Source organism: Anabrus simplex, chromosome 8 (genome assembly GCF_040414725.1).
Source record: "Anabrus simplex isolate iqAnaSimp1 chromosome 8, ASM4041472v1, whole genome shotgun sequence".
In the NCBI taxonomy this organism is placed as follows: domain Eukaryota; kingdom Metazoa; phylum Arthropoda; class Insecta; order Orthoptera; family Tettigoniidae; genus Anabrus; species Anabrus simplex.
In genome coordinates, this window is record NC_090272.1 from 10,255,142 (window position 1) to 10,399,320 (window position 144,179).

Here is a 144,179-nt window from a genome sequence, read left to right on the forward strand (position 1 = left end):
TAATAATAATAATAATAATAATAATAATAATAATAATAATATTTGCTTTACGTCCCACTAACTACTTTTTAAGGTCTTCGGAGACGCCGAGGTGCCGGAATTTAGTCCCACAGAGTTCTTTTACGTGCCAGTAAATCTACCGACACAGGGCTGTCGTATTTGAGCACCTTCAAATACCACCGGACTGAGCCAGGATCGAACCTGCCCAGTTGGGGTTAGAAGGCCAGCGCCTTAACCGTGTGAGCCACTCAGCCGTTGCCCATGGTTCACGAACTAGGACGTGACTGTTTCGTTCGGGGGAAAGGGAGCGCGATGACCGTCTCATAATTGATACGGGGGAAGTTTTTGAAATAATAAAAACATATTTTTTACAAGAGGAATGAAAACATCTGTGATTGTTAGATTGCTAGCCATACTTTTTTGAAAAGGAATACCGATGCTCCAGATAGGCGAAATACACATACATAATCAAAGTATAACGCACCTGTACCGTACGTGGGCAGAAGGAACATTCATACCAAACTTTAGCATTCTTTTCGTTCCTTTCAAACTTATTCTTGAAATCATTAAAATCAGTACTATTGACATAGCGAACTCCGCACGGAACAGCATCCATGGTTAACAATCTGGGAAGTAGTTACTGCTGCAGAAGCCTCTTCACTGACCAGAAGTCTGGCTAACATTATGGATACCGCTTAGGTCTCAAGTTGACTCTCAGTATAGAATACTCTAAAGACTCGGGTGAATTAAGAACATTTCTGCGATGGAATTCCACTTGAGTGTTTCCATCTCTTCTGAAATGATATGTCGTATGGCTTTTATTGCCGGGAGTATCCGAGGTGCAGGTCTTTTGATTTGACTCCCTTAGGTGACCTGCGCATCCTGATGAGGATGAAATGATGATGTAGACAATACACCCAGCCTCCGTGCCAGTGACATTAACCAATAATGGTTAAAATTACCCACCCTGCCGGGAATCGAACCCAGGACCGCAGTGACAAAAGGCCAGCACACAAACCATTTAGCTATGGAGCCGAACTACTCTCTTCTGTTCAAACTGCGATTCATCAAAATGATGTCAGAAGAAAATACATAATGGAACCCACAAATTAAAAGAAAATCGTTCATATGATATTTTTTTAGGAATAATTGCAACGTAAGAACGTAACAACCTAGAACAAGACGTTGTCATTTACCATTCCTGGGATTGTGTACCGTACGCACTGAGCTCGCCATCGCCCTCTAGTATACAAAACGCCTCCCCACTTGAAGAAAAAATGTGAACATCAAGAAGTATTCAATTTCTCCAGCGGAGCACTACCATTACCATAGCTGTTGCATTCGGATGAGTTTCCTGTTGATCGGCTTGCTGTTGAAATATTTCACACTCTCGAAATATTCAGTGACTTAATTTCCAATGTTTCATAAGGTAATCAGGATAAGGGTTCTCTTTAAAACAGGGAGAACTGCGGTATTAAGAGATTTTCCAACTTTACACACGAAATCAATTACAATTTTCATAACCCACACCATCCGTTTTGATGGATAGAAGAAGACATTACACCGATCTTGCTTAAAATTAATGTCCATTAGTGGAGAACTACATTTGTCTGGGTGAATTAGGCTACGGCATGATTCATAAGTTAATTCTTTTCTTATTCCTTTCACAACAAAACAACTGAGGAAAGCAAGCGATGCAACTTTGATAGACACTAACTCCATAGCTGTAAGGGTGTTAGGTTTACTGCATAATAACCAAGAGTAAATAAATTTTGTGAAGTACACTGGGGCTTCTGAAGATTTTGTAGGATTTCTGTCACTGTTTCTGGAATCATAGGGATCACTTTCGACGGGACTGATTGATATGACTTGACGCAGCTAATACCATTCATCTCACGAGTATGTTTTTTCGCCGTTTCAAAGAAGTCCTTACCTTCAAAATTCTGCTCAGATCAAGTACTAGCGTGTCACTGTTTCTGGTTAACACTAAATGAAAGCCCGTCGAAACAGAGAACTCTAGCCTTCATGGCTGAGAAAACTCACTCCTTGCTCATGGCGTGCTTCCTTCACATTCTCAAGATATGCCACGAACTCACTCTCCATCCAGTGAAGCCCGTCATCATCTGTGTTGTGAGGGCAAAACTTAGCGTGGTTGTAACTGCCAAAATCATAGATGTTGAACCATTTCTGAATCATTTTCACGAACGATACGGTAGCCGTGCAGTCCTGGAACGAGTGGGCGTTTGGATATCCAGAATATTTTTGGAGATATTCCAGAGCTGTTATTACTGGCATAGAAATATGCACATCGCTCCTTTCATATTCATGTTCTGTAAGGTATTTGGGCTTACATTTTTTCGAGTCAGAAAGCGAACACGTTTTACCACCTGATTTGCTTGCAATTCATATAAATGTTTTACGTGACTATCACGCCAAACGCGGTCTTCTCTAAAAAAGTGACATTGACCAAAAGCAAGAAATAAGGGTCGGTTCGAGTAATTTGGTTGAGTAATTTGCGGTTTTAAAATCTTGCTAATGGAAAGTCGTCTCATCACATCAACGTTGGTCTTGTGATTATCGGAATCTAAACGTACTACAAGAAACCCACAAGCCTCAATCTCTCCGATTACGGACAGTGTCAGATGACAGAGTTCATTGCCTGAGATTTGTTTGCTGAAGAACTACGCGCCTTGCAGTCCGTACTTAGGTCATAACACCGCTATGATAAAACAAAGCAAATTTTTGGCAGGAAATTCAGATTCGCTCACATTCTTAATTTCGGACATGATGTTACTTGGAACAGGTGTGGCTTGGTGACCAAATAAAGTATCTAGCGTTTTATCATATGGCAATTGTTGTTTTACTGCCATTTCATCCAAATTAAAAGAACGCATTCATTCAGACTCATTCAAACGTTCCGATTCTAGGCTTAATCTCTGTTTCTCGAGGTTCGTAACTCCTGTGTCGCAGTCATCGTTTCCGGAATACTCGTGCAGGTGTTGCTTTCTTTAGAGCGTGGCTCAGTTTCCTACCTGTGGCATTGTCTGATTACTCATAATAGGGTGTTGTTTGATCTGTTGGACTTTGTAAGATGAATAAGTATTGGAAACAGCAGCAGCCTGCAGCAGGTTGATATTCGGACTCACGAAAATGAAGGCTGCATACCACAGAAGATCCAGAACCTAAATTGGGTCTGAAGTCTAGCTTTAAGTCATTGTTCTCTGAGATCAGTTCGGTTGGGAAATTCGGGAAATGATACTTCTCTCACTTTTCCACTCTATCTTTTGCAACAAGGTACGCAGCAATACATCACTGCTATTGGAAGATTGAAACTTGTAATGAGATAATATACCAAGTTATTGAACCTACGGCATTATCATAAGCAATAACAGCGAATATGTCTCGTTATCATTCCACGAGGTAGAAAATTAAACGAAAACGATATGCGAAACTCGAACGGTGAGCGAGATTTAATTACTGCTATTACATACCTTCTTATGATGAAATAAATCTTCCGTACTTTCACTTATATCACAATCATTTAGTGTAGCGCAGTATCCCATTTTCCTTAAAACCGCATATTATCGCATCGGGCTCAATATGGCCGCAAAGGATTGTGGTATCGTGTCCAGACCTTCCAGACCACTGCCTTCGCGATGTACAAGCCTTACTGTAGCTCTGATGACGTCACGCTTTGGTTGACACTTAAATGCGATGCTCCGCTAGAATAAGACTAATCATATATGTTTGTTGGTTCTGACATACAACGCATATTCTTCCCCGTAACGTTCTATTTATCTTGTACATGCGTTCGTTTCTGTGAGCACAGGCTAACACCTTTATATTTATATCCATTTTCTAGTCAACTGGAATATTCACATCATACACACTGATAGAAAGCATGCAACCAATAACCAACACAATATACTACAAGTGTAAATATTTCTGTACCACTAATTCAGTACGTACAAGAGAGATTACGAGTAAGCTAACCTCCAACAATCTGTACGGTACGGTCACTGTCGTGACATCAAGTTAGTGTTTAAAATATAGATTTTTAAACAGCAAATAACGTCTATAAAATCATTTTCATATTAAATTTTCATGGAATAACCCTGTACCATTGCTTATGATATGCAGTTTGCTAGGATAAATCACAGCAGTCTTATTCCACAACACTTTTAGATAATGCATAAATTGGACTTGAATGTTTAAATACACCGACTTGATACAAGATGTAAGTCAACTTACATACAACGGTACCCATGTTTATGACACAAGAAGACGTTTCAACACACCACTCTCATTTCCCTCAAGATTTGTTCTTTAAGAAAGCCATTTCAGCTAATATTGATATCTGCATTAAGATCTGATATTGTATAGCCTAGTATATTATTGACAGGATCCATTCTAATTTTTTCCTTATCAGAAGGAAACACAGACTGGAGTGTGCTCTTCTCGTTTATAACAGGCACACAGCAACTGTTAGGCATTGTGATTTCTCTCACTGATCACCTTAATTATATTATATACACACCGTGGTTGATAATAAAACCCAGAATGCGCTAACTCGATTAGCTTTACAGTATGAATGTAGCGTTACACAAATAAACTACAAAATGAAAGCACTAAAGAGCGATCTTATCAACGTATAGCCTCATATGAATACATGCTCACACTAAGTTTTCTTCACTGACTAGACTAAGGACATTTCTCTTAATAACGCAGTCGACGACGGTTCATCTCATATATTCTTCTTCTTCTTGAAAGGTGTTGTTGGACTCATGTGTTATCGTCCAGTCACGAAAAACATTAATTACTTAAACACTGACACATGTATCACTCGTATTGTACTTTAAAATGTAACTGATAGAAAAAACATACCACAGGAGTCACACAAGAAAGGATGATAACATATAGACAGAGGGTAAAGAGATTTATATCCTACCAAAATTATGATAAACATTTTGCAATGGAAGAGTGAGCATAAAGAGACTGTCAGAGAATTATAATATAATATGTGCATCATCAAGAAACTGATTTATGCTGTTCACAAGAGTAGGAGTTAGAGAGGATAATAAACACGAAATACTTGTGGGGAAAGGGATGCCCATGTTAAGCAAAGAGGATAGGAAGCGCTGGCGGGGAACATCAAAAGCAGGACATTGTAACAGAAGGTGATTACTCTCAGTATCAGACAAGCCACAAGCACAGGAAGATGGGGGAGGAAGATGAAAACGATTTTTATATTGGGGAGTAAGGGCATGATTAAAACGTAGACGTATAATAGATGTGATATGGCGCCGAGAGTACGTACCATAATAAAACCACGGTTTAACAGGAATAACAGGTTGTAATTGATGATAAAAACATCCCTTTTCTCGTGACGTTTCATTCCAATCGGACTGCCAATGTCGATATGCTATATCCCGCACTTCATGAATGAGATCAGAAGGGGGGATCGCAAGAAAAAGAGGGGGGGATTGTTGTGATGCTCGTTTAGCTGCCTGATCAGCAGTCTCATTCCCCATGATACCAGAGTGACTGGGAACCCAAACTAGAGTTATATAAACACCAGAACGAGTAAGGATATATAAGAGATACTTAACGCTATATAAGTACCAATTAGGGGAAGAGAGAGGCGAGCATAAGGCATGCAGAACATTTTGTGCATCCGTGAAAATCGTAACCTTATCATACGCATGTGACCTGATGGTAATGAGGGCTTGTCTAATAGCAAACAATTCGGCGGTAAAAACAGAAAAGGCAGAAGGGAGGGAAAACTCAGAGAGAGTATACGGTTGGGGGATATAAAAGGCTGTTCCAACGCCGTGTGCTGATTTTGATCCGTCAGTAAAAATGCTTACTTCCCTTATGTAGAGGGAAAGTCGAATACGTTTAGTTGCAAGAGGGGAAAAAGTAGTAGAATGTGTTAGACAAGAAAATGATTCAGAAGAAGATATAATTACTTGAGGACAAAAGGACTGACTGTCATAAGGGATAGAGTATAAAGGCAATGTGGGTAAACGGAGGAGCTCAAATTCTCTTGGTATAAGAGAACGAAATGCGGTATATAAAGCAGGGACACGGTTTCCACGGGGAGAATTGGAAGAATAATAAGAATGTAAAAGTCGTAGCTTGGGGATAAGCTGAGACCGGGTGACAGTAAAATGTTTGAGGACATACTTAGCGGCTATGGTCTGTCGCCGAATCTTTAAAGGCTGTTCACCGGCTTCTATTAATAAGGCATTGGTTGGTGTAGTTTTAAGTGCTCCTAAACAGACACGTAGTGCGCGGTATTGTATTGTATTTAAACGTGCAAGGGTAGTAGCAGAAGCGGTGTCGATAAAAAGAGCACAATAATCTAGTAAGGATCGAATAGTTGCTCTGTAAAGGAGAATAGCTGTAACGGGGTCAGCGCCCCAACTTCGACGGGTGATCGTACGTAATATAGAAATAAAACGATCAGTTTTACGTTGAAGAGAGGCCACATAAGGAGTCCATGATAATTTGTGGTCCAATATGACACCAAGGTAGGGATGCTGATTAACAAAGGGGATGGTAAGACGATCAAGAAGGAGAGGAGAACGGTTAGGTGCGCGACTATGGGTAAATAGGATTGCAGCACATTTGGAAGGCGAGAGTGAGAAGCCATGTTCATGTAACCAGAGAGCAACCTCATGAAGGACACACTCTATTTTTCTCCTACACACATCAACACTATCATGTGATACGTATAAAACATAGTCGTCTGCGTAAGCTAAAGCTCGTGCATTCTTTGTAATTATACGTTCTAAGTCTCGCATATAAAGCGCAAAGAGGATACCGCTTAGTATATCACCCTGTGGGACTCCATGCGAAACGTGTCTTCCTGGAAACGGGGGTAGGGGAATTTGAGAATGAGCGTACGAGAAGTATATAGGCGTTCTAATAGAGAAATAAAAGCAGAGGGAAAGCCAAGCGAATCAAGGCAAGACCATAATAGGTGTAAAGGAACGGAATCATAAGCTCCTTGAATATCAAGAAAAACAGTAATAGTGCTATGTTTACGATGTCTAGCTAGTAGGAGATCAGTCAACAAAATATTGAGTGGATCTTGTGTGCTACGTCCTTTAAAAAAGGCATACTGATATTTAGGAAGGATCTGATGTTTCTCCATAACCCAGAGAAGACGCCGTAGTAGAATTTTTTGAAAGAGTTTCCTAACACAGGAACTTAAAACAATGCCACGATAACTTAAAGGAGAAGAGGGATCTTTCCCAGGTTTAAGAATTGGGACTAAATGAAAGTTGTTCCACTGTGCCGGTACCTGTAAGGTGAGAAGGATATTATTAAAAAGAGAAAGTAAAACAAGAAGACCGGTATGGGGTAAAAGTCGGAGCATAGTGTAAGTGATACTATCAGGACCAGGAGATGAACTACGAACTGCTTGTAAAACGGACTGTAATTCGGACAGTTGGATTGGTTGAAGTAAAACAGAAAATTGGGGGGATATGGGACGGAAGGAAGAAAAGGGAGGCGGAATTGTGAAGTCAGGTGTTATAGTATATAGAAAAGAAAGAAGGACATTAGGCAGAATAATCGAATGCGCAGAGTGTACAGAAGTAACACGGGTAAGTGCGCGAATGGCGTTCCAAAGGGATGTTGCAGATACGCGATGATTAAGAGAGGAGATGAAGACCTTCCAAGACTCGCGTCTCTTTGCATTAAATATGCGTTTGATACATGCATTATGACGTTTCAATGTTAAATAATTAGCTAGCGTCATATTCTTACGATACAATTTAAATAAAGCTGTTCGCCGCAGTATTAACTTGTGACATTCGTCGTCCCACCAATGTATTTTCTGATAAGGACGGGGACAGAGGGAGGGGATAAATTTGAATGGATGGAAAGTCTCAACATATGAGGAGAGAATGCGTAGAAGGGTAGGATAGTCTAAGGTACTGGGCGTGTATTGAAGGAAATGGGTGTGAAGGAAACTACAATACGATTGTTTATCAAAATTTCGGAAAGACCGAATATTACTGAGCTGAGAGGCTGGGGATGAGGAAAAGGGTGGTTTACAAACACCAAAAGAAATAAGAATAGGGAAATGATCACTCAGATGAGTGTCACGGAGTATATGCCACACGGTATTAGGAGTCATGTGGTCATGGCAGAGCGAAAGATCAACAGAACTAGGGGGTGAACCAGGAGGGGTGAGTCGAGTTGGGGACGCGTCATTTAAAAGGGTAAAGTGATGGGATTGAGATGCCGTAAGAAAATTTGTCCCTTTAGATGTATCTTTAGAACTACCCCAGACAGTATGGGAACAATTAAAATCACCAAAGAGAAAAACATTGTCAATGGAATCAAATTGGGTAAGGAAGTGGGACCAGTGAGAGGTAGAGATATAAACATCAGGAGGACAATACACATTGATGAAATATATATTTCGCACGATAATACCTAAAGCAAGAGTATTTGGAATGCAATGCGTCAGAGGAAAGGGGACATATGGAATAGACTTATGAATAAAAATGGCAAGGCCTTCACTTCCATTAGTATCAAGGCGTTCGACACGAAACTCAGGAAGATGAAAAAGGGTGTCTGCATAAAACCACGTTTCTTGTATTATAATGATGTTAGCACATGTTTCCCGAATTAATAGTTGAAGTTCATGTTTTTTATGAAAAAGACTTCTAGCGTTCCACTGCAAAACGCGTATCATATAGGGTAAGGATATGAGCGATGCGATCTCGTAGTTGATAAATTACCGGTGAAATGGGAGACTCTCCTCCCACATTCTGAAGAAGCAAGAATAAGATTTGTTGGATTTCTTGATGTACTTGGTTTCTTTGCACTAACAGTTGCGAGTCGTGGGATCGGGGCGGGTAACTAGGACCCGAAGTAGAGGGAGGTGATGCTGTGGGAAGAGAAGATGATGTTGTAGCAGGCGGAGGAGAAGAAAATGGAACCCGGCCCGTAGAACCAGGGTCAGGGCGTACCAAGGCAAGATAACCAGTTCTATCATAACCCGGAGTCAAAGGCGGAGGGGCAGATTTCTGGATTACTTGTGTAAATTTACGTTTTCTAGAAAAATCTTGAACAGGGGAAGAAGAGACTTGTTCTGGTACCAGGGGGGGGGGGAAATCCTGGGGGTGTTGAGACGGATGATAATGAGGGAGGGAAGTCTTGTTCTTAGCATCTTGAAATGAGATATGTTCCGTGCTCATGACCTTCTTTATCTCTTGCCGGACAAGTTATTGCTCCCGTTGGATGTGGGCCTTTGCAATACACACATTTTGCAATCTGAGATGTACAATGATCGGTGGCGTGCTCCATTGAGCACTTCCCGCAGCGTGCTACCTGTGCACGACATTGGGCCTGTGTATGGCCATATCGGAGGCATTTTCTGCAGAGAACAGGGGAAAAATGAAAGGCTCAGCATGCAAGTAGACTTGGAAAAGAGACACTTGTGTAGGCAACTTTTGGGCTCGAAAAGTAATTTTAATTGACCCAGTGGGGACATAACCAACACCATCATTGGAAACAATGCGACGATTGAGACGTTGTACTGCTTTAACCGGTACGGTTGAAGTAAGATAAAGTCGAATGTCGTCTTCAGAAAGGTTCTTATCCACATCTCGAACAATCCCCACACGAAAAATATTAGAAGACGGGATGTATGCCTTAAGATGTAGAGATGTGAGCAGAGGGTGGCACAGAAAATCGTTGGCTTGGCCCGCATTATTAAAAATTATTTGTAGGCGATTACGACCTTTACGGGAGATAGACTGGACGGAAATATTACGTTCATAAAAATGTCTCCCAAGGGCCATAGGATGGAGTTGCCCTAAATTTTTGTTTTCCAGAGATTCAACGTACACAATATAAGGTCCAAGGTGTGAATGGGAATACTGTTCACGTTCCATAGGCGGCAGTACATTGTCACCATTAGAATTAGAATTTTGTGATAATTGTGAGTCTGTCAAAATTGATTGAGTTGCCAGGTTTCCAGAAGATTCGTCTTGCATCCGAACTTCTTCCTCCTGCGGGACAAGTAACTTATCTCCTAACAAAAGGCTATCACGTCCACTGGAGGCAGCCATAATAACACACGGCACTAGCACTAAAACAAGAAAAAAGAATCCTCACAACCAAATACTGAAAACACGGAGCACACGACTAAGCGTATCGTAATGTGTAAGTACTAGGTAGCGAACGGAGGCACAAAGTTCTTCAAAATATACCAGTAAATAAACTTCAAACTATTTGCTGAAGTTCAAACAACACCTCTCTACGGTTGCCAAGGAAAACAATTCTTCATCTCATATATATCTGAGTAAACATGCGGCCAACGATAAAACTTTCAATAAAACAGTGAAGAATGCGCTGTAACTCTACTAACTGACCTGATCAACTTCCAAGCAACGATCAGTTGATTGCTTTCCCGCTCTTGCTAGAGTACGGCCTGTATATCACGAAGGCAGTGACCAGAACTTGATCTTCCTCCACTGCGACTGCGCTAACAGAGAGATAGGGGCGATATGGGCCTAGTTCCCATTTTACCGCCTATTTATATCGTGTCAGAAGCATACATAAGTTTTAAATTAAATATGAGAAAGAACATAAAACATAAAACAAAATATAAATTCTTCACTGACGAAGAGCCACATTAAACTATGTGAGCCCAAAACCTTGAGACATCAAGTGCATTTGGCTTCGCTTTAACCAGGTCTTCTGTTGTGCAACTGAATGGGCATGCACTACATTGACGCAAATGGGCTGTGGTCTGTTCTTCTCCACATACACACGAGGTACTGTCCACTTCGAAACCCCATTTCTTCTGGTTGTCCCTACACCGCATAACACCAGAACGCAGTCCATTCAGTGCTCTCCAATTCACCCAGGCCAGGAGAGAGTTCCTCTTGAATTCTTGCTTGCCGCACTGTTCCTGCAAGTGTTTCGGTTGAGGCACTGGCGTGGTGGCTCATATCCAAACAAAAGGGGGGCTTCAGATGTCAATGTATTTCTCTTTTCTTTCTTGGCTGCCACTTCACAGCGGATATCGGGAGGTGCTATCCCTGTAAGGCAATGCACTTTTTCCAAAGGTGTAGGTCTCGTTGAGTGCTACATCAACTGCTTTTGCATGACAAGATTTGTACCACACCGGGCATGCGTATTCAGCTGCGGAATAGCAGAGCGAAAGGGCAAATGTCCTCACTGTGTCTGGTTGTGCTCCCCAAGATGTTCCAGTTAGCTTCCGCGCAATATTGTTTCTAGCAGCCACTTTCTGCTTGATGTTCAAACAATGTTTTCTGTAGGCTAAGGCACGATCCAGAGTGACTCCGAGGTATTTCGGGGTAGGATAGTGTTGTAATGCTATGCCTTGCCAAGTGACCTTCAGAGTTCGGGAAGCTTCTCTGTTGTTTAGATGGAAAACACAGGTTTGCGTCTTAGTTGGGTTTGGTGTTAGTTGATTCTTCTTGTAATAGCCAGCAAGAGTGTCTAGAGCTTTGGACAATGTTTGTTCAATCGTCTCAAAGTTGTCCCCCTGAAAAGTGATGACACAATCAGCAGCATAGATGGAACTATTCGTCCCGGCGGGAAGAGGCTGATCATTGGTGTAAATATTGAAAAGCACTGGTGCCAACACGCTTCCCTGAGGTAGTCCGTTCTTCTGTATCCTCCACCTGCTTCTTTTTCCCTGGAACCAAACGAAGAAACTTCGATTTTGAAGTAGGTTTCTAACGGCACAAGTCATATGAAAGTCCTCTGTCACGCTGTATACCTTTTCTAGGAGAATTCGTGATTAACATTTTCATATGCTGCCGAGAGATCTATAAATTCAGCTCCTGTGATTTTCCGGCTTTCAAAACCATCTTCTATATGTTGAATTAATTTAAATACCTGCGATGTGCATCTTTTCCCTCTCCTGAAACCAGCTTGCTGTGGAATCAGAAGTGGCTCGATTTTATCGGTCAGCCTATTGAGGATAAGTCTCTTCAGAATCTTAAAAAGATGACGCAATAAGGGCATTGGTCTCTAGCTCCTAGGGTCGTTTTTATCTTCGCCTGGTTTTAGGATGGCAATGTCCCTAGCCTTCCTCCATATTTTTGGTATCATGGAAGACTGAATGCAGTTGTTCATGAGTTCTACCAACCAGCACTTTGCAGTAGGACCAAAGTTCTTAATTTGTTCCATTCGAAAAATCATCAAGTCCTGCTGACTTCCCAATGTTACACTTACTGAGAGCTAATTCCAGTTCAATTAGTGTGAAATACTTAGATATTTCATTGTTCTCGTCTGGTTGTCTGATTATAGGATTCTACCCTATTTTCATGGAAAGTTTTGGTTTTCCATTAAGCAAACGTTGGAGTGTTATTTGATCTGCACTCACATTGGCATGTGTGTTAGCTTGTGTAGGATCATTGCTCAAGCGTTTTAAAAGTCTCGAAGCTTCTTGACTGCTCTACCCATATCGACTTCAGGCATCAACTTCATCCATGTCTCCTTCTTTGCCTGGGAGATAGAGGAAAGAACGCTCTGTGCTGCTTGAATAGTTTGCTCACTAAATGGGTCTTCTTCGTCAAGCCTGTAATAATCGTGCAGCAGAGCAGTTGTTTCACAAGTTATACCTTGAAGGTAGCGTGTCCTGCAGCTTCTGGTATTTGATGTCCGTGAACAGAATTTCACGATAGTAAGGAATTTGTCATAATCTTGGGGTATAGGAGAGACAGTTTTTATCCTCTCATCCAACATACTGGAAAACCTTTTCCAGTCAGCCTTTCGAAAGTTATATCTCCGTCTGAACCGAACTTCGTGTGGTCTTATGGATGAAGAGAGGTGACATATTAGTGGCCGGTGTTTTGTTCTTGGGATTGGTGAGCCCATTTCTTTAGAACATTGCTGCACAAAGCAGTTGCTCACAAGGAGAAGGTCTGGGTTATACCCTCGGTGCCATCTTCCACTGTTGAAGGAGGAGGGAAGCTTACTGTCGTGAATAAGGGAAAGCTCCTGAGTTTCAGCCCATGAAATGACGATCTCTCCATTCTCATCTTCTTGAGCATATCCCCAGACGTGACTACGGCTGTTAAAGTCACCGATTACTATTGACTTTGTTTGATTACCAAAATTTTCAGGTGGTGAGAAAGAGAACTTTTCATTTGGAGGCTTGTACACAGAAGTAATGGTCATTTTGCTTAACTCCACGCTGATTATTTCGATGTCGTTATTTTCAGTATAATGAGCACTGCTGATCTGTAGGTCTGGCTTTACAAATACAGCACTGCCATATTTCGCATTGGCCTTTCTGCAACTAAAATCATTCCTGAAATCTTTTGACGTTTCTGATGTTCATCCCTATGCGTTTCCTGAATGCACAAAACGTCACATTTCTGATCTTGGCATAGTTTTTTTAAGAGAGCTTCTTTGGCAGCTGACAAGCCTTCGATATTTATTGATATTATTGTCATGGACGGCTCTGAAAAGAGACGTTTCATAAAATACATTTTAAGATTGATTAGTTCTGCTTCTGGTGTAACAGAATCAGCCGTCTAGGAAGAGTCCTGCCCAGGAGACACCCGGATGTATAACAATATCACATGCAAATACACCCTACTGGGAGGTTTCTTTCGTGTCCCCCATTTTTACCGCTGCATCGCCGGCATTGAAACATGATTGTTCATTAGAACACACGCACCTTACACCTCTCCCATGTTCGCGTAGATTTGCCTGGATAAAACACTAATCACCAACATCGGTACCCCATGAGAGTCTCTCAACTCGGAAGATACGACCAGACTTCTAGCAGTGTTTGAAATCGCCTCTACACATTGTCGTCCGCTTCTCGGCTTTATCTTGATCGTACATGGAGTTAACTCTTGTATCGCGTTTGCCAGCCCTACCGAGTCTGTCATTTTCATGTCTACCTCTTTTGCTTATACGTTGATTCTTAGAAAGGTCAGATATATTCCTTCCTTTTTTGTCTGATAAACGTTCACTAGCGATGGTTATCCAGTTATCCTTCCCATTAATTTTAATATAGAAATGTACACTCAAGTTTGAGCATTAAATAAATTTCACATTTCAGTATTTGCTATAGTCTGTAATTGTCCTGGTTCCTTTCGTGCAAGTTATGATGTGGTATCTACTACACTTCTGCCCACACAAAGTGCACTTACAAACTTCGTGTGGCTCATGGAACTTCTGGTTTACGCATATCTTGTGGCGAAACCCATGTATGGAAAGTCGTGTTGTCACGTGGCGCTGTGTGTTGCACTCTCTAGTCCATCTATCGTCCGTCATCGCTGGTGAGGTGTAGAAGTCTAGGTCAATTTCACTTTTCTTCCTTTCCCTGATGTTTACTAGTGCCCTGCTTGCTTCCGTTGATTGTAGGTAGAATTGTGATCGTATGTCTTCTTTGAAATACGTCTCCCGCATCATTTCGTTATCTTTCCCATTAAAAGTAGGAATCACCATCACCTTCACCACAACTGCACGTCACAGTGTCACAATACCTATCCCCGTCGACGGATCCAACATAGGAAACAAAGTTCAAATATATCTGTGTCTATCTCATTGAACTCCTTAGAAAAGTTTACATTTGAATGACTGTAAAAGCGATATATATATTACACGGTCTCTCCAACAGAGGGAAGTGCCGACGCATTGACATCATTCTGTTCTGATCCAACAGTTAAATTTGAGACCAACGAGAAATAGCCAAAAAAGGTCGATGCGTAAAAAAATAATAATTCATGAAGAAACAGTGGACTTCTATAAGCAAAAGTATAAGCTCAAATCGATATCTGTAATCGACTTGACGTTAGGTGCTAAATATTTTGTCAACTTTTGCAGTACCTTTGAGCCGAATAGAGATTTCATTCATAACGCTCAAGAAGACCATCATAATCTTCAAGAGACATGCTTGCGGACCTCAGTTAAATGTTTAATACTATCTCATGTACCTCTCTGTATCTAATATTGTTGTTCAGGTACTGTTCGTCCTTGGGAAACCTGCAGTTGTTGCAGGAACATTGTATAATATACAATAACATTTCTATAAATTTGAATCAATGTATTTTAATTTGGGTAGTAAATGCCGTGATACTGAGTTATGAAATGAAGGAGACAAAGGTTATGTTTGATCATATGAGTAGTTTTATTTCTAACAGTACATCTTCTGTAACCTGCTGTTAGAACCAGCTACGAACAACGGAATCTATTTCATCCAGCATTTGAAACCACTCAGGAATTCTCTCGTCGTAGAATTCAAAGTACAATCTGCCATTGTAAAATTCACAGTGAGACAGTCCTGAAACAAGTAAGAAAATACATATGAGCATGATGAATGTAAAGTTCGCTTGGCACTGCTCACCCAGTAGTTAACAGAGCTTTACGTGTTGAAAGTGATAACATCCTGACTGCTATCAGTTGATTTTCTTGTCTGGAGTAGTCGTTAATACGAATAATAAAACACTACAAGAATAGGACACTCAGCTACCAAGTTCAGTGAGACATCCTCAACTTCACAACATCGTGACCTCTTTCCTTATCCTACTCGACCTTCCTTTGTCAACTGCCTTTGTCTCCCGACACCGACGGTGTAAGGTTCGCGAAGGCTAGACAAACCCTTGATGGTCATCCCTAGACCCTTCCTTGTCCTCCCATGATTTGAGTTAAGACAGGAACGATGTCTCTTAAGGAATAATCACCATCATTCTCGACACCGAGGTCGCCAGCTCTGTCCTACTTTCAGTGGCAGTTTCCTCAATTTAGTCTTTCCTATGCTTCCCATCCGATCACCCTTTATCAAGCATTGTTAAGTTTGGCTCCATGGATAAACGGTTATCGTTCTGACCTGGGTTCGATTCCTGGGTAGGTTGGGGATCCTAACCTTCAATGGTTAATTCCGACACTTCGGGAGCTGGGTGTTTATGTCTTTTCAGCATTATAATTATAGGGAGGGTCTCATTTTCACAGACGTGCAGCTCGCCTATTCAGAAGTGCACCAGAGCTCTGCGGAGACCGCACGGCTTAGTTCTGTGAGGTCTAGGAAACACATCTTTCATGGCCTTTATTATTCGGCGTTTAGACTATAGTTAGAGATCTAATAGTATGCTTCTAGACAAAGGACAGCAGACACTACGAAATACTGACGACTATTTAAATCATCCAATAAGATGTGCTGATGCCACTTACCTCGAAAGACGAACACCCTCGCCGAGCTGGAGAGGTCACTGAGTACTCCTAGTGGGTGCCAGGGGTCATTGGAGCCGTGCATGAAGACCACATTCGTCACGTTCGGAGTTTTCCCGCCATATCGCAGATTAGTTTTACGTACATTGTCTTCAACCATTTCCAAGCTAGTGCTGTAACGTTAGAAGCAGCTCTTTAATTGCAATTTCAGTGAGGAAACAGAGGTCGTAATCATAATATGTGGAAATAAAAATTTAGGGGAAGAAAACTTTGGTCCTCCCCCTTTTCATAATGTGTATATAGGGTGGTAATACTAGAGGGTTGGTCATACTGATAGATATCTTGCGCCGTTGTCATGTTATCAGCTGCTGAAGTTAGCCAATCAGATCACTTCGCACGCGACATCAGATGGCTTTGCGAGGCGGCGCTGCTAAATCTTCAGGTGGCTTATGATCGGCTTAAGGGCACCAATAGAAGGAATAAACTTCTCCAAGGACCTCCCTTCTAATAGCAAGCACGCTACGGTGAGTTAGTGTTTGATTTTCAAGCCGGACCAAACCGCAACGCCGCCTAGTAGAGCCCATTTGAGTTCACCTGCGAAGCGACCTGATTGGCTGACTTCAGCAGCTGATAACATGACAACAGCGCGAGATACGTATCAGTATGAGCAACCCTCTAACGCTTATATTCTCGACCACTCTCTATACGATAAGATTGCGTAGGGGCGTAACATCTAGGTCAACGGCCCCATCCCGTGAAAGTAATCCGTCTGAAAGTATATTAGCATTTGCTAATAAGATTCAAGGGGTGATTCAGGAGTTTGCTTATCCGGCCGCTTTTCTAATGTTCAGCTACTGCACTCGAGCCGTTCTCCTTGGTCAACATCAACAGTCCGTCCTCTGTAGCTGAAAAACGACCTACCTTATATATAAGAGGAACCTTCGACAATCTAGACGCACCATCCAATGAAACGTTTTTAGTGCTGGTAGTCTTAAAAGGGTGAACAAATAGGTTCAACGTGAAATTATGTTGTAAAAATCATCTCCCCCGTAGATTAATTATGTTCGTATAACTGTATGTCTTACTTTTAAAGATCAATAACATATAAATGGCGAGCTTCCGTGCCTCATGCGGCAGCGCGCCGGCCTCTGATCGCTGGGTTCCGTGGTTAAAATGCCCGTTACCTCATGTGATATTTGTGGTGGACAAAGCGGAGGCGGGACAGATTTCTCCCCGGGTACTTCGGTTTTCCAGTACCATTTCATTTTTCAGTCATTAATAATTACCCTGGGGGAGTGCGACATGCTTCGTCAGCCTGCACCATTCCCATCCTCGCCTCGCCGCTAGATGGCAACTTCATTTATTCCATTCCTGGCGGTGTAGAATGACCGGAAACAGGCTAAGGAGAGTAGTATAATTGGATGGTTCTGCGGCACCTCCGCCGCCGCCTCCTCCGCCGCCGCCGCCCGCGGGAAATTTGAATTTTGGCGGGAAATTTGAATTTTGGCGCGAGATTTGAATTTGTAAACAAAGCCACGTGCTTTTTGACAGCTGTCATCGACAACAACGCAACGCTAACCTCACTGCTGCCATCTTGACGGGCCTAAACCTCACTAGTGCCAACTTAACCTAACTAGCGTGAGGTAAACATAGCCACGTGTTTTTGACAGCCACGTGCTTTTTGACAGACAACAACGCATTGCTAACCTCAGTACTGCCATCTTGACGGGCCTAAACCTCAGTAGTGCCAACTTAACCTAACTAGCGCGAGGTAAACAAAGCCACGTGCTTTTTGACAGCCACGTGCTTTTTGACAGATTTGTAAACAAAGCCACGTGCTTTTTGACAGCTGTCATCGACAACAACGCAACGCTAACCTCACTGCTACCATCTTGACGGGCCTAAACCTCACTAGTGCCAACTTAACCTAACTAGCATGACGTAAACAAAGCCACGTGTTTTTTGACAGCCAAGTGCTTTTTGACAGACAATAACGCATCGCTAACCTCAGTACTGCCATCTTGACGGGCCTAAACCTCAGTAGTGCCAACTTAACCTCACTAGCGCGAGGTAAACAAAGCCACGTGCTTTTTGACAGCCACGTGCTTTTTGACAGATTTGTAAACAAAGCCACGTGCTTTTTGACAGCTGTCTTCGACAACAACGCATCGCAAACCTCAGTACTACCATCTTGACAGGCCTAAACCTCAGTAGTGCCAACTTAACCTAACTAGCATGAGGTAAACAAAGCCACGTGTTTTTTGACAGCCACGTGCCTCTTGACAGATTTGTAAACAAAGCCACGTGCTTTTTGACAGACAACAACGCATCGCTAACCTCAGTACTGCCATCTTGACGGGCCTAAACCTCAGTAGTACCAACTTAACCTAACTAGCGCGAGATAAACAAAGCCACGTGCTTTTTGACAGCCACGTGCTTTTTTGACAGCTGTCATCTGCCATCTTTGAGCACCATGCTGCCCTCTTTCGTCACCTGTCATCGGCAGTGCTGCCATCTTGACGGGCCTAAACCTTAGTGCTACCAACTTAACCTCACTAGCTCGAGATAAACAAATCCACGTGCTTTTTGACAGCCACGTGCAGCTGTCATCCGCCATCTTTAATCTATAGAGCACAGTGCTGCCCTCTTTAGCTACTTACCTTTGAAATGTGGTGGCGGATAATTTGAAAAATGCTTTTTGACAAGCAGCCATCTTTAATCCAGAGAGAACAGTGCTACCCTCTATGTGGTGGCGGCAAATTCCACGTGCTCTTGTTTGAAAACAAACTCACGTGCTTTTTTGACAGCTGTCATCTGCCATCTTTGAGCACAGTGCTGCCCTCTTTAGTTTGAAATGTGGTAGCGGTAAATTCCACGTGCTCTTGTTTGGAAACAAAGCCATGTGCAGCTGTCATCCGCCATCTTTAATCAACAGAGCACTGTGCTACTATCATGCGGGCAATTTCATCACCTGTCATCCGCCATCTTTAATCCACAGAACACCGTGCTGCCCTCTTTATGGCTACTACCTTAAGCACGTAGTAGCGGGCAATTTGAAAAGTTCTGTTAGCTATCATCCGCCATCTTTAATCAAGAGAGCACCGTGCTGCCATCTTTAGTTGAAATGTGGTGGCGGCAAATTCCACGTGCTCTTGTTTGGAAACAAAGCCATGTGCAGCTGTCATCCGCCATCTTTAATCAACAGAGCACCGTGCTGCTATCATGAGGGCAATTTCATCACCTATCACCCGCCATCTTTAATCTACAGAACACCGTGCTGCCCTCTTTATGGCTACTACCTTAAGCATGTAGTAGCGGGCAATTTGAAAAGTTCTGTTAGCTATCATCCGCCATCTTTAATCAAGAGAGAACCGTGCTGCCATCTTTAGCTAGATACCTTTGAAATGTGGTGGCGGAAAATTGAAAAATTCCACGTGCTCTTGTTTGGAAACAAACTCACGTGCTTTTTTGTCAGCTACCATCCGCCATCTTTAATCAACAGAGCATAGTGCTGCCCTCTTTAGTTTGAAATGTGGTGGCGGCAAATTCCACATGCTCTTGTTTGGTAAACATAGCTACGTGCTTTTTTGACAGTTATCATCCGCCATCTTTGAGCACCGTGCTGCCCTCTTTATCGCAGTAGATGTAAATTCGTCACCTGTCATACGCAGTGCTGCTATCTTTAGCTAGATACCTTTGAAATGTGGTGGTGGATAATTTAAAAAGAAAAATTCTACAGCAGTCCTCTCTCGACGCTAATTGCATAAGATGGCGGCTATACATGACTCCTTAAGGGTGCTTACGCAAGATGGCTGCTATACACAGGTTCTTATGAGACACCCTTGGGATGCTTGCGCAAGATGGTGGTTATACAAGGCTCCTTATGAGACGCCCTAGTGATGCTTGCGCAAGATGGCGGTTGCTTTTATGGGACGGCATAAGGGTCCTTGCACAAGATGACTAGAGACTCCCTAAGGATAATTGCGCAAGATGGCGGACACAAGATGGCGGCTATACACGACTCCTTATGAGACGCCTTAAGGGTGCTTGCGCAAGATGGCTGCTGCTCTTAGCTTAGAGACTAACGTGTCGTGCTAGTTCGATTCATTAAATTTTGGGCTTAAATGCAAAATGTTAAATATCTCGAAAGCAGTGCATCGTAGAGCAAAACGGACAAAAAATTTTCCGTCACCAATACCTCGGTTCGCAGTACGAGGAACATGATAGCATAAGTCTAATGATGAGATCGACGGTTCGGTTCCTACTTAGGCCCTATGGCATTCACTCTGTTTTAGCTTGAATTGAAGCAAGTCTTCGTAACATGATCAGGTCTAGCTATGGTAGAGAGTATAACGTACCGTGCAGGTTCGATTCATTAAATTTGGAGGCTTAAATGCAAAATGTTAAATATCTCGAAAACGATGCATCGTAGAGCAAAACGGACAAAATTTTTCCGCCTAATACGTAGGTTCGTAGTATCAGGAACAAGAAAAAACATAGTCTAATGATGAGATCAACGGTTCGATTCCTACTTAAGCCCTTTGCCATTCGCAGCTATCTATTTCTACAAGATGGTGGCTGCTCTTATGAGAAACAAGATGCCTTGAGACGTCCTAGGGATGCTTACGCAAGATGGCAGACACAAAATGGTGACTATACATAGCTCCTTATGAGACGGCCTAGGGGTGCTCGCACAAGATGGCGGCTACTCTTATGAAGAAAGCTAGCTTAGAGGCTACTGCGCAAGATAACAGCTGCTGTTATGCATGTGGTGGAGGGCAATTTGAAATTCTATGTGCTTAATCAACAGAGCACCCTGCTGCCCTCTTTAGCTGAAATGTGGTGGTGGATAATTTGAAAAATTCTTTTGACAGCTATCATCTTTAAACAAAGGCGACTATACATAGGCTGTTAAGGCCTTATCATTCTCCTCCTCCTCCTCCTCCTCCTCATCCCCCTCCTCCTCCTCCTTCTCTACCTCCTCCTCCGCCTCTTATGTCAAGGCATAGCTTTATATCGAACAAGTTTAAACCTGCATCGCGAAGGCAAGCGTGTGCAGCGATAACATTATTGTGCATGTTTAGACTTTCGAAACATAAGAAGAGTAGAATCAAACGCTGTACTCGATACGACATGTGATCAGAACATTGATTGATGCGTTCAGAAAAACAAAATAAGTGATCAAGGCTAGAATCGAACAATGTACTCAATACATCATGTGTTTAGAATATGTCAGGGGATACGCTTGTTCTAAGAAGATCAGATTGAAACATAACAAGACTAGAATAGAACACTGTAATCGATGTTGTTAACTTCAACATGTGAGCAGAACATTGATTGGTGTGTTCAGAACACAAAATAAGTGATCATGACTAGAATCGTACACTGTACTCGATACAACATGTGATCAGAACATTGATCGATGTGTTCAGAACACGAAATAAGTGATCAAGACTAGAATCGAACACTGTACTCAATACAACATGTGTTTAGAACATGTTAGGGGGTACCCTTGTTCTAAGAAGATCAGAATGAAACATAACAAGACTAGAATCGAACACTGTAATCGATGTTGTTAACCTCAACATATGATCAGAACATTGTTTGATGTGTTCAAAGCAAAAGTACAATTTTGATGATTTGCACAGCTAACTCGCTCGGTAAACGATATAGCCAAAGTATATCTTCAAATTATTTACCTTCCATCATTCGTCTTGTGTGTAAAAATCAGTCGAACAAGTTATCGCATAAACATGGCTGAAAAAAATCGTGATAGGGTATGGAACCCAGGGGTTACATCTTATCAGAAGGGCAAAAAGGATGAAAGGACTCTTCCTCCTCCTTACCGCACATTCCTTGGCTAAAGGGCTAATGGGCTAAAGGGCTAATGGGCTAAAGGGCTAAAGGGCTAAAGGGCTAAAGGTGCAACAACCTCATCGATCGCTATCAGCAAGAACGCTTGTACTTTGTTAAGTGTAGAAAATTAATCTTTATTGGTAAATGGTTTTATGTTCAGAACAAGGAATGGAACCTAGGGGTTACGTCATACCTAATAAAATCCCCGAGGTGCGATGAGTTACGTTTTTCGAACTAGTGTTTGGAACACTGAACTTTTCAAGATGGCAAGAGTGAGGTTAGCAATGTTCTGTTGTTGGATTTTAAATTCCACGCTACAACATGCATAAGGTGGCAGCCCTTGAGGTTTACTCCCGTAAAGATGGCAAGAGTGAGGTTAGCAATGTTCCGTTGTTGGATTTTTAAAATTCCCCGCTATAACATGCAAAAGGTGGCAGCCTTGAGGTTTACCGCCGTAAAGATGGCAGCAGTGAGGTTAGCGACGCTCCATTGTCCTTCAAAGTGAGGTTAGGGTTCGTCAAGAAGACAGCTGTCAAAAAAGCACGTGGCTATGTTTACCAAACAAGAGCACGTGGTCGTGACGTCACGGTCACGTAGTATGTTGCCTCAGCATGTAAAGTTCAATGTCTACACCTACGTAGTTAACACTCTGCTATGTTCACAAGATTTTTATACATCACTATTCTTTATGCTTTAAGTTCATGCACATAGGCTATGCTAAGATAGCAGTACAAACACATGCGAACTTTGTACATTCTAATGGAATAAGTTTAGTACTGTGTGCATCATGGATACATGATGTGTGCACGCATTTAATCTTGACTATACGTAATGCTGCTGCTTTGTTTACAAGATTTTTATACATTGCTATTCTTTATGCTTTAAGTTCGTGCACGCACAAGCGATACTCGTACGCTCTAGCAGGAGAAGTTTAGTACGATATTCGATACATACATTATCGATAGGTGATGTGTACACGCTTTAGAACATAGCTCATCTTTATGCTTTAAGTTCGTGCACAGGGGTTTGGGATACACAAAAGCGATTGCTACATGCTCTAGCGGAAGAAGTCTAGTACGATAGTCGATGCATGTAAAATCGATAGGTTATGCTAAGATAGCAGCACACTTACATGATTTTAGCACAATCTAGTGGAAAAAGTTTAGTATGATAGTCGTTTCGTGCAAGATCATTAGGTAATGTGTAAACGCTTTGAAACAAGGCTATTCTTTGTACTTTAAGTTCATGCGTACAGGTTATGCTATGATAGCGGCACAATCTAGCGCAAGAAGTTTAGTACGAGAGTCGATGTATGTAAAATCGATAAGTAATGAGTACACGCTTTAAAACATGGTTATTCTTCGTACTTTCAGTTCATGCATCTTAGTTATGCTAAGATAGCAGCACAATCTAGCGGAAGAAGTTTAGTACGATATTTGTTGCATGCAAATCGATAGGTGATGTGTACACACTTTGAAACATGGCTATTGATTTTACTTTAAGGTCATGCGTATAGGTTATGCTAGGATAGCAGCGCAATCTAGCGGGAGGAGATTAGTACGAGAGTCAATGCATGCAAAATCCATAGGTAATGTGTACATGCTTTGAAACATGGCTATTCTTTGTACTTTTAAGTTCATGTGTATAAGTTATGCTAAGATGCCAGCACAATCTAGCGGAAGAAGTTTAGTATGAGAGTCAATGCATGCAAAATCGATAGGTAATGTGTACACGCTTTGAAACATGGCTATTCTTTGTACCTTAAGGCCATGCGTATAGGTTATGCTAAGATACCAGCATACCAGCACAATCTAGCGGAAGAAGTTTAGTACGAGAGTCGATGCTTGTAAAATCGATAGGTAATGTGTACACACTTTGAAACATGGCTATTCTTTTTACTTTAAGGTCATGCGTATTGGTTATGCTAAGATAGCAGCACGATCTAGCGGAAGGAGTTTAGTACGAGAGTCAATACATGCAAATTCGATAGTTGATGTGTACACGCTTTGAAACATGACTAATCATTGTACTTTAAGTTCATTGGTATAGGTTATGCTAAGATAGCAGCACAATCTAGCGGAATAAATTTAGTACGAGATTTGATGCATGCAAAATCAATAAGTAATGTGTACCCGCTTTGAAACATGGCTATTCTTTGTACTTTAAGTTCATGCGTACAGGCTATGCTAAGATAGCAGCACAACCTAGCGGAAGAAGTTTAGTACAATATTTGTTGCATGCAAAGTCGATAGGTAATGTGTACACGCTTTGAAACATGGCTATTCTTTGTACCTTAAGGTCACGCGTATAGGTTATGCTAAGATAGCAGCACGATCTAGCGGAAGGAGTTTAGTATGAGAGTCAATACATGCAAATTCGATAGTTGATGTGTACACGCTTTGAAACATGGCTATTCTTTGTACTTTTAAGTTCATGTGTATAAGTTATGCTAAGATACCAGCACAATCTAGCGGACGAAGTTCAGTACGAGATTCGATGCATGTAAAATCGATAGGTGATGTGTACACACCTTTTTACTTTAAGGTCATGCGTATAGGTTGTGTTAAGATAGCAGCACAATCTAGCGGAAGGAGTTTAGTACGATATTTGATGCATGCAAAATCAATAAGTAATGTGTACACGCTTTGAAACATGGCTATTCTTTCTACTTTTAAGTTCATGTGTATAAGTTATGCTAAAATAGCAGTACAATCTAGAGGAAGAAGTTTAGTACGATATTTGTTGCATGCAAAATCAATAAGTAATGTGTACACGCTTTGAGACATAGCTATTCTCTGTACTTTAAGTTCATGCGTATAAGTTATGCTAAGATAGCAGCACAATCTACCTGCAGAAGTTTAGTACGAGAGTCGATACATGCAAAGTCGATAGGTAATGTGTACACGCTTTAAAACATAGCAATTCATACTGCTGCTCTGTTCCCACGACTTTTAAGCATAGCTAATCCTAATGCTGCTCTTAGCGACGTCGAGCTAAGGATTGATTACGTGACCGTGACGTCACGACCACGTGCTCTTGTTTGGTAAACATAGCCACGTGCTTTTTTGACAGCTGTCTTCTTGACGAACCCTGACCTCACTTTGAAGGACAATGGAGCGTCGCTAACCTCACTGCTGCCATCTTTACGGCGGTAAACCTCAAGGCTGCCACCTTTTGCATGTTATAGCGGGGAATTTTAAAAATCCAACAACGGAACATTGCTAACCTCACTCTTGCCATCTTTACGGGAGTAAACCTCAAGGGCTGCCACCTTATGCATGTTGTAGCGTGGAATTTAAAATCCAACAACAGAACATTGCTAACCTCACTCTTGCCATCTTGAAAAGTTCAGTGTTCCAAACACTAGTTCGAAAAACGTAACTCATCGCACCTCGGGGATTTTATTAGGTATGACGTAACCCCTAGGTTCCATTCCTTGTTCTGAACATAAAACCATTTACCAATAAAGATTAATTTTCTACACTTAACAAAGTACAAGCGTTCTTGCTGATAGCGATCGATGAGGTTGTTGCACCTTTAGCCCTTTAGCCCATTAGCCCTTTAGCCCTTTAGCCCATTAGCCCTTCAGCCCATTAGCCCTTTAGCCAAGGAATGTGCGGTAAGGAGGAGGAAGAGTCCTTTCATCCTTTTTGCCCTTCTGATAAGATGTAACCCCTGGGTTCCATACCCTATCACGATTTTTTTCAGCCATGTTTATGCGATAACTTGTTCGACTGATTTTTACACACAAGACGAATGATGGAAGGTAAATAATTTGAAGATATACTTTGGCTATATCGTTTACCGAGCGAGTTAGCTGTGCAAATCATCAAAATTGTACTTTTGCTTTGAACACATCAAACAATGTTCTGATCATATGTTGAGGTTAACAACATCGATTACAGTGTTCGATTCTAGTCTTGTTATGTTTCATTCTGATCTTCTTAGAACAAGGGTACCCCCTAACATGTTCTAAACACATGTTGTATTGAGTACAGTGTTCGATTCTAGTCTTGATCACTTATTTCGTGTTCTGAACACATCGATCAATGTTCTGATCACATGTTGTATCGAGTACAGTGTACGATTCTAGTAATGATCACTTATTTTGTGTTCTGAACACATCAATCAATGTTCTGCTCACATGTTGAAGTTAACAACATCGATTACAGTGTTCTATTCTAGTCTTGTTATGTTTCAATCTGATCTTCTTAGAACAAGCGTATCCCCTGACATATTCTAAACACATGATGTATTGAGTACATTGTTCGATTCTAGCCTTGATCACTTATTTTGTTTTTCTGAACGCATCAATCAATGTTCTGATCACATGTCGTATCGAGTACAGCGTTTGATTCTACTCTTCTTATGTTTCGAAAGTCTAAACATGCACAATAATGTTATCGCTGCACACGCTTGCCTTCGCGATGCAGGTTTAAACTTGCACAACCCGTGCGTTCTAAAACAGCAGCTCAAGTTAAAGAAGCATTTAAACATATTGTTGAAGAATCGAAACGCTGCCCAAGGCTTCTTCAAACTGATCAAGGTCCGAGGTATTGGGCGGAAAATTTTTTGTCCGTTTTGCTCTACGGTGCACCGTTTTCGATATATTTAACATTTTGCATTTAAGCCCCAAATTTAATGAATCGAACTAGCATGACACGTTAGCCTCTAAGCTAAGAGTAGCAACTATCTTGCGCAAGCACCCTTAAAGCGTCTCGTAAGGAGTCGTGTATAGCCGCCATCTTGTGTCAGCCATCTTGCGCAAGCATCCTTAGGGCGTCTCTAGTCATCTTGTCCAAGGACCCTTAAGCCGTCCCATAAGATCAGCCGCTATCTTGCGCAAGCATCCCTAGGGTATCTCATAAGGAGCCATGTATAACTGCCATCTTGCGCAAGCATCCCAAGGGCGTCTCATAAGAACCTGTGTATAGCAGCCATCTTGCGTAAGCACCCTTAAGGAGTCATGTATAGCCGCCATCTTATGCAATTAGCGTCGAGAGAGGGCTGCTGTAGAATTTTTCTTTTTAAATTATCCGCCACCACATTTCAAAGGTATCTAGCTAAAGATGGCAGCACTGCGGATGACAGGTGACGAACTTACATCTACTGCGATAAAGAGGGCAGCACGGTGCTCAAAGATGGCGGATGATAACTGTCAAAAAAGCACGTAGCTATGTTTACCAAACAAGAGCATGTGGAATTTGCCGCCAGCACATTTCAAACTAAAGAGGGCAGCACTATGCTCTGTTGATTAAAGATGGCGGATGGTAGCTGACAAAAAAGCACGTGAGTTTGTTTCCAAACAAGAGCACGTGGAATTTTTCAATTTTCCGCCACCACATTTCAAAGGTATCTAGCTAAAGATGGCAGCACGGTTCTCTCTTGATTAAAGATGGCGGTTGATAGCTAACAGAACTTTTCAAATTGCCCGCTACTACATGCTTAAGGTAGTAGCCATAAAGAGGGCAGCACGGTGTTCTGTAGATTAAAGATGGCGGGTGATAGGTGATGAAATTGTCCGCATGATAGCAGCACGGTGCTCTGTTGATTAAAGATGGCGGATGACAGCTGCACATGGCTTTGTTTCCAAACAAGAGCACGTGGAATTTGCCGCCACCACATTTCAACTGAAGATGGCAGCACGGTGCTCTCTTGATTAAAGATGGCGGATGATAGCTAACAGAACTTTTCAAATTGCCCGCTACTACGTGCTTAAGGTAGTAGCCATAAAGAGGGCAGCACGGTGTTCTGTGGATTAAAGATGGCGGATGACAGGTGATGAAATTGCCCGCATGATAGTAGCACAGTGCTCTGTTGATTAAAGATGGCGGATGACAGCTGCACATGGCTTTGTTTCCAAACAAGAGCACGTGGAATTTACCGCTACCACATTTCAAACTAAAGAGGGCAGCACTGTGCTCAAAGATGGCAGATGACAGCTGTCAAAAAAGCACGTGAGTTTGTTTTCAAACAAGAGCACGTGGAATTTGCCGCCACCACATAGAGGGTAGCACTGTTCTCTCTGGATTAAAGATGGCTGCTTGTCGAAAAGCATTTTTCAAATTATCCGCCACCACATTTCAAAGGTAAGTAGCTAAAGAGGGCAGCACTGTGCTCTATAGATTAAAGATGGCGGATGACAGCTGCACGTGGCTGTCAAAAAGCACGTGGATTTGTTTATCTCGAGCTAGTGAGGTTAAGTTGGTAGCACTAAGGTTTAGGCCCGTCAAGACGGCAGCACTGCCGATGACAGGTGACGAAAGAGGGCAGCATGGTGCTCAAAGATGGCGGATGACAGCTGTCAAAGAAGCACGTGGCTGTCAAAAAGCACGTGGCTTTGTTTATCTCGCGCTAGTTAGGTTAAGTTGGTACTACTGAGGTTTAGGCCCGTCAAGATGGCAGTACTGAGGTTAGCGATGCGTTGTTGTCTGTCAAAAAGCACGTGGCTTTGTTTACAAATCTGTCAAAAAGCACGTGGCTGTCAAAAAACACGTGGCTTTGTTTACCTCATGCTAGTTAGGTTAAGTTGGCACTACTGAGGTTTAGGCCTGTCAAGATGGTAGTACTGAGGTTTGCGATGCGTTGTTGTCGATGACAGCTGTCAAAAAGCACGTGGCTTTGTTTACAAATCTGTCAAAAAGCACGTGGCTGTCAAAAAGCACGTGGCTTTGTTTACCTCGCGCTAGTGAGTTTAAGTTGGCACTACTGAGGTTTAGGCCCGTCAAGATGGCAGTACTGAGGTTAGCGATGCGTTATTGTCTGTCAAAAAGCACGTGGCTGTCAAAAAACACGTGGCTTTGTTTACGTCATGCTAGTTAGGTTAAGTTGGCACTAGTGAGGTTTAGGCCCGTCAAGATGGCAGCAGTGAGGTTAGCGTTGCGTTGTTGTCGATGACAGCTGTCAAAAAGCACGTGGCTTTGTTTACAAATCTGTCAAAAAGCACGTGGCTGTCAAAAAGCACGTGGCTTTGTTTACCTCGCGCTGGTTAGGTTAAGTTGGCACTACTGAGGTTTAGGCCCGTCAAGATGGCAGTACTGAGGTTAGCGATGCGTTGTTGTCTGTCAAAAAGCACGTGGCTGTCAAAAACACGTGGCTTTGTTTACCTCACGCTAGTTAGGTTAAGTTGGCACTAGTGAGGTTTAGGCCCGTCAAGATGGCAGCAGTGAGGTTAGCGTTGCGTTGTTGTCGATGACAGCTGTCAAAAAGCACGTGGCTTTGTTTACAAACTCAAATCTCGCGCCAAAATTCAAATTTCCCGCCAAAATTCAAATTTCCCGCGGGCGGCGGCGGCGGAGGAGGCGGCGGAGGAGGCGGCGGCGGAGGAGGAGGCGGGCGGAGGCGTGCGGCGGCGGAGGTGCCGCAGAACCATCCAATTATACTACTAAGGAGTAACATATGATTCTGCCTTGCAAGGAAGAGTAATAACAATGCCCACCTTAAGCGAATGACTAGTTGCTATTCGGAAAGGATCGGTTAATTATTCCAGTTGATTCGCGTGTAGCTAGAGACATTTTTAGGGTCCTTTTTCAGTTACACGAAATTTTAAAATCAGTATTGTGTAGTAGAAACAGTTCATCTTCACTCTAAGAAAAGTTGCAAGTAAAGAACCAGTGACCGGCACAAGCAACTAGCGTGCAGGCTTCCGGCGTATCTTTGTAACATCGCTGTCATCAGCTCAGTGTACTTAGATTTTGTTGTGTTAAAATATAGTCGTGTTGGGGAGTGGGTTAAAACACGTCTTAAATTAAAAATTCAAATCTCCTCAACCCTCAGTTTTAGAAACATTAATTTTTACTTAAAATGAATCAAAAATTATCCTCTAACAGATGATATAGAAGAGCTCACCCCCGACTATTTCGTTTCAAAATTTTCAGGTAAAAATTACTTTTGACGTTATAATATTATCGTAGGATACTTTAAATGACGTTCAGATAAAAAAAATAGTTAGGGGTGGAAACAATTCTTAATTTCAAAATTCAATATATCCTCAATCTTTTGTTGCAGAAAAGTGATTTTTGGCTTCAAATTCATCAAATATTATCCTCAAATCAGTGATATAGTTACGGCCGATAGTTTAGTTTTGAAGAATGGGGTAAGAATAAGTTTTGACGTTAAAAAATGTCGTAAGAGAAAAAGTTTGGTATAAAAAGAACCCTTAAATTAAAAATTCAATATCTCCTAAACTGTTGGTAACAGAAAAGTGACCTTTAGCTTAAAATTATTCTCTAACCTTAATATAGATCAAATGTCCTTTTTCACAGTTTTTGGGTAAATAAAGCTTTTAACGTTAAAAATGTATACATATAGGATAATACTTTGAATGACGTTTAGAGAAAAAACACGTTGCCACGAATTATTTCGTCAGCCGGTTGTCTCTTTGTGAGCGTAACTTTTACATAAGTGTTCTACTGTTTATCCGAACATTTGCAAAACAAATAGTTTAGGGGTGCTTAGAAACAATTTTATATTTAATTATATTATATTATCCTCTGCATGCTCTTATATGACTATCTCAAGGTGGATGCTTTTATGCTTTAGCAAATTCTGTTAACATGAGCAGTCACTAACGGGCAAGGACTAATGAGCATGGGTTAAAGGGTAAAGGGCTAAAAGTCGTAATGTCTAAAAGGGTAATGAGCATGAGCTATTTAGACCTTGATGATCCAGAGAGTGCATTTTCCCTCACCATCATTCATTCCCTCATTTTCGTCCGGAAGGAATCGTTGTTCTTTCCATACCAGTTCACCAATCCGTCCGCATCTATCAAGTACTTTCGTGTGAACAGCTATATACAACTACTGCTCAAAGGAAATAACACAAGCCAAATGCAACTCAAATCTCTCTAATGAATTTTTATCTGCAGTAATCTTAAGAAATGTATGAAAATGTTTGAAAATTTGCAATGAACGCTTATGAATTTTCACATAATATTAACAGCTGCATGTTGTAACTTACTTCCAATCCTTACACCTGTAATAAACATGGTAATTAACGTCAGACCCCTGTCCAAATGGTTGTTTCTTCGAAGATAGTGTTGTAAAATAGCCAAACTCATGGCACATCTGGTAATACCACATATCTGAAAGAGAAATTTAAAAATAAAAGTTTTCTACCTCATAAAAACTGTTACATTTCGGTGGGAACAATGGCAGCAGGGTACTTAGAATGAGGAAAACGGCTGAGTTAGGAATGCACTCGTTGAGTGAAAACAGTACACATATACCGGCATAAGAATTGGGGTTATGCGAGGCGAATGGATGAGAATAGGTTACCTAGAAGAATATTTATCCCAGATATGCAGGGTAAGAGAAGTACAGGTTAGTCACAGTTTTCAAAAGTATGGATCCAAATGAGGAAACAGAACTAGTTGAAAATAGTCGGTTGTAGTGGTGTTAATTAATTCACAGAGGATTGCAGACTGAACACTGAAAGGCACTAGAGTCTATAATGAAGAGTATGTATGTTACTCTAAATTAAGAAGCCGAGGGTTGCGATTCCAGACGTCTGTTAGAAACTAGTTCTTACCCTTTAAATCTGTATGCTTACATCCTATGTCTGTTCGTCCAATTTACAGTACATGTAATGTATGTACCACATTCACTAACTCCTCGGCTATTTTCTTATTTCTTCCCTTTTTCTTCCTCGTACTTTTGCCAATGTCTTGGGGTTGGGCATTTGAAGTGGGTTTTAACGAATTTTTACGGCCGGATGCCCTTCCACACACCAATGCTGTGGAATATTGCATGTTTCTGTGATGTTGGCTAGTGTAAAGTGTTGCACTAAGACGAACGGAAATGGCCAGTCCCCGAGCCAGAATATCTAAAATCCCCGACCAGCCAAGAATCGAACTAAGGGCAGAGGCGCGTGTTCAGCCAACTAGCCGGACATTCCCTCTGCACATCACAATACGTCGTGTTCAAACCCTGCAGAATTAGTCGCGTTGTCAAGGGCGAACACTTCCTGTCGCACGATGTCACAAGTAAAAGATCTCTGGCGAAACATTTAGCGTTTACCTTTTGCAACATTCATCACAAATCAGCCATAGATCCAGTTTGTGCTGCCATCTAATAGACGAACGTTGAAATTGAAGAGCAATTATTATTATTATTATTATTATTATTATTATTATTATTATTATTATTATTATTATTATTATTATTATTATTATTATTGTACCGGGCGGTACACCTCCACGCCGCTAATTTAAAATTTGCGCCTGTTGAAACTCTTCTGCTGGAGGAAGTCCGAACTTTGTATACGCTATTAATTCGCTACCTTCTCAAAAGATGTCACCACGTGGAAAATTTTGAGTTTTTGAACTGTGTCATTTTTGATGTGTTTTTGTTTTGCTTGAAGTAAGAAGTGTGAACTTTCTCTTCTAGAGGACACTACTGAAGATCAACAATAGTGCAACCTAGTGCGAAGTCAAAGAACTATTTTGTTGGAGAAATTTTTATTTCAAATGTTTGTTCTTTGCTAAATTTCTTTCTGTTATTGTTTAAGTTGGCTGTATACCCCTCTTTTTCCCCTTGTTTTAGATTTATCCAATCCCGAATTTCTTTGAGTTTTTTCTCGACCAATCCGATGTATCTTCCCCCTACTTGGATATGTTTCTGTACCCTAGCCAATAAAGAATGTGCGGGAGGGTGTTTTTATTCCCCTAACGCCTAGAAACTTCTGCGAGAGGATATAAACTGCTGATTTTAGGGTCTCCGGGCCACTTCTGTTCCATCTTTCAGTGTATTAAGTACATAGCAGGAGGCGGGAAGCGCCTCTTTCCTCGGCAGCGGTCAACAACAAGGTAATGGCCGATTAATAACTTCTTTCTTGGCTAGCTCAGCAGTTTAACTCTCGGGGCGGGTTCTAAGCTTTCCACCATGTAACCGTTTCCTAAATGTAACTACTCTTTTCATTTATTCTCTTTTAAAGCTACATACTGGGATAGAGAGTGCTAACCCTCTCGAGCTCCCACTCATATTGTTTTGAGGTGAACTTATTTTTCTCAACCTATTCTTCGATAACGTAAAACAAATTGTTCTCTTCTTAAGTCACCTCTTTAGTATGGGATTAGTCCTTGTATTAACGGCCTAGTGCCAAGTAGGTCTTAATCAAAGTGTATTAGGAGTGCAAGTTCGCCTCCTCTCAAATTGTTATTTTAGAGGTCATTTAATTAACCTGCTTTTCATTTAATAGACCTCAGTAGATTGGGTATTTTACCCCTGTGTTTATGTCCGTTGAGGACAACTTGAAGGTGGAGTTTGGTGTGGCCTGGGAGAGGCTTAAATGTGAGAGCGAGTGGCTCTTTTGAAAATTGAGTGTTGTACGCCTCGTGGAGGCTTTTCAGTGTAATTTGGAGCAAGGGCTCCTAGGCATGAATGGGGTTTTCTGCCCCTCTGTTGAAACTTGTGTTTGGGGTAAAACTGAGCTGATTACCCAAGCAGTGTAAAGTCAGGGCGCGCAGCCCAAATTATGTAAATATTGTAACTACCCTTTTGATTTGCTACTTTGTACCTGCCATGCTTGTTATTTCTTTGTTTTTGAAAAGAAAATATAACCTTGTTAAATTTTACATTAACTTTGATTCCGTAGTTTGAGACCCGTTCACGCCCGCACCTTCTTTCACGCATAACTACCACGGATATCTCCGTAACAAGTGGTAGCAGAGCGTGGTTGAATGGGTCTCAATTTAGCCCCTTTTGACGGCTAAACATTGTTTTGTTCCGAACTCTAACAATTTTCTCAGTTGCCGGAATTTTTTTTTTTGACTTTTTCAAAATTGTTCTGTCATCATGCCCGGCCCTCGCGATGTTCTCCATCTTAACTATTTGCGCAAGGAGGAGTTGATCTACGAATTGACTATTAGAAATGTGCAATCTGGAGGCACGGTTGCAGTAGATACAAACAAGCTTAGAGAGTCCCTAGATTTGCCCATTTCCATCCCCAATTTGGGAGAGAAAGAAATTGACGACTCTCTTTCCACGATCACGGAGAATATTACTGGGCTAGCTTCTGTAGTTAGTTTTTTTGATGAAAATGATCCTTCTCCTAATCAAATTAAGCGTGTGCAAGCTAGGCTATATCACTTTTCAAATAGAGTTAACGATCTGTTGTCTCTAAAGTTGAATGACGTTCAGAAGAAGGAAGCTAGTACGCTGCTTGAAAATATGTCTGAATTATCTAGCAAGGTCTCTCAATTGTTAACTGGGGAAGTTCCTCCCAAATCTGATCAACCCACCATAGTGAATGTAGGTAGCGAGGAAGAACCTCCTAAGGGAGAAGTAAATAGGAAAACCATCGCTGCTCAAACTATCTCTGCCCCATTGGACAACGAGTCTGAACGCCGTGCATCGTTGAGTAACATCCGTTCTGAATTAACTTCCTTGCCATTGAAACCTTTACCTACTATGTCACCCGGGTTTAGCAGCTTGCCTCATCCATTGGCAATGTTGCTCAGAGGAATCTCTAAGTTTTCTGTTAATACCACCAGTGATGTAATTTCATTTTTAAGATTTCTAGTTGAATTTCAGGATCATGCACTTGTGTTTTCTCTTTCTCCATGTCAAATTTTGCAAATTATCTATCCGTATGCTATTGGTATTCTCTCAGATAAAATCGTAAGAGCCATTGCCGAGCAATCATCTATTGAGGATTTCCATGCCCACTTGCTAGCTAACTTCATCCCGGCTAGGGCCAGGTCCTCCCTTATTCAGAAGTACTATTATCGTGTACAGCGCTTGGATGAGAACTTGGCTGATTTCATACAGGACATGAAGTTTTATACTAGGGTGTTTGCTCTGCACTTCCCTGAGGATCAAATTGTACAAGCTATTGTGGAAGGTATTTCACCATCTTATAGGTCATACTTGTGTTTCGCGGCGTGCCCGCAAACTTTCTCTGAACTTGAAGCGTTGGCTGTCTCAGCGGAAGGAGTTAGGTACGCCGATTCTTTGCGTGTGGCAAAAGAACCCCCTCCTTCGTTTAGTAATACTCGGCCTCCACCTCTCCGACCAGTCACACCCCGTAAATGTTATGCTTGCGGGTCGCCTGACCATCTTCGCAATAAATGTCCATTGGTCAAAACTAGTAGGGCAAATAATGGAGCTGGTTCAGCACAAGGCTGCTTTAAATGTGGGGCTTTCTCACATATTGCCAAGAATTGTCCCAATTCGAATAGCACCCCCTCCTGCTCAACTTCTGGTGCAAATTCCAGCTATGCCAATAATAATAAGGGACTAGTGGCTTCGGCTGAGTCGACTAATCCATCTTCCCGAGACTCAGCCCCTGGTAAACAGGTTGTAAATTCAGGGAACGAGCAATTTTCAAATTTATCTTTTGAAGGTCCCAAAGAGTGTCTTAGGATTGCGGCGGATACCCCCGCACCGGTCCCCTTTCTCAAAATTGAGTTAAATAACGAGCCTATAACAGCTCTCTTAGATTCAGGTAGTGTTTGTTCTATTATTTCGGCTGATTGGTATTCAAAATTGAAATCTGTTTGTAAGCTTCCTAACTATTGTTTGTCGGCGATCCAATACGTTTCGGCTAATTCCTCTCCATTAGAAATTCTCGGTTCCTTATATGTCAAAATTCGTATTTTTAAATTCACATGGAAAGTTAAATTGTTTGTGGCCAAGCACTTGTCTTGCCCCATTATATTGGGAGCGGACTTTATTTCTCACACTGGTCTTGTGCTCGATCTTCAGAGTAGGTCTTGCACTTTCAAATTTGCCTCTAATTGTAACATCCCTTTACTAAAGTGTAATTCTGCATTATGTTCTTCTATTTCGCCTACCCAGGATGAGATGTTGTTAGACCTTAGACATCTACCTGAGGAGCAGGCTGATAGTATTCGCAAATTGTGTCAGTCGTTTCCCGAGGTGTTCTCTGATACTCTTGGTGTTACTGACCTTATTGAATACAAAATTGAGGTCACTGATTCGATTCCTGTCCGTTTTCCACCGTATAGGCTATCTCCACCTAAAATGAAGGCTCTGAAAGAAATTATCGATCAGATGTTGAAGGATGGTATTATTAGGCCCTCTAAGTCAGCGTATTCCTCGCCTATTTTTCTAGTCCCGAAACCCCAAGGGGGCTTCAGGCCTGTCATTGATTACAGGGCTCTCAATCGGAAGGTGGTGTTACAATCTGTGCCCCTTCCCGACCTTCATTCTTGTTTTTCATGGTTTCGTAAGGCCAAGTTCTTTACTATCTTGGACTTGAATCAGGCCTATAATCAAATTCCCCTTGCCGAAGAGTCTAAACATCTTACAGCGTTTGCCACGGACTGGAATTTATATGAATACAACCGCGTGCCTTTCGGGCTCCCCACGGGAGCAGCTGTACTCACTAGGCTGCTAGATAGGGTCTTCTCCGACATCAAATTTGAGTACTTATATCACTACTTGGATGATGTCGTCGTATTTTCAGAGACTTTTGAAGAGCATCTAGGTCATCTGCGAGAAGTTCTCGATCGCCTTCGTAAAGCTGGGTTAACTGTTAAGTTGTCCAAGGTTGCCTTTGCTAAGCCCTCTATGTCTTTCCTAGGGCATATTGTGTCACCTGATGGTGTAGCCGTCGATCATTCTAGAACACAGGCCATCCGTGATTTTAAACCTCCCAAGGACATCAAAGGCATCGCCAGGTTTATTGGTATGGTGAATTTCTTCAGGAAGTTTATTCCTAACTTCGCTAATAGAGCGGCGCCCTTAAACCTTCTTCGTAGGAAAGGCATCAAATTCGAGTGGGGACCTTCTCAACAAGCCGCTTTCGAAGACCTTAAATTAGCTCTTTGTAATGCCCCTGTACTTGCTATGCCTGATTTCTCGAAGAAATTCATCGTCCAAACCGACGCGTCGTCGTCAGCAGTAGCGGCAGTCCTTCTTCAAGAGACTGAACTAGGGAGGCGACCCATCGCCTATGCATCTAGGACCTTGTCGGCTCAAGAAGCCAAGTATTCCATATATGAGCTCGAAGGTTTGGCAGTCTTATTCGCCTTAGAGAAGTTCCGTCTCTATCTGGAACATGTTAAATTCGACCTGGAGACAGATAATCAAGCCTTAAGCTGGGTCTTAGGTAGGCCGCGTCGTACTGGTCGTATAGCCCGTTGGGCCATCCGTATTTCTGCCTTCCAGTTTGATGTTAGACATATCAGAGGTACCGAAAATATTGTCGCTGATGGACTCAGCCGTATGTTTTCAAACGACGTCGAGACCCAAGAACCGGTCGACAGTTCATCACCTCCCGAGTCCATACTATCTGATGTTAATGCCATCTTAACGGATGCCCCCATGCTCTTTAGGGATATCGAGAAATACCAACATGAAGATCCGACGCTGGCTCCGATAATGGAAACCCTTTCTTCTGGGGAACATGTCGTCCCTTATGTTCTGAGGAATGGTGTTTTATGTTGCCCTTCGAGGCATGACAAGATGATGAAGGTTGTCGTTCCAGCTGTCCTTGTGCCTATGATCTTCAAATACTATCATGAGACCCCATTGGGGGGGGATCTGGGAATATTTAAAACTCGTGAAAAGATTCGTGAAATGTTCATCTGGAAAGGTATGGACGGTGAAATCCGTGAACTTGTAAAAGCTTGTAAATCTTGTTTGCTCAGTAAACCCACCATGTCCACCAAGGTAGGCCTTTTGTCTTCGCATCAAGCATCGCGCCCCATGGAACGCCTGTATATTGATTATGTAGGACCCTTCCCCCAATAGAAGGGAAATGCCAACAAATTCATCTTTGTATGTGTAGATGGTTTTACAAGATTTTCCTGGTTATTTCCGACTAAGCTGGCTACCGCTCAGTCCACCATTACTTGCCTAAATTCTATCTTTGCTTCTTTTGGTCCGTGCCAATATATTGTGTCCGATAATGCTAAGGCGTTTACATCAAATCTTTTTCGTAAATTCTGTTTTGACTTATCCATCTCTCATGTAACTACTTCTGCTTATTACCCTCAACCATCTCTGGCTGAACGGGTTAATCGTAATCTCAGGTCCGCACTTATTGCCTATCATCATGATGATCATTCCAGGTGGGACACGTCCCTGCATTGGTTAGCTTTTGCTTTGAATTCGGCGGTTCATGAATCACATAAATTTACTCCAGCTTCTTTGATGTTCAAGTTTGTTCCCAACTCGCCGCTCTCTAACCTCTGGTCTCTGAGTGACATTCTACCCGAGACAATAGATCCGGATAACATTAAAGATCTTTGGAAGAAGGCTAAAACCAATCTTAAGGTATCTCATGAAAAGGTTAGGGAAAGGTATGATCGTGGACGGAGACCCACCACTTTGAAGGTAGGTGACCAGGTGATGGTCAAGAACTTTGTTCCCGCGGGCAAGCTTGCCCCCAGATTCCATGGGCCATGCATTATTCTGGATTTCCTTACGCCGGTTACCTTATTGTTAAGTAATCCAGCCACCGAGAGGATATTTAGAGTTCACCTGTCCCAGGTGAAACCGGTGTAATTTCTGTGTTAACTTGCTTCATATTATTTTGAAAGGAATATGAAGGTTATATTTTTTTTTTTTTGAGTTTCACTTTTAAGGCATTCTGCCCCTTCTATAATGTTTTGTTTTATATGTAAGCATTTGTGTGAAACCTCCCCCGATTTGTTAAACTGCCATCCTGTCCTTGCCTCGGCCATTACCACGCTCCCGTCTCCTGCTCCAATATACACTGTGGCTTGATTGCATTAAATGCCATGGACAACTGCACGCCGCTGACCCCTCAGCCTCTTCACCAAGCCTGTGCCCTCAAAAAGATGATGGTCCAACACAATTCTGCCGCCTAGCTTTAATGTTTCAGTGCCCCCGCAGCCGCGCGGCGCTGTGCCGCGACTGGGTTCGAGGACGGGCCCCCTCGGCCCCAGCGAGGACGACATGTGCACGGCGAGCCGGAGCTCTCCTCCCGGCCAAGGCTGATGTGCGGCGCACGACCTGCTACTTGCCCGCAGCCTGTATTCCTTCACCGCGGGCGCGGCGTGTTTCAACACCACTGCTCCCCTCATAGTGCGGGTGAGCGGTATCTCAGGGTACTTGAGGGGTCCGAGCGGCCTCCTTTGGACGCAGGCTGCAACGGCCGGTCTGGCCATCCTACTTCATCAACATCAACTACATGAACAGTTACTATAAGCATTGACTACACTTGGGAATTCAACAGCAATATTTGGTGGACATTGCAAAAATTTTCATCACTTTTAAGTATTAAAAGTTTATCTTCAGAACTCAACTTCTACAAACATAAAGACTGTACTTCACCTGCAACAACAAAATTTTGAAACTAAATCAAACCAAATTAAGAAAGTCTTATAAATTTTTTTTTTGGCAATTAATCTCCATATCTACATCAAACTTGGACCTTGTTTTCAAACAATTTTATGTGTCACCCCTGGAGGAACTTTTGGGGGGGGAGGTCTGTACCGGGCGGTACACCTCCACGCCGCTAATTTAAAATTTGCGCCTGTTGAAACTCCTCTGCTGGAGGAAGTCCGAACTTTATATACGCTATTAATTCGCTACCTTCTCAAAAGATGTCACCACGTGGAAAATTTTGAGTTTTTGAACTGTGTCATTTTTGATGTGTTTTTGTTTTGCTTGAAGTAAGAAGTGTGAACTTTCTCTTCTAGAGGACACTACTGAAGATCAACAATAGTGCAACCTAGTGCGAAGTCAAAGAACTATTTTGTTGGAGAAATTTTTATTTCAAATGTTTGTTCTTTGCTAAATTTCTTTCTGTTATTGTTTAAGTTGGCTGTATACCCCTCTTTTTCCCCTTGTTTTAGATTTATCCAATCCCGAATTTCTTTGAGTTTTTTCTAGACCAATCCGATGTATCTTCCCCCTACTTGGATATGTTTCTGTACCCTAGCCAATAAAGAATGTGCGGGAGGGTGTTTTTACTCCCCTAACGCCTAGAAACTTCTGCGAAAGGATATAAACTGCTGATTTTAGGGTCTCCGGGCCACTTCTGTTCCATCTTTCAGTGTATTAAGTACATAGCAGGAGGCGGGAAGCGCCTCTTTCCTCGGCAGCGGTCAACAACAAGGTAATGGCCGATTAATAACTTCTTTCTTTGCTAGCTCAGCAGTTTAACTCTCGGGGCGGGTTCTAAGCTTTCCACCATGTAACCGTTTAATAATGTAACTACTCTTTTCATTTATTCTCTTTTAAAGCTACATACTGGGATAGAGAGTGCTAACCCTCTCGAGCTCCCACTCATATTGTTTTGAGGTGAACTTATTTTTCTCAACCTATTCTTCGATAACGTAAAACAAATTGTTCTCTTCTTAAGTCACCTCTTTAGTATGGGATTAGCCCTTGTATTAACGGCCTAGTGCCAAGTAGGTCTTAATCAAAGTGTATTAGGAGTGCAAGTTCGCCTCCTCTCAAATTGTTATTTTAGAGGTCATTTAATTAACCTGCTTTTCATTTAATAGACCTCAGTAGATTGGGTATTTTACCCCTGTGTTTATGTCCGTTGAGGACAACTTGAAGGTGGAGTTTGGTGTGGCCTGGGAGAGGCTTAAATTTGAGAGCGAGTGGCTCTTTTGAAAATTGAGTGTTGTACGCCTCGTGGAGGCTTTTCAGTGTAATTTGGAGCAAGGGCTCCTAGGCATGAATGGGGTTTTCTGCCCCTCTGTTGAAACTTGTGTTTGGGGTAAAACTGAGCTGATTACCCAAGCAGTGTAAAGTCAGGGCGCGCAGCCCAAATTCTGTAAATATTGTAACTACCCTTTTGATTTGCTACTTTGTACCTGCCATGCTTGTTATTTCTTTGTTTTTGAAAAGAAAATATAACCTTGTTAAATTTTACATTAACTTTGATTCCGTAGTTTGAGACCCGTTCACGCCCGCACCTTCTTTCACGCATAACTACCACGGATATCTCCGTAACAATTATTATTATTATTATTATTATTATTATTATTATTGATAGTTAGTGCCATTAAGGACCCTGAGATCTCAAATGTTTTCTACTTGCGGACCCATAAGCTTTTCATCCTTTCGGAGTGTGCTTTCTGCCATGCATCAGAATGGACATGCTTCAGTCGAGTTGGGACTTCTCCTTAATGAGCATGCCTATGTTTCTGTTTGAGTGGTGCTGGGAGTTGAATATCTGTTTCTGTGATTCTATAATTTAAAATATCCTTATCAATCTCCACCAACCAAGGAAGAATAGTTTTGAGACTTCTGCAGTAGGACAACAAACTTTTACAGATTCTTTCAGGTGGCAACTGAAGAAGTGAGCATAAAAAGTCATCTATCCTTTCCGGATTACGCTCAGTGTGTGTGAATATTTCCAAGTCGGGATATTGACAGTGGTTGACAAACATTGCATCAAGCTGTCTTGCGTGACCGGAACTCTGTCAGACTCGTGCAGAATACTCAGCAGCTGAGAAACACAAAGCAAGAGCACATGTGTAGACAGGTCTTGGTTGTACTCCGCAAGTTTCCGCGTGCTGATGTCCGAGCATAAACTAAGTTTCGTGTATTCAAAGTGGGCTTCAGTCTAGTCTAACTGCCAGGAATTTCGGAGTGCAACAATATGATAGCCTCTCCAGGCTATACACAGCTTCCTCCATGCTTCTCTGATTCTCATGTGGAATGATTTTCCCGCGAGAGGCTTATATCATAATAGATCGTTCAATCTTCGATCGATGCTGACGCTCCTTTTTGAAGTGCGGTGCTGATCGGCGGTGGGAGGGCATCCTCCCCTGCGAACCACGTGACCTTGCCGCGGTGGGGAGGCTTGCGTGTCCCAATGAAGCAGATAGCCGAGCCGCAGGTGCAACCATATCGGATGGGTATCTGTCGAGAGACCAGACTAACGAATGGTTCATCGAAAGGGGGGTAGCGGCCTTTCGGTAGTTGCAAGGGCGGCAGTCTAGATGATTGACTGATATGGCCTTGTAATAATATTCAACATGGCTTAGCTGTGTTGATACCGCTACACGGCTGAAGACAACGGCAAACTACAATCGTAACTACCTCCCGAGGACATGCAGCTCTCTCTGTATGAATGACGTACTGATGATGGCTTCCTCCCGGGTAAAATATTCCGGAGGTAAGCTAGTCCCCCATTCGGATCTCCGGGTGGGGACTACACGAGAGGGGGCAATCATCAGGAAGATGGATACTGACATTCTGCGAGTCGGAGCGTGGAATGTTAGAAGTTTGAATCGTCGTGGTAGGTTAGAGAATCTGAAAAGGGAGATAGATAGGCTAAAGTTACATGTAGTTGGTATAAGTGAAGTACGTTGGTGGGAAGAACAGGATTTTTGGTCAGGCGACTACCGAATTATCAACACAAAATCAAACAAGGGAAATGCAGGAGTTGGTTTAATAATGAATAAGAAAATAGGGCAGCGGGTGAGCTACTACGACCAGCATAGTGAAAGAATTTTTGTCGTCAAGATAGACACCAAAGCAATGCCCACCACAATAGTGCAGGTCTATATGCCAACTAGTTCAGCGGATGATGAAGAAATCGAAAGAATATATGAGGAGATAGAAGATTTAATACAATATGTAAAAGGTGACGAGAATCTAATTGTGATGGGAGACTGGCATGCAGTGGTAGGCCAAGGAACAGAAGGTAGTACAGTAGGAGAATTCGGATTGGTACAAAGGAACGAAAGAGGAAGTCGGCTGGTTGAATTCTGCACTGATCATAATTTAGTCCTTGCCAATACTTGGTTCAAACACCACAAACGACGCCTATATACGTGGACGAGACCTGGAGACACTGGAAGGTATCAAATAGATTTCATTATGATTAGGCAGACATTCAGAAACCAGGTGTTGGATTGCAAAACTTTCCCAGGATAAGACGTGGACTTTGACCACAACTTGTTGGTCATGAAATGCCACCTGAAGTTGAAGAAATTGAAGAAAGGAAAGAATGCAAAAAGATGGGATCTAGACAAGTTGAAAGAAAAGAGTGTGAGGGATTGTTTCAAGGAACATGTTGCACAAGGACTAAATGAAAAGGCTGGCGGAAACACTATAGAGGAAGAGTGGAGAGTTATGAAAAATGAAGTCAGTAGGGCTGCTGAAGAAATGTTAGGAAAGAAGGAAAGATCAACTAAGAATCAGTGGATAACTCAGGAGATACTAGACCTGATTGATGAACGAAAAAAATACAAGAATGCTAGAAATCAAGAGGGCAGAAAAGAATACAGGCGATTAAAGAATCAAGTGGATTGAAAGTGCAAGGTAGCTAAGGGAGAATGGCTGAAGGAGAAGTGCAAGGATGTCGAAGGTTGTATGGTCCTGGGAAGGGTAGATGCTGCATACAGGAAAATCAAGGAAACCTTTGGAGAAAGGAAATCTACGTGTATGAATATTAAAAGCTCAGATGGAAAGCCACTTCTAGGGAAAGAAGACAAAGCAGAAAGATGGCAGGAGCATATCCAACAGTTGTATCAAGGTAAAGATGTAAATAATTTGGTTCTGGAACATGAAGAGGCTGTTGATGCTGATGAAATGGGAGACCCAATTTTGAGGTCAGAGTTTGACAGAGCTGTGAGTGACCTCAATAGGAACAAGGCACCTGGAATTGATGATATTCCCTCTGAATTACTGACTGCCTTAGGAGAAAGCAGCATGACAAGGCTATTCCATTTAGTGTGTAAGATGTATGAGACAGGAGAAGTCCCATCCGATTTTCGGCAGAATGTTGTTATACCTATTCCCAAGAAAGCCGGTGCTGACAGGTGTGAAAACTACCACACCATTAGTTTAGTATCTCATGCCTGCAAAATTTTAACACGTATTATTTACAGAAGAATGGAGAAACAAGTTGAAGCTGAGTTGGGAAAAGATCAATTTGGCTTCAGAAGAAATGTAGGAACACGTGAAGCAATCCTGACTTTACGTCTGATCTTAGAGGATCGAATCAAGAAGTACAAGCCCACGTACTTGCCATTCGTAGATCTAGAAAAGGCATTCGATAACGTTGATTGGACCAAGCTATTTATGATTCCGAATATGATAGGGATCAGATACCGAGAACGAAGAATTATCTACAATCTGTATAAAAATCAGTCTGCAGTGATAAGAATCGAGGGATTTTAAAAAGAAGCAGCAATCCAGAAAGGAGTGAGGCAAGGCTGCAGTTTGTCCCCTCTCCTTTTCAATGTTTACATAGAACAGGCAATAAAGGAAATCAAAGAGAAATTTGGAAACGGAATCACAGTCCAAGGAGAGGAAATTAAAACCTTGAGATTTGCCGATGATATTGTTATTTTATCTGAGACTGCAGAAGATCTCGAGAAGCTGCTGAATGGTATGGATGAAGTCTTGGGTAAGGAGTACAAGATGAAAATAAATAAGTCAAAAACAAAAGTAATGGAGTGCAGTCGAACGAAGGCAGGTAATGTAGGAAATATTAGATTAGGAAATGAAGTCTTAAAGGAAGTAGATGAATATTGTTACTTGGGTAGTATAATAATTAACGATGGCAGAAGTAAGGAGGACATAAAATGCAGACTAGCACAAGCAAGGAAGAGCTTTCTTAAGAAAAGAAATGTTCTCACTTCAAACATTGATATACGAATTAGAAAGATGTTTTTGAAGACTTTCGTGTGGAGCGTGGCATTGTATGGAAGTGAAGCATGGATGATAACTAGCTCAGAAAGAAAGAGAATAGAAGCTTTGGAAATGTGGTGTTACAGAAGAATGCTGAAGGTGAGATGAATAGATCGAATCACGAATGGAGAGATACTGAATCGAATTGGTGAGAGGAGATCGATTTGGCTAAATTTGACGAGAAGAAGAGATAGAATGATAGGACACATTTTAAGACATTCAGGACTTGTTCAGTTGGTTTTTGAAGGAAGTGTAGGTGGTAAGAACGGTAGGGGAAGACCAAGCTATGAATATGACAAGCAGATTAGAGCAGATGTAGGATGCAATAGTTACGTAGAAATGAAAAGGTTAGCACAGGATAGGGTGGCATGGAGGGCTGCATCAAACCAGTCTATGGACTGATGACTCAAAGAACAACAACGAGGGAGGTCATACATCTGAGCTCTCCAGTGGCTTCTCCTGTTGTCTAACATTATAAAGAACATTCTATTCTGCAGGTGGGTTAAACTGTATATATTTGTGATCAACTTGCTATGGTTTCGAGTGTCATAGGCTGTAGTAAGAGAAATAAATGCAACATAACTAACGTCCCCAGTTTCCTACGATCATAGCCTTCTTCAGTCGAAGGTTGCTTGGATGAAGAGACTTAATATGCTTAAGTTTCTCGGCGGCACTTTATGGGGTACTGCTACGTTTCTACACGACACCTGTACTCTCCCGATTGGACAAGGGTATTACGGCGTATGGTTCAGCGTCAAGATCTGCGTTGAGCCTATTAGACAGTGTTCACCATAGTGGTGGAGCCCCAATCCCAGCCAAATCGCTGAAGCGGAAGTTCCACCTTCACGAATAAGGAGGCAGCAGTTACACATCACGTACGTACCATAATTTGTGAAATGCCGCTACGTCCAAGCTATCAGTTCATCTTTAGTACCCAATACCACCACAGGTACCAAGATCGGCCGAATGCCATACGACCGGTTGGGGTTCGAATTGATAGCTTGTGTCATGAGTTAGATGTGGCGATCGGTGGTTGTATTGAGTGGAATTCTAGTGATATACCTCCGCGATTAGTTCCGCGACCGGAAATACGGTTAGATCTACTCCGTGGGTCGAAGGTGAACTCCGATGCCTCTGTTTACCGGAGGTATTTCCAGGACTTCATTCACTAATATCCGGCCGCGAGAAATACCTTCATGGATGGTTCTAAAATCGGAGAAAATCTTGGTTGCTCTTTCGTCACTGATGATATGAGCATGAAGATCTCGGTTCCTAGTGTACGTAGCTTATATATTGCGGAGCTTTATGCCATCTTAGAGGCTCTGCAGTTTGCGCTGGGTGACGAAAGAAACCATTTTCTCATGTGTACCTATTCGTTAAGCTCTCTGCAGTCTATTGAAACATGTTTCTCGCAACACCCACTGGCACAGCAGTTACATGACCTACTAACCAGGTCACATTCGCTGGCACCAGAATCACATTCGCGTGGCTTCCAAGCCACGTTGGAATTGCGGGAAACGAACTTGCGGATGAAGCTGCAAAGGAAGTGGTAGTTTTACCTCCAAGACCAGTCAATGTACTTGCTAAATATATTTGTTATCAGCTACGTCGAACCATCTTGGCGTCGTGGGAATCGGAGTGGCTAGCTATCCGAACTCCCAAGAACATGAGAGCAATTAAGAAGACAACTACCGTGTGACGGTCCTCTTTCCGACCTTCACTGAGAGAGGCCATAGTATTGTGTAGACTGAACTTAGGTCATGTACTCTTATCTCCTAAAGGGTGAAGACCCCCCAGTGTGTTCTTGTGGTGCCGACTTCACCGTGTCCCACATCCTCCCAGAGTGCGAAGATCTCTCTCTGGCCTAAGACGGAGCCTCGACCTGCAGCAAACACTCGAACGCATATTAGCCGATGACGCGACTACTGCTGACTTCGTCATCCGCGTTATGTGCGACAGTGGATTAATCAAGAGTAGGTAAATTACAAGTGTACTGTTGCTCAGGGAACACACGTTCCCTTTTGATTCGCTGGTGACATTTTCGGCTTAATACTATAATGTTTTGTTTTATTTTGTACTTTATTTAGAAATATCTTCGCTGAATAAATAAATTTGTTTTATTTTAAATTTCTTCTCCAAGCAATTTCTTCAGAGAAGATGATAACCTAGTTGTACTTCTTCTTATACCACCAGCCCCACCATCTATTGTGTTAAGCTGTGTATCTGGCCACAGCACTTTCTTCATGACCGGAAACCGGAATTGGATATTCGATTAGAATCATTCACTCTAGTTGTGTGCAGAGATGGTCGAAAGATTCTTGGATTACTACGTTTCTTCGCAGGTTCCCTAGCGCAACAACTTAGGCTCCGCTCCATACGTATGGTATCATGCCATCTTCAAACGTACCGGTAAATACTGTGAATGAATCCACCGCAAAGAGAAAGGACAGTTTCAATCTGGAAAACCCGTTACCTTCCTTGCTCAAGGAAATTCACTGCGACACTTGAATCAAATTGAGGAGCAAAGATAACACCAGGCCTGATGACAAAAAGTAGTACTGCAGAAGTTGGCCGAGAGTGTTTTAACCTTCACCATCCACGACTAAAGTATATTTTAAACTTTACTTCATTTTAATGAAAAATTTCTTTATTTTAACTCTAAACGAGGGAACTAACTTTGATACTATCATCATGTTTAACCACGCCTACTACAGAAGCAGTAGGTCGTCTTCAGGCAATTAGAAATACGCAAGGGGGAATATGTTGTTTACTGCGGAAACAATTCGAGTGTCTCTCTGATAATGGTTGGAAACCAGATCAAGTTCAGCTTTCAGAGGTAAGTAGGGAATAAAAAGGGCGCATTTTCCCCCCTGATTAGCATGAAGAGAGCGAGAGCACTTCATCTTATAGCAATAATTACCACCACCACCACCGGGTATTTGACTGGTTTGAAGTAACTATTCAACATTAATTAACTGCCTTTATCTTAGCAACTACATACTTACCGTCATCTAGGGATGATCGCTCAGTATTGAAGGTTCTTCTTATAACAGAATCCAGAGTGCCGGATTTTCCACTTAATAGGTAGTCATTTATGAGGATTTCCAAGGTAGATTTTCTGTGAGTGTTTCTTGTTATCAAATCGCACACCTCAGATGTATATGGTTGATAGTACTTCAGATCTTGGATAATTGTCCCGTTTACAAGAGACATTTTATTGGCTAAATTTTGATGGAATCTTTTACCTCTCTGTTGATAATACCGAGGATCTCTGGAAATTAAAAATAGATACATTAATAATTTACAAAACAATAACCACCGTATGCATCACCGTGTTGCTACTTTCCCTTAACACAATAATCACCACCACCACCGCTCTTCATCTTATCGTCCAGTTATTATTCGTAAGAATGGTTCCCAGGTGTACTTTCTTTCAAAGCACAACCTCTTTCATGTTTCACCTCCTGTTGGTGGGGTGGTAAAAAACACCCACTGTATCCCCGGCTAGTTGTAAGGGTTCCTTATTGGAGGGGTGTTGGCTGAATATAGCATTGCCTCCTCTTGTGTGAGTCTCCTCACTCGGCCAACTCTTGCTCTTTTCCCATCCCGACAACATTGAGCTTCGAACGTCTCGGGAGTCTTTCATTTCCATGCGCGTTCGTTAGGCAATAGCTTCATTTCCAAAATGACGGATCTCTTGCATTTTCCTCTGGTTAGTGTAAATAGACGTCAGTACGGAGCTCTTTCTATCTTTCTGCCTCGAGTAGTGTGTTTAGTTTGTAAGTGTGCAGGTTTCATTTTCCCCCAGTCGCAAGTTTCGGGACAGTCGAGATGAGTAGTTGCTAATGCCCATCTTCTCACACCGGACGCCCTCTCTTATCTCGACACTCAGGGCTCTGTCGAAAGCCGGCAAAGTATTTTCCTAGCTACGCGTGGGACCAAATTCCCGAATCCCTCTCAACTTAACATTTTTTTTGCTAGTTGCTTTACGTTGCACCGACACACATAAATTTTATGGTGACGACGGGATAGGAAAGGCCTAGGAGTTGGAAGGAAGCGGCCTTGACCTTAATTAAGGTACAGCTTCAGCATTTGCCTGGTGCGAAAATGCGGAAACCACGGAAAACCATCTTCAGAGCTGCGGACAGTGGAATTCGAATCTACTATCTCCCGGATGCCAACTTAACATTTAAAATGTTCAAGTGGTAAAGAAAGAAAATTATACATGCCAGTGAAAGTCGCGAACGAACCACGATTTCTGGTTCACTCAAAAACATTTTTCTTCTTGCGGTTGAGGGAGAAACTTAAAATAGAAGTTAAGAACAAGAATTACTATAGTACAGAATGTAAGTAGAATTAAAATTAGCTTTTCAAACAATTTTTTTCACTGTGTAAGTTACTTGTTCAAATATGTGTTTTATATATTGTTGTTCATTTCCGCTTTTCCCGTAAGGTTTTTTTAAAGCTGAGCACCCTGTTGGTTCTTTAAATGGATGCTTGCTAGTTGTACTTCGGCTTGAAATTCGAATCACCTACACTGCTGTGAATAATTATTACTCAAAGTCTCCCAGAGTATAAGTGTGTAGTCAGTGGAGTGATTATCATACAGAGAGTAGTTTGACCCGTAGTAAAGTGCTTAATGTATGTATCAATGGCAGTATCTGCAAGGTGATGCCAAAGAAATTATTCATATTATAAAAAATTCTTCGGGAATCTTCAAAATGGACAATGTTCTACTCACCTGAACATGCTGGCAAGCTTCCATTGCCCCTGGTAGGTCTTCTCAAGCGTAGTAAATTCCTCATTGGCTTCTACTAATTTCTGGTGACATAGCGGAGCTTTCTCCTTTAGTATTTCGCCGACGACTTCATAATATTCTGAAACGAAAGAAGAAATGCGCATAGAGAACTTCACCGCAACTTTACACCTACTGCACAAAACCCTGTGAGTGGAGGTATCGTAACAGCGACTCTAGGCCTCTTGCTGTGTATCAACATACATGTGACGGCCTGCGAACTCTCATCTATTGCTTTGCTCGAACACGACGATGTTAGATTTTCGAGACCTAGCGAATCTTTATGGCCATTCACTTTACATTGACGATATCTTAAATCTCCGAAAGATCACAACTCTTCTTTTTTTCGTTCGCTTCGTGTGACCAGACTCACGAGTGCGGTTGTACCTCCTCATCAACCACCAACAAAGCTTCCACCTTAATCACTTAGGTATTTAAAGAGTTTAATCAAAACACCTCATCTCTACTTGCTTCATGTTTGTTTTATTCCCTCCAGCTTTCAATAATCATAACATCAATTCCTTAAATGATCACTCCGATAATTTTACCAGTACATTAAAGTTTGCAAAGCGATTAACATTTTCATTAACATTCTGAAATATGTGATTTTCATCCTTAGTAATGCGCCCATGTTCGACTACTAGCTGTCAAGCCGGAGAGCATATACTACCTCTGTGCTACATACTCTTCGATCTTCTGACCTTCCCCAACGGATGGAAGATCTTCCCTAATAAGTTACATGCCGCCAAGAGAAAACAGTCTAAGTACGGGCAGACAAACACAGGAACAAACTCTTGAAAAAGCTTACGCAAACCAGTATTCAGTATGCTGCAGTTTCCCGGGCAAGATCGCTTGAAGGTGGAAGCACACTGAATATTGTAAGCAAAGAATCGTATTGAACTACATTGCGAATTAATCAGTGTTATATACCATGTTAAGTGTTCATAAAACTATTGCAAGAGACAGGAAAATCAATATCACTACGACAGGTGCAGCAAGACAAGTAATGCTCCGGAGCAGCGCGCGTCTATTGGTCTATACATTAAAAGAGTTTACTAAAAACAGCTCCGTTCTACTGGACCGATTTGTTCCATTTGTGTTTTACTCTCTCCGCAATTACCTTCCAGTCAATGATCAGGCATTGATACGTGTCTAACTTGAGTCAGCGTTGAATAATCCTAAAATTAAATGACCACTCCAATAATTGCAGGCGAAGGCCTGACCTAGCCCGCAATACACTGCGCCCTTAGCGGGTTGCACACAATTAAGGAGAAATAGTTTTACGTCAAGATATCGGCGAAGTTATACTACGACTAGAGCCAAACACATGAGTTAAAACTATGTGAAGAGACATGTTACTGTTGAATCCACAGTTATCTGGGTTGTGACACTCCAGATCGGGAATGACAAAGGGTGAAAAGCTAATGCCCATAATGACCGAGATTGTGTATGTGTGTTCCAGCGTAGCTCTCAACCAAACTTGGTATATACAGTATATGACTTACTATCTGGAGCAAAATAAACGCTGTGGGGATAAGACACCCATGGCACATTGGCAGGGTCTGACATGTTAAATCACCAAGAACGACCAGTATTATTGTCGAATCCATACTTTTCGGGCTCGCTGACATGAACTATGACACTCTATCGGCAGCAAGACGTTGAAAAAGAAATGTCCCAAACGATGGAGATTAGCGGTGTTTTGTAGTTCCCTAGAGTGATTGCGACATTCTCAGTTGTAAACGTGGACATAATACTGTATCTATAGGGCGACGCGTTGTTTTAATAGTTATTTGAAGGGATCAACTACTTCCCAGACAGCATGGGCTGAACAAAGACAAGGCTCCACGTCAGTCATCATAATTCTAGAACATAAAAATAGTTCGAAAGATAACAACATCACAATTAAAATTATACAAAAAATCACCTGAAACATAATTAAGAGATAATAAACATCCTGGCATTGCTTCCACTTGCTAGTGTCATCCATCATATCCGACCTCCCTTCGTCAAATCTTGTTCATTTCCGACCCCGACGGTATTAGAGCACTCGAGGCCTAGGGAGTCTTTCATTTTCACGCTCTTCGTGCCCTTGTCTTTCTTTGCCCGATACGTTCATTTTTGAAGTGTCGGACCCCTTCTATTGTTCTCCCTGATTAGTGTTATATAGAGGAAAGTTGCCGAGGTGCACTTCCTCATAAAACAATTATCACCACCACCACCTAAAACTACGTACCCTCGGAGGGCACGGAGCTTTTCATGACAAGACACACCATCTGACTTATTTATAACGGAGGATCACGGGACCTCTAGTCTCTCTTAGGATAGTGCGTAGTTGCAGGTGGTGGTGATTATTGTTTTAAGAGGAAGTACAACTAGGCAACCATCCTCTATATAACACTAATCAGAGGGAAAATGGAAGGGATCCGACACTTCGAAAAATGAAGATATCGGCCAAAGTAAGACAAGGGCCACGAAGGGCGTGAAAATGAAAGACTCCCTAGCCCTCGCAAACCTAATAGCGTCGGGGTCGGAAAAGAACAAGAGTTGACCAAGAGAGGTCGGATAGGATAGATGAAAGTGAGGAGCCTGGCACAAGTAAGTGGAAGCAATGCCAGGACTCAGCTGAGGTCCCCGTGGTCGCCAACCCACGCTCCAAAGTTCAGAGCCCCTGAGGCCTGCGTAGTTGCAGCTCCTCCATTAAACAACCACCAACAATGCTCCAATCTTAATCACCACTCTTAAGATAGGATGGTGTTCAGTTGTAGCTCCTCCATCAAACAACTACCAACAATGATCCAATCTTAATCACCACTCTTAAGATAGGATGGTGTTCAGTTGTAGCTCCTCCATCAAACAACTACCAACAATGATCCAATCTTAATCACCACTCTTAAGATAGGATGGTGTTCAGTTGTAGTTCCTCCATCAAACAACTACCAACAATGATCCAATCTTAATCACCACTCTTAAGATAGGATGGTGTTCAGTTGTAGCTGCTCCATCAAACAACAACCAAGAATGCTCCAAACTTAATCATCACTCTAAAGATAGGATGGTGCTCAGTTGTAGATCCTCCACCACACAACCACCAACAATGCTCCAATCGTAATCATCACTCTTAAGATAGGATGGTGCTCACTTGGAGCTCCTTTATCAAACAACCACGAACAATGCTACAATCTGAATTATCACTCTTGAGATAGGATGGTGCTCCGTTGTAGCTACTCGGTCAAACAGCTACCAACAATGCCCCTATCTGAATAACCTCCCTTAAACTAGGATGTTGCTCAGTTGTAGCTCATCCATCAAACAACCACCAATAGTGTTCAAATCTTAATCACCTCTCTTAAGATAGGATGGTCCTCAGTTGTAGCTCCTCCATCAAACAACCACCAACTATGCTCCAATCTTAATCAACTCTCCTAAGATAGGATGTTGCTCAGTTGTAGCTCATCCATCAAACAACCACCAATAGTGTTCAAATCTTAATCACCTCTCTTAAGATAGGATGTTGCTCAGTTGTAGCTCATCCATCAAACAACCACCAATAGTGTTCAAATCATAATCACCTCTCTTAAGATAGGATGGTTCTCAGTTGTAGCTCATCCATCAAACAACCACCAACTATGCTCCAATCTTAATCAACTCTCCTAAGATAGGATGTTGCTCAGTTGTAGCTCATCCATCAAACAACCACCAATAGTGTTCAAATTTTAATCACCTCTCTTAAGATAAGATGTTGCTCAGTTGTAGCTCATCCATAGCTCATCCATCAAACAACCACCGATAGTGTTCAAATCATAATCACCTCTCCTAAGATAGGATGTTGCTCAGTTGTAGCTCATCCATCAAACAACCACCGATGGTGTTCAGATCATAATCACCTCTCCTAAGATAGGATGTTGCTCAGTTGTAGCTCATCCATCAAACAACCACCGATAGTGTTCAAATCATAATCACCTCTCCTAAGATAGGATGTTGCTCAGTTGTAGTTCATCGATCAAACAACCACCGATAGTGTTCAAATCATAATCACCTCTCTTAAGATAGGATGTTGCCCTGTCTACGGCAGCAAGCTTGTCTTGGTGGTGCACTTCTGGTAATTATCATACTCTTTGACTGCCCTCGACATCTTTGTCGATATTTTCCGTGGACGTGACGTATGGCTTATATGTTCTCCTTGACAGATAGGTCTTCCGGACATCAGCCTAAGTGTTGCCTTTTCTTCTCGTGCTTGCCTTCCTTGGAGAAAGGTTGTTCATACGGTAAAGCAAACATGCAGATTTTTGAAAAGAGCATACCGAGATGCATGATATCAAACTGTTGTTCCTGCCTTGGATTCTATTGCCCGACTCTCCCTTTGAGGCGATGTTTTGTGAGTCTCTGCACTCTCTACGGCTAATGCAGGTAATTGTCATATTTTGGTTTGCTGTAGTTGTCTGGGCATTACAATTATATTTACATTCTGCAGACTTTGCTTGTCTATTTACTGTAGTTTTTATGTACTTTTTCGTGTGCTCTATTTTATCGTTATATAAACACGTGACGACGGAGAATGATATTAGTCGGTTGTATGATTTGCTTGTGTCCCTGTGACCTACTTTGCGACCTATTATTCTTGTTTCTCGTCGGTTTCTTTCATGGCTGAGCTTTTGATATGTGACACTGTTTTTTTACGCTTTGACTGGTAATGATGTTCGCCCATGGCGAGGCGATATGGATACGTTCTGGGCGTGCTGGTTGTGATTACTATCGCTACAATAAACGTTGGGATATGCCTTGCCTCAATGCGGTGATCCTTTATCGTCCTTACGCATCTTTTATGAGCTCATGAGTCCATGAAATTACACGTCATGCTATACTGGTCTATTCTGAATCACACACATATTCTTTTCTTTTCTTGGTCTCTATGGTATATGCGTGTGTGCAGTTGTGCTGTCGACTGCCTGATTGATAATATTATCCGCAACTCACTGGTTATTTTCATTTTTACTTGAATGTTTCTTTAATTTCCGTATTTGGGCTATTTGTGGCCTATTTATTTAGTTACGTTTGTTGTGTTCCTTTGAATTTATGTGTTTCATTGATGGCTTTGTTTACCCCGCCTCGTAACTATGGCAACCATCTCTATCTTAACGTTTGTTCCTTGAGATGCTGTGTTCAAGATGGTGGTTTGTTTTAGAGCTGCGTCTCTTGTTTGGAGCATATTAATTTACGATCGTGATGTACAATCTGCTTTGGTGTTGCGTGAATTTCTTTCGAAGTATGTCCATTTTATTTTTCATTATTACGATTGATACGTCATACGTCACGTATTTGAAATTACTCGAGGCAAGTCAACTATACTTTATGAGATATGGGATTATAAGAGGCGAGTGTGGCTACTTTTGTCGGTATTCGATGAGCCTCTTGGTATTACTGGATGTTAAGTCTCTGTGTTATGTGTTCGACGCATATTTCTGTAAGTAGGATTACGCACGAGTCCAGTTCCAGGCTGGTTTAGTCTGTTCCAGCCCGTCTACGGACGAAAAGAGAGGTAAGTAGGTAAGTATCCGCGGAAGTGTCGGTGTATCAGGTAGGAAGTGTGGGGGTGGGTGAGCTGTTGCAGCGCTTCCAGCATACAACTACCAACAACGCTCCCATCTTAATCATCTCTCTTAGGGTTACTTATTGATTTCTTGCAGAGTGTATTGTCTACTTCTGGTATGAATACTCACCATAGAAATCCGTTTTAGCCAGCAAGGGAGCACTGCCTGCAATGGCCCCTTGTACCAAGTGAGGGTATTTCTGTCTTATCCACGTCGCCAGATTTCCAGCATATGAACATCCACTTACTATCCATGGACTATTTGGGTACTGTTCTTTTTGAGCTTCTATGAAATACGCAATATCCGCCAGAGCCTGTTCTGTGGACAAATAACGTGGCTCTCCTCCCGAAAAGCTGAAACACACATATTGTAAATTAATTTTGTACATTTATTTATTTAGAAACAGTATACCGTTAACAAAGTGTTACTCCCATTGTAGGTGACTTAAACTAGATAAATTTAAAAGAACTTGGTGTATTATAAAGTAAAATCGCAGCAGGTTGTATTCTCTGAACAACTGGAGTCACATTCAGTTCCGAAGCTGTCCGTTATCTGCTACCACATTAAAGTTTACATTTACAATAAGTCAAGACCAGGAGGAAAATCGACATATCAAACGACAGTGAACCTGACAGTATCACTACATCCCACCAGTGGTGTAAAATACCGTCCTCTTGTTGTTCGTGTTAACAGTCCAATGACTGGTTTGATGCAGCTGTCCATGACACCCTACAAAGTTTTCATTTCTTCGTAAATACTACAACCTTCTTCTGCTCTAACCCGTTCGTCATATTCATACCTTGGCTACCCTCACCGTTCTTACCTCATACGCGTCCCTCTGAAACTACCTGAACAAGTCCTTCGTTTCTTAAGATGTACCCTGTCATTCTATCTCTGCTTCCGTAAAATTTCTTCAAATCGTTTTCCTCTCAAAAATTCTATTCACTATTTCTTCATTCGTAACTCGATCTGCATATGTCACCTTCAGCATTTTTCTGTAACACCACACTTCAAAAGTTTCCCTTCTCTTTCTGTCCCGTTACGTAGTCAAATACCACAACTACTACCGTAACGGCAGTCAAAAATACGAACTAGCAGTTACACTACTGCCCCAGTTCATCAGTAACAAGTGGAAGCACAAACAGACACAATTCACTCCACACCAAACAACAAATAAACAAGAACTTACCTTAACTAGTGGAGAGGTGTCACGACAAAACCGTGGATAATTAAAACCAACCACTGTACTGGACATCAGAACACATAAAATGAGTGAAAGAAAGAACACCTTTACTTTAAGAAAAATGAGAAAATTTTAATTCAGAAAATTAAATAGTAAATCTATAACATTGTCCTCGTAACAAAAATAGACTTTAAATAATTTAACGACCTTAAGGCAATGTATCGGTGAAATTTGATTAAAATTGTGAAAAAAATCCATTTTTAGTTTTTTACGTTCTCATAATGTTTATACCTTGTACTTTATTTTTGAGCTTTGTTTTATTTAAATATCAGCCATTTAAAGCCCTTAGTGGCCATTTAAATGACCCGGTGCAAGTGGGAGTTGCCGCCCATCGACAGTATTCTCATGAATATCTTTCGTTTTTCGAAGATTTTGAATTGAGCGTGCGGGTTGAATGTAAGAAATTTTGTTGTTGTGGGTCTTTATGTTGGCTATTCTGGTGGACTATCGATATATCGAGTGGAATTGGCGCTTATTTCAAGGATGGAGCTTGCCCACGTGTTGAATGTAAACAAAGAGTTGTGATCTCACGTTTTGTGTTTATCATTCGTGTTTTAGGCCTACTCTGCTTTTCTGTAATTTCCTAAATGTTACATTTGTAATAAGTGTGTTATGAATGATCCATAAACAATAACAGTATCTACTTAGTGCACGCAGCTTAGTTTTTGAGGTTGGACTTGTGAGGTTGTGTTATTAATGGGCAGAAGAATTGAGACTTGTCGTCGCCGGAAGAAACCACCTAGTAAAGTGTTGGATAAAGTGAAACAATGACATTTCTCACAGGAATAAGAATAAGAATGTAAGTACTATTTTACAAGATCAAGTAGGGGAAGTTAAAATCCCCACACCAAATATTGTGCCCGGGGAATGCATAATGTAATTTGGGCTAAGTATCCGAAGGAAATGTTTATGTCAAATAAGGAACTGGAGATTGCTGTAACATCAGCAATTGCTGAATTCAGCATGGGTTTTGAAGCAAGTGAGAAACTAAAAGCTACTGTTAGGGGTGTTAAAGTTAGCAGCTCAGGACAGAGAATTAGTATAATGAGGGACAAGCGTAGAATTGACCACAGTGTCTGGGCGACAAGGGTTCAAAACAGCCTGAAGGAAACTGAAACTCTCTAAACTGCTAATGAGGCCAGTAGTATAATAGACGGGTTCTGCGGCCTCCTCCTCCTCCGGCTCTCGGAAGAGGCCTCCTCCTCAGCCAGTGGCCTCCTCCTCCTCCTCAGCCAGTGGCCTCCCAGTGGCCACCTCCTCCTCCTCCTCAGCCAGTGGCCTCCCAGTGGCCTCCTCCACCTCAGCCAGAGGCCTCTTCCAGTGCTGCCAACTTAACCTAACTAGCGCGAGATAAACAAAGCCACGTGCTTTTTGACAGACAACAACGCACCGCTAACCTCAGTACTGCCATCTTGACGGGCCTAAACCTCAGTAGTGCCAACTTAACCTCACAAGCGCGAGGTAAACAAAGCCACGTGCTTTTTGACAGCCACGTGCTTTTTGACAGATTTGTAAACAAAGCCACGTGCTTTTTGACAGCTGTCATCGACAACAACGCACCGCTAACCTCAGTACTGCCATCTTGACGGGCCTAAACCCCAGTAGTGCCAACTTAACCTCACAAGCGCGAGGTAAACAAAGCCACGTGTTTTTGACAGCCACGTGCTTTTTGACAGATTTGTAAACAAAGCCACGTGCTTTTTGACAGACAACAACGCATCGCTAACCTCAGTACTGCCATCTTGACGGACCTAAACCTTAGTGGTACCAACTTAACCTCACTAGCGCGAGGTAAACAAAGCCACGTGCTTTTTGACAGCTGCCATCCGCCATCTTTAAACTACAGAGCACCGTGCTGCCCTCTTTCGTCACCTGTCATCGGCAGTGCTGCCATCTTGACGGGTCTAAACCTTAGTGCTACCAACTTAACCTAACTAGCGCGAGGTAAACAAAGCCACGTGTTTTTTGACAGCCGTCATCCGCCATCTTTTTCCATAGAGCACAGTGCTGCCCTCTTTAGCTACTTACCTTTGAAATGTGGTGGCGGATAATTTGAAAAATGCTTTTTGACAGCAGCCATCTTGCATCGCAAACCTCAGTGCTGCCCTCTTTAGCTAGATACCTGTGGTAGCAGACAATTCCACGTGACAGCAGCCATCTTTGAGCACCGTGCTGCCCTCTATGTGGTGGCGGCAAATTCCACGTGCTCTTGTTTGGAAACAAACTCACGTGCTTTTTTGACAGCTACCATCCACCATCTTTAATCAACAGAGCACAGTGCTGTGCTGTACTCTTTAGCTAGATACCTTTGAAATGTGGTGGCGGCAATTTGAAAAATTCTATGTGCTCTTGTTGGGAAACAAAGCCACGTGCTTTTTTGACAGCTGTCATCCGCTATCTTTAATCAATAGAGCACCGTGCTGCTATCATGCGGGCAATTTCGTCACCTATCACCCGCCATCTTTAATCTACAGAACACCGTGCTGCCCTCTTTATAGCTACTACCTTAAGCATGTAGTAGCGGGCAATTTGAAAAGTTCTGTTAGCTATCATCCGCCATCTTTAATCAAGAGAGCACCGTGCTGCCATCTTTAGCTAGATACCTTTGAAATGTGGTGGCGGCAAATTGGAAAATTCCACATGCTCTTGTTTGGAAACAAACTCACGTGCTTTTTGACAGCTACCATCCGCCATCTTTAATCAACAGAGCATAGTGCTGCCCTCTTTAGTTTGAAATGTGGTGTCGGCAAATTCCACATGGTCTTGTTTGGTAAACATAGCCACGTGCAGCTATCATCCGCCATCTTTAATCCAGAGAGCACCGTGCTGCCCTCTTTATCGCAGTAGATGTAAATTCGTCACCGCTGTCATCCGCAGTGCTGCCATCTTAACGGGCCTAAACCTTAGTGCTACCAACTTAACCTCACTAGCGTGAGATAAACAAATCCACATGCTTTTTTGACAGCTGTCATCCACCATCTTTAATCTATAGAGCACAGTGCTGCCCTCTTTAGCTACTTACCTTTGAAATGTGGTGGCGGATAATTTGAAAAATGCTTTTTGATAGCAGCCATCTTTGAGCACCATGCTGCCCTCTTTAGCTAGATACCTGTGGTGGCAGGCAATTCCACGTGACAGCAGCCATCTTTAATCATGAGAGCACCGTGCTGCCCTCTACGTGGTGGCGGCAATTTGAAAAATTCTACATGCTCTTGTTTGGAAACAAACTCACGTGCTTTTTTCTGACAGCTGTCATCCGCCATCTTGCATCACAAACCTCTGTGCTGCGCTCTTTAGCTAGATACCTTTGAAATGTGGTGGCGGCAATTTGAAAAAAATCTATGTGCTCTTGTTTAGTAAACAAAGCCACGTGCTTTTTTTTGACAGCTGTCATCCACCATCTTTAATCAATAGAGCACTGTGCTGCTATCATGCGGGTAATTTCATCACCTGTCATCCGCCATCTTTAATCTACAGAGCACCGTGCTGCTCTCTGTAGTAGCGGGCAATTTGAAAAGTTCTGTTAGCTGTCATCCGCCATCTTTAATCAAGAGAGCACCGTGCTGCCATCTATGTGGTGGCGGCAAATTCCACGTGCTCTTGTTTAGTAAACAAACTCACGCGCTTTTTTGTCAGCTGTCATCCGCCATCTTACATCGCAAACCTCAGTGCTACACTCTTTAGTTGAAATATGGTGGCGGATAATTTAAAAAGAGAAATTCTACAGCAGCCATCTCTCAGCGCTAATTGCACAAGATGGTGGCTATACATGACTCCTTAAAGGTGCTTATGCAAGATGGCCGCTATACATAGACTCCCTTGGGATGCTTGCGCAAGATGGCGGTTATACATGGCTCCTTTTGAAATATGGTGGCGGATAATTTAAAAAGAAAAATTCTACATCAGCTATCTCTCGACGCTAATTGCACAAGATGGTGGCTATACATGACTCCTTAAAGGTGCTTATGCAAGATAACCGCTATACATAGACTCCCTTGGGATGCTTGCGCAAGATGGCGGTTATACATGGCTCCTTATGAGACGCCCTAGAGATGCTTGCGCAAGATGGCGGTTGCTCTTATGAGGTGACTTAAGGGTCCTTGCACAAGATGACTAGAGACGCCCTAAGGATGCTTGCGCAAGATGGCGGACACAAGATGGCAGCTATACACAACTCCTTATGAGACGCTTTAAGGGTGCTTGCGCAAGATGGCTGCTGCTCTTAGCTTAGAGGCTAACGTGTCGTGCTAGTTCGATTCATTAAATTTGGGGCTTAAATGCAAAATGTTAAATATCTCGAAAGCAGTGCATCGTAGAGCAAAACGGACAAAATTTTTCTGACCAATGATTTAACAGCTGCTGTTATGCATGCGGTGGAGGGCAATTTGAAATTCTATGTGCTTAATCAACAGAGCACCCTGCTGCCCTCTTTAGCTGAAATGTGGTGGTGGATAATTTGAAAAATACTTTTGACAGCTATCATCCTTAAACAATGGCGACTATACATAGGCTGTTAAGGCCTTATCATGCTCCTCCTCCTCCTCCTCCTCCTCCTCCTTCTCTACCTCCTCCTCCGCCTCTTATGTCAAGGCATAGCTTTATATCGAACAAGTTTAAACCTGCATCGCGAAGGCAAGCGTGTGCAGCGATAACATTATTGTGCATGTTTAGACTTTCGAAACATAAGAAGAGTAGAATCAAACGCTGTACTAGATACGACATGTGATCAGAACATTGATTGATGCGTTCAGAAAACAAAATAAGTGATCAAGACTAGAATCGAACACTGTACTCAATACATCATGTGTTTAGAATATGTCATGGGATACCCTTGATCAGATTGAAACATAACAAGACTAGAATAGAACACTGTAATCGATGTTGTTAACTTCAACATGTGATCAGAACATTGATTGATGTGTTCAGAACACAAAATAAGTGATCATGACTAGAATTGAACACTGTACTCGATACAACATGTGATCAGAACATTGATCGATGTGTTCAGAACACAAAATAAGTGATCAAGACTAGAATCGAACACTGTACTCAATACAACATGTGTTTAGAACATGTTAGGGGGTACCACAACCTCATCGATCGCTATCAGCAAGAACGCTTGTACTTTGTTAAGTGTAGAAAATTAATCTTTATTGGTAAATGGTTTTATGTTCAGAACAAGGAATGGAACCTAGGGGTTACGTCTTACCTAATAAAATCCCTGAGGTGCGATGAGTTACGTTTTTCGAACTAGTGTTTGGAACACTGAACTTTTCAAGATGGTAAGAGTGAGGTTAGCAATGTTCCGTTGTTGGATTTTAAATTCCTCCGCTCTAACATGCATAAGGTGGCAGCCTTGAGGTTTACCGCCATAAAGATGGCAGCAGTGAGGTTAGCGACGCTCTACTGTCCTCCAAAGTGAGGTTAGGGTTCGTCAAGAAGACAGCTGTCAGAAAACAGCACGTGGCTATGTTTACCAAACAAGAGCACGTTTCCGTGACGTCACGGTCACGTAGTATGTTGCCTCAGCATGCAAAGTGCAATGTCTACACCTACGTAGTAATCATTCTGCTATGTTCACAAGATTTTTTACACATAACTATTCTTTATTCTTTAAGTTCATGCACATAGGCTATGCTAAGATAGCAGCACAAACACATGCGAACTTTGTACATTCTAATGGAATAAGTTTAGTACTGTGTGCATCATGGATACATGATGTGTGCACGCATTTAAACTTGACTATACGTAATGCTGCTGCTTTGTTTACAAGATTTTTATACATTGCTATTCTTTAAGCTTTAAGTTCATGCACACACAAGCGATAGTCGTACGCTCTGGCAGGAGAAGTTTAGTACGATAGTCGATGCATACATTATCGATAGGTGATGTGTACACGCTTTAGAACATAACTCTTCTTTGTGCATTAAGTTCGTGCACATAGGTTAGGGGTACACAAAAGCGATTGCTACATGCTCTAGCGGAAGAAGTCTAGTACGATAGTCGATGCATGTAAAATCGATAGGTTATGCTATGATAGCAGCACACTAACACGATTTTAGCACAATCTAGTGGAAAAAGTTTAGTATGATAGTCGTTTCATGCAAAATCATTAGGTAATGTGTACACGCTTTGAAACAAGGCTATTCTTTGTACTTTAAGTTCATGCGTCTTAGTTATGCTAAGATAGCAGCACAATCTACCTGCAGAAGTTTAGTACGAGAGTCGATACATGCAAATTCGATAGTTGATGTGTACACGCTTTGAAACATGACTATGCATTGTACTTTAAGTTCATTGGTATAGGTTATGCTAAGATAGCACCACGATCTAGCGGAAGAAATTTAGTACGATATTTGATGCATGCAAAATCAATAAGTAATGTGTACACACTTTGAAACATGGCTATTCTTAGTACTTTAAGTTCATGTGTATAAGTTATGCTAAGATAGCAGCACAATCTAGCGGAAGAAGTTTAGTACGATATTTGTTGCATGCAAAATCGATAGGTGATGTGTACACACTTTGAAACATGGCTATTCTTTTTACTTTAAGGTCATGTGTATAGGTTATGCTAAGATAGCAGCACAATCTAGCGGAAGGAGTTTAGTACGAGAGTCAATGCATGCAAAATCGATAGGTAATGTGTACATGCTTTGAAACATGGCTATTCTTTGTACTTTTAAGTTCATGTGTATAAGTTATGCTAAGATGCCAGCACAATCTAGCGAAGAAGTTCAGTACGAGATTCGATGAATGTAAAATCAATAAGTAATGTGTACACGCTTTGAAACATGGCTATTCCTTGTACTTTAAGTTCATGTGTATAAGTTATGCTAAGATAGCAGCACGACCTAGCGGAAGAAGTTTAGTACGATATTTGTTGCATGCAAAGTCGATAGGTAATGTGTACGCGCTTTGAAACATAGCTATTCTTTGTACCTTAAGTTCATGCGTCTTAGTTATGCTAAGATAGCAGCACAATCTACCTGCAGAAGTTTAGTACGAGAGTCGATACATGCAAATTCGATAGTTGATGTGTACACGCTTTGAAACATGACTATGCATTGTACTTTAAGTTCATTGGTATAGGTTATGCTAAGATAGCAGCACAATCTAGCGGAATAAATTTAGTACGAGATTCGATGAATGCAGAATCAATAAGTAATGTGTACACGCTTTGAAACATAGCTATTCTTTGTACTTTAAGTTCATGTGTATAAGTTATGCTAAGATGCCAGCACAATCTAGCGAAGAAGTTCAGTACGATATTTGTTGCATGCAAAGTCGATAGTTAATGTGTACACGCTTTGAAACATGGCTATTCTTTGTACCTTAAGGTCATGCTAAGATAGCAGCACAATCTAGCGGAAGAAGTTTAGTACGAGAGTCGATGCATGCAAAAACGATAGGTAATGTGTACACGCTTTGAAACATGGCTATTCATTGTACTTTTAGGTTATGCTAAGATAGCAGCACGATCTAGCGGATGAAGTTTAGTTCGATGGTCGATGCATGTAAAATCGATAGGTGATGTGTACACGCTTTGAAACATGGCTATTCATTTTATTTTAATTTTATGGGTATAGGTTACGCTAAGATAGCAGCACGATCTAGCGGATGAAGTTTAGTTCGATGGTCGATGCATGTAAAATCGATAGGTGATGTGTACACGCTTTGAAACATGGCAATTCATACTGCTGCTCTGTTCCCAAGACTTCTAAGCATAGCTCACCTTAATGCTGCTCTTAACGACGTCGAGCTAAGGATTGATTACGTGACCGTGACGTCACGGAAACGTGCTCTTGTTTGGTAAACATAGCCACGTGCTTTTTTCTGACAGCTGTCTTCTTGACGAACCCTAACCTCACTTTGGAGGACAATAGAGCGTCGCTAACCTCACTGCTGCCATCTTTATGGCGGTAAACCTCAAGGCTGCCACCTTATGCATGTTAGAGCGGAGGAATTTAAAATCCAACAACAGAACATTGCTAACCTCACTCTTGCCATCTTGAAAAGTTCAGTGTTCCAAACACTAGTTCGAAAAACGTAACTCATCGCACCTCAGGGATTTTATTAGGTAAGACGTAACCCCTAGGTTCCATTCCTTGTTCTGAACATAAAACCATTTACCAATAAAGATTAATTTTCTACACTTAACAAAGTACAAGCGTTCTTGCTGATAGCGATCGATGAGGTTGTGGTACCCCCTAACATGTTCTAAACACCTGTTGTATTGAGTACAGTGTTCGATTCTAGTCTTGATCACTTATTTTGTGTTCTGAACACATCGATCAATGTTCTGATCACATGTTGTATCGAGTACAGTGTTCAATTCTAGTCATGATCACTTATTTTGTGTTCTGAACACATCAATCAATGTTCTGATCACATGTTGAAGTTAACAACATCGATTACAGTGTTCTATTCTAGTCTTGTTATGTTTCAATCTGATCAAGGGTATCCCATGACATATTCTAAACACATGATGTATTGAGTACAGTGTTCGATTCTAGTCTTGATCACTTATTTTGTTTTCTGAACGCATCAATCAATGTTCTGATCACATGTCGTATCTAGTACAGCGTTTGATTCTACTCTTCTTATGTTTCGAAAGTCTAAACATGCACAATAATGTTATCGCTGCACACGCTTGCCTTCGCGATGCAGGTTTAAACTTGTTCGATATAAAGCTATGCCTTGACATAAGAGGCGGAGGAGGAGGTAGAGAAGGAGGAGGAGGAGGAGGAGGAGGAGGAGCATGATAAGGCCTTAACAGCCTATGTATAGTCGCCATTGTTTAAGGATGATAGCTGTCAAAAGTATTTTTCAAATTATCCACCACCACATTTCAGCTAAAGAGGGCAGCAGGGTGCTCTGTTGATTAAGCACATAGAATTTCAAATTGCCCTCCACCGCATGCATAACAGCAGCTGTTAAATCATTGGTCAGAAAAATTTTGTCCGTTTTGCTCTACGATGCACTGCTTTCGAGATATTTAACATTTTGCATTTAAGCCCCAAATTTAATGAATCGAACTAGCACGACACGTTAGCCTCTAAGCTAAGAGCAGCAGCCATCTTGCGCAAGCACCCTTAAAGCGTCTCATAAGGAGTTGTGTATAGCTGCCATCTTGTGTCCGCCATCTTGCGCAAGCATCCTTAGGGCGTCTCTAGTCATCTTGTGCAAGGACCCTTAAGTCACCTCATAAGAGCAACCGCCATCTTGCGCAAGCATCTCTAGGGCGTCTCATAAGGAGCCATGTATAACCGCCATCTTGCGCAAGCATCCCAAGGGAGTCTATGTATAGCGGTTATCTTGCATAAGCACCTTTAAGGAGTCATGTATAGCCACCATCTTGTGCAATTAGCGTCGAGAGATAGCTGATGTAGAATTTTTCTTTTTAAATTATCCGCCACCATATTTCAAAAGGAGCCATGTATAACCGCCATCTTGCGCAAGCATCCCAAGGGAGTCTATGTATAGCGGCCATCTTGCATAAGCACCTTTAAGGAGTCATGTATAGCCACCATCTTGTGCAGTTAGCGCCGAGAGATGGCTGCTGTAGAATTTCTCTTTTTAAATTATCCGCCACCATATTTCAACTAAAGAGTGTAGCACTGAGGTTTGCGATGTAAGATGGCGGATGACAGCTGACAAAAAAGCGCGTGAGTTTGTTTACTAAACAAGAGCACGTGGAATTTGCCGCCACCACATAGATGGCAGCACGGTGCTCTCTTGATTAAAGATGGCGTATGACAGCTAACAGAACTTTTCAAATTGCCCGCTACTACAGAGAGCAGCACGGTGCTCTGTAGATTAAAGATGGCGGATGACAGGTGATGAAATTACCCGCATGATAGCAGCACAGTGCTCTATTGATTAAAGATGGTGGATGACAGCTGTCAAAAAAAAGCACGTGGCTTTGTTTACTAAACAAGAGCACATAGATTTTTTTCAAATTGCCGCCACCACATTTCAAAGGTATCTAGCTAAAGAGCGCAGCACAGAGGTTTGTGATGCAAGATGGCGGATGACAGCTGTCAGAAAAAAGCACGTGAGTTTGTTTCCAAACAAGAGCATGTAGAATTTTTCAAATTGCCGCCACCACGTAGAGGGCAGCACGGTGCTCTCATGATTAAAGATGGCTGCTGTCACGTGGAATTGCCTGCCACCACAGGTATCTAGCTAAAGAGGGCAGCATGGTGCTCAAAGATGGCTGCTATCAAAAAGCATTTTTCAAATTATCCGCCACCACATTTCAAAGGTAAGTAGCTAAAGAGGGCAGCACTGTGCTCTATAGATTAAAGATGGTGGATGACAGCTGTCAAAAAAGCATGTGGATTTGTTTATCTCACGCTAGTGAGGTTAAGTTGGTAGCACTAAGGTTTAGGCCCGTTAAGATGGCAGCACTGCGGATGACAGCGGTGACGAATTTACATCTACTGCGATAAAGAGGGCAGCACGGTGCTCTCTGGATTAAAGATGGCGGATGATAGCTGCACGTGGCTATGTTTACCAAACAAGACCATGTGGAATTTGCCGACACCACATTTCAAACTAAAGAGGGCAGCACTATGCTCTGTTGATTAAAGATGGCGGATGGTAGCTGTCAAAAAGCACGTGAGTTTGTTTCCAAACAAGAGCATGTGGAATTTTCCAATTTGCCGCCACCACATTTCAAAGGTATCTAGCTAAAGATGGCAGCACGGTGCTCTCTTGATTAAAGATGGCGGATGATAGCTAACAGAACTTTTCAAATTGCCCGCTACTACATGCTTAAGGTAGTAGCTATAAAGAGGGCAGCACGGTGTTCTGTAGATTAAAGATGGCGGGTGATAGGTGACGAAATTGCCCGCATGATAGCAGCACGGTGCTCTATTGATTAAAGATAGCGGATGACAGCTGTCAAAAAAGCACGTGGCTTTGTTTCCCAACAAGAGCACATAGAATTTTTCAAATTGCCGCCACCACATTTCAAAGGTATCTAGCTAAAGAGTACAGCACAGCACTGTGCTCTGTTGATTAAAGATGGTGGATGGTAGCTGTCAAAAAAGCACGTGAGTTTGTTTCCAAACAAGAGCACGTGGAATTTGCCGCCACCACATAGAGGGCAGCACGGTGCTCAAAGATGGCTGCTGTCACGTGGAATTGTCTGCTACCACAGGTATCTAGCTAAAGAGGGCAGCACTGAGGTTTGCGATGCAATATGGCTGCTGTCAAAAAGCATTTTTCAAATTATCCGCCATCACATTTCAAAGGTAAGTAGCTAAAGAGGGCAGCACTGTGCTCTATGGATTAAAGATGGCGGATGACGGCTGTCAAAAAACACGTGGCTTTGTTTACCTCGCGCTAGTTAGGTTAAGTTGGTAGCACTAAGGTTTAGACCCGTCAAGATGGCAGCACTGCCGATGACAGGTGACGAAAGAGGGCAGCACGGTGCTCTGTAGTTTAAAGATGGCGGATGGCAGCTGTCAAAAAGCACGTGGCTTTGTTTACCTCGCGCTAGTGAGGTTAAGTTGGTACCACTAAGGTTTAGGTCCGTCAAGATGGCAGTACTGAGGTTAGCGATGCGTTGTTGTCTGTCAAAAAGCACGTGGCTTTGTTTACAAATCTGTCAAAAAGCACGTGGCTGTCAAAAACACGTGGCTTTGTTTACCTCATGCTAGTTAGGTTAAGTTGGCACTACTGGGGTTTAGGCCCGTCAAGATGGTAGTACTGAGGTTTGCGATGCGTTGTTGTCGATGACAGCTGTCAAAAAGCACGTGGCTTTGTTTACAAATCTGTCAAAAAGCACGTGGCTGTCAAAAAGCACGTGGCTTTGTTTACCTCGCGCTTGTGAGGTTAAGTTGGCACTACTGAGGTTTAGGCCCGTCAAGATGGCAGTACTGAGGTTAGCGGTGCGTTGTTGTCTGTCAAAAAGCACGTGGCTTTGTTTATCTCGCGCTAGTTAGGTTAAGTTGGCAGCACTGGAAGAGGCCTCTGGCTGAGGTGGAGGAGGCCACTGGGAGGCCACTGGCTGAGGAGGAGGAGGAGGTGGCCACTGGGAGGCCACTGGCTGAGGAGGAGGAGGAGGCCACTGGCTGAGGAGGAGGCCTCTTCCGAGAGCCGGAGGAGGAGGAGGCCGCAGAACCCGTCTATTATACTACTGAGGCCAGGAAGAAGTCAGCAGAGGGTCCAACATATGGTGCTGGGGAGTTTTAAGTAAACTACATTCAGGTACTGGACTATTGTTCATCTCTAAAATTTCAATCTCTTTTTCCTCAGAATTTACTTTCCATCACTTTTCAAGATTCAAAATGCTCCTCATGCCACAGTTTTCAATCAATCTACTTGAAACTTTTAGGATAGTTTCAGATACAACATAATAGCAAACTGATGTGCAAATTTTAAAATACATGCAATAGTTCAGTGGCAATCTAGTTTTTCTCATCATGATCATCATAAAATATATTTAAAAAGTTAAGCCTATGTGAAATAATTTATTCCTTTCAGTGTAATTAAAATTTGCCAAAACCCACACATCACTTCTTTTATATTGGTCTTTTAAAACCAATATTAAATTTTACGCCAGATCCGTTGAGCCGTTTGGCATGAGGAGCATTTTATAAATACATCGAAAATTGTTAAAAATATTGATAAATTTATGAATATCTCAAAAACTGTTATTGACAGAAACTTGAAACTTTGTATGTTGTATCATGCTGATACTGATATTAAATGATCAAAATTCTAAGGTGATAGGATGAAAACTGTAGATTTTAGGATTTTCACAGATGCATTGCCTTAAAAGACACAAGGATCAAATTTCAACTAGTTGTGAGCCTCTCACTTAAAAGATACACGTAACATGACGACCGTAGAGATATAACAGACTAGCATTTACTTAGGTCACTTAAAAGGAACAATTTTCAACCTTTTTAAAATAACGACGGTGTAATCCGGTGAGTTTCCCCAAGAAAGTCCGACGCAAAATACATACGTCAACGTAAAATGAAAACAAAATTGTCGCAAGAACAGAATTACCAACCCCGAGAAAGGTTAATTAAATAACATAAAGGTCTGAGTCAAAATAAGCGAAATTCCACGATAGCAAGGAGCACAAATCAACCCCAAGAAAACACGGCAAACAACCGCAGAATAATAATCACCAGTACAACGGTATTGTCATGGCAACGTAAACAAACCAGGAACGCCACAAACGACCAATCCACATAACACAAACCCAGGTCGTTACGAAAAGGCACAAGCCTCGAAACAAAAGTTAAAAAAGAAAAACTTAACCATAGGGAAAAGAAAAGCTCAAATGTAACTTCGGACTTCTTGGTGAAAACACACATAGGCCTAAAACCTACACAGGGTAAATTCTTTAAAACTGTAGATAGGATACATTTAACTTCTTACCAAATTAATGATTATAGTAATATTAAATATAATTTGATTTTTACCAAGATAGAAGTAATTTTCTAAAGTTCAGCACACGTAGTATGAAACAAACACAATATAACAAATGAAACCCGAGAATGGAGATAAGAAAAACAGACTAAAGAAAATGCCGAGAAACGCTGTAGTAGAAACTTGAGAGAAATACATTGCACCAAAGTCCATAATAATATGATATCCAGATTTTGAAGGTCACTTCCAAAGTAAATGGTAAGGAACTTACATTTTCCAGCAGATTGATGGGACGCGATACAATACTCACGACGCTTGTCATCAGAAGGATGAAAATAAAATCCAAATTAAGAGGACGATTACAGAAGATGTAAGGGTGAGAAGACCCCCTTTTCAATGGGAATTTAACCAACATCCATGGTCTGGGCTAAACTCTAGGCCCCAGAGAAGACACCAAGCACGCCTCTGTTGCATCTTCGTCAAGCGACCCAACCTTAATTGCGGACGACAATCGACTAAGACTCCACCAGCAAGCAACACGAAGCACAGGCTGGCAGAAAAGTCAGCGAGCCTTGGAAGAAACTCGCCTGACACCAGACCGAAAGATAACGATGGAAAAATAACTCCGAGGACGGTGAAGATGCAATTACAATTAGCGACATAAGTCGCACAGGAAATAAAATTAAAACCGAGTTGGAATAAAATTCCAAAGTGATACTAATTTCAATGACAGTTTAGCCAGGCCAAAAAGGTGGTGGAGAGGGGCTTAAAAACGTGTCCCTACTGGGACATTTCTTTCTGAGTTGCATGCCGTGCCACGCTCCAGAAATACATCTTTCTAATTCCCATATCAACGCTCAAATTAAACAAATTTATTTTCTTAAGAAAGGTTTTAATTGCTTGTGCGTTATATCTCCTCTTTAATTCTCCATGATGATTTATTCTCTTACCCATGTAACAAGATTCATCTACATCCCTTGAGTTATGTCCTGAATCACCTACCTTCATTCGAATTTTATTTTGGATGTATTTACTTTCATCTTGTATTCCTTCTCAAAGACTGGTCCCAAAGCATTTAACACTTTCTCTAGATCCTCTGCAGACTCAAATAAAATAACAATGTCATCGGCAATTCTCAGAGTTTTGATTTCGTTTCCTTGGATTTCGATTATCTTTCCAAATTTATGTTTATTTTCCCCTACTGCCTCTTCTATATAGACAAAGGAGAGGGGACAACCTGCAGCCCTGTTTCACTCCTTTCTGAATTGCTGCTTATTTTTCATAGCCCACAATATTCTTATCAGTGCAGATTGATATTTGTACAGATTGCAGATAATCTCTCTTTCTCGTCTCTATCACCTTCAGAATCTCAAATAGCTTGGTCAAATTAACATAATCTAATGTCTTTTCTAGATCTACGAATCCCATGTACGGAGGCTTGTCCTTCTTAATTCAATCCTCTATGATCAGGCATAAAGTCAGGATTGATTCGCGTGTTCCTATACTTCTTCTGAATCCAAATTGTACTCTTTCCAACTCAGTTTCTACTTGTCTTTCCATTCTTGTGTAAATAATGCTTGTTAGTATTTTGCAGGCGTGAGGTTCTACACTAATGGTGCGGAAGGTTTCACACTTTAAAGCAGCTTCTTTCTTGGAAACAGGTTTAACTGCATTCTGTCTTCTCTTTTACCATGCATCTTACACACAAAATGGAATAATGTCGCCATGCTGGTTTATCCTTAGGCAGTGAGTACGTTTGAGGATATGTCGTCAATACTAGGTGCCTTGTTCCTGTTTAGCTCTTTCAAGCTCTGTCGAATTTTTAGTTAAAAATTGTGTCTCCCATTTCATAAGTATCAACAGCCTCTTCCTTTTCAAGAACCGTATCATCTACTTCATACAATTGCTTAATGATATGTTCATACCGTATCTCTGGCTAGTTTTAATTCCACAGTGATGGTCTTCCATATTCACACACCTAGTTTTCTTTTTCCTGAAGGTTTTGTTGATTTTGCTTTATGCAGCATCTACCTTTCCTACAGGCATACAACCTTCATCATCGTTGCACTTCTCTTTCAGAAATGTTTCCTTCTTGCAAACAAGTACCTGGTTTCTGAATCTCTGTCTATCATAATGAAGCCTATTTGATACCTTCCTGTGACTCCAGATTTCATACACATATACGGCCGTTGTTTGTCGTGCTTGAAGCAAGTATTAGCCAGGATTAAACTACTCCCATGTTTGGTGCAGAATTCAAGCAGCGGCCTTTCTTTTTCATTCCTTTTTACCTGTCCAAATTTTCCTACTGGGTTTTCCTATCTTCTTTAGCCTACTACTGCATTCCAGTCTATCATAACAATTAGGTTATGGTACGCTTTGCACTGTGTATTAAATCTTCTATCCCTTCAAATATTCCTTAATTTTTCCCCATCCACTGAGCGAGTAGGCAATATTGTGGTAGCAATTGGTTTGGTGTCGACAATATTCCAGACTGTCGTAGAAACTGAAATGATAAAGAGATGCCTGGAGCTTTCCTGGTAAAGGGTTTACTTGATGTATTTTATCTCCGCAGGCTAATGACAATGACAAAGACATTCCTTATTGTTGTATTCCGTCTCGTGCTCGACAAGATAATATAAATCAGAAGAGCACTCTTTGGCGTGATGATTATGATATTTGTTTGTATTCATCTCTTTTACCTTTTATTTCAGTACTGGTTAGGTGCTACCGTTCTCCCTCCCTTATGGACCCACAAGTTTAGAATACCATCCATACCTCGGACTGGACGCGACCTCGAGTGCAGAGTGAAGAGTGTAGTATGTTTGTATGTTAAATATACAGTTATAGATCAGTCTTCAGAGTTACACATCATGGATTTAATGTTCACTATTAGTGACAAAATATATAAAAATATTGTTTTGTAATGCTTTTAGTAAAATGTAATGACCATGGGAATATGTTGTAACCGACGAGGAAATGGTTCACTTTTTACAAGCTGACAGCCCTGTTTGTTACGATGACCTTCCCCTCGATGAACAAAATCAGCTTTTCGTAGAAGAAGATAGTGATACACACATTACAATAAAGGGTCCTGAAACGCAATATTATTGTCGACAAAAAAAATAAGTTGATATCAAAGAACAAATGAACTTGCCCATCCACAGAAATTATGATCCTAAATTACTCTGAAAACGATTCTGGACCTTGCAGGGACGTGACTCTACCCGATTCCAAATGTTAAAGGCGTTATCCAACAAAGGAATTTTAACAGCGATAACGATTTTGATTATGCGAAAGTCCTACTTTTCAACAAGAAAGAAAGTGGTTGAGTAGGCAATTGGACATTTTCCGTTCTGTAAAGCATTTTTGTGTGCTAATTAACAATATAGTTCAGGAAACTACTCGTTATTCCCAGTAAATGGACACTCTTTCTTGATAATACCCGTGCAGAATTCAAATAACAGCCTCCCTAGGCGTGAATTTAACGACGTGTCATCACATCGTACGACAGTTAGAAGTTTTAACCCGACTGCGCAGTTACTTTTGCGGCTCGAGTGATGATTTGAAGAAATTAGGAAGTACTTGCTATGAGGCCCAACCAGACAGGAGTGGTTTCTCTAAAGTAATACCAGTAATGAGTTACTTAAATAAAAGTTACCAAGCTGCTCTGAGTCCCACTAAATCCCAGACAATAGCCGAGCACATGCTGAAATTCAAGATACGATATTACGAGACAGTACACAATATTATGAGACATACCACTGGGCCCTTCGCTGATTCCTCGTATTGTTTTCACTTACTTGTGCCTGGCTCCTCACTTTCATCTGTTTTATGCGGCCTCTCTTCGTCAACTCTTAATTTCTTTGACCTCGATGGTATTAGATTCACTAGGGACTCTTTCAGTTTCAAGGTCTTCGTTGCCCTTGTGTTTATTTCCGAAGTGTCCGACCTCTACCATTCTTGTCCTCTGATTAGTGTTAATACAGGATGGTTGGTTCTTCCTCTTTAAAAGCAATCACCACAATCACCACTTTCATGTTCTGATTAATAATTTGGAGGGAACACTTGTCCTTCCTTGAAGTGCATGATAGACCAGAAATAAGGAGCATAAGCGTAGGAACGGCGTTAAGGAGTATGAGGGAAGATTTGAAGAGTTTGAGGGAGATAATTAGAATTCCCGCTGAGAACAGGAAGGAAGGTAAGCTCAAACAATGTACATGATACAGTAGACGTAAGAGAGGGACGGGAGGGAAAGCTTGAAATTTTCTCTAATGTTTTAAGGTGAAGGACATTGGAGGCTACGGGATCTATTCAGGATCAGAATTCAAGAAAGGTATCTGTGAGAAATTGCTACGAGTCACTGTAGGTAGAACAACAGAGGGAAGATGAGGAACAGGGAACTGTTGATGAAAAGTGTGGAAGTAGGAGGAAAGCAAAAGGAAGGAAATGAAATGTAGAGTAGTGGATAGGAAAAGACAGGTGAACAGTGTCTTGGGAGGGAGAACAGTTATGAGGAAGTAGCTTCAGCACCCATCAGGAAAGATACGGCTGACCAGGAGGGGAGGTGATCCAATGATATGGGTATGGTTGAGGTTCTGGTCATGATGGATTCCATTGTTAGACATGTGGAAAAGAGTGTGGAGGAAGGGGAACCAGGATAGAGTGTTATCCAGAAATTTAGTTAAGCCAGATATTGAGGAAAGTAAAAGAGAAATCTGAGGAAAAGGAGAAGGTGGTAGTGTTTCACGTTGATACCAACAACGCAATGCAAGCAGGTATAAGTAGCAACATAGTTAGAGATGTGTGGGATCTGGTAAATGCAGCACGGGCGAAGTTTAAGGAAGTGTAGATTATTATCACTGGAATACTGTGTAGGAGGGATACTGACTGGAAGTTGATTGGGGATTTAAATGAGACTATGGTGTGGGTATGTAGAAAACTGGGAGTGAGATTTCTAGATCCTAATGGGTGGGTAGGAGATAGGAATCTGCGCTCAGATGGCCTTCACTTAAACCTCAGTGGTACGTATAAGTTAATAAATTTGTTTTGAATGGTTATAGGGAGTTATATTCAGGGAAACGTGGTGGACTAGGGAGGGGTGATAAGGCTACAGGGATCTGGAAGTCAAGTACGGATGAAAAAATATTAGAGTTGAACTGTATAAATATTGTAAAGAAACTAATAGCATTAATTAAATATATATATATACCTTCCAGATACTGCAATAGTAGTTGAATCATGGCTGAGAAGATATAACGGGTGCAAAAATTTTCCCACGGAACTGGTGTGTTTCGTAGAGATAGGACAGAGAGTATTCATTCTGGTGAAAGAGGAATTTATATGCTACCAACAAGTTAAATATGACAAACATGAAATTATCTATAAAGATAAAAGGCAACTTGATGTCTTTGGAGTGTACAGACCGAGAAAGTGTAGCGCTGAAGCTGATTCAGAATTATTTGATAAGATAACCAGCTAAGTGGGAAACGAAGTGGAAAGGAACGTGATTGTAGCGGGTGATCTCAATTTAACAGATGTCATTTGAGAAGGAGAGGGCATATAAGTCTCTGGTAAGATCCCAACTGGACTATGGCTCAAGCGCATGGGACCCTCACAAGGTTTACTTGATTCCAGAACTGAAAAGAATCCAAGGAAATGCAGATCAATTTGTTCTGGGTGATATCCTACAAACGAATAGCGTTCTAAAGTGTTGCAAAAGTTTGGGATAGTAAGATTTAGAAGAAAGGAGACGAACTGCTCGACTAAGTGGTATGTTCCGAGCTGTCGGTGGAGAGATGGCGTAGTATGACAGTAGTAGACGAATAAGTTTGTGTGGTGTCTCTAAATGTAGGAAAGATCACAATCTGAAGCTAAAGTTGGAATTCAAGAGGTCAAATTTGGGCAAATGTTCGTTTATAGGAAGTGGAGTTAGTGACTGGAATAACTTACCAAGGGAAATGTTCAATAAAATTCCAATTTCTTTCCAAACGCGTAAGAAAAGGCTAGGAAAAACTCATAGGGAATCTGCCACCAGAGCGACTCTTCTAAATGCAGATCGGTAGTGATTGTGATTGTGATTCACTCCAAGAGCACAGGCACCTACTCAGGTGGTAGAGTTTGCAGTTACTGTACACACACAACCACAGACACCACAACAAAACCTTGAGCTACGATGTCCTCTGCCACTAGAACGTATGTTACATCCATCACTGCAAGGAGGCTTCCAGCTCAGTTGTCAACGTCATCATTCATCATGGAACCCCTGGAAGGCTGTAAAATGTATAACACAGCTACTATACTTGCCTTTCAGGAAGACTCTTTCCATAGTAACGATGCTCCAAAGCCATGATCACACCTCGATTTTTAAATGCTGTTTCTAATAAAAATAATGAAGATCTATCTGTTGGGCCTTCACCGCCAATTTCAAGGAATATCGGTGCACCATCACGATGGGAAAAATCTAATTTGAAATATCTCTGAAACAGAGAGGTAAGTTAGTTAGTGGTGGAAGTTACAAAATTACAGTTGTTTCAGTTATTCAGGGTCTGCGGTTATTTTACTTATCCTCTACATCTGCCTGTACGAACAAATTGACATACGCACCAGTAAAGAGGCATCTGGGTGTGATTATTCCCCTGAGCCATTCAATATAGGTCCTCCTGAGTGAGGGGAAGTATTTCCTGTCTAACGTAAGACGTGACTCAGAGAACTGATCATCTGTCATTCAGCATGGATGATCCTGAGTGAGGGGAAGTATTTCCTGTCTACCGTAAGACGTGACCCAGAGAACTCTGTCATTCAACATGGATCATCCTGATTGAGGGGGATGTGTCTCATGTCCATCGTATGGCGTTGTCCAGAGAACTGATCATCTGCCATTTATCTTGGAGTGGGGGAAGTACTTTCTGTCTACCATAACACGCAATCCAGAGGACTGATCCTCACAACGCGTGTTATAACCTCGAAAGTATTAGTTGAACTGCCTAATGTGTCTTTCTTCTCCACGCTCTTCGTAGGTTAGTCTTTTCTATTACCATTTCGTCTTAGTAGTGTTCTCTAATTTAACTTCCAATCAAATAACAATTGCCAGCAACGACACCTCAGATGTATCTTGAACGAAGGTAAGGGGTCGTTGTAATGTGTGTCATTCACCTACTTCGAATAGAAAATATGAAACCTGCCATTGCTATTATGGCCAAATGTTTCGCAGTTTTGACAAAACCATTGCAAAGGCAGCCATGAACATCGACATAGGAAGCGAGTGGACATGAGCGCACTCGGAGTGGCATGTGTCTAACGTAGTGCAGGCACTAAACCACACAATTCTATGCATTCTTCCTGCAGTTTTCCACCATCTTGTAGCAGGAAACTCTCCCTAGGACCTTACAATTGCCCCTAGAGATCAGAGAACATACGATATGAAATTTACCTGTGTAAAGTATTCCAGATTATCGGGATCAAAATGGTCGAGCTTTTGATAGAATACATGTTCCTCAAATGGATTCGTATCTTCCACTGGGAAAGCAGCAGACAGAGTGATTAGTGCAATGTTGACCAACATTGCGGCAAGCAAATCCATTGTTGAATTCCTGGACAAATAACAGGTTGAAGTGATATTAGAGTAAATATATTCAGAAAAACATTAGCATCCATAATTCTAAGGTTGAAATAAATTTAAATAATACTTACACCTATTTCGTTTTGAAGACTTTGTGTGATCGGATAAAAAATTAAGGCGCAACACTCTATAAGTAGAAATTGGCTGTTGTTCCAAGATTACCTGATGTGCACGCAGCTGCTTCCGATAAGTAAGCAGACAACTCGGGGAGGTATTTGCCGAAGTTAACGCGTTGTTTCAGAAACATGGAGATGATGAACCTCTGGGGAAATCCCATGTTAATGGTGGATTCTAGCCAATCACAATATTTCTATGCTAACTTTCTCATCGTCCAGAACGAGACTATTTGTCTCCTGTTTGACAGAGATATAAAATCAGAGGCAATTTTGTTCTCGCAACTCGAGAGTTTAGTTTTACGAACGGTTTGGCTACACCTAAGGTGTAGAGATTGTCATCACGTGACGTGGTTGTGAGGCTGAGAACTCTAATGCCAGCGGCGCTTGTCCTTTAATTAGTATTAATCGTGTGCATGAGAAACTGTTGTTACTCCATATGACAGACTGGACATTTGCAGAGTATACAATGCTAATGCACGGCCTGTGAACCGCGGACTTTCGAGATTATACCCGCTGAGTGACACATTTAGGTGAGGAACAGATACTCTTATCACAAACTGACGCCTTTTTTGATGCTGTCTTAATACAGGAAGGCCGCAAAACCAGTGTCTCGTAGTCCGCACCGGAATATTATACGATAAAATAAGACTTACTCCATTCTCATGTGAGAAATGTTTTAGCGACTTTTGCCTTTATACTGGCAAGTAATAAACATTTCCATTGACTTGTTATGGAATCAATCAGCATTTGTTTCGGCCTGGAAAGTAGCATCAAACCAAAGAGTGTACAGTCGGTAATGTAAAAGAACTCGGCAAGTGGTTGAATAGTGGAGGACAGTAGACACTTAAAGTGGTGAGAACGCGTGTCCAACGCTACAAACTATGCTAATGGGTCAATAATTTTAGCAGCCAGATACGTTGAGAACGAACCTGTATGTTGCGACGTTAGGCGAGCCGCAAACAGCTGTAGAGCGCAGTAGGTCACTCATCCCCAAGTACGCGTACACAGCTTTCAGGATCCGCTTCATTTGTACCAGTGAAAGAACACGCCAGATGTCCGGCTCCGTGGCTAAATGGTTAGCGTGCTGGCCTTTAGTCACACGGGTCCCGGTTTGGATTCCAGACAGGGTCGGAAAATTTTAACCGTCATTGGTTAATTTCTCTGGCACGGGGGCTGGATGTGTATGTTGTCTTCATCATCATTTCATCCTCATCACGACGCGCAGGTCGCCTACGGGAGTCAAATAAAAAGACCTGAACCTGGCAAGGCGAAACAGTCCTGGGATTTCCCGGCACTAAAAGCCATACGCCATTTCATTTAATTTCTACACGCCAGATCACTGCAGTGGCCATGACTATTATAATTATCAATGTGTAATATTTTGTGCAAGATATACGAATGCTTGATTTGTTCTTCAGTTTGTGAGTGTATTATTGTGCGGCGATGAAAAACAATGTTTTCACCACCACCTAAATGAATTAATTCCAGTGGGTCATCCGCTATTATGGTGTGACTCAACCCCCATGAGAGTGTGCAGGTGGTTACGAAGCTTAAATGTAAGTTAACATTATTTCATTGTTAACTATATTTTAATTCTTGTACGTAGCAAAGTTAGCTGTCATCTACATGTAATGTAATAATTGTTCTTTTGTGAAATGGCTATAATTTGTGTCATAATGGAGTTCACTGTTTCTAGATTAATGAGCTTGTACCGGGAGGTTCACCTCAACTCCGCTCATTCAAAAGAAGCGCCTTGATGAACTCCTCTATCGATCAAAACGTGAAATTGCTACTACAGGAATTTGGGACATTAATCAGAAGGTGTCACTACTGAACTATTGAGTAACTGTGTTTTTGGGAAGTTGGCTAAACTGACTGAATTTATTTGCTTTGTGTTTGTTTATATCAAGAAGTTTGAACTTTTCTCCATAGATATCATAAAAAAAACTGAGGTCACGCACTCTGGTGCAAGGAAGAACAATTTGTTATTGAAAGAAATTTTGTGGTTATAGGTTTTCTCCAGTAAATCAACTTTCATTTGTTTTGTTTATATAATTCTAAGTTTGCAACACTTTTCTCTTTTCCGCCAGTTTTGAATCTAACCAATTAGGAATTTTCTGTAATTATTTTTCAGCCTATCACAGGATTCTTGTTTGTTTTTTGGGTGTGACTTTTGAAATTGCCAATAAAATTGAGAGGGTGTGTGCGGATTTGTCCAGAATCCTCTCGGACCTTCCCTTCGGGTATATAAGCTGAGGCTTTTCTGGCTACCTTGTCTCACTGATCGTCGTATTTCTGAGTGTGTGTGTTAAAACAGGTGGCGGGGCGCCTCATTCTTCGGCAGGCAGAACAACGGCTAGGTAATGGCCACCTAAATTCTATCTTTCTTGCTGTCTCCGCATACTTATCCGAGGGGAAGGTCCGAATTTCTAACTATGTAATCACCTCTTCAAAAGTGTAAATTTTCGTTCGGCTAATGTAAAACTTTCATAAAGTCTTAAATTCGGAGATAGAGAGTGCTCTACCCTCTCGAGTTCCCCTTCAACTTGGTTCGAGGTAACTACGACTTTCTAATTGTTTTTCTTCTTTTCTGAAATGCCTTAAAGTAACTTACATTCGAGTCACCTCAGTAGCTTGGGATTATCCCCTGTATCACTGGGCCCAGAGCCCAGTTAGAATTTTGTTCTTCATTTAGGACTGCAAGTATACGCCTCCATTCATCTTGTGTTCGGGCCATTAATTTAACCCCTTACTCTTTTTCCAGAAAGGCCCAGTAGGTTGGGTACTAGATATCCCTACATACTAACTTTTGTCAACTGTAAATTGCGCCCAGAGAGGCCACAGATTGTACGATTTTTGACGTACTGTTGCCTTGAGTAGGCTGTAGGAAATTTGTTAATATCGGAGAGCTTGTAAGCTCTTTTCTAAAATTCCTATGACATTGAGGGGTGCCTTTGGAAGGCTGTAAATTGTTACTCGTGGAGTCAAGTGCTCGTGAACTCTGTGTCTTGCAAAGTTGGAGCCTGAAGCTCAAGACTTGTAAATCTAGAGCTCGAAGCCCAAAATTGTTAAATTCCCTATTCTGGGGTGTTGCATCCTTGTAACTGAATTGGCATTGTACCTGAGATTTCACTGTTATTTTAACCTTAGTGAAAATTTGTTAAGTTTGTTTTTTGAAAGAAATATAACCTTCCTTTAGAGTGTTAATTCAAATTTTGATATTGTAGTTAGACCCATTCAAGACCACACCTTCCTTCACCTCTCTGCGTCCCACTGATACCCCAGAACATTGATAATTAATGACGATCAAGAATCCATAAGTAATTAACGGCAAGTGTATTTTGACAATTAGGTTGAATAGCATTGTACACCATAACAGCGTTTATACATGTAAGGTGATTATTACAGTTCATAAAGATGAATCTATTTTCTTATTAAACACTGATTTAATTAGGGAATCAAATTTAAATTTTATGCTAAGATTTTGGTGAGCGAAAACAAACTTTGAGTGTGAAATGATATTTATGGATATTTTGATTTGGTGATACAGTATATTGTGATGACAGTAGGACAGTTAGATGCGACACGATGATGTTAGTCCCTACATGTATTTTGAAATGCGATGAGCCGTAGGATCGACTACAGGCGAGAATATTCTCCCTTCCTGAAAAGTGTGAGTCAAGACAGAATGTTTTTCACGAGAGATGTATCACAGACTGCAGGTGAAACTTTGTTTTGCTATCTGTAGTAATAGATTCGAGACGGGATGTTTTATTTTTTGATAGTTGCTCTACGGCGCACCGACACAGATAGGTCTTATGGCGGCGATGGGATAGGAAAGGCCTAGGAATGGGAAAAATACGGCCGTGGCACTTAATAAAGTTACAGCCCCAGTATTTGTCTGGTGTTTAAATACTCTGCCATAGAAGTCAATACACAACCTGGCAGATCGTGTACACAAGCAGTCCTATCACACTACCTTGAATCACGCCCGAAGTGACTAAAGTTTGTTCCGACCTGGCCCCACTGAACACAACGCTCTGCGTCCGATCTACCAGGAATGATCGAAACCATGCCAGCAGTTTGCCTTGGATGCCATACTTGTTAAGTTTTAACAACAGTCGTTGATGAGGTACCTGATAAAAGGCCTTACTCCAGTCGAGAGTTACGCAATCCACTTGGGATATATTAGACTGGTCCAGGGAATGTTGCCACTCATCAATTACTCCCAGGGAGGAATCCAGGCTGGTTGTTATTCAACAGGTTTCTCTCATTCAGAAAATCCAACACGTGTTTAACAATTTGGCGTTCCATGCATTTACATAAACCAGATGTAATAGAGACTGGGCGATAGTTGTCTACATTTTCCCTGTCACCGTCTTTGAATACTGGAACGACATTTGCTTTCTTCCATTCTTCTCGTACAGTCCCACTATTCATTGAAATGTTAAATATTGCACACCAAGAGAAGGTGCTAATGCTTCTGCACAGCGATGGAGAATTCTGGCCGGCACGTTGTCTGGGCCGTTCGCAGCATGAAGTCCAGCTCTCCGAAGACTTGTTGCGACCTCGTTAGCAGTGAAGTACAAGCTAGTTAGGGTGGAAACGGGGGGTTGTCCTTGTAGTGAACATGTCTTCATCCTTGTCAGCCGTGGTGAACTTATTTTTAAATTTACTGTTAAATGTGTCAGTTATTTCTTGGGGAGAGGAAACTGATAGTCCGTTGTACTTGAAAATGGATGGAGCACTGTTGCCGCTTTTGTTTCTGATGAAAGCCCATAGCTCTTTACTATTGGAACTAAGGCTGTGGACATATGAACTGTAGGCATCACGGAATAATGATTTGAGTTTGTTCCTAGCCAGTCTGTACTTCTCCCACCTACTGTCAATTGGGTTTTCCTTCCATTTCCTGTATAAACGATTTGTCTTTCGAAAACCCGATGTTATCTCTTTAGTGATCCATGCTGTTTTCCGCTTATTAGAGATGGAAACTTTCGGCACAACTTGATCGACACATTCAAAAAATACTTTTTTCCAGTTTTCCCAGATCTCGTTGATATTTATATCGCCGGTGAAGGACGCGAGGGGAATAGGAAGATTTTTTGATAGAAGAGAGGAAAGATCGTTCCAGTTTGTGCGGGAAAAATTATATATTGTTCTGGAGTGGAGTTTTGGGGAGGGTTTTCTGTACGTCAAAGTTGTAATTATAGCTTTGTGATTACAAAATCCAGGTATTACGTCCAGGCACTGGACAGATGATGGAGAGTTAGTAAGAAACAGTCTAGTGTGGAGCGGGAATTTTGAGTAACATGAGTCGCTTCGAACACTAACTGATGGAGAAAAATGTCGTAGAAGGTGGAGAAAGCAAGAGGATTGTTTGGTATTGGGGCGGCATTTCTAGACCAAGTAATGTCAAGATTGAAGTCACCAGCAATATAAATTGCGTCGTAATTATTCTGCACTTGTTGAACACACTCCAGAGAGGAGAGCAATGCATTGTTCATCGTTTGCAAGGACTTCGGTGTACGATACACTGATCCGATGAGGAATTTATCCTTCTTCTTCTTCTTCTTCTTCTTAATCTGCTTGCCCTCCAGGGTTGGCTTTTCCCCCGGACTCAGTGAGGGATCCTACCTCTACCGCCTCAAGGGCAGTGTCCTGGAGCTTCATACTCTGGGTCGGGGATACAACTGGAGAGGATGACCAGTACCTCGCCCAGGCGGCCTCACCTGCTATGCTGAACAGGGGCCTGGGTGGGGGATGGGAAGATTGGAAGGGATAGACAAGGAAGAGGGAAGGAAGCGGCCGTGGCCTTAAGTTAGGCACCATCCCGGCATTTGCCTGGAGGAGAAGTGGGAAACCACGGAAAACCACTTCCAGGATGGCTGAGGTGGGAATCGAACTCCCCTCTACTCAGTTGACCTCCCGACGCTGAGTGGACCCCGTTCCAGCCCTCGTACCACTTTTCAAATTTCGTGGCAGAGCCGGGAATCGAACCCGGGCCTCCGGGGTTGGCAGCTAATCACACTAACCACTACACCACAGAGGCGGGCGGAATTTTTTATTACCGCACGTAATTTCCACCCACACGGCTTTAGCTGTCGTCTCCAACTAGGGACGCCTAGTTGGATTACACTCCGGTTTTGCAGCAATAAGTACTGCGCCTCCTGTGGTTAGGATCCGGTCCTTACGGAACAACAATTTTGATATAATAGTGATTTTCGTTGTTTGTGTTTAACCAGCGTGATGTCGAAGTGTAAATGATCCACCCGCGATGGTCATAGTGAGCTAAATTAATGATAGGTTACAGACAAGAGGAGTTATTTAAATACAGGCAACGTTAAACTAGCAGCGACTTCGTCGATGAACAGATAATTCGTTTCCTTTTTCGAGTATATCTAAGGTATTTGAGACTTCAGTTGTTCGATTTTGCAAGAAAGTAATGTTTAATTAACAGGAATTAATTATAATAATGTTAAGAATATGTTCAGTCGACCGTAAGGACCACTGGACTAAATGTTCAGGCAAGACAAACAGCCTTAAAATTTCGAGGTATTTTGTGAACCTTTGATATAACTAATAAATTAACTTTCTGAACAAGGATACAATAAAATCCTAATCATCACAATCATAAAGAAAATTAAATGGAGTGGTCACGTCATGAGCATTGCTATGGTAAATGAAGTTTGAATAATAGTTTCAGAGGGAATCACATGCAAGGGTCTTGAGTTCAACTTACGAGGTTACGTGGCGATTGTAAAGGACGTTACTGCGTTATGAACACATTCCAATGACGATTATATAAAATTTTACAAGTTATAATGCGATGTGCGGCACAAGAGTTTATATGTTTGTTCTTTCAATTTAATTAAAGTCAATTCAAATTAAGTTTCATTTGATTTTAATTTTATTTCGTATACGTAATTTAATTTTCAAGATTTTTTTCATTTTCTATAGTTTAATTTCATTCAATTCAGTTCTCGCTTTTCAATTTTGTCCTACCGGTAAATACATTTCAGTTTGAATAGAGTCTTATTCGATAACGTAGCCCTTAGTTAGAATCAGTGTGTTCCCCATCAAGACGTGGCGATTATTTATATACCTGTTCACTTATGGACATCTACAATTGATTGAGAGCTCTTGCAGGGAATACTGACTTAAATAGAATTGAAGAGACAACGGAATATGAATTATAGGGTGCATTCCATTGTCAATCGAGCATTCACATTCGTGAAATGCCTTATTTGAAAGATTCTCTGATATGCGATGGAAAAGACCAAGTAGCGAAGAATTATTCTTCGTCAGAAACACCTATACCCACGCCATTGTTATCAATGGAAATGGTTATACTAACGTAAAGACGTATGAGCCACGTCTCAAGAAATGAGAATATCTTATTGCCATGCTGGATGAATTTGTGATTTGATCATATAAGCGAGGAAAATATTACGTGTGAAGGTTTAGTTCTCTGAAAAGAAAAAGGCGAGTGTTGTAGCAGAATACTGTTGCATTTATTGATGTATAACATTGTATTCATATTTGACCGTACAAGATGCAGGTTTATCATGAAGGAATGAAGGAAGGGTCTTGTTACTGAAGTGTTAACCAAAATCAAAATGGAGGCCTAAGCCGGGATGGAGTCCTGCCTGCTAAGAAAAGGCTGTGATATGGATGAGGGGATGCCATAATGTCTTACGGACCAGCTCATATCTTCCGGAAGTTACCAGTCAAGATGAGTACAAAATTCTGTCCTTTATCTATTCTAATACATTGTACAGTACATTGTGTAGTAGATTTTCTTTCTCTACGTTTATGATTATAATATTTTATACGTAGAAGCAACTTGAGCGACGCCTCAGTGTCATCTGTATACATATGTTTTATAAAGTCCTCAGATGCACTGTACCTCTTGAAAGATAGTGTGACAGCTATTTAAATTAATTCTGCACTGGTTTCTTCTAAATTTCAAATGCACATTTTTTAGGTTGTATTCAATGGGAATTTCATCGCCTCAGTGATCCAGTTTTTCCGGTGAATATAAATTGCCAATTACTTTATGAGTCAAATCTTATTGATAACTAGCGGATGTGCTCGTACTTCGCTACGAGATTCTCAAAAAGACTGTCTTTGTGATTTTCCCAACTGAAGTCAACATAGATAATTACAATGATGTCTGTAGGAAAGTGGCGATTAAAGGCAAAATTATCATAGGAAAACACTCGATCAAATGAAAAACCGCACATTTTCTCATTTTTAACTAACAGTACTACGCTGCCGATCCAACACTCTAAAGTTCCAGTGCTGGATTGACCAGGAAGCAGACAGCAGCGAACACTCCTCTGTCATTATTCCGTTAAACGTGCACACTGCTCATTGTAATCAGTGCCTCAGAGTAGGGATTGAATAGCAGGAACACTATGATAAACCATTGTGGAACGTACCAGTAGAATCAGAAAATTTCTGTATCAGGGGAAAGGAATGGCAAGCTAAAGATGATAATTTTAACTTCTCAGCTACTTCCGCCAATATTCATGTACGCTGTTATACTCGGTACGCAGCAGTAATCACATCTAACGGAGATAAGTGGCAGCAGAAGACACAAAGCACATCACAACAGACAATGGTCAATGTAATGTTATTGTTGATCAGATTTTTAGATATTTATATTGTAGACTTTTCTTCCGAAATTACGGCATCTTATACAACTATTTATAGCGTAGACTGTAGTTTCTTATTCCTCGACTTTGCATACCGATTTTCATCAAAATCTGTTTAGCCATTTTCTCGTGACTCGACGATGATGTAGGGTTAACAACAAAAATATAAATTCATGAATAACTCTGTTAACATAGCCGGTACGGTAGAAATGTATAAGGCATAAATGATCGGAAATTTAATACGATATAACTTTAGTTATGTAGTATATATCGATAGGACCATTAACAATATAAATATTAGAGAATTACATTTTTAGGCCTTCCCCTAAACTACCATTTCACTCAGCGTAAATATAATTATTTATGGCCAAGATTGTAGCGACTTATTCCCCGACTTCACATACTGAGTTTCATTAAATTATCTTTATCCACTTCGTCGTGATGCGCATACATACATACATGCTTACGTACATATATACATACATACATACATACATACATACATACATACATACATACATACATACATACACTCTGTATTATAGGGCATCGAAAAGTGGAAACGCAAAAAGACAATCTGAGTGGGTACTCGCATCCATCTAATCTACAAACAGCATGAAGCATAATTTTGATAGAAAGATGGGGCATTAGGTTTCACTTCTCACTCAGATAATATGGACCGTATGACATGTAATATCTACGTATATTGTAACAGTTCATGACATTGTCAGGGATATGTCGTAACACCCTATGAAGAGAACATGCCGTTTTCCGGATGACAAATAGTGTCCAATCCCGCACATTTCATCTGTTCCAGGACACGAGTGGCTCTCTGTTGGCTCGCGCGACTGAAGTCTCAGTGCGCGAAATTAGAAGAAGCAAGGAGTACACGCGCTTGTACTTGAAAGACGCTCTCTTTCTGAGCGAGAGAGCTCAGGCCAGGGACGCCGCGCGTCACCGAAGATTTATGCCGCTACGCGGGATTTACGAAGTCATCTCAACATACGAAATAATATATCTCCGTGAGTTTCCCTGCGGATTCACTTGTACCAACATGCAGTCTTCATCTGTTTATAATAATAATAATAATAATAATAATAATAATAATAATAATAATAATAATAATAATAATAATAATAATAGTAATAATAATAGTAATAATAATAATAAATGAAGTCCTGAAACACCTGATGGTTAACTTTGAGTTATGACTCAGATGAATCAGGGAATTTTGTGCTAAATTATAATGCCCAGAAGTATTTTACATAATGAGAATAAGTACGTAAGGTAAGAGGGTGCAACTAGACTGAACGCACATGTCGAGGACCAAAATCCCTCACGGCTTAGGCGCCACCCACTGAAAAATCTGTAATGACGCTCTGAAGATTACAAACTTATGATACAATGGGAATGAAAATCGATCAGTAAAAAGAAGAGTATTCAAGCTTTAATTTGATACCTCAATCAACGTTGAGGACCCATTATTAGCGGACAGATTTTGGGCAAATGGACTTGGTTTTCCCCTTCTCCGCGTCACAGGGAGATCCGTCTATAAAAGAATAGGACTTCGAGGCAAATTATGTTCTTCCTTTGCTGTACTTGGCAGTTGATGTTATTCTTTGCAGTGTTCCATAGTTGTGATTCAATCTTTGCACAGTGTGCAGTCGTGACTCTGTAATTAACTGTGATTTGTTGTGAGATAAATCACACTTTCAATCAGCAGAAAAAATGTTCGGCATGTATAGGATTTATTGCGAGTGAATTTGTAAATACGACAAATATATTCATCTATGCAAATTACGTGTCGCAACGGTACGAAACAGTGAGAGACGTTACCCTGGTGAAGTGTAATGCGATGTGCGAAACCACGTAAATGATCGGAATGCAGTGAATTACTTAAAAATACGCATGTAATGTAGTTGAGCGCACAGAGCATATTAAGTAAGGGAAGTGATCTTGTAGGAGAATAACTTGGTGACGGTGTTATTCAGGGATTAAACCAGAAGAATTGATGAGCAGTTTATTTACAGTGTAATTAGAACGAACAAGGTACCCTATGTACTTTCAAACGCAGTGAGTACCCTGACTTTAATTAGTGAATTAGGCCGATCTAAAACTAATAACACGTTATGTGTTGATATAATTAAACATTGTGTATCCAGTGACTGTGGCCAGATGAACGTGTGTAGCTTCAAGGCTTAAATAGCTCTGGACAATGGAGATAAGTAAATGAGAGGTGCTAGTAACGGGCTACAGAACAATACAGTTATTGGACTAGTGTACGCGAGTTCATGAGTAGCTCTAGTCACAACGAGTTATAATGTGTGACAAACTAGCGCATTTAAAACGAATTTGTTTTCCTAATTTGCATATTTGAGCATCGAGATCGTCAGATCCGGAAGAGGACTGTGAGCAGTCTGCCTTGTATTCACTTCTACGCAGCAGAAAACATCCAGATTTTCAACGCCGAACGAAGATCCAGCCGACAAGTGGGTGCTCCGCCAGCGGACAAACCTAGGACTCAGCACCACTGAAGCTATCACCATAACAGCTTAAATACCTGGTTGTACCTTCCCGACGAAAGCTAGTCGCAGTGCGGAAGGATGAGTATATTTCAAATCTTTTTGCATGAGAGTTATGCTCACAAATGTAGATGTAAATAAGTAACATTCCAACCGCACCATATCATTTTATGGTACGTTTACTTTTCCTGATGTCTTCACGTTCCTACCGAACTCTTGTATCTTATCTATGAACTATTACTCTTTCCCACCATGTGTAGTTACTATGTAATCTTTCCCTATTCCGGCAGATGGCATCTCATACGATAGGATAGATCAAAGCATTCCTTTTCTGCCCTGTCTTGTTGGATTATCTTTCTGGTGGGGTTTCCTTGGAGGTTTTTGACTTGAGAAGATGGAAGGACTAGATTTCCAAGTCGCCTTTGTGGCATATAAACGATATTTTAAGATATTCAAGATGTCTTTGTACACATCTCGACCTTTAGAGAATGTTAATTGCTTATATAATAGAGGTATTTATTTTTCTTAAATCTTCTTTTAATTAGGTTAGAAAGGTTTCCCTCATTACGTGTTTTTTTAATTTATTCGTGTGTTAACCTTGATTTCCTTTTACTGATCTAATATGTCTATTTTGAGAATTGAAGTTAACACGGATTCATGTGTGTGTATGTGATTGTTTTCTGTGTGCCGGCAGAGACATTTTTCTCATGTCGCTTCATTAACATTCCGCATGAGCTCATGTTGTATTATTTTATCGCGTGTTCTGTGTAATTCATGTCCATTTCATAGACCTGGTATGAATTCAAGCTAACTACGCGATTTGCCTGCTTCTGTGTGTTTCGGTGTTGGAGACACTTCGTCTCTTTGATGGACCACTTTCTGATTCGTATTGTCTGAGCTCGAGAGCGGTTGTTTATTTTATTTTGTGCTGTGCGTGATTTTATTTTATTGTTGGGAGTCTTTGTGTCTTAACTGAGGAATTGAATGAGAGTATGTTATGATGAGATGCTATTACTCTCTAAACTTATGACTGTCTTGACCTGACATGCTACAAAGAAATGTTTTGTACCCACCTAAATTCATATTCTTCAACCAATTAATATAGATGCCAAATCCTTATATCAAACTTTTCCGCACGTCCTTTACAAAGGTAAGCGTGTGTGGAGATACTATTATCATTGAGTCGGGTGTATTTTAATCACGGGCCACATATTACTGATATTACCTATTTGATTTTGGCCCCCTTGATTTACTTATACTATTTTCTTTTGATTTTTACTCCATAATAAATTTATGTTCTTACCCTTATTACTGTTATGTTTTTGTTTCTTTGTGCCTCCTATATGTTTTTATCTGTAAGAGGCCCGAGTCCAGTTCCTGGCAGTTTTCTTTTCGCTAGTTTTGCACTGGGTCTTCGTCGCGCTCTAAGTGTCAGTTCACATTGCATGCAAATACTTCAGATTATAAATAATTGTTACGCAGTTTCAAAGGGATGGTAGTACACTGACTTAGCAAATGTCATGGGATAGTCACCTAATGGCGTGTGCGGTCTCCTCTGGCTCTGCGAACTGCAGTGAGACGCCGTAGATGTGGGTCGAAAAGTCCCTGGTAGTCCTCTGAACGCAGCTAACACCAAATCGTTTGCAGAGCGGCCGCCAATACTGGTCTGTTCGTGGGTGCAGGATCCATGGCACGGAGCCTGCTTTCCAGGACATCCCAGATAAGCTCGATAGGGTTCATATTGGGACTCCTGGGTGGCCATAGCAGTCGTTGGACCTCCGCTGCATGTTCCTGGAACCATTCCCGTGTGACGTGGGAGCGATGTGGCGGCGCGTTATCATCTTGAAACACCGCAGAACCGTCTGGACGCTGGAAGGCCAAAAATGGGTGGAGATGGTCTCCAAGCAGCTCAACATACCGCGTACCATTCAAAGTCTCTTCCAGAACAATGAGGGGAGCATTCCATACCAGGAAAATGCACCCCAGACCATAACAGGGACACCAGCGCCCTGGACCACACCTTCGAGGCAGGCGGGATCCATCGCTTCATGTGTTCTGCGCCATACACGGTGCCTCCCATCGGCATGGTGCAGTTGAAATCGTGATTCGTCCGATCATATCACGTTACGCCATTGTTCCAGTGTGCATCCCTGGTGACTGGTGGCAAATGCGCGTCGTTGTGCCCGATGACGTTGGGTTAACAGTAGCACCAGTGTGCGGCGCCGGCTCTCATACCTCATAGGACGCATGCTCCTTCGGAGTGTCCACTGGGAGACGTGTCTAGCACAGCCTGTGTTGAATTGAGCCGTGATTTGTTGCACGGTTGCCCGTCTGTCACTATTGACAACCCGTCTCAGATGTCACCGGTCACAGTCATCGAGGGTGGCTGGACGGCCAGTCGTTCGTCTGTTGTGGACGGTGACACCCGCATTCAACCATTCACGATACACCCTGGACACAGTTGATCGTGTGAAGCTGAATTCCCGCACCCGTTCCAAAATCGCACTTCCCATTCGTCAGGCACCGACCACATACCCCGTTCAAACGTTGTTAGCTCATGACCACGTTCCATGTTACACCTGTCACATGCACAGCCACTGCTCACACGGTCTCCTATACAACTGCCGCTGGCACAGGGGGCGTGTTGTGCGCAGACAACACACCTGCGCATCAGTGCTCCGCTATCCCATGACATTTGCTCAGTCAGTGTATTTTACTTATTAGATTTTATAGGAAATTTATCTTCATGGTTTGCTTAACCATTTATTTCATTCAATATGGGTTAGTAGTGCATGATAGTCATAAGACCCTATAATTAATTACGTGTAAAGTAACGTAATATAAAAGGGGTGTTATTCATGAATGTTTCCTGCCACTATCAATTCAGAAGTAAATATGAGCCGTCAAAAGGTACACATGTTATTTATTTTGCACTTCACGCATAATGTAAGAAATCCTCCAACGTGTATTTTAAGACTGCTAGATCCGATGATGATGAAGATACGACAATGGGGTGTTTATATCGCGATTGGTATTGTGAGTTTTGGTCCCGATCTTCTCTTTAAGCATGCATGCTTTCGAGATATCTGGAGAGAGAGCGTTATTGTGCTGAAAGTTGAGGTGGTTGTTAAATGTTTGGATCTCCCCAGTGAACGTGTAAAACGTGCCGCACCCGGGAAAACGATAATTGAGGCTAGATAAGGGACAGAATATGATATCAACGCTGATAGCGTCTAGTGAATTGAAGAAAGAAAAAATAATTTTCTGCGATAATAATACTAATAATAATAGGAGTGGGACAGCTCTGTTATATCTGGGGATGGCAGTGAGAGGTGCAGACAGATTTATGAGGTGCTGTCGAGGCCAATGTTCTGAACGAAGTTTCTTTACTACTTCTTGGGACTGAAATGCAGGCTGTTCATTATTCCTTTCTACGATATGATTATCACATACATCAATTCAGAACTGTCGTGTAGATTCAAGATGTCATAGGAGAGAGATGTCCTCCCATTTTTCTGTTTGTAATTAATTAAATCGCTGTAGGGAATTGTATGCAATACACCTCATACGTCAGAGGAGCTTAGGTTCATGTCCAGGCCGCAGGCTCACTGTCGGTGACTGTAGATGGACTATGCCATCTATTATTCGTCTTGTAAATATGAAGTGTATTATTCCATTTCTTATTTCCAGAGAGTGCTTGTATTTGTGTCGTGTACTGTATTAGTTGTTGTTTCACTATATGTGCCATTCTACAGGAAGCAACGTTGTACTGAAATGATGTGTCTTGTCATTTAGTGTTTAGTGATATCCCGTTGAAACAAGAGTCTGGGACGATTTAATGCTTCATAAGATAGACGGATAAGTCTGCTAAGGATAACGGCTGTCTGCGAATTGGTCATTTCAACTCTGGAACTTTGAACTGTTAGATCGGCAGCGTGGTACTGTCAGTTAAAAGTGAGAAAATGTGTGGTTTTTCATTTTATCGAGTATTTAACATGGGAGTATTGCTTTTAATCACGCCAGCCCTACTGACGTCATTGTAATGACCTATGTTAATTTCATTCGGGAAAACTACTAAGAAAGTCTTTCTGAGGATGTAAAAAGGCTGGCGGAGAGCGAGTGTCTGCAATTATAACGAAAACATCCCCAACCTCATTGTGACTGTTGGTAGGCAAGCGAGCCTACCATTACAATGAAAATTCCTTAACCCAGTCTTCATATGAGAAAAGACGTTTCGTGACTTTCCTGTCGCGTTTCTATGGTAACGTTAAGAGCTATCACAATGTGTACACTACCTAACCTAGAATTCTGTATACAGTGTAGAATTCCGTAACGAAGCACGGGTACATCAGCTAGTCAGGCTATAAAGAAAACACTCTGAATGCCGAAGATGTTGAAAAGCATTTTAGAGAACGCTTCGAAAACAACACGCCTCAAACACCGAAAATTATCCCATGAATTGCTCCAATAATAATACACAGTTCAGTTATTTCACTTTTAATTCTTCCATTAAAAGTCAGACATAGTCATGGACATATCTCCAGGCACTGACAGTATGTTTTTCCGAGTCATGAAATGCGAGAAAGTTTATAATATACTGATTTATTGCAAGCAGAATGCTAGTAAATTTAGGTAAATCGGTCATGACATGTAGTTCTAATTCACGAGAATGGTATTTGGAATATTGCTAATAATTGTAAACCAGTTACCAATGTTCTAGTCTTAGGAGGATTATTGACAAATGTTTGAAGGAACACAATGTATTTTAATTAAGTCAGAGGGCATATATATGTGACACAAAGATAATTGTGTCATTATCAAACGAGGCATTGTTGAATACAAACCGCGGCAAATATTGGTATTATAAGGCACCTGGCACCGTTGACCACTACAATATTGTGTTAACAATTCATAGAATTACACTTCCTTCAAAACTGTAAGAATTAAATGTATCCTGATGGGAAATCCTACTCAAATTAATGTTGGAATAAACAAGACGAAAAGGATAACATTCAAACGAGCAAACATGCTTCCTCATTTCAACCTGTCATTGATGGGTCTTCCAGAACGTTCATTTTTCCGAGGGCATTAAGCTTGATCCTAATTCTGTAATTGTAGACTTATTAACGAGTTACTTACTCAAGTTAGAACAGAAAGTAATAGTTCTCAACAACTACGTTTGGCCTATGGTGGTCTAACCAAAACGATCCACTAAATTATTTTCCCTTGAAATTTCTGGAAAATACTCATTAATTAAACTTCCCGGAGACCCATCCGATGCAAAGCTGTATGAGTAAGACAATTCACTGGGTTCGGTCTTCCTCGCTGAAAATGGGAAATAGGTGTATTTGCAAGACGTAATGCCGATAACCGAAAACGACTGTCACGAGACGTGTCCTATCCGGAACTCCCTAATAAACCCGCGTAACTTCAGATCTAAGTAGCCCGCGTAGAAGTGAATAGTCGTGAGTACAAGAAATGGTGTCTATAAAGTGGAAGTGAGTAGAATTTTAGGGAGAATAAACACGTGGAATTGGATGATTGTTTGACAAAAGTAGGTTCACATCTTCACAGTAGTGAGATGGTATCAAGATGACGACAAATGTTCTCCAGGGAGATCATAGGATATGTCCCGTTGTAGCCTCTGTAACGAGTTTGAAACCCTTGGCCATGTTCTCTGATTTTGTCTTCACAAAGTATTTCTAAGGAATGTCCACCATTACTCAGTCAGGAAGGTGATGGCTAGGGTTGAGGACAATGCTGAGCAACCACATAGTGTATAGGGATCCACCTGAAGGACCAATGCGGAATGACGCTGGAAAATAACGTTAAAATATATGATTTCAATATGTTTATAATTTTTTATCATAGTATGCCAGTTGGCAACCTCTGGTGACAAGGAATTTAACAAAGTTCGATCCCGCCCTCTAAAACTGCGGTTCTAGGTTTTCTATGGTCTTGGTCGCCCTTCCACTGCATCCTCCCTCTTTTAATACGATTAATGTTAAGGGAGAATGGAAGCTCAGTTCTCCGACAATAATCACCAACAAAATCACAAACTGATGAATGACTTCGGACAGGAGCCACCAAGTGTCACGTTAGCAAGAAATGAGTTTTCTGAAGAAATCCCCCTGTGAGTTGGTGACCGCAGTGTGGGACTGGTCCACTTACCTTTGGCAGGCCATAATGAACATATTGATACTTCACAAAATGGCCGCCGCATTGGGCTATGCCTATTCGGCATGTAGGGCCATGTTTACATTCAGTTTGGTGTAGTCTATGCTCAGCATGTGTCTACTTCGTTGAGGTTATCTTGCTACTGGAATTCGCAAGTTAATTATCCACCGAATACGTTCGTGTGTTAAATAGTGTTTCAGTGTCCATTTATGTGTTATCTATTTATTTTTAAAGTGCTAGTGACGTTTTCAATTGTAGTATTCAGAGGTTATTAATGCCGTATGTAATGTGTTGGTGATTCACTGAGTTTGGTCTGGTGGAGTGCATTAATGTGTTAGATAAGTACAATGTTCTCTGCCTGGTTGTCGATAAGGTTATGTAGCACATACCTATCTACGAAACGTCACTGTAATATTTGTCCCAAATGGAACAAAATAATTCCTTTTACACAAATGAAGTGAAAAATCTGCGGTAAACAACTTTTGGGTTTGCTAAGGATAACGTTTTACGAGACAAGTGGGTTAGGAATATCCATCGCGACCATTTTGAAGTGACTGACACTACTTCGGTGTGCATTAAACATTTTGACCCTAAGTTTATTCTAAGCGAAGATGCTAAACGGTGATCCAATTAGAGTGCCCAGAAATATCCCAAAACTGACTCCTGATGCATGCCCCACTATATTTCCTAATCAGCCCTCTTACCACACTGTTAGCGTTTCAAAACAAAGGAAGACAGGGTCCCTAGCTGAGACCTTGCATTGGTTCCACTTACTTGTGCCAGGTTTCTCACTTTCATCTATCCTAACCCACGTCCCTTGGTGAACAACTGTTTTAGAGCACTCTTGTTCTTTTCCGACCCCGAAGCTATTAGGTTTGCGAGGGCTAGGTAGTCTGTCATTTTCACGCCCATCATTGACCTTGCCTTCGTCTGATATCTTCATTTTTCGAAGTGTCAGATCACTTCATCTATTTCTCTCTGATTAGTGTTGTATAGAGGATGGCTACCTTGTTCTACTTCCTATTAAAACAATAATCACCACCACCACCTTTCATAAAGCGCGTAGTCCACTTTCCTCATTTTTATATATTTCTGTGCTATACAGACTTCATGTATTCCTGCAATTACGACTGGAGAAAACCCTATATGATTGGTCGAAGAAGACATGTTTGTTTGTGAAGAACTGGCGGAACGATATCGCAGAAGACGCGGTAGCCTGGCTATTCACCAACAATTCTGAGAGTCTCGACACATAAAAATTGATTGATAGATAGATTAGATAGGTATAACACGTTGATTGGAAATAAGCATAGCATAGCGGAGATATATTGTACCTTGAACTAGAAACATCCTCCATGGACAGTTTGTATGCCCCCAGTCCACAACTACATACCGAATTGGGCTTAATGAAGCAATTTGTAAATACTCTATCACTCCTATTCAACTACCTTTCATCACCCAAGAAAATTTGAAAAATGGGATTTTTGTTGGTCCTCAAATAAAATAACAGATCAAGGATGAGGATTTTGATATAACAATGGATGAGAGAGGAAATGGACGGCCTCCAGATCTGTTACCGGTAGATTCTAACTACAGGCCCAATGCTAAAATAATGTTGGAACATTTCGGGGAGTTAGGTTTGGACATGAGTGTAAAATTCCACTTCCTGGATAGCTATCGGCTTGTATTCCGAAGATAGTGCGTTCGAAATCCACTGTGAGCACTGCGATCCTTTTTCGTGGTTTCCCAATTTCACACCAGGCAAATGTTGGGGCTGTAGTTCAACTCCTATCGTCGCCATAAGAGCTATCTGTGTCGGTACGACTTAAAGGAAATTTTTAAAAATATTTTCCCATATGGACTACTTTTCGGAACATTTGAGATATTATAATGAAGTTCTAAGGTGAACGTTTTCGCCAAGATATGAAGAGGATGACCTCACTCTACTGTTGGATTTTCAAGAGGTCCAACGACTCCTTATTGACATATTACACAAAGAATGAAGTAATTCCCCAGAATCAGCATAAAAGATTGAATTCAGAGCACATAGTTTAAGATATTACCTGAGTAAAACACTGGTGTTATTATTTCCTTTGGCAGCCATGACTAAGTGCAATTCAAGCCATGAACCCAGTACAAACTGCGGGTTACAAGAGTGTATACCTTATAGATCATAATTCATGTGCATGAATTTAAGGACATTTACCTTATTGAATACCACATTTAATTAACCTAACATGCCTTAGAAGGAGTCTAACGGTTTACAAGACTGATAGACAACTATGATGTTAGGAAGTTCAGACGACCATACCTGTTATAAGAGATATCATAATAGGGAACCAATAATCAAAAAGCTCGCAGTAATTATCTCCATTTTATTAAGGAAATTACTGGAGAATACCTAGGAAAAATTTCTACGGTCAGGCCTCAGGACGTAATGTGCGTTTGCTTGCAACTTTGTCACTGAGTGATTTGTAAAGTGCGCTCTTCAGTATGTTTGTTTTACTGTGTTCTGCTCTATATCTTGCTTAAAGTTGTTGTAACTAGTTATTGCAAACATGTTCTTCAATAATAAGTTTTTATATTCGAGTTTTGCAGTACCAAGTCTTTGCAAAGAAATTACATTATCATTGTTTCTTTCACAAACCTCCAGTTAACCATGTTTCTAGAAAAAACCAAAAATCTATCCCGTAACTGTTTAAATCTATACACTGATCATCAGATCAGGGAAACACGAAGGCCACTGTGATATTTTCGTGCTGTATCTGTAATCATTTAAAATGTAATATACGGTGTGAAGGTGCAAGGTACAGTGCAAAACAAGCCGTAGTGTTCGTATATGGGAATAATCTTAGTTCGGCCCGTACTGAACTACGGCATCGCACAACAGAGTAATGTGTCGCTTAGCCTCCAATCCGTTGACACAGTAGCCAAACAAAGTGACCTGACCTTACGAGGAAAATCCCTCTGCATCATACGCTATTCGTCACGAGGGTCCGCTCAGCACTTCTGAAGGTGTTATTTTTATATTGGTACTCCTCAGAGTTACGTAATTCACTGTCAGGATATGCCAAGAACTTTCGGCTTCCAGAGTTTCTGTTGTAAGTAAAGAAATCTGATATTGAAAAGAACTGCTACGTATTTTTGTGATTGGGTGGGTGGCGCAGTGACTGAGTGAATGACTGATAGAGCGAAAGGAATGTATTGAGCACACGAATAAGTGAATGAACAAGTTATAGTTAGTATCAGCACAAAGTCAAACTCATTGTAGATATGTTCATCTCAGTTCTGCGGATGTTTGAAGTATTTTCTTGAACCATATGGCTGCCAATCTGTTCACCGTACATACAATCGCGCTGAAACACTGTTACGATATTTGGGGGTTTCTGCATTAAACAAGAATGAATTCGTGTACTAAACGATGCGGATGACTAAGTGTCTACCAGTAGATCAGTTTTGGTTGAAAGGGTGTTAGTTGTCGTCTGCGGTGCGGCTCCTTGCGATCTTCAGGCGCCTATCTGAGTGTCCCATTCTTTCCCCCCGACGGTTTAGGAAGTCCTCCGCGACCATTCCTATCCTTTTGTAGTTTTATATGAAATTCTAAAAGTATTCGTAAATGATCTTGGAACAACCCTATTGCCGCCTAAACGTGTCTTCTCTTTAAAACATTGAATTATTTTCTTCCTGCTTTTCAACGTAAGTCAGATTTAAAGATGAATAAGAAGACCAGAGTAGAAGATTTCAACTTACCGTGTTGTGGGTGACTGCTGTGTGGTCTACAGCACATCGCCCAGCTTATTTAAACACCTGCGACAACTACATGTGTCGCACGATTTAGTCGTTAATTTTAATGCCATGTTTAATGCTTAAAGTTAATGCTTCCAAAAATGTAATATTCGTGTCCTCAGTGAACTTCACAACTAACTTTATGTATTTTTTACACCGTGCCAAAGAGAGTTATAGAACATTTAAATTGATAAGGAATTTCGTGGACACGATAAGTTCGTGAACAATTTCACGAAGTAGGATGTTGCGAGATTCAAACAGACGAACATTGTGCTAGTATTCTTGTAGGTTTTTCCATTATGATAACCAAACACCAACTAAAATCAAAATGACTGTATTGCATTTCAGCAGCCTTGATTACGTTACTTCAGTACAGTGTCATCGCTACCTCGACGGCTACAATATCCTAAAGTAGTGCAACCACTTTGTTGAGATTGATGCTTGTGGCGTACAATACATGCACAGTGCTTATCGCAAGGGGGACTGAAAGTTGCGAATCCCAATGAATTTCAACATGATAGAGACCACGCTCTTTGTGTGAGGACGGTACAACTACTCCACGATAAATTGTGCATCCTAGGGGCAGCACAATCTGACCTCGCTTGGCTAATTGTCGTTCTCTTTTTACCCCGACAGCATTAGTTGCGTGTCTCTCATTTTGCCATACTTCGAGACGGAAGGCCTCGTCCTCTTCAACAGTTTTCTTCCTGTAAGAGAGGATTTGTGTTCAGTTGTACATCTTTTGAAAACAATAAACACCACCAGCAACCAAAGAGTGTTTCACAAGCAATGCGGCACCCACTGTCACCCTTAAGAGGCGACTAAAAGGGCCCCAAGAGCGCTTAACTTTGGAGCGTGGGTTGGTCACCGCGGGGCACTTAGCTGAGTCCTCTCAGTGCTTTCACTTACTTGTGCCAGGCTCCTCGCTTTCATTTGTCCTATCCCGACCTCCCTTCGTCGACTCTTTTTCTTTTCCGACCCATACGGTATTAGCTGTCGAGGCCTAGAAAGTCTTTCATTTCAACGCCCTTCGTGGCTATTGTCTGTTTTTGTCCAATACCGTCATTTTTGTCCATACAGTATTCCGAATATTATCGTTTGGAACCCCCAACAACACATTAACAGATCATGTACGAGTAGTATTGGTTATTTCAAATTTAATTTATTGAAAGTACATCTTGGTCATCGAAATGGATTCATTTCTGCTAGTAAATGGTTGATTGATCACCAAGAACGAATAGCACATGCATATTTATTTATTTATTTAAAAAAGTAAACCATGAAAAACTTCAAGAAAACAGAAACGACTTTCAAAGACGTATGCGGGAGAAGAAAATGGAGACTTGTGAGGATATTCGAGAGAATATGGCTAATATAGCTAAGGATGTTGCACCATTGCGACGAACTCGCAGACACCGATGGTGGACTACAGACTGTGATGTAGCAATTGATAGGAGAGCTGCAGCCCATAAAGCATGGTACGCAGATAAAACAGAAGATAAATTTGAGACATACAAGGAGGTACGCAAACAGACAGCAAAGATCCTCCGGCAAGCCAAAAGGAATCAAATATCTGAAGAAATTCGAAGTATTGACACAGAATTTAAGAAGAACAATACTAGAATCTTTTATAGGACCTTTAAAGAGCACATACATGGATATCAACCATCTACCATGGGATTTCGAAGGGAAGATGGAAAATTGGCAGTGAATAAGAATGAAAATTGTGAGATATTAGCTAAATATTTTGAGAAATTATTGAACTGTGAAAAACCTAAAAATAAATGGCCAAAAGAGGATCCAAAGCAACGGAATGAAAACTCAATACCCCCTGACGAAAAAGAACTCCGTGAAATAATTACAGACTTAAAGAACAACAAAGCTGCAGGGGAAGACTCTGTCACAGCAGAGATGCTGAAAAGTGGTGGAGAAATCGCAATAACAATTTTAAGGCGAGAAATGGAAAAAATATGGGAAATGGAGGTAATCCCTGCAGATTGGAAAAATGCTATCATTCATCCTCTACACAAAAAAGGAGATAGAGCAGATCCTAACAACTACCGCGGCATTTCCATCACATCTGTAACTTATAAGACACTCTCTAAAGCACTACAGAGGAGACTTGTGGAACAAGTGGATCATCAACTAGGCGAGTATCAAGCGGGATTTAGGAAGGGAAGATCGTGCGTTGATCAAATCTGGAGTCTGAAACGTGTACTGGAGAATCATCTCTCAAAGGATCTGGTAGTCGTTTTTGTAGACTTTAAAAAGGCGTATGATTCAGTCGACAGGGAAGTGCTATTCAATATATTAGTGGAATTTGGAATTGACGCCAAAACAACAGCAATTATTAAGCAGACTTTAACTGGGACACATTCGAAAGTTAAGTTCATGGGAGAGAACTCCAAACAGTTCGAAATTAAAACAGGAGTCAGGCAGGGTGATGGATTGTCACCAATTCTTTTCAACTGTGTGTTGGAGAAGATTATCCGGGAGTGGGAAAAAGAACTGGACAGGAAAGGATTACTTAACCAAGTATACATTGGAGGGTCAAAAAGTGGTGTCATGATTAATTGCCTTGCCTTTGCTGATGACGTTGCGATGCTATCTAGGAATACTGACACAGCAATAGAACAGCTGAATGTACTAAAACTACAAGCAGAAAAAGCAGGACTACAGATTTCTTTCGAAAAAACTAAATATATAACAAACATCAAAACAGCCCCTCGGTACCTGAAGACAGAACACGGTAAAATAGAAAGAGTTGATAGCTTTAAGTATTTGGGTGAAATAGTGCAATTGAAAACAAATGAAAGAGAAGCAAACAACACCAGACGGGAGAAAATGGCTGCGGCTTTTCGTAGGGCATATCCTATATACAAGAAGAAAACCATCTCCAGACGAGCTAAACTAAGGCACTACAATACAGTGATTAAAACGGAATGTCTGTATGCTAGTGAGTGCCTCCAAATGACAGGAAAAGCGGGACTGAGAGAAGGTGAGAAATTTGAAAGAAAGATCCTTCGCAAAATAATGGGTCCAAAGATTGTGGATGGACAGTATAGGCTGCGAGGAAGGGAAGAACTTTACCGAGACAATGAAAGGCTAACTGAGTGCATGAGAAAACGGAGACTTAAATTCTATGGGCATTTAGTTAGAATGGATGAGAAGAGACTAACGAAAAGGATTTTCACAATACTAGACAGCAGACCTAAAGTGTCGGACAAATGGTTCAGGGAGGTGAGAAAGGATCTCAGACAGGTGGGACTAAATTCGGAAGACATCTCAAACCGAACAAAGTTTAGGTCAGTGATCGACAGATTTCAGGGATTCCATGACGAACCAAAACTTAACCGTGGGTGGACGGACGAAAGAAGACAGGCTGCCAGAGAGAGGATGCTGAAGTTCTGGGCTGTGAGGAAGGCTTCCAGAAACATGTAATTGTTATCTAACGTGGTCTCTAATGGCCGTAAACGAATATATATATTTATTTATTTATTTAATTACGCCCACATTGGAGCACCAAAATCAAACCTTATACAAGAAAATCTTCAAAGAATAAGTTCAGCTTTTAACACTTTTAACTTTTTCCTGTCCCAAAACTTCTTCATTTTGGATGATCTGGCAGCCCGTTCTCCTGCAGGTATAACATACTGCTTACGCCGCGATATTTTTAGCGGCATTATTGTGTACTTGTTATTTAGAATCCGTTTCTAGTCTCTATTTTCAATTTGATTTTTAGTAATTTTTAATTCATGTAAATCCAGTTCTATTTCTTTAAACCATGTGTTTTTTGTTTTACTATTCCAAAAGACATCAAAAAGTTGTTTCAGGAGTCTAGTATTTGGTACACGGTATATCTGTCCAAAGAATGCAATCTTCAATTTTGGCATCGTGTCAACGATCGACTTACTTTCATTGTCAAGTACTGCATTTGGCAAAAGTCTCTACTGGCCATCAAACTGTTGTTTTTTGTTAATAATTGTCTGAAGAATAATTCTCCTATCAACTTTCTGCAGTTTGTCTGTTGTTAATTGGGTATTCAGTTTCCATATGTTGCTTCTGACTTAACGACGGAGTAATAATGTCGATCTTTCGTGTAACTCGGCCAGGTAATTTGTTGTGCTCGTCTCAGTCTATAGATGCCTTTTCGTTAGCATTCCAAGTTATAATCTCACCAAAATATTTAAATTTGTCTACAGCCTTTATTTTCTAAGTACTATTTAACATCATATGTGAAGTGTCAACTTGAAAAGATGGCATCATCTCTGTTTTCTGAAAAGAAATCTTCAACCCAACCTTCGCTGCTAATCGTTCCCATTCCTCTACTTGTTTATTCAATAATATTTGCTAATAATGCTAGATCATCAGCAAATGGGAGACAATTTAGTCGAATATTTCTTCCAATCTTAACAGTCTTAATATGCTATTTCATTCACGCATATTCTTTTCCAGCACACAATTAAACAACAACGGGAATAATCCATCTCCTTGACGAAGACCAGTACGAATTTCAAATGGCTCAAAGATTTCATTTCTGAACCTAACTGTAGATTTTGTATTTCTAAGAATGTCCGCAATAAGGTTGAGAAGTTTCCGATGTAAACGAAATTCAGTAAGGATATGCAGTAATAATTCACAATGGATACTATCATAAGCTTTTTGAAAATCAATAAAATTGATCACTAAATTTTTGCTCCTAATCCTTTGATATTTTATAATCCATTTGAGACTGATAATCTGATCTGGACAGCTTCGTCCTGAAGGAAAACCACCCTGATGTTCATCTAATTCACTATCAAGTTCTTAATGAATCCTGGAATATAAAATCTTAGACAAAATCTTATAAGTGATATCCAGCAAAGAAATTCCTCTGTAATTACTAGGATGTGTAGTGGGTGTATAATTGCAACATTCCATTCTTCAGGCAATTTTTCATTACTCCGCATGTCAATGAGATGTTTATATACATTCCGAATAGTCTGTATATTTGCATTGTTCCAAAGTTCCGCCAATAGTCGATTCTCTCCCGCCGCTTTAAAAACTTTAAGCACTTCATCGTAAACTGGTGGTATAATATTTTCCAGGGGTGTTTTATTTCTGGGTGTACAGATCAAATTCAAAATAATATTCAGGTTCGTCGCCATGAAGTAGTGTTTTGAAGTATTCAGCCCAAATTATTGCACTTTCATAATCATTATGGGCCACCTTTCCGCCCGTATCCTTCATCAGGAGAGTAGGGGGAGTATAATTTGTTTGGTATTGTTTAAATGTCCTATAAGAGTCTCTTGTTTTATGGCGATTGAAAGCTTCATCCATAGATTTTAATGTTCCCTTGTGATGGATCCTTTTAATCCTCCTGATTTCTTTGGCCGTTAATCGTCTTGCATTGATAATTTTTTCCCTTGGACTTTCATTTTTTTTATTGCTGATCATTCAAGAAAGTCCATGCCGGCGCAGTATTGCTGTATCACACTCTACATTCCGCCATGCATGTTTTTTTTTTTTTTTTTTTTTTCAGTGGGAGCAACTTCTTCTGCTGAGGCTTTTAATTTGTTAACAGTGGTCGCCAAGTTGTCACTTAAAAGCCTTATGGATTTCTCTAAGTATACTGGATTATTAATGACTGAAGTAGGATCACACACTCTTTGCTCGTGAAAATTTGTGGGTTTATTTTCATAATTTTAAGAGTTACTTTGATTTCAATCTCTGAGATGTAATGATCTGAATCAACATCGACACTACGAAGAACCTTTACATTATAAATTTCTTTACGAAATGTATGATCCATGGCCACATGATCTATCTGAGACTCAACCCAGTTAACATTATGATATTTCCAAGTCATTAATTATGCGGTTTTCTTTTAAACCTTATCGTCTCCTAAATTAGTCTGTGGTTGATGCAAAATTAAATTAGCCGTTCACCATTCTTATTTTGCCAATCTAAGTGCTGACTATCGCCCACCACTACACGAAATCTCCTGTCACGTCCAATCTTTTCAATGAAATCTCCAAGTAAAATGTTAATATTGGTATCAGGTATATTTTTTACAAGTTGGTCAAGTTCATCCCAAACTTGATTCATTCTCTCCTTGACAGTTCTCTTTTTATATTTATTGGTCCATGAACATTTATCAATGTATATATCTTGTTTTCCGCTCTAATCGTTAACAATGCTACCCGTGGGAAATTCGAGGAGAAATTAATAACTGAATCTAGAATTCTATTGTGTACCAAGAAATCAACTCCGAGTTGAAGAACATTCCTCGTAACTCTCTCACCTAGAGATAATTTATAGAGACGATACCCACCTGATTGGACTGCGTTCTGATCAGTATTACACAATTCTTCAAGAGCTGTGATCAGAATTTTTTGTTTATCGAAAATATCAATTAGGTAATTTAACTTACCTTCTTTCATCAACGAATTAATATTTAATGTTGTCAAATACGAGGACTTTCCTGGCTTGTCGACCTTAATACATTCTTAGTTCGGTTAGTCTGCATGATTGTTCATTATGTCTCTAGGCGCTCCGACTCGCCTTAATCTTCTATCTGACACCTCACGTATCCGAGTTGTGTCTTCGTTTGGATGAAATAGCTGTCTAAACCGACGGATTCTTCAAATAGAAGGCTCCCCATACTAGGTTGATTGTCTGACCGTGGTCAGGGTTTACAATTCCAAATGTGATCTGGAAAGGTGATGACTGAAATATGATGTGATGTAACATGAGATTGTGGAGTGTTTGGTTCGTGAGAACTGAAGTGCGTCGGTAAACCGGTGAGGACTCCCTATCTGCCACCTGGGACGTGCCACGTCGGAGTATCAGCTCTTCGCCTGCTACGACATCGTAGTTGTTTTGTGCAGAAAATGGTTTAATACAATTAGTAACATTAATATTCAAACAGTGTTCATTACTCCCGGGGTAATCTGGATTTCATTACATTTCGAGCCAGTGTTCAGTTTTTGCCTTTCATGTCAACACAGCAAACCCGGTCATTCCGAAACCTAGTGAAACAGTCCTTTTCAAAAATAAAAATGTCATTATTTGCGCAAGTGACAGAAGTAACAAAAGCATAGGAAAGCAGGTAGGCCTACCAGCGATTTAAATGCGTCTGACGTACATTTTCTGTCTTCAGGAAAGACAACGTGTAAGTTGAACCGATGTAGGTAAGTAATATGGTGCTGAGGCGGTGAGAGTAATTAAGTTGCATGTGGGAATGATAGAGGAAGAGCAAAATTGGGGGCATATATCTGAAAAACTACGCCAAATTTCGTACATCGAGAGAAGAAAACAAGACAATATAATCTTAAAGGTCTTCCCATTTAAATGACTCGATTGTGCAGTTTTGTGCGCGAAGTTTTATACAATACGTAATATTTCGCCGTTTCCCATTGATGAATGATCAAGAGTCTGACTTAAAACATCAAAACGTAAGCAGTATATCACATCAGCAGAAGAACGTGCTGCAAGATCGTCTAGAATGGCGAAGTTTTGGGAAAAGAAGAAATGGTCAAGTTTTAAAAAATGAACTTATTATTTATGTACTTATTTCTTGAAGATTGTATTGTATAAGGTTTTCTTGTTGCTCCAATAAGGCCGTAAATAAATAAAATTTTAGGATCTTCGTTTTCAACGAAGAAATCAATGGGGATATGTTACACAGATGGCAGTTCAGATAATTGTGTGTGAAATCTACCTCTGTGAGCAGTGGCAGTGCACCCTCTTATTTGTGTGAACTTCCTCGATTTCATCTTTCCTATACTCTCTCGCTTAGTAAAGTTTTCCTTTGTTCCGCCCCCAAAGTGAGGCCTTTGGAAACGGTCATTCCCCTGAAAACCAGAAGTTTCCTGTGATTTATGTTGAGAAAGGGAGGTCTACATTCCTCTCCCACATCTGTGAAAGGGTGCTTACACGGTTCTACTTGCCCTTGAAACAATAATCGCCACCACACCATGTCTCGGCTTCAAATCGGAACTCTATTCTGTGCTCTCACAGCAATATTTATGTACAAGTAAAGCATTTACAAGAAATTTCGCTCGAGGTGTTGCAGCTATTTTCAGACACACCCAATGTTTTCCTACTTCTGTACCTTCTTGGTCTCAGGGTTATTTCCAAGGTACCGGTGCCACACCATGAACATATCGAAGGTACATCGTTCTCCTTAAGTCTTCGTCTTTCGCCTAACATTATTGAAATAGATCATATTAACTTTTCGGAATGTCACTACCTTATTATCAAAATATTTCTACATTAATACTAGTTACTTAATACCAGTTTCAGTAATGACATAATCTTCAACTGTAAAATGTTTTGAGCAGACCTTGATATTCGGAGTCATATTTTTATTTCGTAGGTCCTGCCTACAAATCGCATGCAACCACTTTTTACGGAAAGGATCTTGCTTAGGAAACTGATGGTATGAATACGGTGGCCTTGATTTTGGGACATTGGGACACAGCAACAGTCAGGCATTTCAATGTTCTTGTTGTCTTTGTTGTGGTAACGATATATTAAATCTTTAACTTCATCATTTTACTAGGCAAGTTCCATTAAAAACACATACTAACAAATGACGATCGATAAACTACTCTATCGGTAGTGTTTCAGTACATCCCTATTATATCTACAGGCTTGGAACGTCGCCATAAGTGACTGGTGAAGTGTGTTGCGTACCTAGAGCAATGCCACGTTCCTTCCAACATATGACTGCTCCGTGAGAGAACACCTGTGTTATAATTTCTCGGCATTAATGCAAATGAAATACAATAATTTCAGGGTGTATGATGAATTATGCCATTTTCTCCATTGAACAGTTGCAACAATGAGTGAGTCACAAAGTTCATCTTCAGAGTTGACCATGAACACGACGAGCTTTGTTGCGATCGATGGACGATCTCCTGCAACATTGCCAGGATAACGGTTACGGGAGATAAAGAATAACTCCTTCGCTCTGCAAGCGGAATACTCCTGCCTGTTGTAAGAGGAGACTGCACGGGAGCACCAAGCGCTCTCACCTCTGTGGGATTGTACTTGTAAGGGGCACCTCACCTTTATCTATTCTATAGGACCTCCCTTGATGAACTCTTATTGTTTCCCATGCACTTGTCTGGAGTGAAACAAGACACCATAGAAAGCCACCTTCAGGCCTGTTTGCTATCGCGGTGTTCTGTGAACTACCGATCACAAGCACAGAGTACACGACTGCACTCCACACGCACTCACTTACAATCACAGATCACCATAAAACAACAGTATTATGCTTTGTATGCGGCATTCCAACTTCGTGAGGTTTTCTTACCAACTGCTGAGAGTCGAGCATTACTAGACAGTAGTTCGTCATTGCACCTAACTTTTTTAAACCAACTAAGCCACCATTCAATGCCAATCAGCGGCAATAACAGTATTAATAATTATTAATGGTTCTGAACTGACCATTCTCTCAGCTGATAAGGGTAATGCGACAGTGTTATGGACACTGACGAGTAGAAGGATATGATCTCGGCTATATTGTCAGAGCCTGTTCACAGATTGAGCTCACGTGACACCACCACTCGTGTGTCCAACGCCACCGTGAAGCTCTTAAGGCAATCTTCAATTCCTAAAGAGGAGACTAAACATCTGTCCCGGGGGAGGCAGATTATATGGACTGCCTTCTTCTTAAGCCGTCGCCTCCAAACGGAGGTAGACGAACCACACGGCCAGCTCCGACTCTTGACGTTGCAGCCAAGCCATGTGGATTTATTGGAATATCTCTCGGGATCTTTAACGCAGTGGTTTCCCGTTGCCTCCTGTACCCTAATGCCGTTGACCAAACTGGTTTCTCCGCCTTTGGCAACAATTTCTTCTCCCCAGGACAATAGAGTGTCCTTTCCCATACCCGCTCATCCGCTCTCAAAGAGATTGTAGGCACTTGGTATAGAGAATCTCCTTATACCGGGAGATAATCGGTCCCTTCATTATTTTTATATGCAGTCGTTGCCCCCTCTCTACAGCGGGGAGTGGAATGTCAGGATTTCACCGTCATTGAAACAAGGACCAAATGGCATTTCCTTATTTCTCTGGTTCTTTAGAGAGGTGGTGGTGGTGGTGATTATTGTTTTAAGAGGAAGTACATCTAGGCAACCATCCTCTATATAACACTACTCGGAGGGAAAAATAGAAGGGATCCGACACTTCGAAAAATGAAGATATCGGTCAAAGAAAGACAAGGGCCACGAAGGGCGTGAATGTGAAAGACTCCCTAGCCCTCGCAAACCTAATAGCGTCGGGATCGGAAAAGAACAAGAGTTGACCAAGCGAGGTCGGATAGGATATATGATTGGGAGGAGCCTGGCATAAGTAAGTGGAAGCAATGCCAGGACTCAGCTGAGGGCCCGTGGTCGCCAACCCACGCTCCAATGTTCAGAGCCCCTGAGGCCCCTTTTAGTCGCCTCTTACGACAGGCAGGGGATACCGTGGGTGTTATTCTACCGCCCCCAGCCACAGGGGGATCTTTAGAGAGGATGGACTGCCTAAGATCCATAAAAAGAACGCTCCTCTCAGAGCTACTGTTAGTGCGATAGGTTCTCCTACCTTTCCGCTGGCCAAATACCTAAGCAAATTGCTTCAGCCACACATAGGACGTACTGATTCATACATCAGGCACTCTCGGTATTTCGTCAACAAACTGTCAACCATAACCCTTCTACCTAATGCACTTTTGATGAGTTTCGATGTGGTGTTCACTAAAGTGCCGGTTGACTCGGTCATGTCTCTCATTGAACACCTGTTCCCTGAGGATATTACTAAGCTAATTTATCACTGCATGTCTTCCAGCTATTTCTTGTGGGTTGGGAACTTTTACCAACAGACGGACGGAGTGGCTATGGAAAGTCCACTTTCGCCCGTAATGGCTAATTTCTCTATGGGGTATTTTGAGGGGAGGAGGCTATTGCTTCAGCACCCGTCAAACCAATGATATGGTGCAGGTATGTTGATGAAAGATTTGTGGTCTGGACAGAAGGTCCTGAGAGACTTCATCTATTTCTAAATCACCTAAATCAGAAACATTGTTCAATTAAATTCACTATGGAGATGGAGCCAGACGCATGCCTTCCTTTCTTGGATGTTGTAGTAAGAAAGAAACTGGACGGCTCCTTGGGACATGCCGTCTATCGTAAGCCTACCCACACAAATCAGTAGTGGAACAAAGACAGTTCAAACAATTTTTATCTACGTCACTGCCACCTCCACTAGGCCGGTTCTGACCCGAGGTCATTGACCCCTAGTATAGTAGGTGTGTCGATTTTGAGGATTTGCATTAGAGAGCAAGCCTAACCCTACAGTCGCCATCTTGAGGGGCCTAACTACACTTTAAGGGCTAGATGCCCTTCCCGACGCTATTTTGAGCAGTAGGCTAATGCGGATTCTCACAATGCTATCTTTAGTAGGGCAATGGAGATTCGCATAAGGGAGCATACCTAACGACATGGAGGAGCCAAACTACACAGGACCCTAGTTTTACGGCCAGATGCCCCAATGTGGACTCTCGCAATGCTATCTTAAGTAGTAGGGCAATGGGGATTCACATAAGGGAGCACACCTAATGACATGGAGGAGTCAAACTACACAGGGCCCTAGTTTTACGGCCAGAAGCCCTTCCCGACCTGAATTGCAGAAGATGGCGGCTGTACAAGTCTCTTATGAGATTAACTCCTGGAACCTGGGTCAAGGGTTACTGTGCAAGATGGTGGCTATACTTAGGCTCTTATGAGACGGCCATGGGCGATTGCTCACGATGGTGGCTATACATGGACACTTATAGAGAAAGATACCGGCCATGGGCGATTGCACAATATAGCGGCTATACACAGACACTTGCAGAGAAAGATGCCGGCTTTGGGCGATGGTACAAAATGGTGGCTATACATGGACACTTATAGAGAAAGATACCCGCCATGGGCGATTGCACAATATAGCGGCTATACACAGACACTTGCAGAGAAAGATGCCGGCTTTGGGCGATGGTACAAAATGGTGGCTATACATGGACACTTATAGAGAAAGATACCCGCCATGGGCGATTGCACAATATAGCGGCTATACACAGACACTTGCAGAGAAAGATGCCGGCTTTGGGCGATGGTACAAAATGGTGGCTATACATGGACACTTATAGAGAAAGATACCGGCCATGGCGATTGCACAATATAGCGGCTATACACAGACACTTGCAGAGAAAGATGCCGGCTTTGGGCGATGGTACAAGATGGTGGCTATACATGGACACTTATAGAGAAAGATGACGGCCATGGGCGATTGCTCACGATGGTGGCTATACATGGACACTTATAGAGAAAGATACCCGCCATGGGCGATTGCACAATATAGCGGCTATACACAGACACTTGCAGAGAAAGATGCCGGCTTTGGGCGATGGTACAAAATGGTGGCTATACATGGACACTTATAGAGAAAGATACCCGCCATGGGCGATTGCACAATATAGCGGCTATACACAGACACTTGCAGAGAAAGATGCCGGCTTTGGGCGATGGTACAAAATGGTGGCTATACATGGACACTTATAAAGAAAGATACCGGCCATGGGCGATTGCACAATATAGCGGCTATACACAGACACTTGCAGAGAAAGATGCCGGCTTTGGGCGATGGTACAAAATGGTGGCTATACATGGACACTTATAGAGAAAGATACCGGCCATGGGCGATTGCACAATATAGCGGCTATACACAGACACTTGCAGAGAAAGATGCCGGCTTTGGGCGATGGTACAAGATGGTGGCTATACATGGACACTTATAGAGAAAGATACCGGCCATGGGCGATTGCACAATATAGCGGCTATACACAGACACTTGCAGAGAAAGATGCCGGCTTTGGGCGATGGTACAAGATGGTGGCTATACATGGACACTTATAGAGAAAGATGACGGCCATGGGCGATTGCTCACGATGGTGGCTATACATGGACACTTATAGAGAAAGATACCCGCCATGGGCGATTGCACAATATAGCGGCTATACACAGACACTTGCAGAGAAAGATGCCGGCTTTGGGCGATGGTACAAAATGGTGGCTATACATGGACACTTATAGAGAAAGATACCGGCCATGGCGATTGCACAATATAGCGGCTATACACAGACACTTGCAGAGAAAGATGCCGGCTTTGGGCGATGGTACAAGATGGTGGCTATACATGGACACTTATAGAGAAAGATGACGGCCAGGGGCGATTGCTCACGATGGTGGCTATACATGGACACTTATAGAGAAAGATACCCGCCATGGGCGATTGCACAATATAGCGGCTATACACAGACACTTGCAGAGAAAGATGCCGGCTTTGGGCGATGGTACAAAATGGTGGCTATACATGGACACTTATAGAGAAAGATACCGGCCATGGGCGATTGCACAATATAGCGGCTATACACAGACACTTGCAGAGAAAGATGCCGGCTTTGGGCGATGGTACAAAATGGTGGCTATACATGGACACTTATAGAGAAAGATACCGGCCATGGGCGATTGCACAATATAGCGGCTATACACAGACACTTGCAGAGAAAGATGCCGGCTTTGGGCGATGGTACAAGATGGTGGCTATACATGGACACTTATAGAGAAAGATACCGGCCATGGACGATTGCACAATATAGCGGCTATACACAGACACTTGCAGAGAAAGATGCCGGCTTTGGGCGATGGTACAAGATGGTGGCTATACATGGACACTTATAGAGAAAGATGACGGCCATGGGCGATTGCTCACGATGGTGGCTATACATGGACACTTATAGAGAAAGATACCCGCCATGGGCGATTGCACAATATAGCGGCTATACACAGACACTTGCAGAGAAAGATGCCGGCTTTGGGCGATGGTACAAAATGGTGGCTATACATGGACACTTATAGAGAAAGATACCGGCCATGGCGATTGCACAATATAGCGGCTATACACAGACACTTGCAGAGAAAGATGCCGGCTTTGGGCGATGGTACAAAATGGTGGCTATACATGGACACTTATAGAGAAAGATACCGGCCATGGGCGATTGCACAATATAGCGGCTATACACAGACACTTGCAGAGAAAGATGCCGGCTTTGGGCGATGGTACAAAATGGTGGCTATACATGGACACTTATAGAGAAAGATACCGGCCATGGGCGATTGCACAATATAGCGGCTATACACAGACACTTGCAGAGAAAGATGCCGGCTTTGGGCGATGGTACAAGATGGTGGCTATACATAGACACTTATAGAGAAAGATACCGGCCATGGGCGATTGCACAATATAGCGGCTATACACAGACACTTGCAGAGAAAGATGCCGGCTTTGGGCGATGGTACAAAATGGTGGCTATACATGGACACTTATAGAGAAAGATACCGGCCATGGGCGATTGCACAATATAGCGGCTATACACAGACACTTGCAGAGAAAGATGACGGCTTTGGGCGATGGTACAAAATGGTGGCTATACATGGACACTTATAGAGAAAGATACCCGCCATGGGCGATTGCACAATATAGCGGCTATACACAGACACTTGCAGAGAAAGATGACGGCTTTGGGCGATGATACAAAATGGTGGCTATACATAGACACTTATAGAGAAAGATACCGGCCATGGGCGATTGCACAATATAGCGGCTATACACAGACACTTGCAGAGAAAGATGCCGGCTTTGGGCGATGGTACAAGATGGTGGCTATACATAGACACTTATAGAGAAAGATACCGGCCATGGGCGATTGCACAATATAGCGGCTATACACAGACACTTGCAGAGAAAGATGCCGGCTTTGGGCGATGGTACAAGATGGTGGCTATACACGGACACTTATAGAGAAAGATGACGGCCATGGGCGATTGCTCACGATGGTGGCTATACATGGACACTTATAGAGAAAGATACCGGCCATGGGCGATTGCACAATATAGCGGCTATACACAGACACTTGCAGAGAAAGATGCCGGCTTTGGGCGATGGTACAAAATGGTGGCTATACATGGACACTTATAGAGAAAGATACCCGCCATGGGCGATTGCACAATATAGCGGCTATACACAGACACTTGCAGAGAAAGATGCCGGCTTTGGGCGATGGTACAAAATGGTGGCTATACATGGACACTTATAGAGAAAGATACCGGCCATGGGCGATTGCACAATATAGCGGCTATACACAGACACTTGCAGAGAAAGTTGCCGGCTTTGGGCGATGGTACAAGATGGTGGCTATACATGGACACTTATAGAGAAAGATACCGGCCATGGACGATTGCGCAAAATGGCGGCTATACACGCGCTATTATGGAGAAAGATGACGGCTATGGGGAATTGCGCAAGATGGTGACCATACATAGGCTCTTGTAAGACGGCCTAAGGGCTCTTGCGCTAGATAGCGGCTATACAAAGACGGCCTAAGAGCGCATGCGCAGGATGGCGGCTATACATAGGCTTTTATGATTTGGCCAGGGGCGCTTGCGCAAGACGGAAGCTATACACAAGCTCTTACGAGACGCCCTAGGGGCGCTTAGGCAAGATGGCGGCTATACATAGGCTCTTATAAGACGGCCTAAGGGCGCTTGCGCTAGATGGCGGCTATACAAAGATGGCCTAAGAGCGCCTGCGCAGGATGGCAGCTATACAAAGGCTCTTATGAGAGGGCCTAAGCGCGCTTGCGCAAGACGGCGGCTGCTCTTATAGGACGGCCTAAGACCGCTTGCACAAGATAGCGGCTATACAAAGAATCTTATAAGACGGCTTAGGGACCCTTGCGTAATATGGCGGCTCTACATAGGCTCTTATGAAACGGTCTAAGGGCGCTTGAGTAAGATGGCGGCTATACATAGTGCACCCGTTATACCAGACAACAGCCGTAGAACACTGATGCACCTCTGATAACCAAGGATGCGGCATGCATAGGAAAATAAATGATATTGAGGCATGTAATAAAGAAAATACAGAGTAAGATTAACATAAAATCTTAAATTTTCATCCTTTAAAAACTATGATTGTGGGAATGATCGCTAATAAAAATTTAAAACGCTGCTCTTTACGTACAAACGAAATAAGTCAAATGGTGTGGTACAAGATTCTTTGCCCTATCTTGCCTTAACAAATCAAAGTTACAGATTGATTTCAATAATTTTGTGAATGTAAACAGTTTTTATTTAACTATCTGAAAGATCTGGGTTCGGATGATCCAATCTGAAATATTAGAAAAGAAAGAAAGAAACATTAAATTCTATATGATAATTATATCAAATACTCAATTATTTACCCAAAGTTTCAATTTATTGTTACATAATTTGATGCCATAATTTCCCCTTAAACTTAAAAGACTCAACGAAATAGTTATGTGTTGAGTTACCAGTTCCTTACTGGATTAGCGAAATTAAACAAATAAACTTAAGTCTGGAAATATCATTTTAAACATTTCAAATGGTCTGTCTAACTCAAAATCTGACTCCAGAAACGCCACATCATAATTCTTGGATGCGAATATCAAAAAAAGTAACACTGCCCACATAGCAAAATAACATCTGAGACAATAAAATACAATATGAACTCAAACTACCGTAACCATGATTATAATTCTACGTTACAATAAGATCTCCAAAATATATTACAATATTTTCACATTTTTCAACACGGAAGATGATCCTAACGTCCGAATACCGTCGAATATTCCTAGCATATTTAAGTGTACCTCAAGGTTTCTAATATTCAGACAGATGACCCGGATGAAAGTCCTCGACGTAGGGGAAAGGTCTTCAATTCGGGAAAGATCTCGAAGATTGATCCAGAACCACTGTGATTTAACGCAAATATTAAAGTTACGAATTACGGAGAACTCGGAATATAACCTAGTTAGATATAATTCACCGAAGACGTAGTCAAAATCAAATATACGCAGATTCTAATTATCCAAAATCACGCAAATATTCAACATATTACAATACATAACTGTAATTTGCATCAATAATCATCTCCTATAATCATGGCGTGACTTTACTCTCGAAGAAATACATCTATTATGCACTACAATTTTATCTCTCTCGAAGAAACAAAATTATCACGTCAATAGTCGTAAAATCTACAATAATGTCCCATATCACACAACGATACATTTGTGATCCGCCCCGGGATGTCACAAATTCATTACTCTAGTATTACGCAACAAGTCCTACGCGTATACAATTATATTTGAATTCTCGAAGATCCAATCTATCTACCGGTTCTCGTGTCTCGATTTGACTATTTCTACTCCGCATTTACGTTAACGAGTTGTGAATCAAAGTAACGGAATCATTTTTCAAGACTAAGTTTAAAGATCACTCACAAATATATTCCAACAGATATCTTCGAAATTATAATCCGATTCAGTGCGACGACTGTACATCCGAGAAAATCTAATTTACGTAGTCGAAGTTTCTGACATAATTCTCCACCAGTCATGTCTACAATGAATTTGTAAAGTAGAATCATGAGAATTATTACCAACTGAATCGCCGAACTTAATTCAAAAAATCACATATACCATCCAATATTATATCAAACCTATCTAACAAAAACAAACTACTATGTGAAGATCATCTACTGATACTACTATAAGGCAAAGTTCTACAACTACAGGACTATACCAAATGTAAGACAATTTACCAATTATAGCTACATAACTATCCCACTACAGAACAGATATTTATTATACGATTGCGTCGACTTAGCTTTACGATGTCTTCATGAAGCTGGACGGCTGGTCGTCCTCAAGAGTACAATTATACGTGACTTCCTCTCAACCCATCGCTGTCAGGTACGGTCTCATGGTTTAAGCCTCCATCTCAGCGCTAGCACACACAGCGTTAGGTAACATCACCATGATGAAATTCGTAGCTGTCCTCTTCTTGGATTTCAAGCTGAAACTTGCACAATAAAAACTAAATTTGTCACAACACCAATTCCTGGAAATATTGTCCAAAGAATATGTAGGCCTACTGAAGGAAACTCGACTTAACTTGACGTCTGTTACTTCATGCACGTTGTCATAGAGAATAGCCCAAGGGATATGTTTGTGGGGCATACCGCTACTTAAAATCAAAGTTCTACTTCTTGAGATCCCGCAGAAGGTATGACTGTCTGCTAGCGAACAAAGTCCTTCGCCTGGACGACGTTTATATCAAGACTGACGTCTGACGACTCATTGACCCAGTAACCTACTTCCAACATCAGCTGGCTAGTGAGAGTTCTTGAAGCATTGCACTCGCGTTTGCTCACGCCAGAAGCCTCGTCAAATTCACAACTATGTTAATAGTATCCCATTCTTGCTTTACTTGCAAGATAATAATCAGAAATATTATCATTATTATTATCATTATTAATTTTGGAATACACATTGCCTTTCCAGCACGCAATTTAATAGTATCACTAGTTGTTTTCTAAGTTGGTCAGAGCCAGTGACAGTCTTCAGGTTTATCGTACATTCGCGAGGCACGTTTCTATTTCTTCCTTTTTTCTTTATTTTTTCTTCCACAAGTAGGTTCATTCATAAACCGCCGAGACGGCTTAGAAGCGGTTGCACCAGGACAGCTGCCATCGTTTAACTACGTGGGCGTGGAATTTTAAACATGTGAACGTGGCTAACCTTAGCGCTGCTATTTTGACGGGGCTAAACCTCACTGATGCCACCTTATTCACGTGGTGGCGGGCAATTTAAAACCACGTGTTCTTTTAACACCTGTCAAGATAACAGCCGCTATCTTTAACCCCTACGTGGGCATGGATTTTGAACAAATAAACATGGCTTACCTCAGTGCTGCTATCTTGACGGGGCAAGTCCTCACTGTTACTACCTAATGCACGTAGTGGGGCGGATTTAAAATTTATCTTGACGGGACTTAGCTACTTCGTTGAATTTGAGGACACAGCTAAGGGGCCTAACTACAGACAAGCTATCCTTCTCTACATACTCTCTTAGAGACGATAGTTTTAAAGCAACCTGCCCTTCTCGACATATCACTACCTTATGGCAAGCTGCCCTTCTCGACATGCTACTATTTTAGAGCAAGCTGCTCTTCTCAATACACTCAGGCCCTGACCTTACTGCTGTTATCTTAACTACGTTGTTGATGGTATTTGAAAATGTAACAGCTTCCTCCTCCTCTTTCTCCTCCTCCTCCTCCTGATCTATATGGCAAAAGGGCAAAAGTTCTCTTCCTCCTCCTCCTCCTGGTAAAAGGGCACTTCTACCTGGCAAAAGGGCTCCTCCTCCTAGCTAAAAGGCAAAAAGGCTGCTCTTCCTGGCAAAAGGGCAACTCCTCCTCCTTACAGTTACTGAGGTTAGCTCAATTCCTCCTCCTTCGGACATATGCTTTCCTGAATTGACAATAATTCAGTGCAGATATACTTACATTAATTAGCGTTGTTCTCGTCGCATAAGTTTTTCGATTGAAGAGGGAGCGGTAAGAAGACGATGCGGTAAGGAGAAGGTAATACTGTTTTTGATTAAAATCAACACGGATAAATATTGTAGGATAAGTAAAAGCTGTATCAGACAAGATAAAACAGTATAAATCTAGTTACAGAATGCAATTTTCTAAAATTTAGAATTGACATCCTGTATGTCTTTATTCGACAAGTCAAAAAATGTTGACTATTAAACAGAAAAACTTTTATCGCTATTGTGCTGTATGTCTCTATTCGACAAGACAAAACAAGTTGAACCTCTTACAATAAGCACACACACTAGTATTGATTGTAGAATAAGCTAATGCGGTATGTCTTTATCCGACAAGAGAAACATGTTGACTATTAAACAGAAAAACGTTTAACGCTACTGTGCTGTATGTCTCCATTCGCCAAGACAAGTTACAATTAGTACACACTAGAATTGATTGTAGAACAAGACAAAACATGTTGGCTATTAGTGTCCAGAACAGAAAAACTTATAACGCTAAACAATACAAACGCAATACAAACGCACGCCTATGCACTTCTATTCCTCCCCCTTGAGAACAAAGTTTGAATCCTATAAATTTTTATTTCGTTGAAACAGTGTTTGAATCTATATCGATATTATTTCTCCTTAACACAGTATGATGTAGGAGAAAGGTATCCCCTGCAAAGTAGTAAAATCAATTCATATGCACAGTAGTGTGAGTTTTTATTCTCTTTCGGTAACTAAACAGATTTTTCTCTGTTGCATGTGTTCGAATCCTGAAAAACGCGTCTCCTTAGGACAAAGTTGTCCCCTGCTAATTAGTAACTAAAATCATTGTATCTTCAGTGATTAAGAAGAAGTATGTCGGATAGAGATATACAACATTTACGATTCTATGTGTGAGCGCTGATCGCATAGAAGTGCGTTTGTATTTACAGAGAGATTCATCTTATAATGTTTTGCGTTATAAGTTTTCCTATTCTGGACACTAATAGCCAACATGTTTTGTCTTGTTCTACAATCAATTCTAGTGTGTACTAATTGTAACTTGTCTTGGCGAATGGAGACATACAGCACAGTAGCGTTAAACGTTTTTCTGTTTAATAGTCAACATGTTTCTCTTGTCGGATAAAGACATACCGCATTAGCTTATTCTACAATCAGTGCTAGTGTGTGCTAATTGTAACAGGTTCAACCTGTTTTGTCTTGTCGAATAAAGATATACAGCATGTCAATTCTAAATTTTTCAATTGCATTCTGCAACTAGACTGAACCTGTTCTGTCTTGTTGGATACAGCCTTTGCTTATCCTATAATATTTTGCGTGCTGATTGTAATCATAAACAGCATTACCTTCTCCTTATCGCATCGTCCTCCTACCTCTCCCTCCTCAATCGAAAAACTTATGCGACGAGAACAACGATAATTAACGTAAGTATATCTGCACTGAATTGTTGTCAATTCAGGAAAGCATATGTCCGAAGGAGGAGGAATTGAGCTAACCTCAGTAACTGTAAGGAGGAGGAGGAGTTCCCCTCTTGCCAGGAAGAGCAGCCCTTTTGCCTTTTAGCTAGGAGGAGGTGCCCTTTTGCCAGGAAGAAGTTCCCTTTTACCAGGAGGAGGAGGAAGGGCCCTTTTTCCCTTTTGCCATATAGATCGGAAGGAGGAGGAGCCCTTTTGTAAGTAAGAGCCCTTTTGCTATACGGATTGTCAGGAAGGAACCATGTCCTTAGGAAGAGGAGGAGGAGAAAGAGGAGGAGGAAGCTGTTAAATTTTCAAATTCCATCGACAACGTAGTTAAGATAACAGCAGTAAGGTTAGGGTCTGAGAGTGTTGAGAAGAGCAGCTTGCTGCATAGTAGTATATCGAGAAGGGCAACTTGCTTTAAAACTATCATCTCTGAAATAGTATGTCGAGAAGGGAAGCTTGCCTGTAGTTAGACCATCTAGCAATATCCTCAAATTCCGCGGCGTAGCTAAGTCCCTTCAAGATAAATTTAAAATCCGTCAGATTACGTGCATAAGGTAGTATCAGTGAGGTTTAGCCCCATCAAAATAGCAGCGCTAAGGTTAGCCACGTTCACATGTTTAAAATTCCACGCCCACGTAGTTAAGAGATGTCAGCTGTCCTTGCGCAATCGCTCCTGAGCTATCTCATAAGAGCCTATGTATAGAAGCTATCTTACGGAAGCGCCCTTAGGCCATCTTTAAAGAGTCTATATATACCCGCCATCTGGCACAAGCGCCTCTCGGCCGTGTCATAAGAGCCTTTTGTATAGCAGGCATCTTGCGCAAGCGTTCTTAGGGCGTCTCATAAGAGCCTATGTATAACCGCCATCTTGCGCAAGCACCCCTACGCCGTCTCATAAGAGCCTATGGACAGTCGCCATCTTACGCAAGCGCCCCTTGGCCGTCTCATAAGAGCCCTTATATAGCAGCCATCTTGCGCAATCGCTCTTAGGCCGTCTTTGTATAGCCGCCATCTTGCGCAAGCACCCTTAGGCCATCCTATAAGAGCCTATGTATAGCCGCCATCTTGCGCAAGCGCCCCTGGGATGTCTCATAATAGCCTATGTATAGCCGCTATCTTGCGCAATCGCCCATGGTCGTCATCTTTCTCTGTAAGTGTCTATGTATAGCCACCATCGTGAACAATCGCCCATGGCCGCCATCTTTCTCTGTAAGTTTCTATGTATAGCCGCCATCTTGCACAGTAACCCTTGATCCAGGTTCCAGGAGTTAATCTCATAAGAGGCTGTGTATAGCCGCCATCTTGTGCAATTCACGTCGGGAAGGGCATGTGGCCGTAAAACTAGGGCCATGTGTACTTAGGCTCATCCATGTATAGTAATCGGCACGTAAGGCCATACACTAAAAAGTAAATATCGCCACCTAATTCTCTTTTCTTCTCATTTTTGTAATGGCTGATCACTGCTGCCAACCTGCCTAGTTACATATTAAAATCACCAGACATAACCATAACAAAGTAACTTCAGTGTACGTATCAATAATGAACGTTCCCCTAACATAGTAAGTGATAAAAGTTAAAACGAAATAAATTGAGATATTCATAATTAAGTCGGTTTCCACGCTCAATGAGGAATTAAAGAAATAAACACACTTCCTCACTCAAATTAATGTTGCATATTTGTGTTTTTATGGTGATGAACAGTTTTTTATGTATCGGTAGATCGAGACATGACGCTGGCGTATTTGGGCACTTTCCAATACCGCCGGACTCGAATCCGCCAACCTGAACTAAACATCACTCGCTTAAATTAATTTTAAACATTTCCTGCATTTGTTCTGACGTACGCATTACTATAACTGTATTCTTAAAGGAAGGGGGAGGGAATATAGATCATCCCACCAAGTACTGGGATCGATGACTCAAATCGGCTCACTGTATCGATTCAGTAACGTGAACGAAACCAAATGATTCATATCCCGTCACTAATCTCTACAGCCTATATATAAGACTATTTACAATTGCCATTCAAGTAACATTTTAGGTGAGTGACAACGGTACAAAGACTGTGGACTTCGAGATTGGTGATTCAAGTCGACCCGCCGCCAGGAATTTATAACCGGTAATTTAAATTCACGTAAGATGCAAATATATATGGTGTAAATAAATGTAAGACAAAGTGGTGGTGGTGGTAATTATTGTTTTAAGAGGAAGTACAACTAGGCAACCATCCTCTATATAACACTAATCAGAGGGAAAAAGGGAAGGGATCCGACACTTCGAAAAATGAAGATATCGGTCAAAGAAAGACAAAGGCCAGGAAGGGCATGAAAATGAAAGACTCCCTAGCTCTCGCAAACCTAATAGCGTCGGGGTCGGCAAAGAACAAGACTTGACCAAGGGAGGTCGGATAGGATAGATGAAAGTGAGGAGCCTGGCACAAGTAAGTGGAAGCAATACCAGGACTCAGCTGAGGGCCCCGTGGTCGCCAACCCACGCTCCAAAGTTCAGAGCTCCTGAGGCCCCTTTTAGTCGCCTCTTACGACAGGCAGGGGATACCGTGGGTGTTATTCTACCGCTCCCACCCACAGGGTAAGTGTAAGACAAAAGAAATATAAATCAGTTCCAAGTTTGGTGATTACTGCGTTATGATTTAAAAGAAATGCATACGTAGTTTAACAGGCGTACAATGTTTACATGGTGTATTGCTGTCACAGTGCCGTCTCCCCCTCTCACATCGCGCCACAGCAGTTCAAGACAATTTCACTCCGATTGAACACTGATCCCCACCTGCACATCTATACCGCCCTCTAACTCGTATATACGAGTACGTTCAGAATAGGATGTAATACTGAAGGGTGCTCTTTCGGATGGTGTATTAATTGGTTTCAAGTTTTCTTAATATTGATGGATGGTCCCTTGTTATTACATCTAGACTGCAGTACCGGTATAAAATAGCTATGTTTAGAAAAAAGGCAGCATTTCCCCACGATTTTCAAATGTAGCTTCGTTATATCTGAAAGGACAGGGCAATCAGAAATGTATCATTTCCCAGCAAAGTTATAGAAATCCTTAATCTCATGGAATGTCTCTTACAAAGCTACAGGTAACTCCTCAGCTTCTTCTCATCTTTCTTCTTCTTCTTCTTCTTCTTCTAACTCCTCCGATTCACTGCTTCGATGATGAATGACTAGTTCCTGCACTTCAGGAACACCTCTCACCTCATTATTGTAGAACTCAAGAATCTTCTTCTCAGTGTGTTTCACTTCAATTCTCCACATCTCTACTGTCACCTGTAGGATATATTGAAGTATCACAACCTGACAAGTATATGATAAACTCCACTTAACTATATCCAATAAATAACATTTCCACTTGGCCTACCTGATCAAGAGATTATTTCCACACAGCTGTTGCTCTGTCCAATCCGTGACCAGGTCTTGAAGTCACTGTTGTCCCAGGTGGGACACGGTTTTAGCCTTTCTCCCCAAACATTTTAGGCCTAGGTGACTCAACTTTAAAATTTCTATCACCTTGGAAGTTTATCCCAACTCTGTTTTAATTTTATTTCCTGTGCGACTTATGTCGCTAAATTTAATTGCAACTTCTCCGCCCGCGTGGTTATACTCCATCTTCCATATACGATGTATTCTGCTCCTATCCTCGTTATTTTCTGGTCCAGAGTTGGACCAATTCTAGAGCGAGTCTGTCTCTCGCAGCTGGTTCACTATCCGGCTTCGCGTACCTTATTGGCGTGAGGCCAGTTCATTGTCGTCCATCATGGATGTTGGATGTGTTTTGCGTTGGCTCATTGCTAGAGCATCAAAATACCAGAACATGCCTGGGTAATTCATAAAGTACGGGGGCTTATGCCCTCAAAAGTTGTATATGATTATTCTGGGAGCGGTCGCCCGCAACTTACGTACTAATTTTATTCATTTTTAAAGTTGTGAGTATAAGATCCCGGCAGACTCCATGCGTTATGTGCAAGGACCAAAAGTAAGTTATGTTTTTCAAGATAATTTTATGTTCTTTTCTCCTGTTCCTGGATTGCCTCGCCTCAAAACTTGATTAAATGTGTGGATATTATTCCGTGCTACGAATAACAATTCTGATTAATCTTCTTCCGAATGAAATTCGAAATTTTGTAAAGTGAAAAGTACTTGGCTTACTGACTGCATCTTTTCAAACTCCGTACCGCAGGAAGAACTCTATCAAAACCTGTTTATCCCTCTGCATTTTTCTGCGAGAAATAACTTCATTGTAAATCTTAACTATTTTTCGGATCATGTAAAAGATATGTTGTTAATAAGAAATGACATAATTTTACTAACGCGTAGTCGTCTGCTGTAAATATTGAGACCACGCGATTTTCTCAGGAAACCCGGATCTTCTTATTCTTTTAATTTCCATTCTCTAATTCTTTTCAGTATGCAATATACATTTTTTAATAATTATGGTTCTTGCTCTTGTTGGTTGTTTCTATGGCAACCGTTGTCCTTGGTGATGAGTTGTCGGCATGATGTTGATGATAATTTGGCCGTGGCCTGAAGGTTGAGCTGTTGCTCTTTCACTTTCATTTATTATGTTATTGGAGTGCATTCGCTCTGTGTTAATGTTATATGTAATTGTGTTGATTTTCGGCGTGGTTCTTGTGTTGATGTGTTTAAGCCCTATATCTTTGGGGGTTTGATCATTAATTTGCGCGGGTTGTCCCCCAAATTTGGAGGTACCTGGTATCTTTAGTGAAACGCGGTGAATTTTTGGACGTGTTGGTGGTCTGTTTAAAGCTAAACTTGGTGTTTCTTTTGGTTTTGAACTAGTACTCGATCCACTTTCTTTTACTTTTTCTGGAGTCCCCTTGAGTTCTGGTTCCTTCGAGAGAATCCGTGGCCTCTCATTATTAAGTCCTATAGTAAATTAAAGGGCAAGAAATCCTGTAATATTTTGAAATTAATATGCTGGAAAAACGGTTTATTTTAGGGGCTTCTGCCAGGAGACAATCTTTCTCATTAATTATTTTATTCTTTAATGTTAATTTTAAACTTAGAAGACGTCCTTCATCTCTGTGGAAAATGTTTTGACTTAATCCAGTCTTATTTTATTTAATTGATTTCTATATTTTAAATTTAATTTGTCTTAAACGGTGCACCGTAAGTTTTAAAGAAGGGAAAGAGGTATTCTTTCAAATAATTGTAAAGTTCTTGCAAATTAATTATTAATTAAATTTTAACTGTTTAGAGAGATAAATTTTGGTGTTTTTCTTTCAAAACGTTACTCATTTCATACCGTGCCTATGCTTAATTTTGGATCCAACTATTCTCTGTGTTATGGGCCGTCGGATAACTAGTAGGTGAATATTTACTGACAATTTTGATGGTTAATTTTTTAGGGTTTCTGGTCATCTTTGTTCTTCGTTTACTTGTACCAGTCATCGCCGGTACGGCTGGTATACTGTTTTGCCACAGACCATACAAATTCGATGGCATTGAAAAATGAGTGGTATGGAAGACTTCGTAGGACAGTATGGCCTTCATTTTGCAGCATCTCGTCAACAATGTACCTGGTTTTAAAGAAACAGAGAAATATTGATTTGCATACATGAAAGTAAACAACATTATCTAAACTTATGTTTAGATGCTTCTGTACTTCGTTAAGTGACTTCGATTCATATGACACAACCTTTGCAGCTCGCCTTTTGTAGCATTTTCTGGTGGAGAAACTCCATTCTGCCTTAACCATGATTGTAAAATAAATGAAAAATAAAAATTAATTTCTGTAACATCATTAAACATCATTCAGTAGAAGAAAATATTCAATGAATTATAATTACCACTAATTGCGCCTTCCTCCATTTTGTTTTTGGTTGATGCTCAACAAGCTTACAGTAAAATAATAATAATAGTAATAATAATAATAATAATAATAATAATAACAATAATAATAATCGTATGGCCTCAGCAACCGGGTGCAGACATTTCAACTTGACGCCATCTGGCTGTCTGCTCGTCGATTTCGACGTTCCCACTAGATGGCAGACCGAGTAAACCGAAACTCTCTTGGGCATCTGTGGCTGAGACTTAATGCAGTGTTCTCCCCAGAAATTTTTGTCAGTCGGGTGGCAGGAATAAGTAGCCGGGTGGGGGAATACTACTTCAAATATGAGTGATAAAATTTCAATAAATAAATTGTTTATTCCTCTCTGGTTGATATAGGTGGGGCACATGCTTGGATTAACAATAATATCAGAGAGGTAAACATAAACTGAAAAATTGATTTCACTGTTATCACCAACAAAATAAGATATAGCTTTTTCTACCATTAAAAATTGAAATTTACTTTTAGCATGACATTTTATATGTTGATTCTTCTTTTCTTCTTGGAGGCCCAGTTGTCTGCCGCTCTTACATAATTGAATTCTGTTGATTCTGGTCCCTCTAGTGAAATCAGCAACAAATTGTTGAGTGTGCTCTGCTTCATACGATTCCTCAAAGAGGTTTTAACTCTCTTCAAAGCCGAAAATCCCCTTTCACATTCAGCTGTGCTCACAGGTATGGACAGTCCAATAGCAGCTAGTCTTGCTAAATTTGGAAAAGATTCCTTAAGCTCGCATGTTGTTGCAAACTTCATCATTATTTGTTTAGGTTTTAATCCAATGTAGGACTTTCCTTGGAACATTTTTGATGCAACGGACCATTCCAGTTTAGCGCTATTGTAATTTATGACTGGAGGGCTTCCCATTTTAGAGTAGAAATCAAGAAGCAACTCAGAAGCTTCATTCTGATCTTGACTTTTTGCATTAAACACTCTTGAAAAGCAGGAAATGATGGGCATATCTGGAAATCTGTGTTCTAGATGTTGGATAACGGTATCTATGTACTTGTTATAAATTGTTGTCTTGAAGGTCACAACATCGACATCTGAATAAGTGATGTGAAAGTCTGACCATTCACCAGCAAGATGGTGACTGAGACTATGAAAATGATTTCCTGGAGTCTCTTTCAATTTTAAGACGCTGAGTTTTGTGGCTTCTAAGATTGGTTCAATTTCTGTCAAGTCAATATCTTGCGTTTGCCAAGCTCTAGACAATGTGCACAGAAGAGGTAAGATATCTGAAAGCATCATAATTGCAGCTAAGAAATTTTATGTCTTCATGTACTTGCTTAAGCCTTCAGCTGTAATATCATTCCTTTCAGTGGCCTCTCTTTCAAGTGCAGCAACAACACTCACCATAGATCTTCTTAGAGACTGTACAGCAGAGTCATGAGACAACCATCTAGTATCACTGGCCAATTTTAGTTTAATTTGAGGGCTGTCAATGATATTCTGGATTTCAGTTAAACCAGCCATCCTGACTGAGGAATTTTGAAAAAAGAAAAAGAGTTGTCTTAAAATGTCATTAAACTTCACTAAATAAGGCACTTCAGCTGCTGCCTGGGCACTAGCAAGTGCCAATCTGTGGTTAATGCAGTGACAGTTTACCATGAGTCAATTTGTTTTCTCTCTTAGCAGTGTTGCTACTCCCTTTTGCTTACTAATCATGACAGCTGCCCCATCAGATCCTAGACCTACCAAATTACAAGTTTTTAACCCTAAATTTTCAAGGATTTCAGTTAGTTTATTTGTTATGGTCTCAGCTTTACCATCAATGATGTTGCAGGTTGACACAAAACTAACATTAACCTCTTTTTGAAGTTGGTTGACATATTTTATGTACACAATAAGTGCTTCAGTACAGAAATATCTGTAGTTTCATCACACAAAACACTGAAATAATCTGCTGAATGTATGTTCTTTAATATTTCACATCTAATTTCTGAAGCTATAACATCAAGTAACTCCTGCATTATTCTTTCTGAAGTATAATTAGCATTATCACCAATATTAAGATGCTTTAGATATGTACAACCCATAGCCTCACAGTGTTTGAGCAATTTTCCGTATAATGTAGTGTGTGGCAGCTCATTTTTTGCCAACCAATACATTGATCTTAGGGCTCCGAGAAAAGCATCTTTCTGTAAATTGTTTAAAATAGAAACTGATTTTTCTATTTGCCCAAATCCAGTTTCTTCAAATGCACGTCTTTCACTTAAATTTGAACAAGAATCGGTATGCAGCTTGCTTTGTTCATGGTCAACTAAACTCTCCTTTCGAAGTCTTGCACACGGTATAGTCACCCAAGTCACTTCCTTCTTTGTCGGTTTCTTCAATGAACATTTTATACATGTGGAGCAAAACATACCATTTTCTTTCACAACTAACCACGTAAATTGCTTAAACCAGTCATTACTGATGCCCGATAAGCGGTGTTTAGAAGAATGTTTCACTTGTGGTTTTTCATTTTGAATACTTTCCACTTAACCAGATGAGCCGGCCTCAGCAATGTCCTTTTCGGAAATCTCTCCTGGTGTTGAATTATTACTTTTACTAGGTTCTTTCTTAAAGAAACTTAGAAGAGTAGATGTTTGACGAGATTTCCTACTCAATTTGAGAACACAGAATTTGGCGTAAAAAACACGAAGAAAGAAACGGGCAGTTCATTTAGGTAATTCCCGCCAAGAGATTGAAAATAATACCAATATTCGTGATGAATTAGAAAGTAAAGCACAAATGGAAAACATTGACAACAATAGTTAAAATGTAATTAAATCGGAACTATAATTCAACTGAAGTCCATTGTTAGCAGTAGTAAATGTTAAAGAAACAAAAAGACCACCGAACAAACAGCATTGCTTCGAAAACAACTAAGTTAGTGACACTGAACACTAACACATACTCTATCGATTCGTATGTTTCATATTCGATTGTAGATCGATATTTTCCGTCAAAATGGCTGCCACAGCAAAGGCGCAATACCAAATATTGTATTGAAGGATTTGGTAAAATGTTGTGATAAGCTAGCGATGGAGTGGAGTCGAGAAAGTCTGTCTCGAGTTGAGTTCTATGCCTGGAAATGGACACTGCGCCGGAATCGAGTCCATGGGAACACGCATCGGTATCTCTGACCGTTCGTAAAATTATCTGTAACAACGAAACTAGCGGGAATGAAATCGTGATGTAACGAAGGAAGTGTGTTTAAAATAACACTTAATGACTCCAAGACAACGATATGGTTCAATATATGCGAAGTACATACATTTAAAATCAAGAATAAAGTAATGAACAAAACCCCAAACTCGGTTAAATCTTAACTTAGCATAATCTCATTCGCGTTACCACTTCATGAAGTTAAGTATGGAAGGACTGAATGTCAGTAATTTCTGTGTAGCTGCTAGTGATATTGTTGCCCGGCCGAGCGGCTCAGACTGTTGTGGAGCTGGCCTTCTGACCCCAACTTGGCAGGTTCGATCCTGGCTCAGTCCGGTAGTACTTGAATGTGCTCAAATATGTCAGCCTCGGTAGATTTACTAGCACGTAAAAGAACTCCAACGGGACACAATTCCGGCACCTAGGCGTCTCCGAAAACCGTCCAAAGTAGTTACTGGTACGTAAGGACAACATTATTATTATCAGTATAACACTGTTAATGAATTCACCAATGTGACTGGGAGGATGCCGGTACCAAGCATCACATTGGGATGCATGACTTTAATAATGCTGCTGCAACATAATCCTCTCCAATTGATTCGTAAATGTATTTCTATAATGAGAGAATGTAGTTAGAATTTTGTGTTTTAGAACGCTACTAATAGATCACAATCACCATTTCGTTCTTATAATGGTCTCTAACGATCCTGGCCAATATTATACGGTGTATTTCTTCCATTTGTATTGCATGGAATTTGTTCTAATCGTTATTAATTCAAGTATTGACAGAGAATTTTGAACTTCTGGTGTTCTACCGCTCGTTCATAATCGTGTATCATCGTGCATGCCATTCCGCTGCTGTGGAGTGCCGTGTGGGTTTGTGACCAGGGGGGTGAAACTCTAATAGGGCTTTTGGTTCCAATCTGTAGCTAGCTTCAGGTAGTTTCAGTCTCTTTTTCTAGATGGCGCTGGAGGTCATTCATAACGTGTAAATAGTCATATACACGTTCTGTAGATGGCACGCAAGTAAGCATGAAATGAGCGTTGTTAATAATTAAAGGCAGTTTGTCTCGAAGTGAAGTATTTAAAGTATTTCAAGTCTAACCTCAATCAGTGGGCACTTCTCATAAATTAATTAGTCATAAAACGTCAAGCATTGTGGAGATAATATTGCTGAATTGCATCGAATTCGACTTTACCTAATCGATTAACCTTGTTCGAAGTTATATCGATTTTAATCGATAGTTCCCATGATGCTACAGTATTTGTGTTGTTTGAATTCCAAGTGCTCATGTGCTTGTGATGTAAATCTTAGTTCCTTGTGCTTGTTTATTTGAAATATATCTTCGCCAGTCCTCCTGAAATCCTGTATTTCCTGTTTGAGTACACATCAGGGGCTGAAAGCTGAATGGTTCTATTAATGTAGTTCTATATATTTTCTGTCTCAGTGCATTTAATTCTGTTATTTTTATTTTCATGTCGTACTTGGATATTGATGTGATACCCCATTGTCTTGCATATGGTGTGCTCTGTTGTCTTGCTTTCGAAGGGATTTCTTATTTGTTATAATATCAGCTTTGTGTTAATGTTTCTATCATTCATTTGAAGTTAAAGCTGCCTTGAGGTGTGTGGTTATGTTCTCAGTAACATGGTATGCCATACGAACTAGGGGTATCAGATCATTATTTACAACGTAGTAAGTACTTGGAAATAAAAATATATGAATTACAATGTATTGGGCTTGGAAGTAGTAGAACTGCATTATTATCGCCATTTGGGGGGGGGGGAGGGCGAGGGGCAGGGAAAGGAGGGGGAGGAGCCGTAATCATACCCGGATGTGCGTCAGTGCGCCGGATGTTAATTCTCCGCGCTATCTGTTGATAGTAATACTAAGGTATTGCACCAGAATGCACACTGTGGCACTATCTCGGAAAAGAGACTAAAACTACTAGCGCCAAGTGGCTTGCAACCGAAATTTATCATTGAGTTTCATTGTGACGTCATACGGAATCGAGACGAGTGCTCGCAAGCGATTTACGCTGATCCAAGAGCCGCTCACGCACAACGCTACGTTATAGCGAAGCAAAACACTTAAACTCCAATGTAATTATGCTGACAACAATTAATTTTTATCATTTAAATAAACAGTTTCACATTATTTATATTTTAATTCGAAACAACCAATGACTCAACTACTGTATGTGTTCAAATAATGTAACTAGCACACATCTAGGTTATGTTAGCCGGGCGGTGCGCCCATTAAAAAGGTCCTGGGGAGAACACTGCTTAATGATTTGTCGGGTAAACGTCAAATGTGTAACCAGAGATCATTTACATGCCGACATCGTACGACATGGAGTGTCGAATGGACTTTTATTCCGCCCTTCAAAAATCCGACTACTTCTGCCAGGTTTGAACCCGCTATCTGGGGATCGGGAGGCCGACACTCTACCACTGATCCACAGAGGCAGCTAGCTTACAGTGATATGGTGCATTATCCATTAACATAACACAGGGTCCTATATTTCTTAATCCTACGATTAATTGTTTTTCCACCCACATCTGAAATTTCTCACTGTCCATAGCACTATGATAATCTTGATTTCTATTCAAGTTTGTGGAAAATATCAAATCAGCACCTGTAAGAATTTTAGGTTTTAATATGAAGTTATTTCTTCGAAAACGTTTTCCCTAAAAATCACCCCTCATCAAGGATAGGCCTATTAATTGACTAAAATAGTGATTTCTGTTGAATGATACAAAAAGATGTCTGATTTTAAGTGAAACCAACTACTGTGTAGCAAAGTCACCTGATGATGAAGTCAATGAATCACTACTTACACTACTTTATCCTAACATCTCTCATGAATGTATTTCCATTAGTAGGTCTATAACTGGATTAGAAGTCCACGATCACTTGGATTAATGATAAAAGTATAAACACCCATTTTAATACCTTAGAACATATGTAATTGCTGCGAACACTGAACCTATATCAGGGAGTAAGAAATAAGAAGTCCGCCTCTGTGGTGTAGTGGTTAGCGTGATTAGCTGCCACCCCCGGAGGCCCGGGTTCGATTCCCGGCTCTGCCACGAAATTTGAAAAGTGGTACGAGGGCTGGAACGGGGTCCACTCAGCCTCGGGAGGTCAACTGAGTAGAGGTGGGTTCGATTCCCACCTCAGCCATCCTGGAAGTGGTTTTCCGTGGTTTCCCACTTCTCCTCCAGGCGAATGCCGGGATGGTACCTAACTTAAGGCCACGGCCGCTTCCTTCCCTCTTCCTTGCCTGTCCCATCCAATCTTCCCATCCCTCCACAAGGCCCCTGTTCAGCATAGCAGGTGAGGCCGCCTGGGCGAGGTACTGGCCATACTCCCCAGTTGTATCCCCCGACCAAGGGTCTGAAGCTCCAGGACACTGCCCTTGAGGCGGTAGAGGTGGGATCCCTCGCTAAGTCCGAGGGAAAAACCGAACCTGGAGGGTAAACAGATGATGATGATGAAGAAATAAGAAGCTTGGAAGGTGTTCGCCAGTCAGGTATCAAACACTGATTCAGGTGGAGATTGTCGAATGCAGAGTAAACATAATAAATAGGCCTACAATACAAGTAATTTACTGTTTTGATTGAAGTACCCCTCTAAAGTTAATCATTGGCCTAAACTGAATGCCTGCAAGTTTTTTAATAACTAAGAGATCCCTTAACAGTGGAGAAGTCAAAAACAAGAACCACATACAGAATCCAATGAGCGGTAAGTTATAATGCCACTTCCGATCTAGTGCCAGTCAATTTCAATCAATCAGTCACCACTGATCTGGACTTGGGACAGTCGCCTACGTGGCAGATGTAGTTTCAGGGATAGGCCTAGTCTTTTCTTCAATAATTGCAAAGAATTTGGAAACTTATTGAACATCTCCCTTGGTAAATTACTCCAATGCCTAATTCCCTTCTTAAAAAAAACAAATACTTTCCCCAATTTTCATCCTCAACTTTATCATTGTACTGTGATCTTACCTACATTTAAAATACCACTGAAACATCCAATGGCATTCCACACAACCTCTCCGCCGACAGCTCGGAACATACCACTTAGCCCAGCAACTCGTCTCCTTTTACACAAGTCTTCCCAGCCCAAACTCGACAAAATTTTTGTAAAGCTACTCTTTTGTCAGAAATCACCCACAACAAATCGTGCTTCTTTTTTGAACTTTTCCAGTTCTCAAATCAAGTAATCCTAGTGAGGGTCACTTACACGGGAACTGTACTCAAGTTGGGGTCTTACCAGAGACGTATGTGCCCTCCCCTTACATACGTACTACAAACCCTAAATTCCCTCATAACTATGTAAAGAGAGATCGCCTCACTATAATAAAATGAAGTAAAATAAAGTAAGGTCCGCCTCTGTGGTGTCGTGGTTAGCGTGATTAGCTGCCACCCCCGGAGGCCCGGGTTCGATTCCCGACTCTGCCACGAAATTTGAAAAGTGGTACGAGGGCTGGAACGGGGTCTACTCAGCCTCGGAAGGTCAACTGAGTAGAGGTGGGTTCGATTCCAACCTCAGCCATCCTGGAAGTGGTTTTCCGTGGTTTCCCACTTCTCCTCCAGGCGAATGCCGGGATGGTTCCTAACTTTAGGCCACGGCCGCTTCCTTCCCTCTTCCTTGCCTATCCCTTCCAATATTCCCATCCCTCCACAAGGCCCCTGTTCAGCATAGCAGGTGAGGCCGCCTGGGCGAGGTACTGGTCATACTCCCCAGTTGTATCCCCCGACCAAGAGTCTGAAGCTCCAGGACACTGCCCTTGAGGCGGTAGAGGTGGGATCCCTCGTTAAGTCCGAGGGAAAAACCGAACCTGGAGGGTAAACAAATGATGATGATGATGAAAATAAAGTAAGAACATACCAGGTAGAAAGCCAGCATGAACAATAACCAGTCATCCTCCCTCAGACACAGGTCGAACATCATGTCTAGATTCGTGTGGTTTATTCCAAGAGGATGAGGGTGACCCTGAAAGAGAAATACACATTTGAAACCAAAGACACCTGATGAGGGTAAATTATTTTATGACTTTTATATGTTAGAGGAGAAATCCTCACCTGGACAATGTGCAAGTAGGGTAGCATTCTGCTTCATGAATTTACCGAGCTCAGAACATTTTAAGCACGCCTCGGACCTATGGGAGGAACGGAGTTCCACTCCCATTTGACAGGCGAGGGAATCCCTGGAAACAACTTGGCGAACGAAATGGAATTCGATGGGGAGCTATCAATATTAATGGGGCTTATGGAAGAAAGAAAGTAGAACTGGCTGAGTCAGGAAAGAGGATACATCTGGATGTGCTTGGAGTAAGTGATATTCGGGTAAGGGGAGATAACGAGGAAGAGATAGGAGGTTATAAAGTGTACTTTACGGGTGATGGAAAGGGAAGGGCAGAGTCTGGGGTAGGGCTCTTTATCAGGAATACAATTGCACGCAACATAGTTTCTGTCAGGCACGTAAATGAGCAAATGATGTGGGTAGATTTGTCAGTTGGAGAAATTAAGACTAGAATTGTGTCCGTGTATTCACTGTGAGGGTGCAGATGAGGATGAAGTTGACAAGTTTTATGAAGCATTGAGTGACATCGTGGTCAGGGTCAACAGCAAGGATAGAATAGTGCTAATGGGCGATTTCAATGCGAGAGTTGGGAATAGAACTGAAAGGATACGAAAGGGTGATTGGTAAATGTGGGGAAGATATGGAAGCTAATGGGAATGGGGAGCGTTTGTTGGACTTCTGTGCTAGTATGGGTTTAGCTGTTACGAATACATTCTTCAAGCATGAGGTTATTCGCCGCTACACATGGGAGGCTAGGGGTACCAGATCCATAATAGACTATATCCTAACAGTAGTATAAAACAGGGATTCGGCCGCCACCTCCACCTCGGGCTCTCGGGAGAGGCCTCCACCTCCCGCGGGAAATTTGAATTTTGGCGGGAAGTTTGAATTTTGGCGCGAGATTTGAATTTGTAAACAAAGCCACGTGCTTTTTGACAGCTGTCATCGACAACAACGCATCGCTAACCTTAGTACTGCCATCTTGACGGGCCTAAACCTCAGTGGTACCAACTTAACCTAACTAGGGCGAGATTTGAATCGGTAAACAAATCCACGTGCTTTTTTGACAGCTGTCATCCGTCATCTTTAAACCATAGAGCACTGTGCTGCCCTCTTTATCGCAGTCGCTGCAAATTCGTCACCTGTCATCCACAGTGCTGCCATCTAAACGTACTTAAACCTTAGTGCTACCAACTTAACCTCACTAGCGTGAGATTTGAATCGGTAAACACATATACGTGCTTTTTTGAGAGCTGTCATCCGCCATCTTTAATCCATAGAGCACAGTGCTGCCCTTTTTAGCTACCTACCTTTGAAATGTGGTGGCGGATAATTTAAAAAAATGCTTTTTGACAGCAGAGCACCGTGCTGCCCTCTTTAGCTAGATACCTTTGAAATGTGGTGGCAGGCAATTCCACGTGACAGCAGCCATCTTTAATCAACAGAGCACCGTGCTGCCCTCTTCGTGGCGGTGGCAAATTCCACGTGCTCTTGTTTGGAAACAAACTCACGTGCTTTTTTTTCTGATAGCTGTCATCCGCCATCTTGCATCACAAACCTCAGTGCTGCACTCTTTAGCTACATACCTTTGAAATGTGGTGGCGGCAATTTGAAAAATTCTATGTGCTCTTGTTTGGAAACAAAGGCACGTGCTTTTTTGACAGCTGTCATCCGCCATCTTTAATCCACAGAGCACCGTGCTGCCCTCTTTATGACATGTAGTAGCGGGCAATTTGAAAAGTTCTGTTAGCTGTCATCCGCCATCTTTAATCAAGAGAGCACCGTGCTGCCATCTTTAGCTAGACACCTTTGAAATGTGGTGGCAGTAAATTGAAATATTCCACGTGCTCTTGTTTAGTAAAGAAACTCTCGCGCTCTTTGTCACCTGTCATCCCCCATCTTACATCGCAAACCTCAGTGCTACACTCTTTACGTACATACATTTGAAATATGGTGGCGGATAATTTAAAAAGAAAAATTCTACAGCAGCCATCTCTCGACGCTAATTGCACAAGATGGTGGCTATACATGACTCCTGAAAGGTGCTTATGCAAGAAGATCGCTTTCTTATGAGACTCCCTTGGGATGCTTGCGCAAGATGACGGTTATACAAGGCTCCTTATGAGACGCCCCAGGGATGCTTGCGCAAGATGGCGGTTGCTCTTATGAGGCGACTTAAGGGTCCTTTGCGCAAGATGGCTAGAGATGCCCTAAGGATGCTTGCGCAATATGGCGGACGCAAGATGGCGGCTATACACGACTCCTTATGAGACGCCTTAAGGGTGCTTGCGCAAGATGGCTACTACTACGAAGAAAGGTAGCTTAGAGGCTAACGTGTCATGCTAGTTCGATTCATTAAATTTGGGGCTTAAATGCAAAATGTTAAATATCTCGAAAACGGTGCATCGTAGAGCAAAACGGACAACATTTTTCTGCCCAATACCTCGGTTCGCAGAATGAGGAACATGATAGCATAAGAAAAACATAGTCTAATGATGAGATCAACGGTTCGGTTCCAACTTAGGCCCTTTGGCATTAGCTCTGTTTCAGCTTGTAATGAAGCAAGTCTTCGCAACATGATCAAGTCTAGGTATGGTAGAGAGTATAACGTGCCGTGCAGGTTCGATTCATTAAATTTGGGGCTTAAATGCAAAATGTAAAATATCTCGAAAACGGTGCATCGTTGAGCAAAACGGACAAAATTTTTCCACCTAATAGCTAGGTTTGCTACCGACTCGTTGGCTGAATGGTCAGCGTTCTGGCCTTCGGTTCAGAGGGTCCCGGGTTCGATACCCGGTCGGGTCGGGGATTTTAACCTTAATTGGTTAATTCCAATGGCCCGGGGGCTGGGTGTTTGTGCTGTTCCCAACATCCCTGCAACTCACACACCACACATAACATTATCCTCCACCACAACAACACGCAGTTACCTACAAATGGCAGATGCCGCCCACACTCATCGGAGGGTCTGCCTTGCAAGTGCTGCACTCGGCTAGAAATAGCCACACGAAATTATTATTACCTAGGTTTGCAGTATCAGGAACATGATAACATAAGAAAAACATAGTCTAATGATGAAATCGACGGTTCGAATCCTACTTAGGCCCTTTGGCATTGGCAGCTATCTATTTCTACAAGATGGCGGCTATACATAGCTTCTTATGAGACAGCTTAAGAGCGTTTGCACAAGATGGCTGCTGCTCTTATGAGACTCCCTAGGGGTGCTTGCGCGAGGTAGCAGCGACAAGACGATGACTATACATAGCTGCTTATGATACGGCCTAGAGTTGCTTACACAAAATGGTGGCTGCTCTGATGAAGAAAGCTAGCTTTGTATCGTGCAGGTATTTTTACAGCACTAAAGCTCATACCTTTGAAATGTGGCTGCGGGCAATTTGAAAAATTCGACGTGCTTTTTCTTCACAGCAGCTATCTTTAGACAATAGCGGCTATACATAAGCTGTTAAGGCCTCCTCTTATGTCAAGGCATAGCTCTATCGAACAAGTTTAAACCTGCATCGGAATAGCTAGAGTAAGCACGTGCTGCAGTGATGACGTCATTAAGCATGTTTAGACTTGCAAATCACAAAAGAAACGTAACAAGACTGGAATCGAACACTGCACTCTACGCCGTTAACTTCGTCATGTGATCGGAACATTGATTGAAGTGTTTAGAACACTAAATAAGTGATCAAGACTAAAATAGAACACTGTACTCGATACAACATGTGTTTAGAACATGTCAGGGGATACCTTTGTTCTAAGAAGATTAGATTACTGCACATTCCTTGTAGGGCTAACAGGCTAAAGGACTAGTGGGCAAAAGGGCTAATGGGCAAAAAGGCAAAAGGGCTAAAGTGCTAATGGGCAAAAGGGCTAAAGGGCTAGGGTGCCTCTCCTCTCTTTATCCGGGCTTGAGACCGGCTCTACAACTAGAGGCGGAGTTAACACCCTAAGGAAGGGAGAATGTTGGGAAATAATCTATACGAATATAGCTACTCGATCGGTTATATACTACAGATGGATGACTTAGGTGAGGGAAAGCGCTTACTTAATAATACCTACACGACGTAATTCATGCTCTATTTCAAAAATATCTTCTTTGTACTGTGTGTAACCAGCATCATGATAGGCTCTTAGCAGTTGTAAACGTTTTACGAGTACGTTGGGGGTCTTTACAGTATATTATATCTACATAGGGTAACAGAGGCTTGTTGTGAACTTTGAGTCTATATGCAGACAGTTGATGTGTAGGGACTTGTTTTGATGTAATACGTGCTTCAGCAGTAGCGTTTCTAGGTACAAAATTAACTTGTTTCGATAGCGATGAAGCTTTGAAATTTCCTTCTTCTTTACCTTGCATCTCTTCTTGAGATGTTTGCACTGCGACAGAACGTGTAGTAGGCTTAGGAAATGAAGTAAAATCATCAAGCTGTAATGGCAATGAAACATTAAGATTTTCTTCTTCTACTACTTTCCCTTTACTACTGTTTTGATCAACATCATTATCCTTATCATAATCATGGTCTTGCCTCTCTCTATCTTGAAGTTTGTGCTTAGTAACAGAACTTGCAGCAGGCCTGGACAACAAGGGAGAATTAAAATCTCTCGCAGAGGTGTACTTTTTAAACATAAATCATTGTTCGCTGGAATATGAATGAGCTCTTTGTATTTTGTTCCCGATGAAGCTACATTACACGCGGCTTCATGACGTTGAGCGTTGTATGCGTTCTTGAACTCTCTTCTACAATGTTTGCATTGAAACATTGTCCTACATGATATCTCATGACGTCTCTTGTGATAGCTTCGGGAAAATGCTTTTCCACACTCTTCGCAAATATACCTAGAAATAGGTTTCTCCATGACGGACTTTTATCTTCTGCTAACAGATTCTTCTTTAAATCTACTTGGCATTTGTTACTCTCTACTTCGATGATGCGAACAGCTTAGCGATTAACAGTAAACTAATAAAAAAAGCGTATAACCAAGGTAGCAACAGTAAGGTTTAAGCTCATCAAGATGGCAAGGGTAAGGTTAGCAATGTTCTGTTGTTGGATTTTAAATTCCGCACTATAACATGCATCCCTGTATTACACTACTCCTAACAGACTTCGAATTCAGGAAATCTGTTAGGAATGTACGAGTTTTCCGAGGATTTTTCGATGATACAGACCACTCTCTGATCTGTAGTGAACTAAGTATCTCTAGGCCTAGGGTAGAGAAAGTGAAATCTGTCTGCAAACGAATAAGGGTAAAAAATCTCCAGGACGAAGAAATTAGACAGAAGTACATGGATATGATTAGTGAAAAGTTTCGAACAGTAGACAGTAAGCAGGTTCAGGTCATAGAAAGTGAATGGGTGGCATACAGAGATGCTGTAGAAGACAGAGCAAGGTAATGCCTAGGAACAACTGTGAGTAAAGATGGGAAAAGGCGAACATCTTGGTGGAATGATGAAGTGAGAGAAGCTTGTAAACGTAAAATGAAGGCTTATCAGAAATGACTCCAAACAAGGGCTGAGGCAGGCAGGGATTTGTACGTAGATTAAAGAAACTGAGCGAAACAAATAGTTGTTGAATCCAAAAAGAAGACATGGGAAGATTTTGGTAACCACCTGGAAGGGCTAGGTCAAGCAGCAGGGAAACCTTTCTGGACAGTAATAAAGAATCTTAGGAAGGGAGGGAAAAAGGAAATGAACAGTGCTTTGAGTAATTCAGGTGAACTCATAATAGATCCCAGGGAATCACTGGAGAGGTGGTCGGGAATATTTTGAACATCTTCTCAATCATGCTGGTGGTGTTTCGAACAGCCAAGCTCATGGGGGGGGAGGAAAATGATGTTGGTGAAATTATTCTTGAGGAAGTGGAAAGGATAGTAAATAAACTCCATTTTCATAAGGCAGCAGGAATAGATGAAATTAGACCTGAAAATCTGAAGTATAGTGGAAAGGCAGGGATGAAATGGCTTCATAGAGTAGTAAGATTAGCATGGAGTGTTGGTAAAGTGCGTTCGGATTGTACAAAAGCAGTAATTGCACCTATCTATAAGCAAGTGAACAGGAAGGATTGCAACAACTATCGAGGTATCTCATTGATTAGTATACCAGGCAAAGTATTCACTGACATCTTGGAAGGGAGGGTGCGATCAGTCGTTGAGAGGAAGTTGGATGAAAACCAGTATGGTTTCAGACCGCAGAGAGGCTGTCAGGATCAGATTTTCAGTATGCGCCAGGTAATTGAAGAATGCTACGAGAGGAATAGGCAGTTGTGTTTATGTTTCTTAAATCTAGAGAAAGCATATGACAGGGTACCGATGGAAAAGATGTTCGCCATCCTGGGTGACTATGGAATTAAAGGTAGATTATTAAAACCAATCAAATGCATTTATGTTGACAATTGGGCTTCAGTGAGAATTGATGGTAGAATGAGTTCTTGGTTCAGGGTACTTACAGGGGTTATACAAGGGTGTAACCTTTCACCTTTGCTGTTCGTAGTTTACATAGATCATCTGCTGAAAGGTATAAAGTGGCATGGTGGGATTCAGTTAGGTGGAAATGTAGTAAGCAGTCTGGCCTATGCTGACAACTTGGTCTTAATGGCAGATTGTGTCGAAAGCCAGCAGTCTAATATCTTGGAACTTGAAAATAGGTGCAATGAGTATGGTATGAAAATTAGCCTCTCCAAGACTAAATTGATGTCGGTAGATAAGAAATTCAACAGAATTGAATGTCAGATTGGTGATACGAAGGTAGAACAGGTCGATAATTTCAAGTATATAGGTTGTATGTTCTCCCAGGATGGTCATATAGTAAGTGAGCTAATGCAGTGAGCTCGCATTTGCGATCAACAGTATCCTGTAAGAAGGAAGTGAGGTCCCAGACGAAGAATCTTTACATCGGTCTGTTTTCAGACCAACTTTGCTTTACGGGAGCGAAAGCTGTGTGGACTCAGGATATCTTATTCATAAGTTAGAAGTAACAGACATGAAAGTACCAAGAATGATTGCTGGTACAAACAGGTGGGAACAATGGCAAGAGGGTATTTGGAGTGAGGAGATAGAGTCTAATTTAAGAATGAGCTCGAGGGATGGAGCTGTACGCATAACCCGGCTTCGGTGGTGGGGTCATGTGAGGCGAATGGAGAAGGATAGGTTACCTAGGAGAATAATGGACTCTGCTATGGAGAGTAAGAGAAGCAGAGGTAGACCAAGACGACGATGGTTAGATTCGGTTTCTAACGATTTAAAGATAAGAGGAATAGAACCAAATGAGGCCACAACACTAGTTGCAAATGGAGGATTGTTGCGACGTTTAGTAAATTCACAGAGGCTTGCAGACTGAACGCTGGAAGGCATAACAGTCTATAAAGATAATGTATGTATGTATGTAAAATATAACATATATATTTACCATTCATAAAAATCCAAGGCTCGTCCAAGAAAACAACAGGTTTTGGTTTCTCACTCTCCTTATTACGCATGTATTCCCTCAGAAAACAGGATCTCTTAAATATCTTCGTTTTCTCAAATATACGCATACGGATCCCCCTTACTCCACCCAAATCCCATGGCCTTCGAAATTCTTCTTAATGATGTTTCTGAGCCCTTGTACAAATACGTGTCATAATTTGCTTTCATATGGTTGAAAACCTTTCTTACTTCTCCTGTGGGAAGAAAAAAGCGAGTTACAAGGGGCTCTAAAAGGCTGTATGTCAATACATGCACAAAACATTTCTGGGAGGTTATCTCACCTGCGTGCCAATTTCTATAAATACTGTTGCAATAGATTCCTTGTGAAGTTACCTTACCTTTATGTAATTTATAAACAAACCTTGCTATCGCTTCCTTAGAAAAACTGTCTATGCCGGTCAGTGGATGTTCACGCTTCCGGCGCTTACCTGAGGTAGAAAATTCAACTCCCATCTTGAAATTTCCTATTACTTTTCGGACTAAACCGAAACTACGCCGTAAGAATACACACACAGAAATATATTACATACACATATACCGTAAGTCAACAGGAATTCACAAAGGTTAAGTCTACAAACCGTATCAAAGTCGACTAGGTTAGGTTCGGAATGAGATAGTGCTCCATTTCAAATGATTATCGTTATGTCAGAAACTTATAGTAGAAACAAGATAAAAACAAACACTTATCCCAGTTAATTTTGAAACTCTTGCCATTAGGTTCGTAACACTACGATTGATACCTTCTTCGTCGTCTTCGTGTTACAATTGCTCGTAGCAATGTACAAGCATTTCTTGACCTGATTTTTGTAAAGGACGTAACGTTGCTTTCCTTTTCGATGGAGTTCTTGCAGATTTTTCTTCCTTCTTAGACATCCCAGTCGAATTCTGTACGTATAAGTATGGGACGAAATACGAACGTAATTAATAAAATTATGTGTTCATCATTTCATAGAAACTATGTTATTAAATGCATTATCTGAACATGCCACAATTCTACTTACCTGGTATTAACCAAATAGATTTACAATACCCCAGGAAAAGAAAATGTGCTTTAAATATACGTACTCGCAAATGTATCACTAGTGACTTTTACAGTAGTGCAGTGGCAATACGCAATTCAAGCTAGAACAGTGACTGAACGTTTCCAACATCCCAGATTAACGGTAAATATAAGACGTCGTATCTGCAAGTAGGTCGCTAAACTGTATGGTTATCTGCACTGAAAAGCAACTGCAAAATACCCAACAGCAAGAAAAGTAACCATAAATCACTACCTTAACATTACAGGGGAGAAAGGGTAAGGTTGCACCCTTAGTGTACGGCCTTACACGGAGAGGACTATATTTTGTTTTGGTGAACGCAAGAAGTTTGAACTTTTCTCCATAGATGTCCTTACAAAAACTGTTGCCATGGACTCTGGTAAACGGTGGAAGAACTAGTGATTTAAAGAAGATTTGTGTTCTTGTGTTTTCTTAACTAAATTAACTTTCATTTATTTTGATATTTCAAGGTTTTCAACACTTCCTTCTCGTCCCGCTCCCGCCAGCTTTGACTTTGGCCAATGGGAAATTTTCTGTAATTAATTTTCAGCCAATAATAGGGTTCTGGTAAACTATACAATAAAAATGAGAGGGTGTGTCCGGATTTAGTCCAGAGCCTTCTCGAACCATCCCCTCGGGTATATAATCTGCGGCTTTTTCAAGCTACCTTGCCTTATTGATCGTCGAAGTACTGAATGAGTGTGTTAAGACAGGAGGCGGGGTGCCTCATGCTTCGACAGGCAGAACATCAGCCCAGGTAATGGCAACCAACTTTCGATCTCTGTAGTTATCTCCGCAAACTTGTCCGAGGGGTAGCTTCTAAGCTTTAACTATGTAACCGTTTGATTACTAAAATGTAAATTTCTTCCTTTTCATATGAAATTTCATAAAGATTTAAACTGTAAACCGTGGGTAGATAGTGCATTACCCTTTCGAGTTGGCCTTCAATTTATCTTGAGGTGACTACGATTTTGTAACTGTTTCTTTTCCTGTAATGCATTAAATTAACATTTCATTCTAGTAGTTTGGAACTAGCCTCTGTATCATCAGTCCGCGAATCCAAGTAGGGTTTTAAAACTTGGTTTTCAAGAAGTGCAAGTGTACGAATCCATACATTTTGTGTTTGGGCCAGCAATTTAACCTGTTCTTCTTTTCCACGAAGGCCCAGTAGTTTGAGTAGTAGATACCCCTGTGTACAAAAATTGTAAAATATAGGTTGGGCCTAAAGAGGGCAGAAATTGTAAGATTTCTTATGTAATGTTGGGAGCTCAGCCTCCTTGGTTGAAGTTGGAGAGCATGTAAGGTCTTTTCTGAGATTGCTGTAATATTGAGGGCTGCCTCTGGAAGGCTGTAAATTGTAACGGTTGGAGCAAAGTGTTCTGGAACTGTGTGTCGAAGTAAACGCTACACTGGCGACATTGTAAATTTGTAAATTATGGGCACGAAGCCCAAAAGTGTTAAATTCCCTATTCTGGGGTTTTCTATTCTTGTATCATAACTGTCCTTGTACCTGATACACTCTTGTTTTCACTATTGAAAAATGTTGTTAAGTTTGATTTTCTGAAAAGAAATATAACCTTTATTTTAAAGTTTTATATGAATTTTGATATCGTAGATAGAATCATTCAAGCCCGCACCTTCTTTCACCTCTCTGCGTTCCACAGTAAACCCGGTATCAATAATAATAATAATAATAATAATAATAATAATAATAATAATAATACAGCAATAAACTGTAACTGCCTTCAATTAACGAAAGATACGTACAAAAAGAAATCCCTTCCATGGGGATCCAAAATTGAATCGTGCAGTCGAGTAAGGAATTAAGTCACGTTAAAGAACTATGTTTAGTTCAAGTCCACAGAATTTGGTACAAGTCTGTACCGTATAAATAGTATAGCTCAGTTGGATTGAGATTTCTACTAACATAGAAAAATTCATATCTCTGAATTTTCTCCTCATACGATCAACGCTGATCAGTTTTTACAAGTATCGGGCAAATGTCTAATTTAAAGACCAGGCAATTAGGGAGTGCTAGTCCAGATAGCCCGTACCACATCAGAAAAGGAAGGATGTCCAT

The 144,179-nt window shown here is 41.3% G+C and overlaps 1 protein-coding gene across 2 annotated transcripts; it reads right to left on the minus strand.

Moving 5' to 3' along the window:
• Positions 1-15,124: 15,124 nt before the first annotated feature.
• Positions 15,125-98,555, minus strand: LOC136879183 (putative serine protease F56F10.1). Of its 2 annotated transcripts, none has more exons than XM_068228981.1 (9): positions 98,501-98,555; positions 77,090-77,249; positions 75,964-76,136; positions 55,152-55,375; positions 49,378-49,513; positions 47,642-47,907; positions 31,000-31,123; positions 16,189-16,358; positions 15,125-15,301 (listed from the first exon to the last, which is right to left on the minus strand). In XM_068228981.1, the coding sequence occupies exons 2-9, from the start codon at positions 77,237-77,239 to the stop codon at positions 15,183-15,185; spliced, it is 1,362 nt and encodes a 453-aa protein (XP_068085082.1). In that variant the 5' UTR covers positions 77,240-77,249; positions 98,501-98,555; the 3' UTR covers positions 15,125-15,182. The 2 variants fall into 2 exon arrangements, with proteins under 2 accessions (XP_068085082.1, XP_068085081.1); XM_068228980.1 differs by lacking the exon at positions 98,501-98,555 and adding an exon at positions 78,324-78,436.
• Between the last annotated feature and the right edge of the window lie 45,624 nt (positions 98,556-144,179).

Excerpts from the sequence above, each read along its gene's own strand:
- LOC136879183 (XM_068228980.1), bottom strand. The coding sequence starts at position 78,421 with ATGAAGCGGATCCTGAAAGCTGTGTACGCGTACTTGGGGATGAGTGAC. Across the intron at positions 77,250-78,323 it reads CCTAACGTCGCAACATACAG|GAATTCAACAATGGATTTGC; the intron begins GTTCGTTCTCAA and ends TTATTTGTCCAG. Across the intron at positions 55,376-75,963 it reads GGAAAGAGTCTTCCTGAAAG|CTTTTCGGGAGGAGAGCCAC; the intron begins GCAAGTATAGTA and ends TGTGTGTTTCAG.